The sequence below is a fragment of the Heterodontus francisci genome, chromosome 20, assembly GCF_036365525.1.
Source record: "Heterodontus francisci isolate sHetFra1 chromosome 20, sHetFra1.hap1, whole genome shotgun sequence".
In the NCBI taxonomy this organism is placed as follows: domain Eukaryota; kingdom Metazoa; phylum Chordata; class Chondrichthyes; order Heterodontiformes; family Heterodontidae; genus Heterodontus; species Heterodontus francisci.
In genome coordinates this window covers 86,462,020-86,606,198 of record NC_090390.1, presented here as the reverse complement: position 1 = coordinate 86,606,198, position 144,179 = coordinate 86,462,020, and the positions used below count along the sequence as shown (strand labels likewise).

The 144,179-nt window shown below is 46.7% G+C and overlaps 1 protein-coding gene across 1 annotated transcript; it reads left to right on the top strand.

Moving 5' to 3' along the window:
• Window positions 1-43,595: 43,595 nt before the first annotated feature.
• fgf8b (fibroblast growth factor 8b) lies at window positions 43,596-111,689 on the top strand. The gene is made up of 5 exons (XM_068053397.1): window positions 43,596-43,627; window positions 43,777-43,813; window positions 44,830-45,007; window positions 61,723-61,829; window positions 111,408-111,689. Exons 1-5 carry the CDS (start codon window positions 43,596-43,598, stop codon window positions 111,687-111,689), a joined length of 636 nt encoding a protein of 211 aa, XP_067909498.1.
• The last annotated feature ends 32,490 nt before the right edge of the window (window positions 111,690-144,179 follow it).

The following is a 144,179-nucleotide window of genomic DNA, read 5'->3' as shown; positions in this document are numbered from 1 at the left end:
AATCCTAATCCTGCCCTCCCTGTGGTTATAGCCTCATAGAGTGATAGAGTTATTATGTATATTGACCAGGATTATATGCAGAACTCCATATGGAGCAGAGCAGCACTTTGTTAACCCATGGACCCGAAACAGCCAGGTAATAACTTGATAATGGGACTTCCAGTCTGTAAACTTCAACATCTCTCTTCAGCTTCAGGCATTCAGCCTCTGATCACACCTGAGCTAAAATACACATGTGGCACAGGTAACTGGGAAGGGTTGTGGAAGAAAGGGACCCAGATTTGGCTCACCTCTTCTGGTCACTCCATAAAGCAGTTATTCATTGAATTGGCAGCATTATCAAACATCCTGAGCAGGATGATAAGCTGCATAACAGCAGGTTCTCCCATCTCCCCGAACTTGAGTACATCAGAATCCACTACCTCCATCCCGGAGAGAGACAGAGCTGGACTGACCATCCAGTCTCTGTCCAAGTCCACTACCTCCGTCCTGGAGAGAGACAGAGCTGGACTGACCATCCAGTCTCTGTCCGAGTCCACTACCTCCGTCCCGGAGAGAGACAGAGCTGGACTGACCATCCAGTCTCTGTCCGAGTCCACTACCTCCGTCCCGGAGAGAGACAGAGCTGGACTGACCATCCAGTCTCTGTCCGAGCCCACTACCTCCGTCCCGGAGAGAGACAGAGCTGGACTGACCATCCAGTCTCTGTCCGAGTCCACTACCTCCGTCCCGGAGAGAGACAGAGCTGGACTGACCATCCAGTCTCTGTCCGAGTCCACTACCTCCGTCCCGGAGAGAGACAGAGCTGGACTGACCATCCAGTCTCTGTCCGAGTCCACTACCTCCGTCCCGGAGAGAGACAGAGCTGGACTGACCATCCAGTCTCTGTCCGAGTCCACTACCTCCTGCTGATACTCGTTTCCTTGTTCAGACCCGGAGCTGCTGGTACTAGATCTGGATTCATACCCAGAGCTGCTGGTACGAAATCCGGATTCATACCCGGAGCTGCTGATACTAGATCTGGATTCATACCCAGAGCTGCTGGTACTAGATCCAGATTCATACCTGGAGCTGCTGGTTCTAGAGCTGGATTCATACCTGGAGCTGCTGATACTAGATCCAGATTCATACCCGGAGCTGCTGGTACTAGATCCAGATTCATACCCGGAGCTGCTGGTACTAGATCTGGATTCATACCTGGAGCTGCTGGTTCTAGAGCTGGATTCATACCTGGAGCTGCTGATACTAGATCCAGATTCACACCCGGAGCTGCTGGTACTAGATCCAGATTCATACCCGGAGCTGCTGGTACTAGATCTGGATTCATACCTGGAGCTGCTGGTTCTAGAGCTGGATTCATACCTGGAGCTGCTGGTACTAGATCCGGATTCATACCCGGAGCTGCTGATACTAGATCCAGATTCATAACCAGAGCTGCTGATACTAGATCCAGATTCATAACCAGAGCTGCTGATACTAGATCCGGATTCATACCCGGAGCTGCTGATACTAGATCCAGATTCATAACCAGAGCTGCTGATACTAGATCCAGATTCATAACCAGAGCTGCTGGTACTAGATCCGGATTCATACCCAGAGCTGCTGGTAATAGATCCGGATTCATACCCGGAGCTGCTGGTACTAGATCCAGATTCATACCCGGAGCTGCTGGTACTAGATACAGATTCATACTGGAGCTGCTGGTACTAGATCCGGATTCATACCTGGAGCTGCTGGTTCTAGAGCTGGATTCATACCCGGAGCTGCTGGTACTAGATCCAGATTCATACCTGGAGCTGCTGATACTAGATCCGGATTCATACCCAGAGCTGCTGGTACTAGATCCAGATTCATACCCGGAGCTGCTGATACTAGATCTGGATTCATACCCGGAGCTGCTGATACTAGATCCGGATTCATACCTGGAGCTGCTGGTACTAGTTCCGGATTCATACCCGGAGCTGCTGATACTAGATCTGGATTCATACCCGGAGCTGCTGATACTAGATCCGGATTCATACCCGGAGCTGCTGATACTAGATCCAGATTCATACCTGGAGCTGCTGATACTAGATCCAGATTCATACCCGGAGCTGCTGATACTAGATCCGGATTCATACCTGGAGCTGCTGATACTAGATCCAGATTCATACCCGGAGCTGCTGGTACTAGATACAGATTCATACTGGAGCTGCTGGTACTAGATCCGGATTCATACCTGGAGCTGCTGGTTCTAGAGCTGGATTCATACCCGGAGCTGCTGGTACTAGATCCAGATTCATACCTGGAGCTGCTGATACTAGATCCGGATTCATACCTGGAGCTGCTGGTACTAGATCTAGATTCATACCCAGAGCTGCTGGTACTAGATCCAGATTCATACCCAGAGCTGCTTATTCTAGATCCAGATTCATACCTGGAGCTGCTGATACTAGATCCAGATTCATACCCGGAGCTGCTGGTACTAGATCCAGATTCATACCCGGAGCTGCTGATACTAGATCCAGATTCATACCCGGAGCTGCTGATACTAGATCCAGATTCATACCCGGAGCTGCTGATACTAGATCCGGATTCATACCTGGAGCTGCTGGTACTGGATCCAGATTCATACCCGGAGCTGCTGATACTAGATCCAGATTCATACCCGGAGCTGCTGATACTAGATCCGGATTCATACCCGGAGCTGCTGATACTAGATCCAGATTCATACCCGCAGCTGCTGATACTAGATCCGGTTTCATACCCGGAGCTGCTGATACTAGATCCGGATTCATACTCGGAGCTGCTGATACTAGATCCAGATTCATACCCGGAGCTGCTGATACTAGATCCGGATTCATACTCGGAGCTGCTGATACTAGATCCAGATTCATACCCGGAGCTGCTGATACTAGATCCGGATTCATACCCGGAGCTGCTGATACTAGATCCGGATTCATACCCGGAGCTGCTGATACTAGATCCGGATTCATACTCGGAGCTGCTGATACTAGATCCGGATTCATACCCGGAGCTGCTGGTACTAGATCCGGATTCATACCCGGAGCTGCTGGTACTAGATCTAGATTCATACCCAGAGCTGCTTATTCTAGATCCAGATTCATACCCGGAGCTGCTGATACTAGATCCGGATTCATACTCGGAGCTGCTGATACTAGATCCGGATTCATACCCAGAGCTGCTGATACTAGATCCGGATTCATACCCAGAGCTGCTGATACTAGATCCGGATTCATACCCGGAGCTGCTGATACTAGATCCGGATTCATACCCGGAGCTGCTGATACTAGATCCGGATTCATACCCAGAGCTGCTGATACTAGATCCGGATTCATATCCGGAGCTGCTGATACTAGATCCGGATTCATACCCAGAGCTGCTGATACTAGATCCGGATTCATACCCGGAGCTGCTGATACTAGATCCGGATTCATACCCAGAGCTGCTGATACTAGATCCGGATTCATATCCGGAGCTGCTGATACTAGATCCGGATTCATACCCGGAGCTGCTGATACTAGATCCGGATTCATACCCGGAGCTGCTGATACTAGATCCGGATTCATACTCGGAGCTGCTGATACTAGGTCCGGATTCATACCCGGAGCTGCTGGTACTAGATCCGGATTCATACCAGGAGCTGTTGGTACTAGATCCAGATCCATACCCGGAGCTGCTGATACTAGATCCGGATTCATACCCAGAGCTGCTGATACTAGATCCGGATTCATATCCGGAGCTGCTGATACTAGATCCGGATTCATACCCGGAGCTGCTGATACTAGATCCGGATTCATACCCGGAGCTGCTGATACTAGATCCGGATTCATACTCGGAGCTGCTGGTACTAGATCCGGTTTCATACCCGGAGCTGCTGGTACTAGATCTGGATTCATACCCGGAGCTGCTGGTTCTAGATCTAGATTGATACCCGGAGCTGCTGGTTCCAGATCCGGATTCTTACCCGGAGCTGCTGGTACCTGATCCGAATTCATACCCGGAGCTGCTGGTTCTAGATCTGGATTCATACCCAGAACTGCTGGTTCTAGATCCGGATTCATACCCAGAGCTGCTGGTTCTAGATCTAGATTGATACCCGGAGCTGCTGGTTCCAGATCCGGATTCTTACCCGGAGCTGCTGGTACCAGATCCGAATTCATACCCGGAGCTGCTGGTTCTAGATCTGGATTCATACCCAGAACTGCTTGTTCTAGATCCGGATTCATACCCAGAGCTGCTGGGTTTAGATCTAGATTGATACTCAGAGGTGATACTGTTGAACCTCAACATTCTGCACCAACTCCAAAACTGCTGAGAACACCAGGAGTCAAGCGTCTCACACACACGTCTCTGAGTTTAGGACTCTCCCTGTTTCTGTTGGGAAAAAGGGAAGATCAGCCAGTGGTCTCACCCCGATCTCTATCCGGAAACCCTCCGTCTCTTCTCCCTCCCACCCCAATGTGCCGGCAGCAGTTGGCATCGGCTGAGAACAGGATTGAGCTCAACTGTTGCAGCCACCATGGTCGAATTGCCTACCAAAATATTCTGTCTGGAACCACAGATGAAGAGTGCCACATGAAGGGAGGGGAGATATTGGAGGCTGGTGATCAGGACTCCCACATCCCATGAATAAAAAAAAAAGAAAGGGATGTAGATGAGCAGAAATGTTATTTAAAAATGTACTTAAAGTTGTTTTGCGTTGTCATATCTGCCAGGCTGCTGGATGCCAAGGCAGGACTTTTCCAGTACCCAGTGCCGCCCTCTTGTGGACGGTACCAGTGCTGTATTTAACATCTGTTCCAATTCTCGTGTTCAAAATCAATTAATTGTATTAATTCCATAAGAATATCTTAGATTTGTTGAACCGGACTCAAGTTCCTTCCTCAATATTAAAAAAAAATCAAACTATGCTGCCGACGAACTGTTACTTTATTTTGTTCCAGTCTAAGATATTAATAAACAATTAACTCCGAATAAAGTAATTCGATTTTCATTTTGGTTTTTTTTTTTGGGTAAACTGATCTTCGGATTTGCTTCCAAGTCCCTGAGGTTTGTTTGAGTGGTTTAGACGTGAGTGATTCCAGAACCTGATCGTTTCTAAACTTAGCAAACAGAGAAGTTAGTTAATCCGCTTGTCCCTGGAAATGGGTTGTTTGTGTATTTCAGGTCAGTTTTATAATTCTGTGTTTTAGAGGCAATAGTCACTGTTTCAGCTGTTGGTTCAGAATCCGTCAGTTTAACAGAAAACTTGGCCTGATGACTTTGAATTACAATGATGGTAATTGCAGAGATGAGTGGCGTTTTTTGGTGAATTCCCCTTTTGGCCGAGACGATTACAAATCCCACTTTCAACTCTAAAGGTCTGCTAACGATATTAAATAGTTACAATATCGAAACCAGGAATTTCCCCAGTGGCACATCCCGCTCCGCTCTTGCACTGTAATATTTTATAAATCGCTGGGGTCTGTCTGAAGGGGCCGGATCAGCCTGAACTAGCTCTGGGAGCGTCTCTCTGTGTGACAAGAGTTTGACTTTGAAGAGGATTTCTCACTGGTCATTCACAGATTAGTGAGAAAGTCTAGAGGTGGGGTCCTTACCCTGAAACTGCCTTCCTACTCTCATTGCCCCTCTCTCTCTCTCTCCCTGTCTCCATGTGTTTTTATTTTCCCCGTTTCTTTTCTCTTCCTATCTCTGCCTTTTTTAGTCAGTTTCTTTCTCTCTTTTCTCTCTCTCTGTCCATCTCTCTTTCCTCTCTATTCTCTGTCTCTTTCTATCTAAAGCTGTTAATTTCTCTTTGTATATCTTTACCCACATCTGCCTTTGTTTTTCCTCTGTCTCTTCCTTTGCCTTTGTGTCCCACATTCATATTCAAGACAGCGTTGTGGTCTATTTTGTCTGAGGTATTTTGATACCTTTCCAAGGCTTCCGTTCCTGGGACTGACAGTCACCTACATGACATCAGAGTTTGAATTTTACACAGGGATAGTCAGACATGTTCAGTGTCACCTCTCTGTAACACAATCCTGCTAAACATCACTCAACACTGGCAACATTAATTTTACATTTCAGAAACTCATTGTTCTACTCCTTTCATTCAATTCTCCATCGGTGCTGGTTGAATGTAAAGTGATTCTATTGATACAGCCTTTCCATTTCATATAATTCTAAATATTAATATTAACTGATGAAAGGTCACAGACCTGAAATGTTAAATAAAAACAAGAAGTGCTGGAAATACTCAGCAGGTCTGGCAGCATCTGTGGAAAGAGAAGCAGAGTTAATGTTTCAGGTCAGTGACCCTGCTTCAGAACTGTCCTGAAACGTTAACTCTGTTTCTGTCTCTGTCCCTCAGTGTATCTGTACCTAAGTATATCAGGATCTGAATATATCCCTACTTTGTATATCCATACTGGGGTACAACCATGCCCCCGTATATCTTTACCTGACTCAATCTGTACCTGATTATACCTCCAGCTGTGTGTATCCATCCATCAGTGTATCTGTACCTCAGTGTATCTGTACTGATTATTTCTGATTAAAAATTGCAAGGGATAGGCAAAATAATTATAGGCCGGTCAGTCTGACCTCAGTGGTGGGTAAATTGTTGGAAGAATCTATTCTGAGGGACAGGATAAACTGCCACTTAGAAAGGTATGTATTAATCAGGGATAGTCAGCATGGATTTGTTAAGGGAAGGTCATGTCTTACTAACTTAACTGAGTTCTCTGAGGAAGTAACAAGGAGGATTGATGAGGGTAATGCAGTGGATGTGGTCTACATGGATTTTAGTAAGGCATTTGACAAGGTCCCACATGTCAGACTGGTCAGTAAAATGAAAGCCCATGGGATACAGGAGAATGTGGCAGGTAGGATCCAGGATTGGCTCAGGGAAGCAAAGGGTAGTAGTCAACGGATGTTTTTGCGAATAGAAGGCAGTTTCCAGTGGTGTTCCACAGGGTTCAGTGTTGGGTCCCTTGCTGTTTGTGGTATATATTACTGATTTGGACTTAAATGTGAGGGGCATGATTGGGAAATTTGCTGATGACACAAAAATTGTCCGTGTAGTTGATAGTGAAGAGGATAGCTGTAGACTGCAGAATTATATCAATGGTTTGGTTGAGTGGGCGGAAAAGTGTCAAATGGAATTCAATCCAGAGAAGTGTGAGGTAATGCATTTGGGGAGGGCAAATAAAATGAGGAAATGCACAATAAACAGGAGGATATTGAGAGGGGTAGAAGAAGTGAGAGACCTTGGAGTGCATGTCCACAGGTCCCTGAAGGTGGCAGGACAGGTAGATAGAGTGGTGAAGAAGGCATATGGAATGCTTTCCTTTATTGGCCGAGGTATAGAATTCAAAAGCAGGGATGTAATGCTGGAACTGTATAAAATGCTGGTTAGGACACAGTTGGAGTATTGCGTACAGTTCTGGTCACCACATTACAGAAAGGACATTATTGCTCTGGAGACAGTACAGAGGAGATTTACAAGAATGTTGCCAGGGCTCGAAAGTTGCAGCTATGAGGAAAGATTGGATAGGCGAGGGTTGTTTTCCTTAGAACAGAGGAGGCTGAAGAGTGACTTAATGAGGTGTACAAAATTATGAGGGGCCTAGACAGAGTAGACAGGAAAGACCTGTTTCCCCTAGCGGAGAGGTCAATTACCAGGGGGCACAGATCTATGGTGATTGGTAGAAGGATTAGAGGGGACATGAGGAAATACATTTTCACCCAAAGGGTGGGGTGTGTCTGGAATTCACTGCCAGGAATGGTGGTGGAGGCAGAAACCCTCAATTCTTTTAAAAGGTACTTGGACATGTACCTGAAGTGCTGTAACCGGCAAGGCTATGGACCAGGTGCTGGAAGGTGGGATTAAATTGGGCGGCTAGTTTTTTTTTCAGCTGGCACAGACACGATAGGCTGAATGGCCTCCTTCTGAGCCATAATTTTTGTGTGGTTCTATGAGTAGATCCGTACCTGAGCATAAGTATACCTGGGTACATCTCCCATCCCTGTGTATATCAGTACCTGAATATATTAGTAGCTGAGTATATCCATATTTGGATACATCCATCCCTGTGTATATCGGTACCTGAGTATATCTCTACTTGAATGTATCTATCCCTTGGTGTATCTGTATCTGATACTATCTGTACCTGAGTATATGTGTACCCCAATATATCTATACAAGGGTATATTTGTACCTGTGTATCTTTACCTGAGTCTATCTGTATCTGAGTGTATCTATACCTGTATCTGTGACTTCATGTATCTGTATCTGTTTATATCTATACATGAATATATCCATTGCTGAGTATATGCCTGACTGTATCAGTACCTGATTTAATCTTTACCTGAGTGCACATATACCTGAGTATATCTATACCTAAGTGTATCTCACTCTGAATGTATCTGTCCCTGTGATCTTTTTTAATTCTGTCATGTGGGCTTCACTGGCTAGGCCAGCATTTATTGCCTAATTGCCTTTGAACTGAGTGGCTTGCTAGGCCATTTCAGAAGGCAGTTAAGAGTCAACCACATAGTTGTGGGTCTAGAGTCATGGGTAGGTCAGACCAGGTAAGGACGACAGATTTCCTTCCCTAAAGGGCATTAGTGTATCTGTACCTGATGATATCTGTATCTGAGTATATCAGCACCTGAGTGTATCTCTACCTGAGTGGTATCCATGGATCACCACCTTAATGTGGTGGAGAGGCCGATGCTGTCAGAAGCTCCTTGCTCCTGATCGGGCCTCCCATGGTGCTATGGTCAGGGAGAGGTGTCAGGCAAAGTGCAATCCAAAAGGTCCTCAACAGCAGAACAGGCGAAGGAAGACTGTGCATCTCACCGGCTGTGAAGGCCGAAGAAGGCTGCAGTGGCAAGGTGTCCTGGTCATCGTGGTTCAACATCACCGAAATCTGATCACCAGGCAGTCAAGATCGTGTGGACAATGACGGCACCCCAAGATCCCCATGTTAAACAAAGTCACACACAGGCTTCTACCAGGGTCTATCTGTCAAGTCCTGTGACGATGGTGACAGGGACAGGGCTGTGAATCTGGAGGCCCTAGTCAAGAATCTGCACACAGGCGACAGATGAATGCAGGTTGTTGGGCACCTGTATTGGGACAGAGGTGTCTTTGGGAAATAGTATCTGTAACTGAGCATTTCTCTTCAGGATACCCTGTGCTCACCCCAAATGGGGAGGGAGAATAGGCCTTCCCACTTCCTCCTGGCTGGGGAACCATCATCATCATCATTGTCAGCTGTCCCTCGATTGGAGGATGACGTCTACTCAAGGTCGCGAGTTTCTGCCATGGGTCTTCAGGTGACTGAACAGGCTGGTTCTCAACCCACAGATCTTTGGTCACATGGGGCAGGACATCCCACGAGGCACTGGGATCTGGAGTGCAGCATTTGCTTCCTTTACTTTCCTTCTCTGCCTTCGCTCTGCCTCCTCATCAAGGTGTTTGGACTCGAGGCATGATGGACAAGTTGTCATCATTTTGAACGATCGGCAGAAAACTCCTCCCAGTCATCAATGTCATTGCTGCCGTGCTTCAAAGAGAGCTTCAGAATGCTTTTAAAGAATTGTCTTTATCCTCCCCTGGAACGTGGGCCATTTGAGAGTTGAGGAAAAAAGGACCTGGCGGGGAAGATGGTTTTCGGCCATCCGGACAGTGACCAGTCCATCGAAGTTGGTTTTGCAGGAGTTTTGCCTCACTGCCAGTGGTGTTGGCTTCAAGAAAGACACTAACGTTTGTTCGATTGTCCTTCCATTGAATCTGGAGGATGAGGTGGAGGTATTGCTGATGGAATTTCTCTAGCACTCTTATGTGTCACTGATACACAGTCCAGGTCTCTCAGGAGTGTTCTCTGTGTACTCTAGGACTTGTATTGACTTGCGGAGGTCTTTGTTGTCAAACACTCGCTGCCATAGTTTGCAGAAGGTTGAGTTAGTGCAGCTGATCCATTGTTGGGTCTCCTCGTCAATGGTGGCCTTATGAGAGAGGTGGCTGCCAAGGTATGTGAAGTGCTCAACATATTCCAGAGTCTCTTCTTCTTCTCTTCTTTGGCCTCCTTGTCTCGAGAGACAATGGGTAAGCACCTGGAGGTGGTCAGTGGTTTGTGAAGCAGCGTCTGGAGTGGCTATAAAGGCCAATTCTGGAGTGACAGACTCTTCCACAGGTGCTGCAGATAAAATTGGTTGTCGGGGCTGTTACACAGTTGGTTCTCTCCTTGTGCTTCTGTCTTTTTTCCTGCCAACTGCTAAGTCTCTTCAACTCGCCACTCTTTAGCCCCGCCTTTATGGCTGTCCACCAGCTCTGGTGATCACTGGCAACTGACTCCCATGACTTGTAATCAATGTCACAGGACTTCATGTCGCGTTTGCAGACGTCTTTAAAGTGGAGACATGGATGGCTGGTGGGTCTGATACTAGTGACGAGCTCGCTGTACAATGTGTCCTTGGGGATCCTGCCATTTTCCATGCGGCTCACATGGCCAAGCCATCTCAAGCGCCGCTGGCTCAGTAGGGTGTATATGCTGGGGATGTTGGCCGCCTCGAGGACTTCTGTGTTGGAGATACGGTCCTGCCACCTGATGCCAAGTATTCTCCGGAGGCAGTGAAGATGGAATGAATTGAGATGTCGCTCTTGGCTGACATATGTTGTCCAGGCCTCGCTGCTGTAGAGCAAGGTACTGAGGACACAGGATTGATACACTTCGACTTTTGTGTTCCGTGTCAGTGCGCCATTTTCCCACACCCTCTTGGCCAGTCTGGACATAGCAGTGGAAGCCTTTCCCATGCGCTTGTTGATTTCTGCATCTAGAGACAGGTTACTGGTGATAGTTGAGCCTAGGTAGGTGAACTCTTGAACCACTTCCAGAGCGTGGTCGCCAATATTGATGGATGGAGCATTTCTGATGTCCTGTCCCATGATGTTCGTTTTCTTGAGGCTGATGATTAGGCCAAATTCATTGCAGGCAGCCGCAAACCTATCTCTCCTTCCAGAGTCTCTCCTTCAACATATATGGGAGGTGGAATACTTGACTGACCAGATGTGGGTTGATATGAGTTTTGTTTTGGCAACATTCAAGGACAGGCTGAGTCTCTTGTATGCAGTATTGAAGAAATCGAGGGTGGCTTGCAAATCTGGTGCAGAGTGGGCGATGACATTGCAGTCATCCATGTTTGTAGTCAAAGAAAACAAACTTTAAATTTTGCAACTTAGAATGTTCGAACACTGATGGATAATCTCAAGAGTGACCGCCTGGAAAGTAGAACTGCAATCGTATCACGTGAGCTATCAAGACTCTAAATTGACATTGTCGTCCTCAGTCAGACCCACCTTCCTGGGGAGGGGCAGCAGAAGGAACACGTGGGGGATACACGTTCTACTGGAAAGGAAAGTCTGACAGTGACCTTCGTATCCACGGAGTTGACTTTGTCTTTCGGAACAGGATCTGGGATGCAATGCCAGAAATCCTCAACTGCATAAATGAAAGGCTCATGACACTTCACAAACAGCTCAGCCAGAACCAATATGCCACCAACATCAGCACTTATGCCCCGACTCTTGACTCTGATAAACACGTTAAGGAAAAGTTCTATTCTGACCTTGAGGAAATCCTCATTGTCATCCCAAAAGAAGAGAAAAAGTCATCCTTCCAGTCTCCTTCATGCCAGGGTTGGCTGTGACTCCAATGTCTGGAGCAGAACCATTGGAAGAAATTGAGTGCGAAAAGCCAATTCAAATGGTGTCCTCCTGCTGACAGTGTCCTCAGCATGGCCTCATTATAGAAAACACCCTCTTCTGCCAGAAAGACTAATACAAAACCATGTGAAGCCATCCTAGATCAAAGCACTTCACCTCCTGGATTATATCATTGTTTGAGTCAAAGATCTAAGTGATGTCTGAATCACTCGATCCATGCAGGGAACTGATGCCTGCTGGACAGATCATCGACTTGTTCGATCAGTGATAAACGTTCACCTCGCACCAAGACATCGCAAGATCCAAAAGTCCAAGTGGACGATGATTAATGTCTCAGCCCTAAAGCAGCTTAACCAAAGAGAGGAATTCCAAGCACAGTTCACAACCTATCTGGAAAATCTTCACACATCCAATTCAATTTCAGAACAGTGGGAACAAACAAAGTCAACTCCACTAGACTCCTGTGTCCAAACCATTGGGTTCGAGCATTGTTGATACTAGGACTGGTTCAATGAAAACGATGCTGAAATATGTGACCTCCTGGAACATAAACGAGCAGCCTTCATTGCCTGGCAGAATAACACAAGGTTGTAAGTCAAGGCAACAGCATTCCAACAGCTCAAGGCTGACACCCAAAGACAAATCCGAAAGATAAAGGACAAGTGGTGGGAAGAGAAAGCCCGAGAGATCCAACAATATGTTGACCATCATGACATGCAAAGCTTTTTTGAAGCCACCAGAGTTATCCATAGACCAAAGTCAAATGGACAAAATCCCCTTCACCCACTGGATGGTGTGTCTCTTCTGAAGGATGACAATGCCATCCATCAATGCTGGAAAGAACATTTTCAACACCACCTCAACCACAGTGGCAGCTGATACTATCCAAGCTATTCCCCCAGCACCCTGTGGTAGAATTCATAGATGGACCGCCATCAATGGGAAAGGTGCAACAAGCAATCAAACGGATGAAAATCAACAAAGCCTGATGCCCAATAGTATTCCAGCTGAGGTCTTCAAAGCTGGTGGGCTTTTGTTCACATCAAGACTCCAAGTACTCTTCCTACGGATTTGGGAGGAAAAAGAACACCCCCGTCTTCAGGAATGTGACAATTGTAACTATCTTCAAGAAGGGAGATAAACCATGCTGTGGAAACTACTGGGCTATTTCCCTCTTGTTCACAGTAGGGAAAATCCTGACACGCACTCTCCTGAATTGCCTACTACCTTTGGCTGAGGAGATCCTCCCAGAGACACAGTGTGCCTTTAGACCGTCCAGAGGAACCTCCGCCATGGACTTTGTTGCCAGACAGAAAAATGTCGAGTACACCAGGAACTCTTCACTGCATTCATCGACGTGACCAAAACATTTGACTCTGTAAATCACGAGACGCTGTGAATTGTGCTCCAAAGATTTGAATGTCCAAGAAACTTCAACACAACCCTGCAATCGCTCCATGATGACGGCTGTGACTGTCTTGAGCGGGAAATCTGAAACAGACGCCTTCAAAATCTGGACTGGGGTCAAGCAAGGCTGTGTGATAGCCCCCATACTATTTACAATCTACCTGACAAGGATATTCACCTCGTGAAAGGTTAACTGCCCTCTGGTGTGAGTGTTAAATACAGCCTACATGGAAAATTCTAACCTCAGTCGCCTCTGTGCCAAAACTAAACTGACTGCCACAGACATACAAGATCTACAGTTTGCGGATGACTGCGATCTCATCGCCCACTCTGCACCAGATTTGCGAGCCACTCTCGATCTCTTCAATTCTGCATACAAGAGACTCAGCCTGTCCTTGAATGTTGCCAAAACAAAACTCATATCAACGCACATCTGGTCAGTCAAGTATTCCACCTCCCATATATGTTGAAGAAGAGACTCTGGAATATGTTGAGCACTTCACATACCTTGGCAGCCACCTCTCTCATAAGGCCACCATTGACGAGGAGATCCAACAATGGATCAGCTGCGCTAACTCAACCTTCTACAAACTATGGCAGTGAGTGTTTGACAACAAAGACCTCCGCAAGTCAATACAAGTCCTAGTGGACAGAGACCACACTCCTGAGAGACCTGGACTGTGTATCAGTGACACATAAGCGTGCTAGAGAAATTCCATCAGCAATACCTCCACCTCATCCTCCAGATTCAATGGGAGGACAATCGAACAAACTTTAGTGTCCTTCTTGAAGCCAACACCACAAGCATTCAGGCGAAACTCCTGCAAAATCAACTTCGATGGACTGGTCACTGTCTGGATGGCCTAAAATCATCTCCCTGCCAGGCCCTGTTCTCACAACTCTTAAATGGCCAGCATTCCAGGGCAGGACAAAGAAAACATTTCAAAGATGCTCTGAAGCTCTCTTTGAAGCTCAGCTGCATTGACCTTAACAATTGGGTGAAGCTTGCTACCAACGCTCAGAATGACAACAACTTGTCCACCAAGCTTCGAGTCCCAACGTCTCAATGATGAGGCAAAGCGACAACAGAGAAGGAAAGAAACGGAAGCAAATCCTGCACTCCAGGTCCCACTACCTTGGTGGGATGTCCGGCCCTGTGAGCCCAGAGATGTGCGGGTTGAGAATCGGCCTGTTCAGTTACATGAAGACCCATGACAAAAACTCATGACCCTGAGTAGACATTATCCTCAAATCGAGGGGTAGCCAATATGAACTAAAATATCTATTCCTAAGTATATCGCTACCTGAATACATCTATATCTCAGTATATCTGTCCCTGATAGTATCCATACCAGGGTATATTTACACCTGAGTACATATCAACCTAATTATATCTGTACTGGAGTATATCTGTTGATCAATATATCCATTGCAATGATGTTCCCATCCCTAATTGCTCTTGAGAGGGACTTTAGTTAACCAGATGTTTTTAAACAACAATTTAATAGTTTCATTGTCACCTAGTCACCATAACTGGGATTAGCTTTTTAATTCCAGATTTTTTAATTAAATGACTTTACATTCCACCAGTTGTCATGGCAGGATTTGAACTCATGTCTCCAAAGCATTAATCCAGGCTTCTAGATTGTTAGTTTAGTTCAGTACCATTACCACGACACTACCATTCTTGAATATACTGTACCTGTGTGTCTCTGTACCTGAGTATGTATGTACCTGAGTATATCTGTATCCGAGTGTATCTGTACCCGGGTGTATCTGTACCCGGGTGTATCTGTACCCGGGTGCATCTGTACCTGAGAATATGTGTAATTGAGTATATCTGTATCTGGGCACATCTGTCACTGTGTATATCTGTAACTAACTATAACTGTATCAGAATATGTGGGCGTTGCTGACCAGGCCAGCATTTATTGCCCATCCCTAACTGCCCTTGAGAAGGTGGTGGTGAGCTGTCTTCTTGAACCGCTGCAGTCCATGTGGGGTAGGTACACCCACAGTGCTGTTAGGAAGGGAGTTCCAGGATTTTGACCCAGTGACAGTGAAGGAACGGCGATATCGTTCCAAATCAGGATGGTGTGTGACTTGGAGGGGAACTTGCAGGTGGTGGTGTTCCCATGCATTTTCTGCCCTTGTCCTTCTAGTTGGTAGAAGTCGTGGGTTTGGAAGGTGCTGTCTAAGGAATTTTGGTGCATTGCTGCAGTGCATCTTGTAGATGGTACACACTGTTGCCACTGTGCGTCGGTGGTGGAGGGAGTGAATGTTTGTAGATGGGGTGCCAATCAAACGGGCTGCTTTGTCCTGGATGGTGTCAAGCTTCTTGAGTGTTGTTGGAGCTGCACCCATCCAGGCAGTGGAGAGTATTCCATCACACTCCTGACTTGTACCTTGTAGATGGTGGAGAGGCTTTGGGGAGTCAGGAGGTGAGTTACTCGCCACAGGATTCCTAGCCTCTGACCTGCTCTTGTAGCTACAGAATTTATGTGTTCAGTTTCTGGTCAATGGTATCCCCCAGGATGTTGATAGTGATGGTAATGCAAAGAACAAAGAACAAAGAACAGTACAGCACAGGAACAGGCCATTCGGCCCTCCAAGCCTGCGCCGATCTTGATGCCTGCCTAAACTAAAACCTTCTGCACTTCCGGGGACCGTATCCCTCTATTCCCATCCTATTCATGTATTTGTCAAGATGCTTCTTAAATGTCGCTATCGTACCTGCTTCCACCACCTACCCCGGCAGCAAGTTCCAGGCATTCACCACCCCCTGTGCAAAAAGATTGCCTCACACATCCCCTCTAAACTTTGCCCCTTGCACCTTAAACTATGTCCCCTAGTAACTGACTCTTCCACCCTGGGAAAATGCTTCTGACTATCCACTCTGTCCATGCCGCTCTTAACTTTGTAAACCTCTATCATGTTGCCCCTCCACCTCCGTCGTTCCAGTGAAAACAATCCGGGTTTATCCAACCTCTCCTCATAGCTAATACCCTCCAGACCAGGCAACATCCTGGTAAACCTCTTCTGTACCCTCTCCAAAGCCTCCACGTCCTTCTGGTAGTGTGGCGACCAGAATTGCACGCAATATTCTAAGTGTGACCTAACTAAAGTTCTGTAAAGCTGCAGCATGACTTGCCAATTTTTATACTCTATGCCCCGACCGATGAAGGCAAGCATGCCGTATGCCTTCTTGACTACCTTATCCACCTGCGTTGCCACTTTCAGTGACCTGTGGACCTGTACGCCCAGATCTCTCTGCCTATCAATACTCCTAAGGGTTCTGCCATTTACTGTATACTTCCCACCTGTATTAGACCTTCCAAAATGCATTACCTCACATTTGTCCGGATTAAACTCCATCTGCCATTTCTCCGCCCAAGTCTCCAACCAATCTATATCCTGCTGTATCCTCTGACAATCCTCATCACTATCTCCAACTCCACCAACCTTTGTGTCGTGCACAAACTTACTAATCAGACCAGCTACATTTTCCTCCAAATCATTTATATATACTACAAACAGCAAAGGTCCCAGCACTGATCCCTGCGGAACACCACTAGTCACAGCCCTCCATTCAGAAAAGCACCCTTCCACTGATACCCTCTGTCTTGTTTGTATCAATCTTGCCAGCTCACCTCTGATACCATCAGCTTTTGTACCAGTCTGCCATGAGGGACCTTGTCAAAGGCTTTACTGAAGTCCATGTAGACAACATCCACTGCCCTTCCTTCATCAATCATCTTCGTCACTTCCTCAAAAAACTCGATAAAGTTAGTGAGACACGACCTCCCCTTCACAAAACCATGCTGTCTCTCGCTAATCAGTCCATTTGTTTCCAAATGGGAGTAAATCCTGTCCCGAAGAATCCTCTCTAATAATTTCCCTACCACTGACGTAAGGCTCACCGGCCTGTAATTTCCTGGATTATCCTTGCTACTCTTCTTAAACAAAGGAACAACATTGGCTATTCTCCAGTCCTCTGGGACCTCACCTGTAGCCAATGAGGATACAAAGATTTCTGTCAAGGCCCCAGCAATTTCCTCCCTTGCCTCCCTCAGTATTCTGGGGCAGATCCCATTGAACATCAAGGGGAGATGGTTTGATTCTTTCTTGTTGGAGATAGTCATTGCTTGGCACTTGTGTGGCGCGAATGTTACTTGCCACTTATCAGCCCAAGCCTGGATATTGTCCAAGTCTTGCTGCATTTCTGCACAGACTGCTTCAGTATCTGAGGAGTTGTGAATGGTGCTGAACATTGTGCAATCATCAGCGAACATCTCCACTTCTGAGCTTATGATGGAGGGAAGGTCATTGATGAAGGAGCTGAAGATGGTTGGGCCTAGGACACTACCCTGAGGAAATCCTGCAGTCATAGAGTCATACAGTTATACAGCACAGAAACAGGCCCTTCAGCTCATCGTGTCCATGCCCGCTATCAAGCACCTAACTATTCTAATCCCATTTTCCAGCACTTGGCCCGTAGACTTGTACACTATGGCATTTCAAGTGCTCATCTAAATACTTCTTAAATGTTTTCTTTTTTTAAGGGGCGGCACAGTGGCGCAGTGGTTTGCACTGCAGCCTCACAGCTCCAGCGACCCGGGTTCAATTCTGGGTACTGCCTGTGTGGAGTTTGCAAGTTCTCCCTGTGTCTGCGTGGGTTTTCTCCGGGTGCTCCGGTTTCCTCCCACGTGCCAAAGACTTGCAGGTTGATAGGTTAATTGGCCATTATAAATTGCCCCCAGTATAGGTCAGTGGTAGGGAAATATAGGGGCAGGTGAGGATGTGGTAGGAATATGGAATTAGTGTAGGATTAGTATAAATGGGTTGTTGATGGTCGGCACAGACTCGGTAGGCCGAAGGGCCTGTTAAAAAATAAATAAAATAAAATAAATGTTGTGAGGGTTCCTGCCTCTACCACCTCTTCAGGCAGTGTGTTACAGATTCCAACCACCCTCTGAGTGAAAAAAACTTTCCTCAAATCCCCTCGAAACCTCCTGCCCCTTACCTTAAATCTATGGCCTCTGGTTATTGACACCTTCGCTAAGGGAAAAAGTTTCTTCCTATCGAACCTATCAATGCCCCTCATAATTTTGTATACCTCAATCAGGTCCCCCCTCAGCTTTCTCTGCTCTAAGGAAAACATTTCATAGCTGAAATGCTCCAGCCCAGGCAACATCCTGGTGAATCTCCTCTGCACCCTCTCCAGTGCAATCACATCCTTCCTATAGTGTGGTGACCAGAACTGTACACAGTACTCCAGCTGTGGCTGAACTAGTGTTTTATACAGCTGCATCATAACCTTCCTGCTCTGATATTCTATACCTCAGCTAATAAAGGCAAGTATCCCATATGCCTTCCTAACCACCTGATCTACCTGTGCTGCTGCCTTCAGTGATCAATGGACAAGTACACCAAGGTCCTTCTGACCCTCTGTACTTCCTAGGGTCCTACCATTCATTGTATATTCCCTTACCTTGTTAGTCCACCCAAAATGCATCACCTCACACTTCTCAGGATTAAATTCCATTTGCCACTGCTCCACCCATCTTACCAGCCCATCTATATCATCTTGTAAACTAAGGCTTTCCTCCTCACTATGTACAACACCACCGATTTTCATGTCATCTGCAAATTTACTGATCATACCTCCTATATTCACCTCTAAATCATTAATGTACACTACAAACAGCAAGGATCCCAGCACCGATCCCTGTGGTACACCACTGGTCACAGGCTTCCAATCACAAAAACAACCCTCGATCATCACCCTCTGCCTCCTGCCACGAAGCCAATTTTGGATCCAATTTGCCAAATTGCCCTGGATCCCATGGGCTCTCACCTTCTTAACCAATCTCCCATGCGGGACCTTATCAAAAGCCTTACTGAAGTCCATGTAGACTACATCAACTGCTTTACCCTCATCTACACATCTAGTCACTGCCTCGAAAAATTCAATCAAGTTAGTTAGACACGATCTCCCCCTGACAAATCCATGCTGACTATCCCTGATTAATCCCTGCCTCTCCAAGTGGAGATTAATCCTGTCCCTCAGAATTTTTTCCAATAGTTTCCCAACCACTGATGTTAGACTCACCAGCCTGTAATTACCTGGTTTATCCCTGCTACCCTTCTAAAATAATGGTTCAACATTTGCTGTCCTCCTGTCCTCTGGTACCTCTCCTGTGGCCAGAGAGGATTTGAAAATTTGTGTCATAGCACCTGCCATCTCCTCCCTTGCCTCACATAACAGCCTGGGATACATCTCATCTGGGCCTGGGGGTTTATCCACTTTTAAGCCCGCTAAAACAGTTAATACTTCCTCCCTTTCAATGCTAATATGTTCAAGAATATCACAATCCCCCTCCCAGATCTCTACACCTACATTGCCCTTCTCCGTAGTGAACACAGATGAAAAGTAATCATTTAAAACCTCACCTATATCCTCCGGCTCCACACACACATTGCCACTTTGGTCACTAATGGGCCCTACTCTTTCCCTGGTTATCCTCTTGCCCGTAAGATACTTATAAAATGCCTTAGGATTTTCCTTTATCTTGCCTGCCAGTGTTTTTTCATGTCCCCTCTTCGCTCTCCTAATTACTTTTTTTAAGTACCCCCCCCCCCCCACCCCCCACACTCTCTATACTCCTCTAGGGCCTCCGCTGTTTTCAGCACTCTGAATCTGCCATAAGACTCCTTTTTCTTCCTGATCCAATCCTTTATATTCCTTGACATCCAAGGTTCCCTGGACTTGTTGGTCCTACCCTTCACCTTAAAAGGTACATGATGGCCCTGAACTCTCACTATTTCCTCTTTGAATGACTCCCACTGGTCTGATGTAGACTTTCCTATAAGTAGCTGCTCCCAGTCCACTTTGGCAAGATCCTGTTTTATCATGCAGTGATGTCCTGGGACTGAAATGATTAACCTCCAACAACCACAGCCATCTTCCTTTGTGCTAGGTATGACTCCAGCCAGCGGAGAGTTTTCCCCCGATTCCCATTGACTTCAGTTTTGCTAGGGCTCCTTGATGCCATACTCTGAAGCAAACTCTTCAGTACTGTTGCCTAAATATTGTCAGGGCCCATAGCCTTTTCAGTATCCAGTGCCTTCAGCGTTTCTTGATATCACGTGGAGTGAATCGAATTGGCTGAAGACTGGCATCTGTGATGCTGGGGACTTCAGGAGGAGGCCGAGATGAATCATCCACTCAGCACTTCTGGCTGAAGATGGATGCAAATACTCCAGCCTTAACTTTTGTACTGATGTGCTGGGTTCCCCCGTCATTGAGGATGGGGATGTTTGTGGAGCCTCCTTCTCCTGTTAGAGGTTCAATTGCCCACCACCATTCACGACTGGATGTGGCAGGACTGCAGAGCAAAGATCTGATCTGTTGGTTGTGGGATCGCTTAGCCCTGTCTATAGTATACAGCTACCACTGTTTAGCATGCAACTCACCCTGGGTTGTAGCTTCACCAGGCTGACACCTCAATTTTAGGTGCGCTTGATTCTGCTCCTGGCATACCTCCTGCACTGTTGATTGAACCAGTGTTGGTCTCCTGGCTTGATGGTAATGGTAGAGTGGGGGATATGCCGGGCCATGAGGTTACAGATTGTGGTTGAGTACAATTCTGCTGCTGCTGATGTCCCACAGCGCCTCATGAATGCACAGTTTTGAGTTGCTAGATCTGTTTGAAATCTATCCCATTTAGCACGGTGGTAGTGCCACACAACATGATGGTGGTATCTTCAGTGTGAAGATGGGTCTTCGTTTCCACAGGACTGTGTGGTGTTCACTCCTATCAATACTGTCATGGACAGATGCATCTGCGACAGGTAGATTGGTGAGGACGAGGTCAAGTATGTTTTTCCCTCTTGTTGGTTTCCTCACCATCTCCCGCAGACCCAGTCTAGCCCTTTAGGACTCGGCCAGCTTGGTCAGTAGTGGTGCTACCGAGCCACTCTTGGTGATAGACATTGAAGTCCCCCACATAGACTACATTCTGCGTCCTTGCCACCCTCAATGTTTCTTCCAATTGGTTCAGATTCATCAACAAAGGGAGCGGGAACTGGTAATCAGCAGGAGGTTTTCTTTCCCATGTTTGACCTGATGCCATGAGACTTCATGGGGTCCAGAGTCAATGCTGAGCATTCCCAGGGCAACTCCCTCCTGACTGTATACCAATGTGCCACCACCTCTGATGGGTCTGTCCTGCCAGTGTGACAGGACATACCCAGGGATGGTGATAGATAAGTCTGGGACTTTGTCTGTCAGGTATGATTCCGTGAGTATGACTATATCAGGCTGTTGCTTGACTAGTCTGTGGGACAGCTCTCCCAACTTTGGCTCAAGCCCCCAGATGTTAGTGAGGAGGACTTTGCAGGGTCTACTGGGCAGGGTGTGCCATTGCTATGTCTGGTGCCTAGGTCAATGCCAGGTGGTCTGCCTGGTTTTATTCTTTTTCAACTTTTCTGTAGCAATTTGATGCAACTGAGTGGCTTGTTAGGCCATTTCAGAGGGCACTTAAGAAGCAACCACATGGCTGGGGGTCTGGAGTCACATGTAGGCCAGACCAGTTAAGGACAGCAGATTTCCTTCCCTGAAGGGCATTAGTGAACCAGATGGGTTTTTACTACAATCCAGTAGTTTCATGGTCACCATTACTGAGATGAGCATTTCATTCCAGATTTTTTCATGAGTTGAATTTATTTTCCACCTGCTGCCGTGGTGGGATTTGAACTCATGTTTTTGGAGAATTAAACGGGGCCTCTCAATTACTAGTCGAGTCACCATTACCACTACCATCCCCCATCTTTACCCGAGCATATCTGCTTATATCTGTACCTAGCTACATCAGCACCTGACTGTATCCCTACCTGAATATATCTGTACATGCTTGTCTCTGTACCTGACTGTATCTCTATCTGAGTATATCCCTACCTGAGTGGGCCCCTACCTGAATGGATACCCATCTGAGTGGATCCCTACCTTAGTATCTGTACCTGTGTGTGGCTTTACTTCTTGATTATATCTGTACCTGAGTGTCTCTCTACCTGAGTATATTTGTACCTGAGTGTATCTGCGTCTGAGTGTATCTGTCCCTGTGTGTATCTGTACCTGAGTACATCTGTACCTGATTATATCTGGACTTGAGTGTATCTGTCCCTGTGTGTATCTGTACCTGATTATATCGGTACCTGAGTATATCTGTACCTGAGTATATCTGTACCTGAGTGGATCTGGCCCTGCATGTACCTGTACCTGATTATGTCTGTACATTAATTTATCAGTCTGTGTGTGTATGTATACCTGATTATATCGGTACCTGAGTATATCTGTACCTGAGTCTATACTCGAATCCCACCACAGCAGAAGGTGGAATTTGAATTTAATTAATAAATCTGCAATTAAAAGCTAGTCTAACGATGGCCATGAAACCATTGTCGATTGTTGTAAAAACCCATCTGGTTCACTAATCTCCTTTAGGGAAGGAAATCTGCTGTCCTTACCTGGTCTGGCCTACATGTGACTCCAGACCCACAGCAATGTGGTTAACTCTTACATGCCCTCTGAAATGGCCTGGCAAGCCGCTCAGTTGTATCTAACCGCTACAAAGTCAATAACAAAGAATGAAACCGGACGGACCACCCAGCATCGACCTAGGCACCGGAAACGACAACGGCAAACCCAGCCCTATCGACCCTGCAAAGTCCTCCTTACTAACATCTGGGGGCTTGTGCCAAAGTTGGGAGAGCTGTCCCACAGACTAGTCAAGCAACATAGTCATACTCACGGAATCATACCTCACAGACAATGTCCCAGACACAGCCATCACCATCCCTAGGTATGTCTGTCAGCAGAGATGGCAGCACAGTGGTATACAGTAGGGAGGGAGTTGCCCTGGGAGTCCTCAACATTGACTCTGGACCCCATAAAGTCTCATGGCATCAGGTCAAACATGGACAAGGAAACCTCCTGCTGATTACCACCTACCGCCCTCCCTCAACTGGTGAGTCAGTACTCCGCCATGTTGAAGGTCACTTGAAGGAAGCACTGAGAGTGGCAAGGGCACAGAATGTACTCTGGGTGGGGGACTTCAATGTCCATCACCAAGAGTGGCTCGGTAGCACCAGTACTGACCGAGCTGGCCGAGTCCTAAAGGACATAGCTGCTAGACTGGGTCTGCAGCAGTTGGTGAGGGAACCAACAAGAGGGAAAAACACACTTGACCTCGTCCTCACCAATCTGCCTGCCACAGATGCACCTGTCCATGACAGTATTGATAGGAGTGACCACCGCACAGTCTTTGTGGAGACGAAGTCCTGCCTTCACATTGAGGATCCCCTCCATCGTGTTGTGTGGCACTATCACCATGCTAAATGGGATAGATTTTGAACAAATCTAGCAATGCAAAACTGGCTATCCATGAGGCGCTGTGGGCCATCAGCAGCAGCAGAATTGTACTCAACCACAACCTCATCATCCAGCATATCCCCCACTCTACCATTACCATCAAGCCAGGAGACCAACCCTGGTTCAATGAAGAGTGCAGGAGGGCATGCCAGGAACAGCACCAGACATACCTCAAAATGAGGTGTCAACCTGGTGAAGCTACAACCCAGGACTACTTGCATGCCAAACTGCATAAGCAGCATGCAATAGACGGAGCTAAGCAATCCAATAACCAACGGATCAGATCTAAGCTCTGCAGTCCTGCCACATCCAGCCGTGAATGGTGGTGGACAATTAAACAAATAACTGGAGGAGGTGGCTCCACAAATATCCCCATCCTCAATGATGGGGGAGCCCAGCACATCAGTGTGAAAGATAAAGATGAGGAATTTGCAACAATCTTCAGCCAGAAGTGCTGGGTTGATGATCCATCTCAGCCCCCTCCTGAAGTCCCCAGCGTTACAGATGACAGACTTCAGCCAATTCGATTCATTCCGCGTGATATTAAGAAACAACTGAAGCCACTGGATACTGCAAAAGCTATGGGCCCTGACAATATTCCGGCAATAGTCCTGAAGAGCTGTGCTCCAGAACTTGCCGCGCCCCTAGCCAAGCTGTTCCAGTACAGCTACAACACTGGCATCTACCCTGCAATGTGGAAAATTGCCCAGGTATGTCCTGTACACAAAAAGCAGGACAAATCCAACCCACCCAATTACCACCCATCAGTCTACTCTCAATCATCAGTAAAGTGATGGAAAGTGTCATCAACAGTGCCTTACCTCATTACAGCCTTGGTTCAAACATGGACAAGACAGCTGAACGCAAGAGGTGAGGTGAGCGTGACTGCCCTTGACATCAAGGCAACATTTGACTGAGTATGGCATCAAGGAGCCCTAGCAAAACTGAAGTCAATGGGAATCAGGGAGAAAACTCTCCACTGACTGGAGTCATACCTAGCACAAAGGAAGATGGTTGTGCTTGGCGGAGGTCAATCATCTCAATTACCTCCCAGAAAGGTTAGGGAACCAAAGGTCTAATGAAAGGGAGGAACTGAACGAAATCAGTATTAGTAAAAAAATAGTGCTAGGGAAATTAATGGGGTTAAAGGCTGACAAATCCCCAGGGCCTGATAATCTACATCCCAGAGTACTAAAGGAAGTGGCCCTGGAAATAGTGGATGCATTGGTGGTCATCTTCCAAAATTCTATAGACTCTGGAGCAGTTCCTACAGATTGGAGGGTGGCAAATGTAACCCCACTATTTAAAAAAGGAGGGAGAGAAAAAACAGGGAATTACAGACCAGTTAGCCTTACATCAGTGGTGGGGAAAATGCTAGAGTTTATTATAAAGGATGCGATAGCAGAACACCTGGAAAGCATAAACGGGATTGGACAAAGTCAGCATCGGTTTACGAAAGGGAAATCATGCTTAAAAAATCTACTGGTGTTTTTTGAGGATGTAACTAGTAGGATAGATAAGGGAGAACCAGTGGATGTGGTGTATTTGGATTTTCAGCAGGCTTTTGATAAGGTCCCACATAAGAGATTAGTGTGCAAAATTAAAGCACATGGGATTGGGGCTAATATACTGGCATGGATTGAGAATTGGTTGACAGACAGGAAACAGAGAACAGGAATAAACAGGTCTTTTTCCGGGTGGCAGGCTGTGACTAGTGGGGTACCACAGGGATCAGTGCTTGGGCCCCAGCTATTCACAATATATATTAATGACTTGGGTGAGGGAACTAAATGTAACATTTCCAAGTTTGCAGACGACACAAAGCTGGGGGTGAATGTGAGCTGTGAGGAGGAGGCAAAGAGGCTCCAATGTGATTTGGACAAGTTGGGTGAGTGGGCAAATGCATGGCAGATGCAGTATAACGTGGATAAATGTGAGGTTATCCACTTTGGTTGTAAAAACAGAAAGGCAGATTATTATCTGAATGGTGATAGAGTGGGAAAGGGAAGGTGCAACGAGACCTGGGTGTTCTTGTACACCAGTCGCTGAAAGCAAGCATTCAGGTGCGGCAAGCAGTTAGGAAGGTGAATGTATGTTGGCCTTCATTGCAAGAGGATTTGAGTACAGGAGCAAGGATATCTTACTGCAGTAATACAGGGCCTTGGTGAGACCACATCTGGAGTATTGTGTACAGTTTTGCTCTCCTTATCTGAGGAAGGATGCTATTGCCATGTAGGGAGTGCAAAGAAGATTTACAAGGCTGATTCCTGGGATGGCAGGATTGACGTATGAGGAGAGATTGGGTCGACTAGGCCTATATTCACTAGAGTTTAGAAGAATGAGAGGGAATCTCATAGAAACCTATAAAATTCTAACAGGACTAGACAGGCTAGATGCAGGGAGTATGTTCCCGATGGCTGGGGAGTCCAGAACCAGGGGTCACAGTCTCAGGATACAGGGAATGCCATTTAGAACCGAGATGAGGAGAAATTTCTTCACTCAGAGGGTGGTGAACCTGTGGAATTCTCTACCGCAGAAGGCAGTGGAGGCCAAATCATTAAATATATTCAAGAAGGAGACTGATATATTTCTTAATGCCAAAGGGATCAAGGGATATGGGGAGAAAGCGGGAACAGGGTTCTGAATTAGACGATCAGACATGATCTTTTTTGAATGGCGGAGCAAGCCCGAAGGCCTGAATGGCCTACTCCTGCTCCTATTTTCTATGTTTCTATGTTTCTATGAAGGAAACAGCCTCAGCTTCTCCAATCTATTCACGTAGCTGAAGTTCCTCACCCCTGGAACCATTCTCATGAATTTTTCTGCACCCTCTCTAATGGTTTCACATTCGTCCTAAATTGTAGTGCCCCGACTGGACCCAGTACTCCAGTTGAGTCCGAACCAGTGCTTTATACAGGCTTATGGGAACTTCCTTGCTTTTGTACTCTATGCCCCTATTTATAAAGCCCAGAATCGTGTATGTCTTATTAACCACTTTCTCAACCTGCCTTGCCACCTTCAGCGATTTGTGCACATACACCCCCAGGTCTCTCTGCTCCTGCACCCACTTTAGAAATGTATCCTTTATTTTGTATTGCCTCTCCTCATTCTTCCTACTAAAATGTATCACTTCACACTTCTCTGCATTAAGCTTCATCTGCCACGTGTCTGCCCATTCCACCAGTCTGTCTATGTCCTTTTGAAGCCTATCACTGTACTCCTTACAGCTTGCAATACTTCCATGTTTTGTGTCATCCACAAATATTGAAATTGTGCCCTGTACACCCAAGTCTAGGTCATTAATGTATATCAAGAAAAGCAGGGGTCCTAAAACTGATCCCTGGGAAACTCCACTACATACCTTCTTCCAGTCTGAAAAACAACCGTTCACCACTACTCTCTGTTTCCTGTCACTCAGTCAATTTTGTATCCACACTGCCACTTTCTCATTCATTCCATAACTTTGATGACAAGCCAGTTATGCGGCACATTATCAAATGGTTTTTGGACAAACATAAGAAGTAGGAGCAGGATTAGGCCAGTCAGCCCCTCGAGCCTGTTCCACCATTAAATAAGGTCATGGCTGATCTTATCATGGCCTCAACTCCACTTTCCTGCCTGCAATCAAAAATCTGTTTAACTCAGCCTTGAATATATTCAATGACCCAGCCTTCACCGCTCTCTGGGATAGAGAATTCCAAAGATTAACGACACTCCAAGAGAAGAAATTCCTCATTATCATTTTAAATAGGAGAGCACTTTTTCTGAAACTAGTTCTCGATTCCCCCATGAGGGGAAACATCCTCTCAGCATCTACCCTGTCAAGCTCCCTCAAAATGTATATCCTTTATTACGAGAGGAATTGAAAATAAAAGTAAGGATGTTATTCTTCAGTTATACAGGGCATTGGTGAGACCACATCTCGAATACTGTGTGCAGTTTTGGTCTCCGTATTTAAGGAAGGATGTAAATGCGTTGGAGGCGGTTCAGAGGAGGTTTACTAGATTGATATCTGGAATGAGTGGGTTGTCTTATGAGGAAAGGTTGGACAGACTGGGCATGTTTTCACTGGAGTCTGGAAGAGTGAGGGGAGACTTGATTGAAGTAAATAAGATCCTGAATGGTCATGACAAGGTGGATGTGAAAAGGATGTTTCCTCTTGTGGGTGAGTCCAGAACTAGGGGGCCACTGTTGTAAATTTAGGGTTCGCCCTTGTAGGACAGAGATGAGGAGAAATTCTTTCTCTCAGGGGGTTGTGCGACTTTGGACTTGTCTGCCTCAGAAGGTGGTGGAGGTGCGGTCATTGGGCTGAGGTACACAGATTCTTCTTAGGCAAGGGAATCAAATGTTGTCAGGGGTAGATGGGAATGTGGAATTTTAGACACAAATAGATCAGCCATGATCTTATTGAATGGCGGAGCAGGCTCGAGGGGCTGAATGGCCTATTTTTGCCCCTAATTCGTATGTATGTTCATAAAATATTATATGTTCCAATAAGATCACCTCTCATTCTTCTAAACTTCAAAGAGTATTGGCCCAGCCTGTTCAACCTTTCCTCATAAGACAACCCCTTCACCCCAGGAATCAGCCCATTGAACATTGTCTGAACTGCCTCCAATGCAAGTATATCCTTTCTTAAATAAGGTGACCAAAACTGTACACAGTACTCTAGATGCGGTCTCACCAATGCCCTGTACAGCTGTAGCAAGACTTCCCTACTTTTATACTCCATCCCCTTGCAATAAAAGCCAACATTTAATTTGCCTTCCTAATTACTTGCTGCACCTGCATCCTAGCTTTTTGTGATTCATGTATAAGAACACCCAGATCCCTCAGTATCGCAGCATTCTGTAGTCTCTTGCCATTTAAACAATATTCTGCTTTTCTATTCTTTGTGCTAAAAAGGATAACCTTACATTTTCCCACATTATACTCTATCCGCCATTTTTTTTGCCCACTCATTTAACCTATCTACATCTGTTGCAGACTCTGTGTCCTCTTCACAACTTGCTTTCCTACCTATCTTTCTATTGTCAGCAAATTTGGCGGGTACGTATCGGTACCCGAGCGCATCAGTACCCGAGCATATCTGTACCTGAGAGTATCTGTAATCGAGCGTATGTGTACCCAGGTGTATCTGTACTCAAGCGTATCAGTACCCAGGTGTATCTGTACTCGAGCGTATCTGTACCCGAGCATATCTGTACCTGAGCGTATCTGTACCCGAGCGTATCTGTACCTGAGAGTATCTGTAATCGAGCGTATGTGGACCCAGGTGTATCTGTACCTGAGCGTATCAGTACCCAGGTGTATCTGTACTCGAGCGTATCTGTACCCGAGCCTATCTGTACTCGGGCGTATCTATACCCAAGTGATTCTGTACCCGAGCATGTCTGTACTCGAGCGTATCAGTCCACAAGCGTATCTGTACATCAGCGTACAAGTACCGGAGCGTATCAGTACTCGAGTCTATCTGTACCCGAGCGTATCAGTATCTCAGCCTACCTGTACCTGAGCGTATCAGTACCTGAGAGTATTTGTAATCGAGCGTATGTGTATCCAAGGCTATCTGTACTCGAGTGTATCTGTACATGAGCATATCTGTACTCGGGCGTATTTGGACTTGAGCGTATCTGTACCCGAGCATATCTGTACCCGAGCAGATCTGTACCCGAGCGTATCTGTACCCGAGCATATCTGTACCCAAGCAAATCAGTACCCGGGCATATCTGCGTCCAAGCTTATCTGTACACAAATGTATCTGTACCCGAGCATATCTGTACCTGGGCGCATCTGTACCCATGCGTATCTGTACCCAAGCGATTCTGTACCTGAGCATATCTGTACTCGAGGGCATTAGTACTCGAGCATATCTGTAATTGGGCATATCTGTACCCGAGCATATCTGTACTCGAGCATATCTGTACCCGAGCATATCTGTACTCGAGCATATCTGTACTCGAGTGTATCTGTACTCGGGTGTATCTGTACCCGAGAGTATCTGAACCCAAGCGAATCAGTACCCAGGCATATCTGCGCCCAAAGCATATCCGTACTCAAAAGTATCTGTACCTGAGCATATCTGTACCCGAGCCTATCTGTACTCGAGCTTACCAGTACCCAAGCGTATCTGTACTCGAGTACATCAGTACTCGAGCATATCTGTACCCGAGCATATCTGTACCCGAGCATATCTGTACCTGAGCATATCTGTACCCAAGAATATCTGTACCCGAGCATCTCTGTACTCGGGCATATCTGTACCCAAGCGTATCAGTACCCGAGTGTAACTGTACTGGAGCATATCTGTACCCGAGCGTATCTGTACCCAAGAATATCTGTACCCGAGCATCTCTGTACTCGGGCATATCTGTACCCGAGCATATCGGTAGGTGAGCCTATCTGTACTCAAGCAGTACCCTTGCGTATCTGTACCTGAGAGTATCTGTACTCGGGCATCACTGTACCCGAGTGTATCAGTACCCGAGCATATATGTACTCGAGCGTATCAGTACCCGAGTGTATCTGTACTCGAGCATATCTGTACCCGAGCATATCTGTACCCGAGCATATCTGTACCCGAGCCTATGTGTACTCGAGCTTATCAGTACCCGAGTGTATCTGTACTGGAGCACATCTGTACCCGAGCGTATCTGTACCCAAGAATATCAGTACCCGAGCATATCTGTACTCAACTGTAACTGTAATCGAGCCAATCAGTACCCAAGTGTTTCTGTACCTGAGAATATCTGTACCCGAGTTTATATGTACTCGTGCGCATCAGTACTCGAGCGTATCTGTAATCGAGCGTATCAGTGCCCAAGCCTATCTGTACTCAAACGTATCTGTACCCGAGCATATCTGTACCTGGGCGCATCTGTACCTAAGCGTATCTGTAGCCAAGTTATTCTGTACCCGAGCATATCTGTACACGAGCGTATCCGTACCTGAACCTATATGTACTCGAATGTATCAGTATCTGAGCCTACCTGTACTCAAGTGTATCTATACCCGAGCATATCAGTACCTGAGCGTATCAGTACCTGAGAGTATCTGTAATCAAGCGTATCTGTACCCAAGGCTATCTATACCCGATCATATCAGTACTTGAGCATATCTGTACTCGAGCTTACCTGTACCCGAGCGCATCAGTACTTGAGCGTACCTGTAATTGAGCGTGTCTGTACCCAAGCAAATCTGTACCCAAGCATATCTGTACTCGAGCATATCTGTACTCGAGCGTATCTGTACCTGAGCATATCTGTACTCGAGCCTATCGGTACTCGAGCGTATCTGTACTCGAGCGAATCAGTACCCGAGTGTATCTGTACCCGAGGGTATCTGTACTCGAGCGTATCTGTACCCAAGCATATCTGTACTCGAGCCTATCTGTACTCGAGCGTATCTGTACCTGAGCATATCTGTACCCAAGCATATCTGTACTCGAGCATATCGGTACTCGAGTGTATCTGTACTCGAGCGTATCTGTACCTGAGCATATCTGTACTCGAGCATATCGGTACTCGAGTGTATCTGTACTCGAGCGTATCTGTACCTGAGCATATCTGTACTCGAGCCTATCGGTACTCGAGCGTATCTGTACTCGAGCGAATCAGTACCCGAGTGTATCTGTACCCGAGGGTATCTGTACTCGAGCGTATCTGTACCCAAGCATATCTGTACTCGAGCCTATCTGTACTCGAGCGTATCTGTACCTGAGCATATCTGTACCCAAGCATATCTGTACTCGAGCATATCGGTACTCGAGTGTATCTGTACTCGAGCGTATCTGTACCTGAGCATATCTGTACTCGAGCCTATCGGTACTCGAGTGTATCTGTACTCGAGCGTATCTGTACCTGAGCATATCTGTACTCGAGCCTATCGGTACTCGAGCGTATCTGTACTCGAGCGAATCAGTACCCGAGGGTATCTGTACTCGAGCGTATCTGTACCCAAGCATATCTGTACTCGAGCCTATCTGTACTCGAGCGTATCTGTACCTGAGCATATCTGTACCCAAGCATATCTGTACTCGAGCATATCGGTACTCGAGTGTATCTGTACTCGAGCGTATCTGTACCTGAGCATATCTGTACTCGAGCCTATCGGTACTCGAGCGTATCTGTACTCGAGCGAATCAGTACCCGAGTGTATCTGTACCCGAGGGTATCTGTACTCGAGCGTATCTGTACCCAAGCATATCTGTACTCGAGCCTATCTGTACTCGAGCGTATCTGTACCTGAGCATATCTGTACCCAAGCATATCTGTACTCGAGCATATCGGTACTCGAGTGTATCTGTACTCGAGCGTATCTGTACCTGAGCATATCTGTACTCGAGCCTATCGGTACTCGAGTGTATCTGTACTCGAGCGTATCTGTACCTGAGCATATCTGTACTCGAGCCTATCGGTACTCGAGCGTATCTGTACTCGAGCGAATCAGTACCTGAGTGTATCTGTACCCGAGGGTATCGGTACTCGAGCGTATCTGTACTCGAGCGAATCAGTACCCGAGTGTATCTGTACTCGAGCATATCGGTACTCGAGCGTATCTGTACCCGAGCATATCTGTACCCGAGCGTATCTGTACCCGAGTGTATCTGTACCCGAGCGTATCGGTACTCGCGCGTATCTGTACTCGAGCGAATCAGTACCCGAGCGTATCTGTACCCGAGCGTATCAGTATTCGAGCGTATCTGTACACGAGCGTATCTGTACCCGAGCGTATCGGTACTCGAGCGTATCTGTACCCGCGCGTATCTGTACCCAAGCGTATCGGTACCCGAGTGTATCTGTACCCAAGCGTATCTGTACTCGAGCGTATCTGTACCTGAGCATATCTGTACCCAAGCATATCTGTACTCGAGCCTATCGGTACTCGCGCGTATCTGTACTCGAGCGAATCAGTACCCGAGCGTATCTGACCCGAGCGTATCGGTACTCGAGCGTATCTGTACCCGAGCATATCTGTACCCGAGCGTATCGGTACTCGAGCGTATCTGTACCCGAGCGTATCTGTACACGAGCGTATCTGTACTCGAGCGAATCAGTACCCGAGCGTATCTGACCCGAGCGTATCGGTACTCAAGTGTATCTGTACTCGAGCGAATCAGTACCCGAGCGTATCTGTACCCGAGCGTATCGGTACTCGAGCGTATCTGTACCCGAGCATATCTGTACCCGAGCGTATCGGTACTCGAGCGTATCTGTACCCGGGCGTATCTGTACTCGAGCGTATCTGTACTCGAGCGTATCTGTACTCGAGTGTATCAGTACCCGAGGGTATCTGTACTCAAGCGTATCTGTACTCGAGCGTATCTGTACCTGAGTATATCAGTACCTGAGCCTATCTGTACTCGAGCGTATATGCACCCGAGCGTATCTGTACCTGAGCATATCTGTATTTGAGTGTATCTGTACTCAGGCATACCTGTGTCCTGGTGTATCTGCACTTGAGCGTACCTGGATCTGAGTGCCCCTCTACCTGAGTATATCTCTACCTGAATGTATCTGTATATCTGTATCTGATTATATCTCTACCTGAGGGAATCTGTACCTGAGATTATCTGAGTATAATTGAGTATAACTGTGTTTACTGGAGGTGTTGTATTTCTAGGGGTGATTTATGTATTATTTTCCATCTGGTCTCACTCGCAGATATTTTCCCTCCTTCACTCACCTCTCCAGCAGCTGGATCACTGCTTTCCAACAGTAATGTGTTGAGGTTTAGTTTTCACCCTTACAAGCGTTGGTTTCTATTGATTTCAGCCCCAAGGAACTAGAACCTGCTACTTTCAAAAAGGCGTTTATGTGCTGGGAGCTGGTTTCGAGTTACTGGGATTGGATTCAGGGCCAGCGGGCTCTCAAAGCAGGGCAGCTAGGATAAGGCACTGTTTGTTGTGGGAACGATTTGTATAGTGATTTGGGTAAATAAAGCTTTAGGGCCTCTAAGTGCCTTCATTTGCTACCATCAGTCCTGGACTGTTTCAATAGTTTAATGTCTTGGTATTTGGGGAGTTGGCAGCAGTTGCCAGCTATCAGAGAGCAGGTCTCACAGAATCATCCGTGGTTCCAGGAGATCAGTGCAACTGCAGTAGATGTAAGTGTGATTATGGGTTTGTAAGTGTGAAGGTATGAGCGTGTGTATTTAAATGTGATTATGTGCATAAGTGGATTACGCGTGTAAGTCTGACTCTGTGTGTATCTCTGCTTTGTGGTGTTTGTGCATTTTGGAGTGAGAGTGGGTACCAGTATGCTGTGAAAATGTTATATTGTTTGGGAGTGTAAGTGACTGTGTTTCTATGGATGTTGTTAAGTAAGGGAGACCGTGTCTTGTATATGCGTGTTTCAGTATCTAGGTGAAAGTGTATTCATGTACAGTGTATACACCTCTCCCCATGAAATATACAGTGAATACTCCTTCCCCCAGTAAATTTATAGTGAATATTCCTCCCCTGTAAAATGTACAGTGAATATACAGTGAGGAGGGATGATATACTTGAAGGATCATCAAATGAAGACACAAGACACATGGATTGAACTGAGGAACAAAAAAGGGACAATCACACTGCTGAGAGTGTACTATAGACAGAGAGAGATCGAACAGCAAATATGTAGGCAAATTGCTGAGAATTGCAGAAACAATTGGGCAGTAATAGTGGGGGGTTTCAACTACCCTAATATTAACTGGGATAAATTCAGTGTAAAAGATATAGAGGGTGCCGAATTCTTAAAATGTATTCAGGAGAACATTTTTAACCAGTACGTAGTAAGCCTAACAAGACTGGACTTAGTTTTTGAGTCCGGGCAGGTGAAAAGGGTAACAGTGGGAGAACATTTTGGTGGTAATGGTCAGAATTTAGTTAGATTTAGCATAGTTATGGAAAAGGACAAAGATAGACCAGGAGTAATGGTTTTAAATTGGGGAAAGGCCAATTTTACTAAGCTGAGGTGTGATTTGTTAAAAGTGGACTGGAAAGAGCTACTTGAAGATAAATCAGTGTCAGAGCAGTGGGAGGTATTCAAGGAGGAGATAGAGTGGATTCAAAACAAATATATTCCCAGAAAGAAAAAGGGTGGGACTCCCAACTCTCGAGCACCTGGATATCAAAGCGTATATAGAGTAGAATAAGGTAAAACAAGGAAGCTTATGCCAGATACTGAAAGCTCAATATATCAAAAAGCCTAGATGAGTATAGAAAGTGCAGGGGTGAAATTAAAAAGGAAATTCAGAAAGCAAAGAAACATAGAAACATAGAAAATAGGAGCAGGAGTAGGCCATTCAGCTCTTCGAGCCTGCTCTGCCATTCATTATGATCATGGCTGATCATCTAACTCAGTAACCTGTTCCCGCTTTCCCCCTATATATAGAAAGAAAGGGCATGAAAAAAGTAAAATCAAGGAAAACACAAAGATGTTTTATAAATACATAAAGAGCAAAAGGATAACTGAAGAAAGGGAAGAGGTGATTAGAGATCAAAAAGGTAGAGGCAGAAGACATGGTCATGGTGTTTACTGAATACTTTGTGCCTGTCTCCACAAAAGAGGGGGACGATGTAACCATTATAGTTAAGGAGTGTGAAATATTGGATGGGATAAACATAGTGAGCGTGGAAATATTATGGAGTTTAGCATCTTTGAAAGTGGATAAATCACCAGACCCAGATGAAATGTACCCCAGGTTGTAAAGAGAAGCAAGGGAAGAAATAGTGCAGGCTCTGACCATCATTTTCCTAACCTCTCTGGCCACAGGCATGGTGCCGGAGGACTGGAGGACTGTGAACGTTGTAGCATTGTTTAAAAAGGGAGGAAGGGATAGCCGGAGTAATTACAGGCCAGTCAGCCTAACCTTGGTGATGGACAAATAATTAGAAAAATTCTCAGAGACAATATAAATCATCATTTAGAGAGGCACTGATTAATCAAGGAATGTTTTTATGTTTCTTTGCTTTCTGAATTTCCTTTTTAATTTCACCCCTGCACTTTCTATACTCGTCTAGGCTTTTTGATATATTGAGCTTTCAGTATCTGGCATAAGCTTCCTTGTTTTACCTTATTCTACTCTTTATACGCTTTGATATCCAGGTGCTCGAGATTTGGGAGTCCCACCCTTTTTCTTTCTGGGAATATATTTGTTTTGAATCCACTCTATCTCCTTCTTGAATACCTCCCACTGCTCCGACACTGATTTATCTTCAAGTAGCTCTTTCCAGTCCACTTTTAACAAATCACACCTCAGCTTAGTAAAATTGGCCTTTCCCCAATTTAAAACCATTACTCCTGGTCTATCTTTGTCTAACTTGATTGCATTTTTTGAGGAGATAACAGGGAGGATCAAGGGTAGCACATTTGATGGAGTCTACATGGATTTTAGCAAGGCTTTTGATAAGATCCCATATGGCTGACTGGTCAGAAAAGTAAATGCCCACGGGATTCAGGGCAAGTGGCAAGTCGGATTCAAAATTGACTTTGTGGCAGAAAGCAAAGGGAAATGGTTGATGGGTGTTTTTGTGACTGGAAGGGTTTTCCAGTGGAGTTCCACAGGGCTCAGTTCCAGACAATGTTCCCTCTAAGCTTCGCAGCCACACAGCCATGCAGCAACCCAAAAGTTCTCACACATAAGTGGGCTCCTTTAACTTACCGCCTGTGCACGACTGCGCAAAAAAATTTAAAGGTGTTGCACACTTGAACAAATCACCCGCTCACTCCAAAAAAATAGAGGGAATGTTGGTCCTAGGTTCCTTGCTGTTAATGGTATACATCTATGATTCAGACTTGAATGTAGGGAGCATGATTAAGAAGTTTGCAGATGATGCAAAAATTGGCTGTGTGGTTGATAATGAAGAAGAAAGCTGTAGACTGCAGGAGGAAATCAATGGACTAGTCAGGTGGGTGGAACAGTGACAAATGGAGTTTAATCCAGAGAAGTGTGTGGTAATGCATTTGTGGAAAGCTAACAAGGCAAGGCAATACATAATAAATGGTAGATACTGAAAGGTGTAGAGGAACAGAGGGACCTTGGATTGCATGTCCACAGATCCCTGAAGGTAGCGGGACAGATCGCTAAGGTGGTTAAGAAGGCATATGGGATATTTTCCTTTATTAGCCAAGGCATAGAATACAAGAGGTTATTCCAGAACTGTATAAAACACTAGTTAGGCTACAGCTGGAATACTGTGTCCAGTTCTGGTCACCACATTACAGGAAGGATGTGTTCACACCAGAGAGGTTACAAAGGAGATTTACAAGGATGCTGCCCGGAAAGTAGAATTTTAATTATGAGGATAGATTGGACTGGCTGGGGTTGTTTTCTTTGGAACAGAGGAGGCTAAGGAAAGATTTAATTGAGGTGTATAAAATTATGAGGAGCTGAGATAGAGTGGATATTTCCATTAGCTGAGAGGTCAATAATCATGGGGCATAGATTTAAAATAATTGGTAGAAAAACTAGAGAGTTAAGGAGAATCCTTTCACCCAGAGGGTGGTGAGGATTTGGAACTCACTGCCTGAAAGGGTGGTAGAGGCAGAAACTCATATTGCTTTTAAAAAATACTTGGATCTGCACTTGAAGTGCCATAACCTACAAAGCTACAGACCAAAGAGCTGGAAAATGGGATTAAACTGGAAAGGCACTTTTTCAGCCAACGCAGACATAATGGGCCAAATGTCTTCCTTCTGTCTCGTAAATTTTCTGTTTTTATGTTTATCTTCCCATCAAATCTACAGTGAATATACCTCCTTATGAAATATATAGTGACAACAGTTCCCCGTGAAATATATAGAGAATATACCACCCTCCCCCCCGCCCCTGAGATGCACAGTCAATGTACATGTCCTCATCAAATATACAATGAATATACCTTCCCATCAAATATACAGTGAAGATACCACTCCTGAGGGATGTACAGTGACTAAAGTTCAGTGAAAATAATAGTGAGTACACTTACTGTGAAAAATGCAATCACTTTACCTCCTTGTGAAATGTACAGTCTATATCCCGTCAAATGTACAGTGAATATACTTTCCCATCAAATGTACAGGGAATACACCAGCCCATGAAATATACAGTGACGATACCTCCCAGTGAACTAAACAGTGAAAATGCCTCACTATGAAATGAAATCTGAATATGCCTCTTCCAAAAGAAGATAAGAAACAGAAGCAGAAGTAGGCCATATGGCTCCTCAAGCCTGCTCCACCATTCATTAAGATCATGGATAATCCTCTACCTCAACTCTACTTTCCCGCCAATCACCATATCCCCCAATTTCTTTAGCATCCAAAAATCCAGCAATCTCAACCTTGAATATATTCAACAACTCTCAGGGTAGAGAATTTCAAAGATTTCACAACCCTCCAAGTGAAGACATTTCTCCTCATTTCATCCCTAAATGGTTGAACCCTTATTCTGATACTATGGCCCCCTCGTTCTCTCTATCCAGGTGACAGGGCCTCTCACTTTCTACCCTGTTAAGCCCTCTCAGAATCTTATATGTTTCAATGAGATCGCCTCTCAGTCTTCTAAACTCCTGAGAATATTCTACTCAATCCCTCCTCATAGGGATTTCAATATACAAAACAAGATCAAAAATAGCCTTATCTTTGGTTGGTTCCATGTCATATTGTTCTAGAAAACTCTCGAATGCATCCATGAAATCATCCTCCAAACTACTTTTAGCAATTTGGTTTGTCCAATCTATACGAAGATTAAAGTCCCCACAATTATTGCATTGCCATTGTTAAAAGCTTCTCTTATTTCTTAACTAATACTCTCTCCAACAATATAGCTTCTGTTAGGGGACCTGTAAATTATTCCCAGCAGTGTTTACTGACCCTTGTTATTTCTTATCTCCCTTCATACTGATTCTACTTCCTGATCTTCTGAGCCAAGATCGTTACTCACTGATATCCGTATATCATCCTTCATTATCAGGGCTACTGCTCCTCCTTTTGCATTTTGTCTGTCTTTTTGAAACATCAAGTACCCTGGAATATTTAATTCCCAAACTTGGTCATGCAGTCGCCTCTCTATTAGATCAAAACCGTTTATCTCTTTTGAGTCATTAATTCATTCACCATGTTACCAATGTTTTGTACATTTTGTTTTTAATTTTAACTTTTTACAATTATTCCCTGATTTGACCTTATTCATTGATGCACTATTAACTTTAAACTCTTTGTCCCTTCCTGTCACGCTCAGCTTATCTTTACCCGGATTGTTACACTGTCTATGGCTTTGACTTCAGATTTATAAATTTCCCTTCACCTGAACTCACCAACTCCCCTCGCCACTCCCGTGAGATGCACAGTGAATACATCCCTTGTGAAACGTACAGTGAAAACAATTGCCCACGAAATGTACAATAAATATGCCTCCTTTTCAAAAGTAGAGTGACTTTTAGATGCACCTCTCCCGTGAGATGTAGTCAATATACATTCCTTAACAAGTGTACAATAAATATATTTCCCAGTGAAATTAGATTTTTTAGATTTTAGATTTAGATTTTAGATTTAGAGATATAGCACTGAAACAGGCCCTTCGGCCCACCGAGTCTGTGCCGACCATCAACCACCCATTTATACTAATCCTACACTAATCCCATATTCCTACCACATCCCCACCTGTCCCTATATTCCCCTACCACCTACCTATACTAGGGGCAATTTATAATGGCCAATTCACCTATCAACCTGAAAGTCTTTGGCTGTGGGAGGAAACCGGAGCACCCGGAGGAAACCCACGCAGACACAAGGAGAACTTGCAAACTCCACACAGGCAGTACCCAGAATTGAACCCGGGTCGCTGGAGCTGTGAGGCTGCACAGTTAACATAAACTACTCCACCCCCGAAAGGTATAGTGAATACACCATGCCTTTCTGAAATATATAATGAAAACAACCCATGAAAAATGTGCAGTGAATACACCTCCCAGTGAAATGTGCAGTGAATACACCTCCCAGTGAAATGTGCAGTGAATATACCTCCCAGTGAAATATGCAGTGAATATACCTCCCAGTGAAGTGTGTAGTTAATATTCCTCCCAGTGAAATGTGGAATGAATATACCTCCCAGTGAAATGTGTAATGAATATACCTCCCAGTGAAATGTGCAGTGAATACACCTCCCAGTGAAATGTACAGTCAATATACCTCCCAGTGAAATGTGGAATGAATACACCTCCCAGTGAAATGTGGAATGAATACACCTCCCAGTGAAATGTGCAGTGAATACACCTCCCAGTGAAATGTGCAGTGAATATACCTCCCAGTGAAATGTGGAATGAATACACCTCCCAGTGAAATATGCAGTGAATATACCTCCCAGTGAAATGTGGAATGAATATACCTCCCAGTGAAATGTACAGTGAATATACCTCCCAGTGAAATGTACAGTCAATATACCTCCCAGTGAAATGTGGAATGAATACACCCCCCAGTGAAATGTGCAGTGAATACACCTCCCAGTGAAATATGCAGTGAATACACCCCCCAGTGAAATATGCAGTGAATACACCTCCCAGCGAAATGTGGAATGAATACACCTCCCAGCGAAATGTGGAATGAATACACCCCCCAGTGAAATGTGCAGTGAATACACCTCCCAGTGAAATATGCCGTGAATACACCCCCCAGTGAAATATGCAGTGAATACACCTCCCAGTGAAATGTGGAATGAATATACCTCCCAGTGAAATATGCAGTGAATACACCTCCCAGTGAAATGTGGAATGAATACACCTCCCAGTGAAATGTGCAGTGAATACACCTCCCAGTGAAATATGCAGTGAATACACCTCCCAGTGAAATGTGCAGTGAATACACCTCCCAGTGAAATATGCAGTGAATACACCTCCCAGTGAAATGTGGAATGAATACACCTCCCAGTGAAATGTGCAGTGAATACACCTCCCAGTGAAATATGCAGTGAATACACCCCCCAGTGAAATATGCAGTGAATACACCTCCCAGTGAAATGTGGAATGAATACACCTCCCAGTGAAATGTGCAGTGAATACACCTCCCAGTGAAATATGCAGTGAATACACCCCCCAGTGAAATATGCAGTGAATACACCTCCCAGTGAAATGTGGAATGAATATACCTCCCAGTGAAATATGCAGTGAATACACCTCCCAGTGAAATGTGGAATGAATACACCTCCCAGTGAAATGTGCAGTGAATACACCTCCCAGTGAAATATGCAGTGAATACACCCCCCAGTGAAATATGCAGTGAATACACCTCCCAGTGAAATGTGGAATGAATATACCTCCCAGTGAAATATGCAGTGAATACACCTCCCAGTGAAATGTGGAATGAATATACCTCCCAGTGAAATATGCAGTGAATACACCTCCCAGTGAAATGTGGAATGAATACACCTCCCAGTGAAATATGCAGTGAATATACCTCCCAGTGAAATGTGCAGTGACTATATCCGCCCGGTTGTACTGACAAAACCCAAGGGTTTTCCCAACATTTTACAGATCCACGCTCACTAAAAGCAGAGTGCAGAAGTATGATGTGAACTCGGGTAATGTCCTGTTTCTGGTGAATTATCAGCAGAGTCTGAACTGTCGATGTGCTCCCTGTCAGACCTCTTTTAGTGTTTTAGTTTCCCTTCTGGGTGAATGGGCAGTGCAGAGTGCTCGGACCTTGAAAATTACCTTTAAATATTATCGCCTCTCACTCCTGTCGAGATCAAGAGACACCGATAGTCCTGAATTTAATTCGTGTATTTTCGTTTCTGAGTTATTTACATTTTTTTTCATTTCATACATTGCAACCTTAACAATAGACCATCTCTTAGAAATAAAATTCTTGCCGGATCTCTTCAGAAACAATTAAATTAATATTTGACACCAAGTCCTTTCTGCTGAGTTTTTTTTTCTGGATTATATTCTGCTTCAAGTGCCGACTAAACGGAGAGGAAACTAAAGGTTGAGGGGTGTTCGTGGGCCGGGAGTGTGGGGTAGTGCTGGGGACACGGAAGGTGTACCTGACCCGCCTTAAAAAGGGTGAATACTCACTCACACATACCCCACATTCATACACACACCTACGTACAAATATACACTCATACAGATACACACATTCCTGCAAATACACATATAGACTCACACATACCCATCCACCCTCCCATATACTCACACACACATACACTAATATAAACTCACACTTGCAGGTACATTCTCACGGACACATTCAGACACAATCACACACACACTTACATACAAATATACACACACGCAGATACACACACTTAGCCATTCACGCTGGTGTACAAACTCATACACATTCACCTCGCACAATCCTCCATATGTGCAAACGCATACAGACTAACACATTCATAAAATATTCACTTGCACACGTACTAATTCACATATATACACAAACAAAACTCACGACCTCAATTACAGATTGAGACACAGATACAGACATGCTCGCTCGTGTGACGGACACGCACTGACACACTCATAAGAACACTGAGTTGCACCCCCATTCACACACCTACTCACACACACAGTCCCGGCACAGACACACTGACACACAAACACCTGAAGTACCGCTTTGAAATGTTGAAAATGTAAACTTATATTCCGGACTAGTACACGCGCCTGATCAAAATCTGTGACATGTGTGTCCCTCTATAATATAGTGTATACAAACGTTTATACTGTGTTTAATAAATATATCTACATATATGTGTGTGTGAATATCTGTTAGACTGTCACACACTCATACTAAGTGAAATTCCAATAAATAATGAAATTTACTGAAATCAGAATTTACTTATATCAGAACACTTCAGCCGTTGCTAAGTCAGATCGGATCCAAGCTCCGTACTCTCCTCTTCCCCGCCCCCTCCGTGTTCTGCTCTGAAATGCCAGCAAATTTTGGCCCGGCTTATATGGCCGGCTGGACAGGTGTGCGCGGTCTATTTAAACCATTGTTCGGCTCGGAGGGGGCAGGTCCGCCAGTCGGTTTTTAGCCTGAGAGACCCAACGCGGAAAGCTCAGAACCAGTTCGACATTGGTGCGAGTTAGAGAGGGAGATAGAGAGAGAGAGAGAGGGAGATAGAGAGAGAGAGGGAGATAGAGAGATAGAGAGAGGGAGAGCAGAGAGGGAAAGAAAGGAAGGAAGAGGAGAGGGAGGAATAGGACATTTCTACTCCCAGGATGAATGTGTGAGCAGAAGATTTCAGCTCGCTTGAAAAGCTGCCCAGTAGCAGGAGAGTGCCGGAACCTGCTTTCTGAAACCGAGCAGAAATCGGGACGAAAACAACCGGCCAAAGTGCCCAGATTTTGGGGGAAATTCACAGCCCCGAGAGCGGATTTGCTGCAAATCAGCTGTCTGGTTAAAGAAGGCGAATTGAAGAAAAAAAAAAGAATTACAGACACGGTTTGACACTCTCCAATGAGAGAAACGGGACGGAGAATATCACGGATCCAGTCGGTTAAACAGGGGGCTTTGCGGGAGCGATAGAGCGTTTACAGAATCCCGGAGACTGGTCATCTCCAGAACTCTCCGTGAGAGTGACTCGCTGGAGATTCTGTGCACACAAATCCTGAGACTATATCCTTCGCCAGAGAGAATACAGAACAGAGACAGAGACAGAGAGAGGCAGCATTTTCTGGATGCAGTCCTAACCAGTCCTTCACTGAGGTCCCCACATTAATCTTCTGCCGTTCCCTTCACTCTCCGTCTCTCAAGTCTGGACCAGTCCCTTTTCTCTGACTGACTGTTTTCTTACACTATATTTTTTTCGCAACTCCAAGTTCCCTGACTCAAGCTCTCCGTCCCTGAAAATATAAGTACAGCGGCAGCTCGGGAGGCGCGACCCCGGCCTCAAGGTCCCTCACAAGCGCTCAGCCCCTCTGCCTGTTTAAGGAATCGTGCTCTGGATTAAGTCGACTCCAGGGAGTCACTTTGCAGATTATAGGAATACAATCTGTGATTTTTTTTCTACCTCTTTCATTGACGCTTAAATTATTCACTCAAACCTGCAGCAAACAAGATTCCTCTAAGATCCAGGATGCGTCTTGTATCCACACGACTCAGCTACCTGTGAGTTCATTACTTGATGGATTTTTACTGAATTATATCTCATTATTAACAATATTTTCCAATTGTTCTTTAAGCCTGCAAAGTTCTGAGCTGGTAAAACTCATGGTTCTGAATGTCTTCACTCGCTAATGATATCCCTTCATTCACAGGTGTCTGCAGCTGCTGGCTTTCTGTTTCCAAGCCCAGGTTGGTGTCATTGTTTAATGTTTTTTCTTTATTTGTTTGTTTTCCGCGTGTAATAATATAATGAAAAAATTGATCGCCTGTCTCTCAAAGGAATGGTGGCAAATTGATACAGAGCCTTTTAACTGGAGGTGATTCTGAGAGTGAATGTTTCCCTGTGTCGGAATAAGAAAGCCGATGTGGAATAATGACACACTGTGCAGGAAGAGCAGACACAGATGGGGACTAACTGGGGTAAAATACAGCAGTGAGAGAGTCCCCGAGGAGAGGAGAGAAAAGACGGAGAGAAAAAGAACGCGAGATAGAAAGAAGATAGAGAACGAAACAGAGGAGACAGAGAAAGGGAGAGAGTGTCAGAAAAGTGAATAAAAGAGGGTGAAAACAGAGCTGGAAATTAGAAGGTAAAGTAGGATAGATTAGGAGGCACCGAGCAGCAGATAGGCGCAGAGAAAGACAGATGCGAAGGTGGATGTTACAGTCTCGGCCTTTTCCACATGTTTATCTCATTAGCAGTCCGCTGTATAAATTCATGTCTTTGTGTGACATTTGGGATAAGTGTAACTGTAATTGAAGGAACGGCGATGTCAGCCCGCCCTCGGGCGCCCAGTGCACCCGGGCAACAGGCGGTCTCAGTGCAGCTCCCACCGCCCCTCTGTCTGGGACCAGGCACCTACTGGCCCAAGCTCACCGGCCCAGGAAACTCAGTTACTGAAATACACAACAAATAAATAAAATATTTCATAGAAGAGAGAGAAAAAAATCAGGAGGGAAACCAGTCATTTTTTTTTTTATTAAACGATTTACACAACTAGATCCTCTCCGAAATTCTGTTGAGGCTTCTGTTAATTGACTAAACTATTTTAAATATTAACATTTTTTAAAAAAAAACAAAAGAAGTGAGGAAGACATATTCTGGACCGAAGGAAGTTCCCGCAGGCGGTGCCTGGGTCTGAAGGCGGCTGTCTGTATCTGTGATTGTTTAATGTACACGTGTATTGTATATTATATTTTCTTTCAAGGTAACCTATCAGTCACCGCCTAATTTTACACAGCACGTAAGAGAACAAACCAGGCAGACGGACCGGCTCAGCAGGAGACTCATCCGCACCTACCAGCTCTACAGCCGCACCAGCGGGAAACATGTCCAGGTCCTGGGCAAGAAAATCAACGCCAAGGCAGAGGACGGGGACAAGTATGGTAAGAGAGACAGAGTGTGTGTGTGTGAGAGAGAAGATTGGAGAGAGAAAGACGCTGGAGAGAGGAAAGGAGACACTGGAGCGATACAGGGAGACTGGGAGAGAGGGAAGGAGATACTGGAGAAATAGAGGGAGACTGGGAGAGAGGGAAGGGAGATACTGGAGAGATAGAGGGAGACTGGGAGAGAGGGAAGGGAGATACTGGAGAGATAGAGGGAAACCGGGAGAGAGGGAAGGGAGATACTGGAGAGATAGAGGGAGACTAGGAGAGAGGGAAGGAGATACTGGAGAAATAGAGGGAGACTGGGAGAGAGGGAAGGGAGATACTGGAGAGATAGAGGGAGACTGGGAGAGAGGGAAGGTGACACTAGGGTAGAGAAAGACGCTGGAGAGAGGGAGGGAGACTTTGGAGAGATAGAGGGAAACTGGGAAAGAGGGAAGGAGACACTAGGGGAGAGAAAGACGCTGGAGAGAGGGAGGGAGATAGGGAGACATTGGAGAGGTAGAGGGAGACTGGGAGACTGGATGCAAGGAACGAGACGCTGGAGAGAGAGAGAGACTGGATAAAGTGGAGCGAGACTAGGAGTGACCCTGAGAAGTCTAAGGAGAAACAGCAGAGGGTGGAAAATAGATTACAGAGTGCGAATGAGCGCAATTTAAGAAACGGGCCTGGGGAGGGTGGAGGGGGGGGGGGGGGTAATTAAAGCGAGAAAGACTGAGAAAACAAGTGTGCGACAACAGAGAGAACATACATGGCAAAAAAGAGAAAGTGTAAAGGTGGTGAGTAAGGAGAGTTTTGGATGAGAAATTAATAGCAATGAACGGGTGAAAAGAGAGATTCTCCAATTCAGTATGGGCTGAGTCAGAATCAGGGCGAAACAGTGAGCGGAACCTAAGTCCGGGAGCCAGGCAGAGGAGTTGGGATATTAATCAGTCTCTTGGACCTCTCCCCTTTACCCCAGGCAAGATTATTTTGCTATTTAACTGCTTTCTGTTCCTTTGCTGCTTCGGGATTTAAATCCACTGGGACGGGCAGAAAGGGTTTGAAAATGCTCAATAAACCCCAACCCGGGTATCAAAGGATACCGTTCCAATAAATAAACCAGTGTCACAACCAAACTACACCGTTTGTAGAGAGAGAGTGACAGTGTCTGTCTGTGTGACAGCGAATCATTCTTCTTGATGTTTAATTGTCGTTAACTACTGTCGTTAACTACATTCTGCTTGTACCTGAACGGCGGTTGGGTGGAATATCCAAGTTTAAAGTACATATATAATCCCAGCAGTCAACTGGACTAAATCCATTTAATGTTTTGTTCAAGGACAGAGGAAAGAGTGAGACGCGTTCAAATAATTGAATTTAATTTGCTTTTCTGTTCCGTACACTCCTTGAAGAACTGGATTCACCCAGTCAGGTGGAGTTCCTCTGTCCCTGTTTTTTTCCATGTGGGGATTTCTCTCCTCCTGTGTCTCTGGGCAATGCATTAAATCAATACTCAAACCCTTTTACTGCCGAACAGATCGATTGATTCCGCCCTCCCTCCAATTTATGGTTGTTTTCTCGCTTTATTTAATTAAAAGGAATCGCTCCCTCCGCCTGCTCCCTTTCTCAGGACAATATTGGCGGCATTTAATCAGCAGCTCGAATCGATCTAGAACCTTCCTTATGGCGATGGCTTCTACAGATGGTTGTGTTTGGCTGTGCTGTTTGGTTGTATGTGATTTTTTTTTGAGGGATTTGCTTGTGGTCATTGATTTTGGTATTTGGGCTGTAGTTTCTGGTGATTAGTTGTGCTGATTTATTGTGGTGAATAGTTGCCATGGTTAGATGCTCGGGTTGGCTCTGGTGTTTCGGCGGTGGTGGTTGAACATAAGAACAGAGCAAAATAGCAGCAGGTCATAGAACCCCTGAAGCTTGCTCCACCATTCAGTACTATCATGGCTAAACTTTTACCTCAACTCCACTTTCCTGCTGTATCTCCATATCGTTTGATTCCCTTATCTATCAGTCTCGAATATACTGAACGAACTGATCAGCCACAGCTCTCTGGGGTAGAGAATTCCAAAGATTCACAACTCTCTGAATGAAGAAAATTCTCCTCATCTCAGTCCTAAATAGCCCATCCTTCATCCTAAAACTATGACTCCTCATTCTAGACTATCCAGCCAGGAGATGCAGCCTCTCAACATTTGCCCTGAACAACTTTCTAAGAATTTTATACATTTCAAGGAGATCATCTCTCATTCTTCTAAACTCCAGAAAATATAGGCCCATTCTACTCAAACTCTCCTCATCCCAGGAATCGGTCTATTGAATCTTTGTTGCACCCCTGTAAGGCAAGTATATCCTTCCTTAGGAAAGGAGACTAAAATTGTGCACAGTACTCAAGGTAGGGTCATAGAATCATAGAACACTTAAGGGACAGAAAGAGGCCACTTGGCCCATCATGTCTGTGCCGGCTGAAAAACGATCCACCTATTCTAATCCCACCTTCCAGCATTTGGTCCATAGCCCTGCATATTACGGCACTTGAGGTGCATATCCAGACTCCTTTTGAATGAGTTGAGGGTTTCTGCCTCAACTACCCTTTCAGGCAGTGAGTTCCAGACCCCCACCACCCTCTGGGTGAAAAAACTTTTCCTCATCTCCCATCTCATCTTTCTACCAATCACTTTAAATCTATGCCCCCTCGTCACTGACCTCTCTGCTAAGGTGAATAGACCCTTCACCTCCACTCTATCCAGGCCCCTCGAAATTTTGTACATTTCAATCAGATCTCCCTTCAGCCTTCTCTGTTCCAAGGAGAACAACCCCAGCCTCTCCAATCTTTCCTCATAGCTGCATTTTTCCAATTCTGGCAACATCCTCGTAAATCTCCTCTGTATCCTCTCTCATGTGAAATTACATCCTTTCTGTAATGAGGTGACCAGAACTGCACACAGTATTCAAGTCATGGCCTAACCAATGAGTTATACAGTTCCAGCATAACCTCCCTGCTCTTGTATTCTATACCTAGGCTAATAAAGGAAAGGATTCCATATGTCTTCTTAACCACCTTATCGACCTGTCCTGCTACCTTCAGGGATCTGTGGACATTTACTCCAATGTCCCTCACTTCCTCTGCACTTCTCAATATTTTCCCATTCATTGTGTATTCCTTTGCCTCGTTTGACCTCCCCAAATGCATCACCTCACACTTCTCCAAGTTGAATTCCATTTGCCACTTTTCTGCCCATCTGACCAGACCATCAATATCTTCCTGCCTAGATCAATCCTCCTCGCTATCTCCCACACAGCCAATCTTTGTGTCATCCACAAACTTCTTGATCATGCCCCCTACATTTACGTCCAAATCATTAATATACACCACAAAAAGCAGGGGACCCAGTATTGAGCCCTGCAGAACGCCACTGGAAACAGCCCTCCAGTCTCTAAAACAGCCGTCAACAATTACCCCTTGTTTCCTGCCACAGAGCCAATTTTGTATCCACCTTGCTGCATTTCCCTGGATCCCATGGGATTTTATTTTTTTTAACCAGTCTGCCATGTGGGACCTTGCTAAAATCCATGTCTCACCAAAGTCTTGTACTATTGCAGCAAGACTTCTTTACTCTTATGCTCCAATCCCCTTGTAATAAAGGCAAACATAACATTTTCCCTCCTAATTGCCTGTTAACCTTCTGTGATTCGTGTACACGGACACCCAAATCCCTCTGAATACTAATGTTAACCAGCCTTTAAAAAAAGGCCTCCTTCTATGCAGTGACCATTCTACGATTCTATATTCTGCTTTTCCATTCTTTCTACCAAAGTGGATGATTTCACACTTCTCAACATGCTATTCCATCTGCCACTTGAATGCTCACTTAACCAGTCTATATCCTTCTGTAGTCTCTATGTGTCCTCCTCACAGCTTACTTTGCCACCTAGGATTGATTACAGTGAGTAGTCCTGGTGATTCTTGCTAGCGACTGGTGCTGTAATGGTTAGTATCCTGAGCTTCCAGGAAGAGATCCCAGCTACGCACCTGGCAATGTGTAACTCGGAGCCAACATAGATTGTTCTTAATCAGAATTTAAGGGGGATTTATACAAATAGAAGTTGGAAGTTTTTACATTATTATTTTAAGCATATTTCAAGACCAGAAGTTAATTTGTACAAAAATGAGGTTGGTAACTGAAAACTTATCTAAGTTGCAGGGTGTTTCTTGTTGTCTGGGTATGGGTAACACTGGCATGGTGACATTTATTCTCCGTCTGTAGTTGGCATGAGTAGGTAGCATTATGTCTTCTTCAGAGGTCATGAGACTGGAGTCATCTGTAGGCTAAGCCAGGTAAGAATGGTAGGTTTCCTTCCATGAAGGCAAATAGTGAACTAGTTATGCTTGTGATGACAATTGAGCAGCTTTCATGGGTTACTTCCTGGTGCTAATCAGCAATTTACATTTATTGAGGTGCCACAGTGGGATTTCAACTCATTGGCTGCAGGTTATTGGTCTAGGGTATCAAATCCATTAATAATGTTGTACTTCCACTTTCAGATAGAAAGATTTCAGATGTGCATGGACACAATAGTGGCTGTGTCACTTCTTAGACTGACACTGAAACACACAAAGGCAGCATTTACACTAAAACTGTAACATAGTACAAAATGGTTTCCCTTCAACCAATGCTGCAGTTGTAGTGTAACCAGAGGTAGGGCCAAGCATGACTCCAAAGTGAAGCAGAGCGAGACTTCGCCAAATCACTTCTCACGAACGTTGTGGTCGTAATATGAATGCAACCTAAAGTCATGGAGTGTGAGATCCCACTCAGGGTCTGTCTCACATCAGATTGAACACACACTATCTGTAGTATAGCTGCAGCCCAGTGTGAAATATTCAGAAAGATCACTGATTAAACTGTGTACAAGTGGTGGAATCTTTCTAATGTTATTAAAAGACAGATGCTCCTGACAATAAAAGCTTGGCAATTACTCTTTTATGGTTTACTTTATCTGGAGGTGGCCACCTAGCAGTGTGACTCCAGCCTGCCAGCTGTTTTTAGCTCTCCACTGATAGCGGGTAATGGGAAGGTGCAGTAAGCATGTGCGAAGGTATGCGTGTGTATAAGACTATGTCTGAGTGTATTTGTGTGAGCGTCTAAATATGTACCAGTGTTTATGTGTTGCAAGTGTCTGTGTGTGTGAAAGTCACAAGATTGCAAGTAATTTCAAATGAAGGAGTCAATCGGCACATCTTAGATCATCTGCACAGAATTAAAAAATTACTTTCTCCATCACCTTGACTAACTGTCTCTTGAATGAGTTGAACGTTTTCGCTTCCACTAACTTACTTGGACAACCAGTCCAAGTGCTTATCATTCTTCATGTAAAAAAATTCTTCCTGACATCAGTCCTAAATTATTCTTTCACCAGCCTACACTGGTTCATTCACACTTGGCACGTTTAGTCATAGAGTTATACAGCACAGAAACAGGCCCTTCGGCCCATCGTGTCTGTGCTGGCCATCAAGCACCTAACTATTCTAATCCCATTTTCCAGCACTTGGCCTGTAGCCTTCTATGCTGTGGCATTTCAAGTGCTCATCATTTAGCGTTGGTGCAGAAGCCTAGAACCCCAAGCGAAGCAGAATGAAACTGCTGCCTTTGGGTTGTGGCAGACCACTTTGTTCCAGGATCACGTCAGGCCTTGACACTGGAGTCAAGCTACATTTACGGTATAACTGCAGTCAGTATTAGTGTGAAATGATAATGCCTCGTACTAACACTACAGTTGTAATCTCTGTGCATTCTGAGTGTCTTGTCCTATCTTGGAATAGAGATTTGTGTATGTGTGTGTGTGTGTCTGCCTGTGTGTCTGCGTGTGTGTGTGTGTGCATGTCTGTGTGTGTATGTCTCTGTGTCTGCCTGTCTGTGTGTATGTGTGTGTGTCTGTGTGAGTCTGGGTGTATATGTCTGTCTATATGTGTGTGTATGTCTGTGTGAGTGTGTGTGTCTGTGTGTATATGTCTGTCTGTATCTGTGAGTGTGTGTGCCTGTGTGCACATGTCTGTCTATACGTGTGTGTGTGTGTCTGTGTGTACATGTCTGTCTATATGTTTGTGTCTGTGTGTGTGTGTACATGTCTGTCTATATGTGTGTGCGTGTGTCTGTGTACATGTCTGTCTATACATGTGTGTGTGTGTGTGTCTGTGTGTACATGTCTGTCTATATGTGTGTGTGTGTGTGTCTGTGTGTACATGTCTGTCTATATGTGTGAGTGTGTGTGTCTGTGTGTACATGTCTGTCTATATGTGTGAGTGTGTGTGTCTGTGTGTACATGTCTGTCTATATGTGTGTGCGTGTGTCTGTGTGTACATGTCTGTCTATATGTGTGTGTGTGTGTCTGTGCGTACATGTCTGTATATATGTGTGTGCGTGTGTCTGTGTGTACATGTCTGTCTATACGTGTGTGCGTGTGTCTGTGTGCACATGTCTGTCTATACGTGCGTGTGTGTCTGTGTGTACATGTCTGTCCATATGTGTGCGTGTGTCTGTGTGTACATGTGTGTCTATATGTGTGAGTGTGTGTGTCTGTGTGTACATGTCTGTCTATATGTGTGTGTGTGTGTCTGTGTGTACATGTCTGTCTATACGTGTGTGTGTGTGTCTGTGTGTACATGTCTGTTTATATGTGTGTGTGCGTGTGTGTCTGTGTGTACATGTCTGTCTATATGTGTGTGCGTGTGTCTGTGTGTACATGTCTGTCTATATCTGTGAGTGTGTGTGTCTGTGTATACATGTCTGTCTATATGTGTGAGTGTGTGTGTGTCTGTGTGTACATGTCTGTCTATATGTGTGTGCGTGTGTCTGTGTGTACATGTCTGTCTATATGTGTGTGTGTGTCTGTGTGAGTGCGTGTGTCTGTGTGTATATATGTCTGTTTATATGTGTGAGTGTGTGTGTGTGTCTGTGTGTACATGTCTGTCTATATGTGTGTGTGTGTGTGTGCTTTAGCCTTATCCATGAACCAGGCTGAAGTGGGTCTTCCTTACAATGGGATGATACACCAGGAAACAGCTCCAGATTCAGAACGCCGCTTAAAACAGAGGCATGTATCTATCCCCAGTTAGAGTTCTGTCAAACAGAGCTGGAGAACACATCTGTGTTTCGGAAACTAAATATTTCACTGCAAAAAAGAAATCACAGAGCCAATGTTAACAATGATTGGAAATTAGGACATCTAAAGCTTCTGACCGTGACAATTTAGAGCATTTTTCTCAAACTGGGGTCTGAAGACCCCTGGATCAACACAGTGACCTTCAGGGGGGTCGGTGGTGCAAGGCCAGCCTTACAGGTGGGCAACTGCCCAGGAAACCACTGTTAAGAGTAAGCAAGTGAGCGGCGATCATTGGCGTGCTCTGCTCCCCATATGTTCCTACTCTTTCCCTGCTTCTCCAATGCTTTCTCCATGAACTGTTCTCTCTGTGCACCTGCTCTCCCCATGCTCCTGCTCCCTCTGTGTTCCCGCTCTCTCTGTGTTCCCGCTCTCTCTGTGTTCCCGCTCTCTCTGTGTTCCCGCTCTCTCTGTGTTCCCGCTCTCTCTGTGTTCCCGCTCTCTCTGTGTTCCCGCTCTCTCTTTGCTCCTGCTCTGTCTGTGCTCCTGCTCTGTCTGTGCTCCTGCTCTGTCTGTGCTCCTGCTCTCTCTGTGCTCCTGCTCTCTCTGTGTTTTCGCACTCTCTGTGTTCCCGCTCCCTCTGTGTTCCCGCTCCCTCTGTGTTCCCGCTCCCTCTGTGTTCCCGCTCCCTCTGTGTTCCCGCTCCCTCTGTGTTCCCGCTCCCTCTGTGTTCCCGCTCTCTCTGTGTTCCCGCTCTCACTGTGTACCCGCTCTCTCTGTGTTCCTGCTCTCTGTGTGTTCCTGCTCTCTTTGTGCTCCTGCTCTCTGTGTGTTCCCGTTCTCTCTGTGCTCCTGCTCTCTGTGTGTTACCGCTCTCTCTGTGTTCCCGCTCTCTCTGTGTTCCCGCTCTCTCTGTGTTCCCGCTCTCTCTGTGTTCCCACTCTCTCTGTGATCCCGCTCCCTCTGTGTTCCCGTTCTCTCTGTGTTCCTGCTCTCTCTGTGCTCCCGCTCTCTCTGTGTTCCCGCTCTCTGTGTGTTCCCGCTCTCTGTGTGTTCCTGCTCTCTGTGTGTTCCTGCTCTCTCTTTGTTCCTGCTCTTTCTGTGTTCCCGCTCTCTGTGTTCCTGCTCTCTCTGTGTTCCTGCTCTCTCTGTCTTCCTGCTCTCTCTGTCTTCCTGCTCTCTCTGTCTTCCTGCTCTCTCTGTCTTCCTGCTCTCACTGTGTTCCTGCTCTCACTGTGTTCCTGCTCTCTCTGTGTTCCTGCTCTCTCTGTGTTCCTGCTCTCTCTGTACTACCGCTCTCTCTGTGTTCCTGCTTTCTCTGTGTTCCCGCTCTCTCTGTGATCCTGCTCTCTCTGTGTTCCCGCTCTCTCTGTGCTCCCGCTCTCTCTGTGTTCCTGCTCTCTCTGTGCTCCTGCTCTGTCTGTGCTCCTGCTCTCTCTGTGTTCCTGCTCTCTCTGTGCTCCTGCTCTCTTTGTGTTCCTGCTCTCTCTGTGCTCCTGCTCTCTCTGTGCTCCTGCTCTCTTTATGTTCCTGCTCTCTTTATGTTCCTGCTCTCTCTGTGTTCCTGCTCTCTCTGTGTTCCTGCTCTCTCTGTGCTCCTGCTCTCTCTGTGCTCCTGCTCTCTCTGTGCTCCTGCTCTCTTTATGTTCCTGCTCTCTCTGTGTTCCTGCTCTCACTGTGTTCCTGCTCTCACTGTGTTCCTGCTCTCTCTGTGCTCCTGCTCTCTCTGTGTTCCTGCTCTCTCTGTGTTCCTGCTCTCTCTGTGCTCCTGCTCTCTCTGTGTTCCTGCTCTCTCTGTGCTCCTGCTCTCTCTGTGTTCCTGCTCTCTCTGTGCTCCTGCTCTCTCCAGGTTCCTGACAAGGTTAGACAGGTTCTGCAGTGAGAAGCAGACATACTGATATCTGGCAGTAAAAAACATTATTGAAACAATGTTTCACTTATTGTATTTTAATTCAGATGGGGGTGGGGGGAGGGGGGACCTGTAATTACAAATTCATTTGAAAAGGGATCCTTCAATGAGGAAGTTTGACAATCATGGATTTAGACTAGCCTTTTATAACATTGTCTATAGATCTAATTAATGACCAAGCAGAGCTCCAAAAGAGATTTGACTTTCTATCTTACTCCGTAGTATTGCACTATTTGTTGCAAGTAAGGAGTGTCTTATGTATGAAGTGTCAGCTGTGACTCCGTGAGTAGCACAGTCACCTACATTCAACGTTGTTGTAGGTTTGGACCCCATTCCAAGACTTGAGCACATAATCTTGGGTTCTACTCCAGTGTGGTACTGAGGGAATGCTGCACTGTCAGAGGTGCCATCTTTTAGATCAGACTGCACTCTCAGGTGGATGCAAAAAACCCCGTGGCATTTTTGAAGAAGGAAAGGCGAGTTCCCCCTTGGCCAATATTTATCCCTCAATCAAAATCACTGAATCCGCATAATTATGCATTGTTGTTGCTGGGATCTTGCTGTGCACAAATTGGCTGCTACATTTCCTACATTACATTACATTTGGAAAGGTACTTCATTGGCTGTGAAGAAATTTGGGAAATCCTGAGGTCATGAAAGGGGCTGTAAGGTTTTACTTTCATTCTTTCATATTTTATTCCTCTGATTTGTCACTGCTATCACAACATCAGTCCAAAAGGTCTGCACAGACTGGTGGTGGTGAAGTAGGGTGACACGCTTTGGTTAGATGTATTCCTGGAGGTTTTATCACTTGCCTTCCTGGCTCCAACCTTCCCACCTAGTAAAATGGCCTTTTTGCCCATATCCAATACTTTTCATTAATAATAAACAAAAGTGTTAAAAAAGGAATAAAAACTCAAATTTTCTCCTGGGTGTTGCTCACAGTAGTGTTCAGGAGATTAATCTTTAATTCCTGGAGACTCTAGGAGGGTTGGCAACTCGATAGTGAAGCTTAATGCCCAGCTCCCCCTGCCTTTGAACCTTTCTCCCAAGCTGCAGTGTCCCCTGGACACGGAGGTTCAAGCACAGAGTTTGAAGCAGGTTTACTGGAACATGCATGAGGCTGAGAGGTAGTTGTTCCCTACCTGCTGACATTCCAGTCCAATATATTCAAGAAAGAGTTAGATATAGTGCTTCGGGATAATGGGATCAAGGGGTATGGGGAGAAAGCGGGAACAGGTTACTGAGTTTGGATAATCAGCCATGAGCGTATTTAATGGTGGAGCAGGCTCAAAGGGCCGAATGGCCTACTCCTGCTCCTTTTTTTCTATGTTTCTATAATATCTCCAACTCTTTCTGTGCTCTGGATGGGAGGAGGGGGAATGTTTGGAGGTGGTCCTCACTACAGCTGGCCCAAGCTGTGCCCTCTTGTTTTGTCCTTAATATGAAGATATCCTAAATATACGACAAAAAGAGTGTGTTCAAATCTCACCCAGAGTGCCCCCCCCCCTTACGTTACATACAAAGGGAGATGACAATTGAGATCGCTGAGCCTTTTAGACAAGAGTTTAGATATGCTATGGGAATCCAGTTCCCTCTTATATGACTCCCAGAAGCCAGGTTTGCAATGGTAGTTCAACCCAATCCTTTCAGTGCACATGTCCAATTACCAGTTGACCTTTTACAGGAGAAAGGAACTTTTTTTCATTTGTTCATGGGATGTGGGCGTTGCTGGCCAGGCCAGCATTTATTGCCCATCCCTAATTGCCCAGAAGGTGGTGGTGAGCTCCCTTCTTGAACCGCTGCAGTCCATGTGGGGTAGGTACACCCACAGTGCTGTTAGGAAGGGAGTTCCATGATTTTGACCCAGTGACAGTGAAGGAATGGCAATATAGTTCCAAGTCAGGATGGTGTGTGACTTGGAGGGGAACTTGCAGGTGGTGGTGTTCCCATGCATTTGCTGCACTTGGCATTCTAAGTGGTCGAGGTCGCAGGTTTGGAAGGTGCTGTCGAAGGAGTCTTGGTGAGTTGCTGCAGTGCATCGTGTAGATAGTACACACTGCTGCCACTGTGCGTCAGTGGTGAAGGGAGTGAATGTTGAAGGAAGTGGATGGGGTGCCAATCAAGCGGGCTGCTTTGTCCTGGATGCTGTCGAACTTCTTGAGTGTTGTTGGAGCTGCACCCATCCGGGCAAGTGGAGAGTATTCTATCACACTCCTGGCTTGTGCCTTGTAGATGGTGGACAGGCATTGGGGAGTCAGGAGGTGAGTTACTCACCGCAGAATTCCCAGCCTCTGACCTGTTCTTGTAGCCAAAGTATTTATGTGGCTGGTCCTGTTCAGTTTCTGGTTAATGGTAACCCCCAGGATGTTGATAGTGGGGGATTCAGCGATGGTAATGCAAATGAACATTAAGGGGAGATGGTTAGATTCTCTCTTGTTTGAGATGGTCATTACCTGGCACTGGTGAGGCACAAATGTTACTTGCCACTTATCAGCCCAAACCTGAATGTTGTCCAGGTCTTTCTGCATCATTATCTTTCTTATCTGAGGAGTCGTTAATGGTGCTGAACATTGTGCAATCCTCAGCAAACATCCTCACTTCTGACCTTATGATGGAGGGAAGGTCATTGATGAAGCCACTGAATATGGTTGGGCCTAGGACCCTACCCTGAGGAACTCCTGAAGTGATGTCCAGGGGCTGAGATGATTGGCCTCCAACAACCACAACCATCTTCCTTTCTGCTAGGTATGACTCCAACCAGCGGAGAGTTTTCCCCCTGATTTCCATTGACTGCAGTTTTGCGAGGGTTCCTTGAGACCATACTCAGTCAAATATTGCCTTGATGTCAAGGGCAGTCACTTTCACCTCACCTCTGGGGTTCAGGTCTTTTATCTGCTCGAATGAGGCTGTTGTGATGAACAAGACAAAAAAACTGCTACCTGGTTGAGGGAGGGCTGAATTTTTAACAAACTGGGTCAGGCAAGTTTGAGTTGCTGGAGAGAAGCTTAAGTTGATGATACAATGAAGAGCAAATAGGGTTGACAGCATGCAGTGTGATATTAGCAATGAACACATTAACCAGCCTGTTTAACACATCAGCACCAATTAGACAATTCCTGGGCATCTTGCCAGCAAGAATGGGCAGGCTGTGGGGTGTTCTGCTCAATGCCCGTCCATTATTCACAAGTAGTTAAAATCAGCCCTAGATACTGTATCATTGGAAGGGAATATTGTCTCATTGGGAGGGAAACTATTATTGGGCAGGATACTGTATTATTGGGTGGGATAATGCTTGATGGGGAAAAAATTATCGCTTCTAGCATTGCTACTTTAAAAATTCTTGTCATTTCTATTTCAGTGCAGCAAGATAATGAAGACACAGGAATTTTTAAAAAATGGAAATCAGGTCACTAACTGAAGGGGAAAAAATTGTAGGGCTTTGGGGAAAGGGCAGGGGATTGAGACTAATTGGATAGCTCTTTTGTCCAGCTGGCACAGTCACGATGGGATGAATGGCCTCCTTCTGTGGTGAATGATTCTACGATAATTGTCCTGCCACACAGACCAGGAAGGTGGCAGATTCAATTCCTGCTCAATGTTCAGTCAGCCGATCTCAGCTGGGGTAGTGTTAGATAACCAACTGTTAGCCTTAGTACTCCTAGCGAATGTAGGAGAATCTGTCATGTTGGAGGTTCCACTGCTGATCAATGTTAAGTGCTCCCTGTCACAAAGTATGTGTGTGCAGATGTCAGGAGATGAGAGGATTAGCCTTGGTAGTGATATCTTCAGACTGAACGCAATCAAACAGGAAAAATGATCAATTGGGTGAGGTACCTAAAGAATGCATAATCCAGCAAGAGTCAGAGTCTTCACAGAGAAGACAGGAAACTGGAGAAACATGTTATCCATTCAATTATGTTTTTCTTATAATCCTAACCCTCCTCTACCATAGATAATGAATCTCAATTACTCAAGTGGTCTTTCTTCATAAACCAAGTAATGATCATCAGGAGCTATTTGAATTTGGAGCTACACAGCTGAATCCATCCTGTCCTTACCAACGTCTACACACATGTACCTCTGGGAATTTGTCGTCTTTGAACTGGTCAAAAAGATTATGGCTTTAATCTACACATAAGGGCCACATTTCCCTATAAAATACGCAGGGCCTGCATTCTCTATAATATACACAGAAGGTGTTACTCTCTAAAACATACAAAGGTATATCCATTTCTCTAAAATATATACATGGGCTACAATTCCCAATAATATATGATAAAATAAAATCCAAGATCATATTTTTAAAGTCAATTATGATTTTGCTGAAATCATTTAGAAGAAAGGAATAACTTTTTATCATACAGTATTTTTCTTGACTTCCCAAAATGCTTTACAGCCAATGAAGTACTTTTGAAGTGCAGTCACTGTTGAAATGTGGAAAACGCAGCAGGCTCCCACAAACAGCAATGTGATAAAGATCACATAATCTGTTCTGGTGATGTTGGTTAAGGGATAAATATTGGCCAGGACACCAAGTAGAACGTCCCTGCTCTTCTTCGAATAATGCCACAGGAACTTTTCCATCGACCCGAGAGGGCAGGCAGGGCCTCAGTTTAAGATCTCATCCGAAAGGTGGAACCTCCAACAATGCAGCACTCCCTCAGTACTGCACTCGGAGTGTCTGCTGAGAATTGTGTACTCCAGTCACTGGAGTGGTGCTTGCACCCACAACCTGCTGAATCAAAAGCAACATTGCTACCTATTGAGGCAAGGCTAACACCCTCGCAATCATTGACACAACAGCTAGTGCAGCCACACAACCTGTTGTCTAGCACTGCCCTCCTGATGAGTAACTCATTGCTTTTCCAGTGTGTTGTGGTAAAGGCACCAACTCTGAGCCATACAGATCTAGAAAATCCTAGATAAAACAGAAAATGCTGGAAATACTTGGCAGGTCAGGCAGCATCTGTGGAGAGAGAAACAATATTAATTTTTCAGCTCAATGAAAGGTCTTCACAGATGCTGTCAGATCTGCTGAGTATTTGCAGCATCTTCTATTTTTATTTCAGATTTGCAGCATTCGCAGTGTTTTGCTTTAGAAAAATCCTGGGTTAGATCATGAGTGTGTGCTAAGTTGGTGTCAGATGGAGCATGTGTGTGGACATCAGGTAAGGACAGGATCAGCTCTGGCTGTGTTGCTTTCACAGTCAAGCAGGTGGTCATAAATCACACCCAGGTAGCAAACAGTGACTGCTTCAGGGGGGGGGGAAGGAAAAATGAAGCAATATGAAAACTGAAACCAGTTCATTGGTGAGCTCCAGATGGGTTAATATAGGTTGGTTCAAGGACACAGTTCAAACTGATAAATTGCTGAAGCTTTCCCCTTAAGTGTCCTGGCCAATATTTATCCCTCAACCAATGTCACTAAGGCAGATTATCTGACCATTACCTTCCTGCTGTTTGTGGGACCTTGCTGTGTCCAAAATTGGTTTCTGTGCCTCCTCCATTAGGACAGTGACAGCACTTCAAAAGTACGTTATTGGTTGTAATGCACTTTGGGATGTCCTGAGGTTGTGAAAAGTGCCATCTAAAGACAAGTTCTTTCTTTCCTTTATATTTAATAGATTGATACTGTACCACTGGGTAACACACTGCTGCCTGCGCATGATGCTGCTTATAAAGCAACTGAACCCTTTGATAGATTGCTGCAAGGGTGTTCAAACTATGCTCATAGGACCAGCAGTGTTACCCAATTCGTGGCAATATCAACCTCAAAGAGAAGACAACTTGTGTCTAGTTGTGTATTTATTTCTTATTTGCTGCTTGTCCTGTTTGAAGGGTTGGAATTTTTTTGGTGCCAGCAACTCTGAATACATGGAACTTAATGAGAACATTGATTTAAATGTTACATAAGAACACAAGAAACAGGAGCTGAAATAGGCCGTGTGGCCCTTCCAGGCAGAGCGGGCTGGTATAGAGCATGGCTGATATATTACTTCAACTCCACCTTCCCGCACTATCCCCATGTCCCTTAGTATCCAAAAATCTATCGATCTTTGTCTTAAATATACTCAACAACTGAGCACCCACAACTGTCTGGGGCAGAGAATTTCAAAGATCCACAACCCTTTGAATGAATAAATTTCCCCTCATCTCTGACCCTGGCAGACCCCTTATTCTGAGACTGTGGCCTCCAGTTCTTGACTCCCCAGCCAGGGGAAGCATCTACCCTGTAAAGCTACTTAAGAATTTTTGATGTTTTAATAAGATGATGAGATAAGTGGCCTTGAGGCGCCATGGTATGTATTTATGTGGCCCATGAAGTTGAGAACTTGGAGAGCCCAATGTGTTCCTGGATTGTAGCACTTACACTACATGGTGCAATCAGACAATGTTTTCAGCTGAGGGATCTATCTTCAGTTTTATTTCAGACTGATGGCTCTAACAGCCTGGTGTGTAATGAGATAGAAATTGTTGGAAACACTCAGCAGATCAGGCAGCATATGTGGAGGGAACAGTTTTATAGATAGAAGGTTTGATGAAGGCTCTACATCTGAAACATTAACTCTGTTTCTCTCTCCACAGATGCTGCCTGACCTGCTGAGTGTTTTCAGAAATTTCTGTTTTTATGTCAGTTTTTTTTAACAACTTTTTTTGGAAGTCTCATTCATGTTGCTTCTGGCCTAAGGCACAGAACTGACACAAATCTGTCGCCAAGTTGTCAGTCACACTCAGAGAGTCTGCAGAGATTACTGATGTGAGAAATGAAAATGTCACATTGGTGCAACAAGGAATGATGTTCTGAGGTTGAGCCTGAGACAGATTGTTGGGGACAGTATAGATAGGGAGCTTTACTCTGTATCTAACCCTGTTTTTTTTTCTTGTTGTTAACCCATTAACGAAATCATTCCACCTCCTTTCCTCTGTCCACTTCCATCCCTTCATTCCCCCAATCCCTCTCATTTCCCGACTCCCTCCACCCCTGTAGAGGGAGCTTTACTCTGTATCTAACCCCATGCTGTACCTGTCCTGGGAGTGTTTGATGGGGACAGTGTAGAGGGAGCTTTACTCTGTATCTAACCCTGTGCTGTACCTGTCCTGGGAGTGTTTGATGGGGACAGTGTAGAGGGAGCTTTACTCTGTATCTAACCCCCGTGCTGTACCTGTCCTGGGAGTGTTTGACGATGATGCTTGGTAGATGAAATAGGAAAACTGTTCCATTCTCCAGCATCATCATTTCATAACTTTGTTGAGTACAGAAATTGGCCCATTTTCTCCTTCCTGACACTTTTGCTACAGAGCTAATGGTGAAGCTTTATCTGGAACTGTTAATCGTCACCCAACATACGGTGTAACAATAAAAACAAGAAATGCTGGAACCACTCAGCAGGTCTGGCAGCATCTGTGGAAAGAGAAGCAGAGTTAACGTTTCGGGTCAGTGACCAAGTTCCGAAGAAGGGTCACTGACCCGAAACGTTAACTCTGCTTCTCTTTCCACAGATGCTGCCAGACCTGCTGAGTGGTTCCAGCATTTCTTGTTTTTATTTCAGATTTCCAGCATCCGCAGTATTTTGCTTTTATACGGTGCAACAATCTGGGAGCAGTGTGATAACAGGATGAGAAGGGATCACTTGCATCTTGAATGTTAAAAATACAAGAAGCTTGCTGATCAAACACTCACTGCTGTAGCCCTTTGTTTCCAATGCAGCCAAACTGATTGTGGAGACAGACACTTTTGGGAGCAGAGTCCGCATCAAGGGAGCAGAATCTGGGTTTTACATCTGTATGAACAAGCGAGGAAAACTGATCGGAAAGGTAAGGGTTAATGTGAGAGTGGCGGCTAAACTTTTAAAGCAAAACTCAAAGTTTCGGAAACGGGGGTTGAGACAGAAAGAGAAATTGGGAAAACATAGGACAGAGCGAAAAATAGAGAAACGGGAGCTTTTACAATATAATACATTAACATTTACGTGTGATATTTCTTTGTCCGCTATTTTAACAGAGGCATTAAAGTGTGTTAAATAATCAGAGGAAGTGTTCGTTTTTAATAGTGCACTACATAATTTCAGGGCAAGAGGGAGAACCAAAAATAGAGAGTACAAAAAGATAGTGAGGCCAGAGGAGAGAACAGTAATTGGGAGGCAGAGTGGAGAGGGAGACAGAGAAACAGGGAGCAAGTAATAGAAAGGGAGACAAAATAGATAGAAGCCGGATCAGAAAAAGATAAATTGAGAGAAAGAGTAATAGAAATGAAAACAGGGAGAGGAAATAGTAAGTAAAGCAAATATTGATTGGCAACTCTTTAGATCGAATAGTTTGGATGGGGTAGTGTTTGTGCAGTATGTCCAGGAAGCTTTTCTGACTCAGTATGTAGACTGCCCGACCAGAGGGGAGGCAATATTGGATTTGGTACTAGGTAATGAACCAGGGCAAGTGATAGAGCTGTTGGTGGGCGAGCACTTTGGAGATAGTGATCACAATTCTGTAGCATTCACTGTGGTAATGGAGAGGGATAGGTATGTGCAACAGGGCAAGGTTTACAATTGGGGGAAGGGTAGATATGATGCTGTCAGGCAGGAACTGAGGAGCATAAGTTGGGAGCATATGCTGGCAGGGAAGGGCACGGTCGAAATGTGGAACTTTTTCAAGGAGCAGATAGTAGGGGCCATTGATAAGCATGTCCCTGTCAGACAGGGAAGGGATGGTCATGTGAGGGAACCGTGGTTGACAAGAGAGGTTGAGAGTCTTGTTAGGAAGAAGAAGGATGCGTATATAAAGTTGAGGATAAAGGGCACAGGCATAGCTCTGGAGGGATACAAGTTGGCCAGGAAGGATCTGAAGAAAGGGATTAGGAGAGCTAAGAGAGGGCATGAAAAATGCTTGGCGGGTAGGATAAAAGAAAACCCCAAGGCCTTTTACGCGTATGTCAGAAATATGAGGATGACTAGGGGGACCATAGGTCCGGTCAAGGACAATAGCGGGAGACTGTGTGTTGAGCCGGAAGAGATAAGTGAGGTTTTGAATGAGTACTTCTCTTCGGTATTTACGAATGAGAAGGGGTGTATTACTGAAGAGGACGGTGGGAAGCAGACTGGTAAGCTCGAGGAAGTGCTCGTTAGGAGGGAAGATGTGTTGGGGTTTTTGAATAACTTGAAGATAGACAAGTCTCCCGGGCCTGACGGGGTATATCCAAGGATGTTATGGGAAGCAAGGGATGAAATTGCAGAGCCGCTGGCAATGATCTTTTCATCTTCTCTGCTGACGGGGGTGGTACCAGGTGATTGGAGGGTGGCAAATGTTGTGCCCCTGTTCAAGAAAGGGAATAGGAACAACCCTGGGAATTACAGGCCAGTTAGTCTTACTTCGGTGGTAGGCGAGTTGATGGAAAAGGTGCTGAGGGATAGGATTTCTGAGCATCTGGAAAGACACTGCTTGATTCGGGACAGTCAGCACGGTTTTGTGAGGGGTAGGTCTTGCCTCACAAGCCTGATTGAATTCTTTGAGCAGGTGACCAAGCAAGTGGATGAGGGTAAACCAGTGGATGTGGTGTACATGGATTTTAGTAAGGCATTTGATAAGGTCCCCCATGGTAGACTTATGGAGAAAGTCAGGAGGCATGGGATAGTGGGGAATGTGGCCAGTTGGATTAAGAATTGGCTAACTGATAGAAGGCAGAGAGTGGTCTTAGATGGTAAATACTCAGCCTGGAGCCCAGTTACCAGTGGCGTGCCGCAGGGATCAGTTCTGGGTCCTCTCCTGTTTGTGATTTTTATTAACGACTTGGATGAGGAAGTCGAAGGGTGGGTCAGTAAATTTGCAGATGATACAAAGGTTGGTGGAGTTGTGGATACCGAGGAGGGCTATTGTCGTCTGCAAAGGGACTTGGATAGGTTGCAGTGCTGGGCTGAAAAGTGGCAGATGGAGTTTAACCCTGAAAAGTGTGAGGTCGTCCATTTTGGAAGGACAAACATGAATGCAAAATACTGGGTTAACGGTAGGGTTCTTGGGCATGTGGAGGAGCAGAGAGACCTTGGGGTCTATGTGCATAGATCATTGAAAGTTGCAACTCAAGTGGATAGGGCTGTGAAGAAGGCATATGGGGTGTTAGCGTTCATTAGCAGAGGGATTGAATTTAAGAGCCGTGAGGTGATGATGCAGCTGTACAGGACCTTGGTAAGGCCTCATTTGGAGTACTGTGTGCAGTTCTGGTCGCCTCATTTTAGGAAGGATGTGGAAGCCTTGGAGAGGGTGCAGAGGAGATTTACCAGGATGTTGCCTGGAATGGAGAATAAGTCTTACGAGGAAAGGCTGAACATTCTAGGCCTCTTCTCATTAGAAAGGAGAAGGATGAGGGGTGACATGATAGAGGTTTATAAGATGATCAGGGGAATAGATAGGGTAGACAGTCAGAAACTTTTTCCCCGGGTGGAGCAAAGCGTTACAAGGGGTCATAAATTTAAGGTGAAGGGTGGGAGATATAAGGGGGATGTCAGGGGAAGGTTCTTTACCCAGAGAGTGGTCGAGGCATGGAATGCCTTGCCCGGGGAAGTTGTTGAGTCAGAAACTTTAGGGACTTTCAAAAGGCTTTTGGATAGGTATATGGATAAAGGAGAATGATGGGGTATAGATTAAATTGTCCTTGACAGAGGACAAAGGATCGGCACAACATTGTGGGCCGAAGGGCCTGTTCTGTGCTGTATGTTCTATGTTCTATGTTCTATGAACGAGGGAAACAGTCATAAACAGCGAGAGACAGAGTGAGAGAAACAGTCATGGAGTGGAGAAGGAGAGACAGAGTGAGAGAAACAGTCATGGACTGGAGAGGGAGAAACAGCGAGAGACAGCGAGTGAGAAAAAAACGGAACAGATTGGGATAAGAGAAAGATACATAGCGATCGAAGCAGGAGAGAAACAGGAATAGAGAGACAGAAAAGGGTGGGAGAAACAGAAATGGAAGGAGGAAGAAAATAGTCAAAGCAGGTCAACATAAAAGGGGAATAAGACAAAAGTTGCAGAAAGTGTACAAAAGAGAAAGGTTCACTTTGAATAAAACGGTTGAAAGAAGATTGCACTGTTGATACTATAAGCCTCTGATCTTACACTGTGCTACCTGCAGAATGTCAGCACATAGGTTTGTATATGTCCTTTTATTGTGAGACCTATGGACCAGGGCGCGTGTTTTCTACCATCATCAGAGGGTTAATTTCCTCGTTAAGGTTAGGTCATTGATTGAGAAAGTTGTGTTAGAAAGCTGGGTGCAAAATCAACCGCCTCCCCTCATCCTATCCCTCCATTTTAAATGATTGCATAAAGGTCAGACGAAGCCACCTGTGATCCAGACCCCTTTCGCAACAGGAATATTACACTCTGCGGTCCTAACGCCGAGAATCTTACCCCCACTTCGTGAGAATGCAGAAATCTGACTCCTTGATTCACTCCCTCTCCCGATCTCGATTTTTTGTTAATACAGGGGATTAAAATTTGAAATGTAAACTGAAAGCTGTGGGTGACCCGCAGAGGTGGGGTCAGTGCCGCCTCCTCCCGAACTAGGGGGACATTTTCCCACTCGCCATGCTGACCCAGACAGTGCAAACTACCCCGACTGCCCACAGTGACTCCAGCCTCCAGTTCAGGAGGAAACACAAACACATCACAGGGCATTAAAACTCGTGTCTTCGATAAAATGTTTAATTCTGACCGGATGATCGTTAGACTTCTGGACACAAAGACTATTATAAACAGCTGGGCGCTCTGTTTATTATATAATGTCTATTAAAGTAATGTGCAGATACATGCTCAAAATTTTAATCCGGTTAGGAATCTCTGTGTATGACATTACAGTCATAAAATAATTCTAAATACCATTTTATATTCATTATTATAGTCCCGATAGCTGGACAGTTCGATAGATAAAATAACTATATAAAATATATGGATAGATATAATTCTATTGACCATCTGTTTCTGTGGTGGGGAGGGCTGAGTCCTGGTGTCTGCTTGCTGGGAACTGAAGGGTTGTGTTCGCTTGGAATGGAGGGCTGCCTCTCTCCCCCTTCCACTTGTCTAATTCTGTGTCACGTCGAATCGCTGAGTCCCGGATCCTTGCAGCTTAACTGTGACCAACAGCAAACACATATGTACCGCAGCCCCGCGCCCCCGCTTGCTCCGCCATCTGTTTGTTGAAGAGGTGATATTATTCCTTGTGACAAGTTGTAATTCACAGTGCCCAGTACTGAGCCGTGCACACGGTCTGCGGAGGGAGAGGAGAGGGGGCTTTATCCCGCACATGGAAACTGATACCTGCTACACTGAGGGGCCGCTGGTTCGATACTTCATGGGTCAAGATCGTTTGCACATTGCAAATACCTATCCTGCCACCCACACACCGACACTGCCATCTACACACTTACCCTGCCACAGAGTCAAAGAGTTATACGGCACAGTGGCGCAGTGGTTAGCACCGCAGCCTCACAGCTCCAGCGACCCGGGTTCAATTCTGGGTACTGCCTGTGTGGAGTTTGCAAGTTCTCCCTGTGTCTGCGTGGGTTTTCTCCGGGTGCTCCGGTTTCCTCCCACAAGCCAAAAGACTTGCAGGTTGATAGGTAAATTGGCCAATATAAATTGTCACTAGTATAGGTAGGTGGTAGGGAAATATAGAGACAGGTGGGGATGTTTGGTAGGAATATGGGATTAGTGTAGGATTAGTATAAATGGGTGGTTGATGTTCGGCACAGACTCGGTGGGTCGAAGGGCCTGTTTCAGTGCTGTATCTCTAATCTAATCTAATCTAGAAAGAGCAGGAAGAAACAGGCCCTTCGGCCCATCGTGTCCATGCCCGCCATCAAGCACCTAACTATTCTAATCCCATTTTCCAGCACTTGGCCCGTAGACTTGTATGCTATGGCGTTTCAAGTGCTCATCTAAATACTTCTTAAATGTTGTGAGTGTTCCTGCCTCGACCATCGCTTCAGGCAGCGTGTTCCAGATTCCAACCACCCTCTGGGTGACAACATTTTTCCTCAAATCCCCTCTAAACCTCCTGTCCCTTACTTTAAATCTATGCCCCCCGGTTACTGACCCCTCCACTAAGGGAAAAAGTTTCTTCCTATCTAACCTATCAATGCCCCTCATAATTTTGTATACCTCAATCATATCTCCCCTAAGCCTTCTATGCTCTAAGGAAAACCACCCTAGCCTATCCAGTCTCTCTTCATAGCTGAAATGCACCAGCCCAGGCAACATCCTGGTGAATCTCCTCTGCACCCTCTCCAGTGCAATCACATCCTTCCTATAGTGTGGTGACCAGAACTGTACACAGTACTCCAGCTGTGGCCTAGCTAGCGTTTTATACAGCTCCATCATAACCTCCCTGCTCTTATATTCTATGCCTTGGCTAATAAAGGCAAGTATCCCATATGCCTTCCTAACCATCTTATCTACCTGTGCTGCTGCCTTCAGTGATCTATGGACAAGTACACCAAGGTCCCTCTGACCCTCTGTACTTCCTAGGGTCCTACCATCCATTGTATATTCCCTTGCCTTGTTAGTCCTCCCAAACTGCATCACCTCACACTTCTCAGGATTAAATTCCATTTGCCACTGCTCCACCCATCTTACCAGCCCATCTATATCATCCTGTAATCTAAGGCTTTCCTCCTCACTATTTACGACACCACCAATTTTTGTGTCATCTGCAAACTTACTTATCAGGCCTCCTATATTCGCATCTAAATCATTAATGTATACTATGAACAGCAAGGGTCCCAGCACCGATCCCTGTGGTACCCCCCTGGTCGCAGGCTTCCACTCGCAAAAACTACCCTCGACGATTACCCTCTGTTTCCTGCCACTAAGCCAATTTTGGATCCACTTTGCCAAATTGCCCTGGATCCCATGGGCTCTTACCTTCTTAACCAATCTCCCATGCAGGACCTGATCAAAAGCCTTACTGAAGTCCCTGTAGACGACATCAACTGCTTTACCCTCATCTACACATCTAGTTACTGCCTCGAAAAATTCAGTCAAATTAGTTAGACACGATCTGCCCCTGACAAAGCCATGCTGACTATCCCTGATTAATCCCTGCCTCTCCAAGTGGAGATTAATCCTGTACCTCAGAATTTTTTCCAGTATTTTCCCAACCATTGATGTTAGACTCACCGGCCTGTAATTACCCGGTTTATCCCTGATACCCTTCTTGAATAAGGACACCACATTCGCTGTCCTCTGGTACCTCTCCTGTGACCAGAGAGGATTTGAAAATTTGTGTCAGAGCCCCTGCTATCTCCTCCCTTGTCTCACATAACAGCCTGGGATACATCTCATCTGGGCCTGGGGATTTATTCACTTTTAAGCCTGCTAAAACAGCTATATAAAAAACATCCCTTTCAATGTTAATATGTTCAAATATATCACAATCCCCCTCGCTGATCTCTACACCCACATCATCCTTCTCCATAGTGAACACAGATAAAAAGTAATCATTTAAAACCTCACCTATGGCCTCTGGCTCCACACGCAGATTGCCACTTTGGTCCCTAATGAGCCCTACTCTTTCCTTGGTTATCCTGTTGCCCTTAATATATTTATAAACGCCTCAGGATTTTCCTTTATGTTGCCTGCCAGTGTTTTTTCATGTCCCCTCTTCACTCTCCTAAATTAATTTTTTACTTGTTTTAGTACACACCTACCATCATACCTGCCATTCTGACACTTACCCTACCATCCACACACCTACTCTGCCAGCAACACACTTAACCTGCGATCTACACACTTACCCAGCCATCTACACACTTACCATGCCATTAACACACATCCTGCCATCTACACGCCTATCCTGTCTTCCACACACTTATTCTGCCATCCACCCACCTATCCTGTCTTCCACACACTTATTCTGCCATCCACCCACCTATCCTGTCTTCCACACACTTATTCTGCCATCCACCCACCTATCCTGTCTTCCACACACTTATTCTGCCATCCACCCACCTATCCTGTCTTCCACACATTTATTCTGCCATCCACCCACCTACCCTGCCATCCACACGCCTATCCTGTCTTCCACACACTTATTCTGCCATCCACCCACCTATCCTGTCTTCCACACACTTATTCTGCCATCCACCCACCTATCCTGTCATCCACACACTTATTCTGCCATCCACCCACCTATCCTGTCTTCCACACACTTATTCTGCCATCCACCCACCTATCCTGTCTTCCACACCCTTATTCTGCCATCCACACGCCTATCCTGCCATCCACACGCCTATCCTGCCATCCACACACCTGTCCTGCCATCCACCCACCTATCCTGTCTTCCACTCACTTATTCTGCCATCCACCCACCTATCCTGTCTTCTACACCCTTATTCTGCCATCCACACACCTATCCTGCCATCCACACGCCTATCCTGTCTTCCACACATCCATCCTGCCATCTACACCCTTATTCTGCCATCCACACGCCTATCCTATCTTCCACACCCTTATTCTGACATCTACACACCTATCCTGCCATCTACACACCTATCCTGCCATCCATACACCTATCCTGTCTTCCACACACCTATCCTGTCTTCCACACACCTATCCTGCCATCCACACGCCTACCCTGCCATCCACACGCCTATCCTGCCATCCACACGCCTATCCTGTCTTCCACATGCTTATTCTGCCATCCACACGCCTATCCTGCCATCTACACACCTATCCTGCCATCCATACACCTATCCTGTCTTCCACACACCTATCCTGCCATCTACACACTTATTCTGCCATCTACACCCTTTTCCTGCCATCTACACCCTTTTCCTGCCATCTACACCCTTATCCTGCCATCCACACACCTATCCTGCCATCTACACACCTATCCTGCCATCTACACACCTATCCTGCCATCTACACACCTATCCTGCCATCCATACACCTATCCTGTCTTCCACACACCTATCCTGCCATCCACACACTTATTCTGCCATCTAAACACTTTTCCTGCCATCTACACCCTTATCCTGCCATCCACACACCTATCCTGCCATCTACACACCTATCCTGCCATCCATACACCTATCCTGTCTTCCACACACCTATCCTGCCATCTACACCCTTTTACTGCCATCTACACCCTTTTACTGCCATCTACACCCTTTTACTGCCATCTACACCCTTTTACTGCCATCTACACCCTTATCCTGCCATCCACACACCTATCCTGCCATCTACACCCTTATCCTGCCATCTACACACCTGTCCTGCCATCCACACATCCGTCCTGCCATCTACACCCTTATCCTGCCATCCACACACCTATCCTGCCATCCACACACCTATCCTGCCATCTACACACCTGTCCTGCCATCCACACACCTATCCTGCCATCCACACACCTATCCTGCCATCTACACAACTGTCCTGCCATCCACACACCTGTCCTGCCATCCACACACCTGTCCTGCCATCCACACACCTGTCCTGCCATCCACACACCTGTCCTGCCATCTACACACCTGTCCTGCCATCTACACACCTGTCCTGCCATCCACACACCTATCCTGGCATCTACACCCTTATCCTGCCATCTACATAACTCTCCTGTCTTCCACACACCTGTCCTGCCATCCACACACCTATCATGCCATCTACACACCTATCATGTCTTCCACACACTTATTCTGCCATCTACACCCTTATCCTGCCATCTACACACCTATCCTGCCTTCTGCACACTTATCCTGCCATCCACACACCTATCCTGTCTTCCACACACCTGTCCTGCCATCCACACACCTATCCTGCCATACACACACCTATCCAGCCATCTACACACCTATCCTGTCTTCCACACACATATCCTGCCATCTACACACCTATCCTGCCATCTACACACCTATCCTGCCATCTACACCCTTATCCTGCCATCCACACACTTCTCCTGCCATCCACACACCTCTCCTGCCATCTATACACCTATCCTGCCATCCACACACCTATCCAGCCATCTACACACCTATCCTGTCTTCCACACACCTATCCTGCCATCTACAGACGTATCCTGCCATTCACACATCTATCCTGCCATCCGCACATCTATCCAGCCATCTGCACACCTATCCTGCCATCTGCACCCTTATACTGCCATCCATACATCTATCATGCCATCGACACACCTATCCTGCCATCTACACACTTATTCTGCCATCTACACACCTATCCTGTCTTCCACATACTTATTCTGCCATCCACACACCTAGCCTACCATCCACACACCTATCCCGTCTTCCACAGACTTATTCTGCCATCCACACACCTACCCTGCCATCCACACACCTACCCTGCCAGCTACACACCTATCCTGCCATCTACACCCTTATTCAACCATCTACACACCTATCCTGCCATCTACACACCTACCCTGCCATCCACACACCTATCCTGCCAGCTACACACCTATCCTGCCATCGACACCCTTATTCAACCATCTACACACCTACCCTGCCATCTACACACCTACCCTGCCATCTACACACCTATCCTGCCATCTACACACTTATTCTGCCATCCACACACCTATCCTCCCATCTGCACACCTATCCTGTCTTCCACACACCTATCCTGCCATCTACACACCCACCATGCCATCCACACACCTACCCCGCCATCCACACACCTACCCTGCCATCTACACACCTATCCTGCCATCTACAAACCTATTCTGCCATCCACACACCTACCCTCCGATCTTCACACCTATCCTGTCTTCCACACACTTATTCTGCCATCCACACACCTACCCTGCCATCCACACACCTACCCTCCCATCTGCACACCTATCCTGTCTTCCACACATTTATCCTGCCACCTGCACACCTATCCTGCCATCAGCACACTTATCCTGCCACCCGCACACCTAACCCGTCTTCCACACACTTATTCTGCCATCCACACACCTATCCTGCCATCCACACACCTATCCTGCCATCCACACACCTATCCTGTCTTCCACACACTTATTCTGCCATCCACACACCTATCCTGTCTTCCACAGACTTATTCTGCCATCCACATACCTACCCTGTCTTCCACACACCTATCCTACCACCTACACCCTTATCCTGCCATCCACACACCTATCCTGCCATCTACACACCTATCCTGCCATCTACACACCTATCCTGCCATCTACACACCTATCCTGCCATCCACACACCTATCCTGCCATCCACACACATATCCTGTCTTCCACAGACTTATTCTGCCATCCACATACCTACCCTGTCTTCCACACACCTATCCTACCACCTACACCCTTATTCTGCCATCCACACACCTATCCTGCCATCTACACACCTATCCTGCCATCTACACACCTATCCTGCCATCTACACACCTATCCTGCCATCCACACACCTATCCTGCCATCCACACACATATCCTGCCATCCACATACCTATCCTGCCATCTACACCCTTTTCCTGCCATCCACACACCTATCCTGTCTTCCACACACTTATTCTGCCATCCACACACCTATCCTGCCATCTACACCCTTATCCTGCCATCCACACACCTATCCTGCCATCCGCACATCTATACTGCCATCCACACATCTATACTGCCATCTACACCCTTATCCTGCCATCTACACACCTATCCTGCCATCTACACACCTATCCTGCCATCTACACACCTATCCTGCCATCCACACATCTATCCTGCCATCCACACATCTATCCTGCCATCCACACATCTATCCTGCCATCTACACCCTTATCCTGCCATCTACACCCTTATCCTGCCATCTACACCCTTATCCTGCCATCTACACACCTATCCTGCCATCTACACACCTATCCTGCCATCCACACATCTATCCTGCCATCTACACACCTATCCTGCCATCGACACACCTATCCTGCCATCGACACACCTATCCTGCCATCCACACACCTATCCTGTCTTCCACACACCTATCCCGTCTTCCACAGACTTATTCTGCCATCCACACACATATGCTGCCATCTAAACACCTATCCTGCCATCCACACATCAACCCTGCCTTCTTCACACCTATCCTGCCATCTGCACACCTATCCTGCCATCTACACACCTATCCTGCCATCTACACACCTATCCTGCCATCCACACACCTATCCTGTCTTCCACACACCTATCCTGTCTTCCACACACCTATCCTGTCTTCCACACACCTCTCCTGTCTTCCACACACCTGTCCTGCCATCCACACACCTCTCCTGCCATCCACACACCTCTCCTGCCATCCACACACCTCTCCTGCCATCCACACACCTCTCCTGCCATCCACACACCTATCCTGTCTTCCACACACCTATCCTGTCTTCCACACACCTATCCTGTCTTCTACACACCTATCCTGCAATCTACACACCTATCCTGCCATCCACGCACCTATCCTGTCTTCCACACACCTATCCTGCCATCCACACACCTATCCTGCCATCCACACATCAACCCTGCCTTCTTCACACCTATCCTGCCATCTGCACACCTATCCTGCCATCTACACACCTATCCTGCCATCGACACACCTATCCTGCCATCGACACACCTATCCTGCCATCCACACACCTATCCTGTCTTCCACACACCTATCCCGTCTTCCACAGACTTATTCTGCCATCCACACACATATGCTGCCATCTACACACCTATCCTGCCATCTACACACCTACCCTGCCATCCACACACCTACCCTGCCATCTACACCCTTATTCAACCATCCACACACCTACCCTGCCATCCACCACCTACCCTGCCAGCTACACACCTATCCTGCCATCTACACCCTTATTCAACCATCTACACACCTATCCTGCTATCTACACACCTACCCTGCCATCCACACACCTACACTGCCAGCTACACACCTATCCTGCCATCGACACCCTTATTCAACCATCCACACACCTATCCTGCCATCTACACACCTATCCTGCCATCTACACACTTATTCTGCCATCCACACACCTACCCTCCCATCTGCACACCTATCCTGTCTTCCACACACCTATCCTGCCATCGACACACCTACCCTGCCATCCACACACCTACCCTGCCATCTACACACCTATCCTGCCATCTACAAACTTATTCTGCCATCCACACACCTACCCTCTGATCTTCACACCTATCCTGTCTTCCAAACACTTATTCTGCCATCCACACACCTACCCTGCCATCCACACACCTACCCTCCCATCTGCACACCTATCCTGTCTTCCACACATTTATCCTGCCACCTGCACACCTATCCTGCCATCAGCACACTTATCCTGCCACCCGCACACCTAACCCGTCTTCCACACACTTATTCTGCCATCCACACACCTATCCTGCCATCCACACACCTATCCTGTCTTCCACACACTTATTCTGCCATCCACACACCTATCCTGTCTTCCACAGACTTATTCTGCCATCCACATACCTATCCTGTCTTCCACACACCTATCCTGCCACCTACACCCTTATCCTGCCATCTACACACCTATCCTGCCATCTACACACCTATCCTGTCATCTACACACCTATCCTGCCATCCACACACCTATCCTGCCATCCACACACCTATCCTGCCATCCACACACCTATCCTGCCATCCACACACCTATCCTGTCTTCCACACACTTATTCTGCCATCCACACACCTATCCTGCCATCTACACCCTTATCCTGCCATCCACACACCTATCCTGCCATCCACACACATATCCTGCCATCCACATACCTATCCTGCCATCTACACCCTTTTCCTGCCATCCACACACCTATCCTGTCTTCCACACACTTATTCTGCCATCCACACACCTATCCTGCCATCTACACCCTTATCCTGCCATCCACACACCTATCCTGCCATCCGCACATCTATACTGCCATCCACACATCTATACTGCCATCTACACCCTTATCCTGCCATCTACACACCTATCCTGCCATCTACACACCTATCCTGCCATCTACACACCTATCCTGCCATCTACACACCTATCCTGCCATCCACACATCTATCCTGCCATCCACACATCTATCCTGCCATCTACACCCTTATCCTGCCATCTACACACCTATCCTGCCATCTACACACCTATCCTGCCATCTACACACCTATCCTGCCATCCACACATCTATCCTGCCAGCTACACACCTATCGTGCCATCTAAACACCTATCCTGCCATCCACACATCAACCCTGCCTTCGTCACACCTATCCTGCCATCTGCACACCTATCCTGCCATCTACACACCTATCCTGCCATCTACACACCTATCCTGCCATCCACACACCTATCCTGTCTTCCACACACCTATCCTGTCTTCCACACACCTTTCCTGTCTTCCACACACCTGTCCTGTCTTCCACACACCTGTCCTGCCATCCACACACCTCTCCTGCCATCCACACATCTATCCTGCCAGCTACACACCTATCCTGCCATCTAAACACCTATCCTGCCATCCACACATCAACCCTGCCTTCGTCACACCTATCCTGCCATCTGCACACCTATCCTGCCATCTGCACACCTATCCTGCCATCTACACACCTATCCTGCCATCCACACACCTATCCTGTCTTCCACACACCTATCCTGTCTTCTACACACCTATCCTGCAATCTACACACCTATCCTGCCATCCACGCACCTATCCTGTCTTCCACACACCTATCCTGCCATCCACACACCTATCCTGCCATCCACACATCAACCCTGCCTTCTTCACACCTATCCTGCCATCTGCACACCTATCCTGCCATCTGCACACCTATCCTGCCATCTACACACCTATCCTGCCATCTACACACCTATCCTGCCATCTACACACCTATCCTGCCATCCACACACCTATCCTGTCTTCCACACACCTATCCTGTCTTCCACACACCTATCCCGTCTTCCACACACCTATCCCGTCTTCCACAGACTTTTTCTGCCATCCACACACATATGCTGCCATCTACACACCTATCCTGCCATCTACACACCTACCCTGCCATCCACACACCTACCCTGCCATCTACACCCTTATTCAACCATCCACACACCTACCCTGCCATCCACCACCTTCCCTGCCAGCTACACACCTATCCTGCCATCTACACCCTTATTCAACCATCTACACACCTATCCTGCCATCTACACACCTACCCTGCCATCCACACACCTACACTGCCAGCTACACATCTATCCTGCCATCGACACCCTTATTCAACCATCTACACACCTATCCTGCCATCTACACACCTATCCTGCCATCTACACACTTATTCTGCCATCCACACACCTACCCTCCCATCTGCACACCTATCCTGTCTTCCACACACCTATCCTGCCATCGACACACCTATCCTGCCATCGACACACCTATCCTGCCATCGACACACCTACCCTGCCATCCACACACCTACCCTGCCATCTACACACCTATCCTGCCATCTACAAACTTATTCTGCCATCCACACACCAACCCTCTGATCTTCACACCTATCCTGTCTTCCACACACTTATTCTGCCATCCACACACCTACCCTCCCATCTGCACACCTATCCTGTCTTCCACACATTTATCCTGCCACCTGCACACCTATCCTGCCATCAGCACACTTATCCTGCCACCCGCACACCTAACCCGTCTTCCACACACTTATTCTGCCATCCACACACCTATCCTGCCATCCACACACCTATCCTGTCTTCCACACACTTATTCTGCCATCCACACACCTATCCTGTCTTCCACAGACTTATTCTGCCATTCACATACCTATCCTGTCTTCCACACACCTATCCTGCCACCTACACCCTTATCCAGCCATCTACACACCTATCCTGCCATCTACACACCTATCCTGCCATCCACACACCTATCCTGCCATCCACACACCTATCCTGTCTTCCACACACTTATTCTGCCATCCACACACCTATCCTGCCATCTACACCCTTATCCTGCCATCCACACACCTATCCTGCCATCCACACACATATCCTGCCATCCACATACCTATCCTGCCATCTACACCCTTTTCCTGCCATCCACACACCTATCCTGTCTTCCACACACTTATTCTGCCATCCACACACCTATCCTGCCATCTACACCCTTATCCTGCCATCCACACACCTATCCTGCATTCCGCACATCTATACTGCCATCCACACATCTATACTGCCATCTACACCCTGATCCTGCCATCTACACCCTTATCCTGCCATCTACACCCTTATCCTGCCATCTACACCCTTATCCTGCCATCTACACCCTTATCCTGCCATCTACACACCTATCCTGCCATCTACACACCTATCCTGCCATCTACACACCTATCCTGCCATCCACACATCTATCCTGCCATCCACACATCTATCCTGCCATCTACACCCTTATCCTGCCATCAACACCCTTATCCTGCCATCTACACACCTATCCTGCCATCTACACACCTATCCTGCCATCCACACACCTATCCTGCCATCTACACACCTATCCTGCCATCTAAACACCTATCCTGCCATCCACACATCAACCCTGCCTTCTTCACACCTATCCAGCCATCTGCACACCTATCCTGCCATCTGCACACCTATCCTGCCATCTACACACCTATCCTGCCATCCACACACCTATCCTGTCTTCCACACACCTATCCTGTCTTCCACACACCTGTCCTGTCTTCCACACACCTGTCCTGTCTTCCACACACCTGTCCTGTCTTCCACACACCTGTCCTGCCATCCACACACCTCTCCTGCCATCCACACACCTCTCCTGCCATCCACACACCTCTCCTGCCATCCACACACCTATCCTGTCTTCCACACACCTATCCTGTCTTCTACACACCTCTCCTGCCATCCACACACCTCTCCTGCCATCCACACACCTCTCCTGCCATCCACACACCTAACCTGTCTTCCACACACCTATCCTGTCTTCTACACACCTATCCTGCAATCTACACACCTATCCTGCCATCCACGCACCTATCCTGTCTTCCACACACCTATCCTGCCATCCACACACCTATCCTGCCATCCACACATCAACCCTGCCTTCTTCACACCTATCCTGCCATCTGCACACCTATCCTGCCATCTACACACCTATCCTGCCATCTACACACCTATCCTGCCATCTACACACCTATCCTGCCATCCACACACCTATCCTGTCTTCCACACACCTATCCCGTCTTCCACACACCTATCCCGTCTTCCACAGACTTATTCTGCCATCCACACACATATGCTGCCATCCACACACATATGCTGCCATCTACACACCTATCCTGCCATCTACACACCTACCCTGCCATCCACACACCTACCCTGCCATCTACACCCTTATTCAACCATCCACACACCTACCCTGCCATCCACGCACCTATCCTGTCTTCCACACACCTATCCTGCCATCCACACACCTATCCTGCCATCCACACATCAACCCTGCCTTCTTCACACCTATCCTGCCATCTGCACACCTATCCTGCCATCTACACACCTATCCTGCCATCTACACACCTATCCTGCCATCCACACACCTATCCTGTCTTCCACACACCTATCCTGTCTTCCACACACCTATCCCGTCTTCCACACACCTATCCCGTCTTCCACACACCTATCCCGTCTTCCACAGACTTATTCTGCTATCCACACACATATGCTGCCATCCACACACATATGCTGCCATCTACACACCTATCCTGCCATCTACACACCTACCCTGCCATCCACACACCTACCCTGCCATCTACACCCTTATTCAACCATCCACACACCAACCCTGCCATCCACCACCTACCCTGTCATCCACACATCTATCTTGCCATCTGCACACCTATCCTGCCATCTACACACCTATCCTGCCATCTACACACCTATCCTGCCATCCACACATCTATCTTGCCATCTGCACACCTATCCTGCCATCTGCTGCATATCCTGCCATCCATACATCTATCCTGCCATCTACACACTTATCCTGACAACTACACACCTATCCTGCGATCCATACATCTATCCTGCCATCCACACACCTATCCTGCCATCCACACATCTATCCTGCCATCCACACATCTACCCTGCCTTCTACACACCTATCTTGACATCTGCACACCTATCCTGCCATCTACACACCTATCCTGCCATCCACACACCTATCCTGTCTTCCACACACCTAGCCTGCCATCAACACACCTATCCTGCCATCAACACACCTATCCTGCCATCCACACACCTATCCTTCCATCCAAACATCTATCCTGCCATCTACACACCTCTCCTGCCATCTGTACACCTGTCCTGCCATCCACACATCGACCCTGCCATCCACACATCTATCTTGCCATCTGCACACCTATCCTGCCATCTACACACCTATCCTGCCATCTACACACCTATCCTGCCATCTGCACACCTATCCTGCCATCCACACATCTAGCTGCCTTCTACACACCTATCCTGCCATCTGCAACCTTATCCTGCCATCCGCACACCGATCCTTCCATCCAAACATCTATCCTGCCATCTACACACCTATCCTGCCATCTACACACCTATCCTGCCATCTGCACACCTATCCTGCCATCCACACACCTATCCTGTCTTCCACAGACTTATTCTGCCATCCACATACCTATCCTGTCTTCCACACACCTATCCTGCCACCTACACCCTTATCCTGCCATCGACACACCTATCCTGCCATCCACACACCTATCCTGCCATCCACACACCTATCCTGTCTTCCACACACTTATCCTACCATCTACACCCTTATCCTGCCATCCACACACCTATCCTGCCATCCACACACCTATCCTGCCATCCATACAACTATCCTGTCTACCACACACCTATCCTGCCATCCACACACCTATCCTGCCATCCACACACCTATCCTGCCATCCACACACCTATCCTGCCATCCACACTACGATACGGCCTTCTACAAACTTATTCTGCCATCCACACACCTATCCTACCATCCACATACCTATCCTGCCATCCACACACCTATCCAGCCATGCACACTCCGATCCTGCCATCCACACACCTATCCTGCCATCCACACACCTATCCTGCCATCCACACACCTATTCTGCCATCTACACACCTATCCTGCCATCCACACACCTATCCTGTCTTCCACACACATATTCTGCCATCCACACACCTATCCTGTCTTCCACACACCTCTCCCGCCATCTACACACCTATCCTGCCATCTACACACCTATCCTGCCATCCACACACCTATCCTTCCATCCACACATCTATCCTGCCATCCACACATCTATCCTGCCATCCACACACCTATCCTGCCATCCACACACCTATCCTGCCATCCACACACCTATCCTGCCATCCACACACCTATTCTGCCATCCACACATCTATCCTGCCATCTACACCCTTATCCTGCCATCTACACACCTATCCTGCCATCTACACACCTATCCTGCCATCTGCACCTATCCTGCCATCTACACACCTATCCTGCCATCTACACACCTATCCTGCCATCTACACACCAATCCTGCCATCCACACATCTATCCTGCCATCCACACATCTATCCTGCCATCTACACCCTTATCCTGCCATCTGCACACCTATCCTGCCATCCACACATCTATCCTGCCATCTACACACCTATCCTGCCATCTAAACACCTATCCTGCCATCCACACATCAACCCTGCCTTCCTCACACCTATCCTGCCATCTACAAACCTATCCTGCCATCCACACACCTATCCTGTCTTCCACACACCTATCCTGTCTTCCACACACCTATCCTGCCATCCACACACCTGTCCTGCCATCCACACACCTATCCTGTCTTCCACACACCTATCCTGTCTTCCACACACCTGTCCTGCCATCCACACACCTAGCCTGCCATCTACACACCTATCCTGTCTTCCATACACCTATCCTGTCTTCCACACACCTCTCCTGCCATCTACACCCTTATCCTGCCTTCCACACACCTACCCTCCCATCTGCACACCTATCCTGTCTTCCACACACTGATCCTGCCACCCGCTCACCTATCCTGCCATCAGCACACTTATCCTGCCACCCGCACACCTATCCCGTCTTCCACACACTTATTCTGCCATCCACACACCTTTCCTGCCATCCACACACCTATCCTGTCTTCCACACACTTATTCTGCCATCCACACACCTATCCTGTCTTCCACACACCTATCCTGCCACCCGCACACCTATCCTGTCTTCCACACACCTATCCTGCCACCCGCACACCTATCCTGCCATCAGCACACCAATCCTGCCACCCGCACACCTATCCTGTCATCTACACACCTATCCTGCCATCCACACACCTATCCTGTCTTCCACACACCTATTCTGCCTTCCACACACCTATTCTGCCTTCCACACACCTATCCTGCCATCCCCACACCTATCCTGCCATCCACACATCAACCCTGCCTTCTTCACACCTATCCTGCCATCTGCACACCTATCCTGCCATCTACACACCTATCCTGCCATCTACACACCTATCCTGCCATCTACACACCTATCCTGCCATCCACACACCTATCCTGTCTTCCACACAACTATCCTGCCATCCACACACCTCTGCTGCCATCTACACCCTTATCCTGCCAGCTACACCCTTATCCTGCCATCCACACACCTATCCTGTCTTCCACACACCTATCCTGTCTTCCACACACCTATCCTGCCATCCACACACCTATCCTGCCATCCACACACCTATCCTGCCATCCACACACCTCTCCTGCCATCTACACCCTTATCCTGTCTTCCACACACCTGTCCTGCCATCCACACACCTGTCCTGCCATCCACACACCTGTCCTGCCATCCACACACCTATCCTGTCTTCCACACACCTAGCCTGCCAACTACACACCTGTCCTGCCATCCACACACCTATCCTTCCATCCACACATCTATCCTGCCATCCACACATCTATCCTGCCATCCATACATCTACCCTGCCTTCTACGCACCAATCTTGCCATCTGCACACCTATCCTGCCATCTACACACCTATCCTGCCATCCACACACCTATCCTGCCTTCTACGCACCAATCTTGCCATCTGCACACCTATCCTGCCATCCACACACCTATCCTGCCATCCACACATCTATCCTGCCATCTACACACCTATCCTGCCATCTAAACACCTATCCTGCCATCCACACATCAACCCTGCATTCTTCACACCTATCCTGTCTTCCACACACCTATCCTGTCTTCCACACACCTATCCTGCCAACCACACACCTGTCCTGCCATCCACACACCTTTCCTGCCATCCACACACCTCTCCTGCCATCCACACACCTCTCCTGCCATCCACACACCTATCCTGTCCTCCACACACCTATCCTGTCTTCCACACACCTATCCTCCCTTCCACACACCTATCCTGCCTTCCACACACCTATCCTGCCTTCCACACACCTATCCTGCCATCCAGACACCTATCCTGCCATCCACACACCTATCCTGTCTTCCACACACCTGTCCTGCCATCCACACACCTGTCCTGCCATCCGCACATCAACCCTGCCATCTGCACACCTTTCCTGCCATCTGCACACCTTTCCTGCCATCTGCACACCTATCGTGCCATCTACACACCTATCCTGCCATCTACACACCTATCCTGCCATCCATACACCTATCCTGTCTTCCACACACCTGTCCTGCCATCCACATACCTCTCCTGCCATCTACACCCTTATCCTGCCATCCACACACCTGTCCTGCCATCCACACACCTGTCCTGCCATCCACACACCTATCCTGCCATCCACACACCTGTCCTGCCATCCACACACCTGTCCTGCCATCCACACACCTACCCTCCCATCTGCACACCTATCCTGTCTTCCACACACTTATCTTGCGACCCACACACCTATCCTGCCATCAGCACACTTATCCTGCCACCCGCACACCTATCCCGTCTTCCACACACTTATTCTGCCATCCACACACCTATCCTGTCTTCCACACACCTATCCTGTCTTCCACACACTTATTCTGCCATCCACACACCTATCCTGTCTTCCACACACCGATCCTGTCTTCCACACACCGATCCTGCCACCCGCACACCTATCCTGCCATCAACACACTTATCCTGCCATCAGCACACCTATCCTGCCATCAGCACACCAATCCTGCCACCCGCACACCTATCCTGCCATCCACACACCTATCCTGCCATCTACACACCTATCCTGTCTTCCACTCATCTATCCTGCCATCTACACACCTATCCTGTCTTCCACTCATCTATCCTGCCACCCGCAAACCTATCCTGCCATTCACACACCTATCCTTCCATCGACACACCTATCCTGCCATCCACACACCTATCCTGTCTTCCACAGACTTATTCTGCCATCCACATACCTATCCTGTCTTCCACACACCTATCCTGCCACCTACACCCTTACCCTGCCATCTACACACCTATCCTGCCATCCACACACCTATCCTGCCATCCACACACCTATCCTGTCTTCCACACACTTATTCTGCCATCCACACACCTATCCTGCCATCCACACACCTATCCAGCCATGCACACTCCGATCCGGCCATCTACAAACTTATTCTGCCATCCACACACCTATCCTGCCATCCACATACCTATCCTGCCATCCACACACCTATCCAGCCATGCACACTCCGATCCGGCCATCTACAAACTTATTCTGCCATCCACACACCTATCCTGTCATCTACACCCCTATCCTGCCATCCACACACCTATCCTGTCTTCCACACAGTTATTCTGCCATCCACACACCTATCCTGTCTTCCACACACCTATCCTGCCATCTACACACCTATCCTGCCATCTACACACCTATCCTGCCATCCACACACCTATCCTTCCATCCACACATCTATCCTGCCATCCACACATCTATCCTGCCATCCACACATCTATCCTGCCATCTACACACCTATCCTGCAATCCACACACCTATCCTGCCATCCACACATCTATCCTGCCATCTGCACCCTTATCCTGCCATCTACACACCTATCCTGCCATCTTCACACCTGTCCTGCCATCCACACACCTATCGTGTCTTCCACACACCTATCGTGTCTTCCACACACCTATCCTGTCTTCCACACACCTATCCTGCCATCTACACACCTATCCTGCCATCCACACACCTATCCTGTCTTCCACACACCTATCCTGTCTTCCACACACCTATCCTGCCATCCACACACCTATCCTGCCATCCCCACATCAACCCTGCCTTCTTCACACCTATCCTGCCATCTACACACCTATCCTGCCATCTACACCCCTATCCTGCCATCCACACACCTATCCTGTCTTCCACACAGTTATTCTGCCATCCACACACCTATCCTGTCTTCCACACACCTATCCTGCCATCTACACACCTACCCTGCCATCCACACACCTATCCTTCCATCCACACACCTATCCTTCCATCCACACATCTATCCTGCCATCCACACATCTATCCTGCCATCTACACACCTATCCTGCAATCCACACACCTATCCTGCCATCCACACATCTATCCTGCCATCTACACCCTTATCCTGCCATCTACACACCTATCCTGCCATCTACACACCTGTCCTGCCATCCACACACCTATCGTGTCTTCCACACACCTATCCTGTCTTCCACACACCTATCGTGTCTTCCACACACCTATCCTGTCTTCCACACACCTATCCTGCCATCTACACACCTATCCTGCCATCCACACACCTATCCTGTCTTCCACACACCTATCCTGTCTTCCACACACCTATCCTGTCTTCCACACACCTATCCTGCCATCCACACACCTATCCTGCCATCCCCACATCAACCCTGCCTTCTTCACACCTATCCTGCCATCTACACACCTATCCTGCCATCTACACACCTATCCTGCCATCTACACACCTATCCTGCCATCCACACACCTATCCTGTCTTCCACACACCTATCCTGTCTTCCACACACCTATCCTGTCTTCCACACACCTATCCTGCCATCCACACACCTATCCTGCCATCTACACCCTTATCCTGCCATCTAGACACCTCTCCTGCCATCTACACACTTATACTGCCATCCACACACCTACCCTGCCATCCACACACCTACCCTCCCATCTGCACACCTATCCTGCCATCAGCACACTTATCCTGCCACCCGCACACCTATCCTGTCTTCCACACACTTATTCTGCCATCCACACACCTATCCTGTCTTCCACACACCTATCCTGCCACCCGCACACCTATCCTGCCATCAACACACTTATCCTGCCACCTGCACACCTATCCTGCCATCAGCACACTTATCCTGCCACCCGCACACCTATCCTGCCATCCACACACCTATCCTGCCATCTACACACCTATCCTGTCTTCCACTCATCTATCCTGCCATCTACACACCTATCCTGCCATCTACACAGCTATCCTGCCATTCACACACCTATCCTACCATCTACACACCTATCCTGCCATCCACAAACCTATCCTGTCTTCCACAGACTTATTCTGCCATCCACATTCCTATCCTGTCTTCCACACAATTATTCTGCCATCTACACCCTTAGCCTGCCATCTACACCCTTATCCTGCCATCTACACCCTTATCCTGCCATCCACACACCTATCCTGCCATCCACACACCTATCCTGCCATCTACATACCTATCCTGCCATCTACACCCTTATCCTGCCATCCACACACCTATCCTGTCTTCCACACACCTATCCTGTCTTCCACACACCTATCCTGCCATCCACACACGTGTCCTGCCATCCACACACCTCTCCTGCCATCTACACCCTTATCCTGCCATCCACACACCTATCCTGTCTTCCACACACCTATCCTGTCTTCCACACACCTATCCTGCCATCCACACACCTATCCTGCCATCCACACACCTATCCTGCCATCCACACACCTATCCTGCCATCCACACACCTATCCTGCCATCCACACATCTATCCTGCCATCCACACACCTATCCTGCCATCCACACACCTATCCTGCCATCCACACATCTATCCTGCCATCTACACCCTTATCCTGCCATCTACACACCTATCCTGCCATCCACACATCTATCCTGCCATCCACACATCTATCCTGCCATCTACACCCTTATCCTGCCATCTACACACCTATCCTGCCATCTACACACCTATCCTGCCATCCACACATCTATCCTGCCATCCACACATCTATCCTGCCATCTACACCCTTATCCTGCCAACTACACCCTTATCCTGCCATCTACACCCTTATCCTGCCATCTACACACCTATCCTGCCATCCACACACCTATCCTGCCATCCACACATCTATCCTGCCATCTACACCCTTATCCTGCCATCTACACCCTTATCCTGCCACCTACACACCTATCCTGCCACCTACACACCTATCCCGCCATCTACACACCTATCCTGCCATCCACACATCTATCCTGCCATCTACACCCTTATCCTGCCATCTACACATCTATCCTGCCATCTACACATCTATCCTGCCATCCACACATCTATCCTGCCATCCACACATCTATCCTGCCATCTACACCCTTATCCTGCCATCTACACAACTATCCTGCCATCCACACATCTATCCTGGCATCTACACACCTATCCTGCCATCTAAACACCTATCCTGCCATCCACACATCAACCCTGCCTTCGTCACACCTATCCTGCCATCTGCACACCTATCCTGCCATCTGCACACCTATCCTGCCATCTACACACCTATCCTGCCAGCCACACACCTATCGTGTCTTCCACACACCTATCCTGTCTTCCACACACCTATCCTGCCATCCAGACACCTAATCTGCCATCCACACATCAACCCTGCCTTCTTCACACCTATACTGCCATCTACACACCTATCCTGCCATCTAAACACCTATCCTGCCATCTAAACACCTATCCTGCCATCCACACGCCTATCCTGTCTTCCACACGCCTATCCTGTCTTCCACACACCTATCCTGTCTTCCACACACCTATCCTGCCATCCACACACGTGTCCTGCCATCCACACACCTCTCCTGCCATCTACACCCTTATCCTGCCATCCACACACCTATCCTGTCTTCCACACACCTATCCTGTCTTCCACACACCTATCCTGCCATCCACACACCTATCCTGCCATCCACACACCTATCCTGCCATCTACACCCTTATCCTGTCTTCCACACACCTATCCTGCCAACCACACACCTGTCCTGCCATCCACACACCTGTCCCGCCATCCACACACCTCTCCTGCCATCTACACCCTTATCCTGCCATCCACACATCTATCTCGCCAACTGCACACCTATCCTGCCATCTACACACCTATCCTGTCTTCCGCACACCTATTCTGTCTTCCACACACCTATCCTGTCTTCCACACACCTATCCTGTCTTCCACACACCTCTCCTGCCATCTACACCCTTATCCTGCCATCCACACATCTATCTTGCCAACTGCACACCTATCATGTCTTCCACACACTTATTCTGCCATCCACACACCTATCCTGTCTTCCACACACCTATCCTGCCATCTACACACCTATCCTGCCATCCACACACCTATCCTTCCATCCACACACCTATCCTTCCATCCACACATCTATCCTGCCATCTACACACCTATCCTGCCATCCACACATCTATCCTGCCATCCACACACCTATCCTGTCTTCCACACACTTATTCTGCCATCCACACATCTATCCTGCCATCTACACCCTTATCCTGCCATCTACACAACTATCCTGCCATCCACACATCTATCCTGGCATCTACACACCTATCCTGCCATCTAAACACCTATCCTGCCATCCACACATCAACCCTGCCTTCGTCACACCTATCCTGCCATCTGCACACCTATCCTGCCATCTGCACACCTATCCTGCCAGCCACACACCTATCGTGTCTTCCACACACCTATCCTGTCTTCCACACACCTATCCTGCCATCCAGACACCTAATCTGCCATCCACACATCAACCCTGCCTTCTTCACACCTATACTGCCATCTACACACCTATCCTGCCATCTAAACACCTATCCTGCCATCTAAACACCTATCCTGCCATCCACACGCCTATCCTGTCTTCCACACACCTATCCTGTCTTCCACACACCTATCCTGCCATCCACACACGTGTCCTGCCATCCACACACCTCTCCTGCCATCTACACCCTTATCCTGCCATCCACACACCTATCCTGTCTTCCACACACCTATCCTGTCTTCCACACACCTATCCTGCCATCCACACACCTATCCTGCCATCCACACACCTATCCTGCCATCCACACACCTATCCTGCCATCTACACCCTTATCCTGTCTTCCACACACCTATCCTGCCAACCACACACCTGTCCTGCCATCCACACACCTGTCCCGCCATCCACACACCTCTCCTGCCATCTACACCCTTATCCTGCCATCCACACATCTATCTCGCCAACTGCACACCTATCCTGCCATCTACACACCTATCCTGTCTTCCGCACACCTATTCTGTCTTCCACACACCTATCCTGTCTTCCACACACCTATCCTGTCTTCCACACACCTCTCCTGCCATCTACACCCTTATCCTGCCATCCACACATCTATCTTGCCAACTGCACACCTATCATGTCTTCCACACACTTATTCTGCCATCCACACACCTATCCTGTCTTCCACACACCTATCCTGCCATCTACACACCTATCCTGCCATCCACACACCTATCCTTCCATCCACACACCTATCCTTCCATCCACACATCTATCCTGCCATCTACACACCTATCCTGCCATCCACACATCTATCCTGCCATCCACACACCTATCCTGTCTTCCACACACTTATTCTGCCATCCACACACCTATCCTGCCACCCGCACACCTATCCTGCCATCAACACACTTATCCTGCCACCTGCACACCTATCCTGCCATCAGCACACTTATCCTGCCACCCGCACACCTATCCTGCCATCCACACACCTATCCTGCCATCTACACACCTATCCTGTCTTCCACTCATCTATCCTGCCATCTACACACCTATCCTGCCATCTACACAGCTATCCTGCCATTCACACACCTATCCTACCATCTACACACCTATCCTGCCATCCACAAACCTATCCTGTCTTCCACAGACTTATTCTGCCATCCACATTCCTATCCTGTCTTCCACACACCTATCCTGCCACCTACACACCTATCCTGCCACCTACACACCTATCCTGCCATCCACACACCTATCCTGCCATCCACACACCTATCCTGCCATCCACACACCTATCCTGTCTTCCACACAATTATTCTGCCATCTACACCCTTATCCTGCCATCTACACCCTTATCCTGCCATCCACACACCTATCCTGCCATCCACACACCTATCCTGCCATCCACACACCTATCCTGCCATCTACATACCTATCCTGCCATCTCCACCCTTATTCTGCCATCCACACACCTATCCTGCCATCCACATACCTATCCTGCCATCCACACACCTATCCAGCCATGCACACTCCGATCCGGCCATCTACAAACTTATCCTGCCATCCACACACCTATCCTGCCATCCACACACCTATCCTGCCAACCACACACCTATCCAGCCATGCACACTCCGATCCGGCCATCTACAAACCTATTCTGCCATCCACACACCTATCCTTCCATCTACACACCTATCCTTCCATCCACACACCTATTCTGTCATCCACACACTTACTCTGCCATCCACACACCTATCCTGTCTTCCACACACCTATCCTGTCTTCCACACACCTATCCTGCCATCTACACACCTATCCTGCCATCCACACACCAATCCTTCCAGCCACACATCTATCCTGCCATCCACACATCTATCCTGCCATCCACACATCTATCCTGCCATCTACACACCTATCCTTCCATCCACACACCTATCCTGTCATCCACACATCTATCCTGCCATCTACACCCTTATCCTGCCATCTACACACCTATCCTGCCATCCACACATCTATCCTGCCATCCACACATCTATCCTGCCATCTGCACCCTTATCCTGCCATCTACACCCTTATCCTGCCATCTACACACCTATCCTGCCATCCACACATCTATCCTGCCATCCACACATCTATCCTGCCATCTACACCCTTATCCTGCCATCTACACCCTTATCCTGCCATCTACACCCTTATCCTGCTATCTACACCCTTATCCTGCCATCTACACACCTATCCTGCCATCCACACACCTATCCTGCCATCCACACATCTATCCTGCCATCTACACCCTTATCCTGCCATCTACACCCTTATCCTGCCATCTACACCCTTATCCTGCCATCTACACCCTTAGCCTGCCACCTACACACCTATCCTGCCACCTACACACCTATCCCGCCATCTACACACCTATCCTGCCATCCACACATCTATCCTGCCATCTACACCCTTATCCTGCCATCTACACATCTATCCTGCCATCTACACATCTATCCTGCCATCCACACATCTATCCTGCCATCCACACATCTATCCTGCCATCCACACATCTATCCTGCCATCTACACCCTTATCCTGCCATCTACACAACTATCCTGCCTTCCACACATCTATCCTGGCATCTACACACCTATCCTGCCATCTAAACACCTATCCTGCCATCCACACATCAGCCCTGCCTTCTTCACACCTATCCTGCCATCTGCACACCTATCCTGCCATCTGCACACCTATCCTGCCATCTGCACACGTATCCTGCCATCTACACACCTATCCTGCCAGCCACACACCTATCCTGTCTTCCACACACCTATCCTGTCTTCCACACACCTATCCTGCCATCCAGACACCTAATCTGCCATCCACACATCAACCCTGCCTTCTTCACACCTATACTGCCATCTACACACCTATACTGCCATCTACACACCTATCCTGCCATCTAAACACCTATCCTGCCATCTAAACACCTATCCTGCCATCCACACGCCTATCCTGTCTTCCACACACCTATCCTGTCTTCCACACACCTATCCTGCCATCCACACACGTGTCCTGCCATCCACACACCTCTCCTGCCATCTACACCCTTATCCTGCCATCCACACACCTATCATGTCTTCCACACACCTATCCTGTCTTCCACACACCTATCCTGCCATCCACACACCTATCCTGCCATCCACACACCTATCCTGCCATCCACACACCTATCCTGCCATCCACACACCTATCCTGCCATCCACACATCTATCCTGCCATCTACACACCTATCCTGGCATCCACACACCTATCCTGCCATCCACACATCTATCCTGCCATCTACACCCTTATCCTGCCATCTACACACCTATCCTGCCATCCACACATCTATCCTGCCATCCACACATCTATCCTGCCATCTACACCCTTATCCTGCCATCTACACACCTATCCTGCCATCTACACACCTATCCTGCCATCCACACATCTATCCTGCCATCCACACATCTATCCTGCCATCCACACATCTATCCTGCCATCTACACCCTTATCCTGCCATCTACACCCTTATCCTGCCATCTACACCCTTATCCTGCCATCTACACCCTTATCCTGCCATCTACACACCTATCCTGCCATCCACACACCTATCCTGCCATCCACACATCTATCCTGCCATCTACACCCTTATCCTGCCATCTACACCCTTATCCTGCCATCTACACCCTTATCCTGCCACCTACACACCTATCCTGCCACCTACACACCTATCCCGCCATCTACACACCTATCCTGCCATCCACACATCTATCCTGCCATCTACACCCTTATCCTGCCATCTACACATCTATCCTGCCATCTACACATCTATCCTGCCATCCACACATCTATCCTGCCATCCACACATCTATCCTGCCATCTACACCCTTATCCTGCCATGCACACTCCGATCCGGCCATCTACAAACCTATTCTGCCTTTCACACACCTATCCTTCCATCTACACACCTATCCTTCCATCCACACACCTATTCTGTCATCCACACACTTACTCTGCCATCCACACACCTATCCTGTCTTCCACACACCTATCCTGCCATCTACACACCTATCCTGCCATCCACACACCAATCCTTCCAGCCACACATCTATCCTGCCATCCACACATCTATCCTGCCATCCACACATCTATCCTGCCATCTACACACCTATCCTGCCATCCACACACCTATCCTGCCATCCACACATCTATCCTGCCATCCACACATCTATCCTGCCATCTCCACCCTTATCCTGCCATCTACACCCTTATCCTGCCATCTACACACCTATCCTGCCATCCACACATCTATCCTGCCATCCACACATCTATCCTGCCATCTCCACCCTTATCCTGCCATCTACACCCTTATCCTGCCATCTACACACCTATCCTGCCATCCACACATCTATCCTGCCATCCACACATCTATCCTGCCATCTACACACTTATCCTGCCATCTACACCCTTATCCTGCCATCTACACCCTTATACTGCCATCTACACACCTATCCTGCCATCCACACATCTATCCTGCCATCCACACATCTATCCTGCCATCTACACCCTTATCCTGCCATCTACACCCTTATCCTGCCATCTACACCCTTATCCTGCCATCTACATTCTTATCCTGCCACCTACACACCTATCCTGCCACCTACACACCTATCCCGCCATCTACACACCTATCCTGCCATCCACACATCTATCCTGCCATCTACACCCTTATCCTGCCATCTACACCCTTATCCTGCCATCTACACATCTATCCTGCCATCTACACATCTATCCTGCCATCCACACATCTATCCTGCCATCCACACATCTATCCTGCCATCTACACCCTTATCCTGCCATCTACACAACTATCCTGCCATCCACACATCTATCCTGGCATCTACACACCTATCCTGCCATCTAAACACCTATCCTGCCATCCACACATCAACCCTGCCTTCTTCACACCTATCCTGCCATCTGCACACCTATCCTGCCATCTACACACCTATCCTGCCAGCCACACACCTATCCTGTCTTCCACACACCTATCCTGTCTTCCACACACCTATCCTGCCATCCAGACACCTAATCTGCCATCCACACATCAACCCTGCCTTCTTCACACCTATACTGCCATCTACACACCTATACTGCCATCTACACACCTATACTGCCATCTACACACCTATCCTGCCATCTAAACACCTATCCTGCCATCTAAACACCTATCCTGCCATCCACACGCCTATCCTGTCTTCTACACACCTATCCTGTCTTCCACACACCTATCCTGCCATCCACACACCTCTCCTGCCATCTACACCCTTATCCTGCCATCCACACACCTATCCTGTCTTCCACACACCTATCCTGTCTTCCACACACCTATCCTGCCATCCACACACCTATCCTGCCATCCACACACCTATCCTGCCATCCACACATCTATCCTGCCATCCACACATCTATCCTGCCATCCACACACCTATCCTGCCATCCACACACCTATCCTGCCATCCACACACCTATCCTGCCATCTACACCCTTATCCTGCCATCTACACACCTATCCTGCCATCCACACATCTATCCTGCCATCCACACATCTATCCTGCCATCTACACCCTTATCCGGCCATCTACACACCTATCCTGCCATCTACACACCTATCCTGCCATCCACACATCTATCCTGCCATCCACACATCTATCCTGCCATCTACACCCTTATCCTGCCATCTACACCCTTATCCTGCCATCTACACCCTTATCCTGCCATCTACACACCTATCCTGCCATCCACACACCTATCCTGCCATCCACACATCTATCCTGCCATCTACACCCTTATCCTGCCATCTACACCCTTATCCTGCCACCTACACACCTATCCTGCCATCTACACACCTATCCTGCCATCCACACACCTATCCTGCCATCTACACCCTTATCCTGCCATCTACACATCTATCCTGCCATCCACACATCTATCCTGCCATCCACACATCTATCCTGCCATCCACACATCTATGCTGCCATCCACACATCTATCCTGGCATCTACACACCTATCCTGCCATCTAAACACCTATCCTGCCATCCACACATCAACCCTGCCTTCTTCACACCTATCCTGCCATCTGCACAGCTATCCTGCCATCTACACACCTATCCTGCCAGCCACACACCTATCCTGTCTTCCACACACCTATCCTGCCATCCAGACACCTAATCTGCCAGCCACACATCAACCCTGCCTTCTTCACACCTATACTGCCATCTACACACCTATCCTGCCATCTAAACACCTATCCTGCCATCTAAACACCTATCCTGCCATCCACACGCCTATCCTGTCTTCCACACACCTATCCTGTCTTCCACACACCTATCCTGTCTTCCACACACCTATCCTGCCATCCACACACGTGTCCTGCCATCCACACACCTCTCCTGCCATCTACACCCTTATCCTGTCTTCCACACACCTATCCTGCCATCCACACACCTATCCTGCCATCCACACACCTATCCTGCCATCCACACACCTCTCCTGCCATCTACACCCTTATCCTGCCAACCACACACCTATCCTGCCAACCACACACGTGTCCTGCCATCCACACACCTCTCCTGCCATCTACACCCTTATCCTGCCATCCACACACCTATCCTGTCTTCCACACACCTATCCTGTCTTCCACACACCTATCCTGCCATCCACACACCTATACTGCCATCTACACACCTATCCTGCCATCTAAACACCTATCCTGCCATCTAAACACCTATCCTGCCATCCACACGCCTATCCTGTCTTCCACACACCTATCCTGTCTTCCACACACCTATCCTGCCATCCACACACGTGTCCTGCCATCCACACACCTCTCCTGCCATCTACACCCTTATCCTGCCATCCACACACCTATCCTGTCTTCCACACACCTATCCTGTCTTCCACACACCTATCCTGCCATCCACACACCTATCCTGCCATCCACACACCTATCCTGCCATCCACACACCTATCCTGCCATCCACACATCTATCCTGCCATCTACACACCTATCCTGGCATCCACACACCTATCCTGCCATCCACACATCTATCCTGCCATCTACACCCTTATCCTGCCATCTACACACCTATCCTGCCATCCACACATCTATCCTGCCATCCACACATCTATCCTGCCATCTACACCCTTATCCTGCCATCTACACACCTATCCTGCCATCTACACACCTATCCTGCCATCCACACATCTATCCTGCCATCCACACATCTATCCTGCCATCCACACATCTATCCTGCCATCTACACCCTTATCCTGCCATCTACACCCTTATCCTGCCATCTACACCCTTATCCTGCCATCTACACCCTTATCCTGCCATCTACACACCTATCCTGCCATCCACACACCTATCCTGCCATCCACACATCTATCCTGCCATCTACACCCTTATCCTGCCATCTACACCCTTATCCTGCCATCTACACCCTTATCCTGCCACCTACACACCTATCCTGCCACCTACACACCTATCCCGCCATCTACACACCTATCCCGCCATCTACACACCTATCCTGCCATCCACACATCTATCCTGCCATCTACACCCTTATCCTGCCATCTACACATCTATCCTGCCATCTACACATCTATCCTGCCATCCACACATCTATCCTGCCATCCACACATCTATCCTGCCATCTACACCCTTATCCTGCCATGCACACTCCGATCCGGCCATCTACAAACCTATTCTGCCTTTCACACACCTATCCTTCCATCTACACACCTATCCTTCCATCCACACACCTATTCTGTCATCCACACACTTACTCTGCCATCCACACACCTATCCTGTCTTCCACACACCTATCCTGCCATCTACACACCTATCCTGCCATCCACACACCAATCCTTCCAGCCACACATCTATCCTGCCATCCACACATCTATCCTGCCATCTACACACCTATCCTGCCATCCACACACCTATCCTGCCATCCACACATCTATCCTGCCATCCACACATCTATCCTGCCATCTCCACCCTTATCCTGCCATCTACACCCTTATCCTGCCATCTACACACCTATCCTGCCATCCACACATCTATCCTGCCATCCACACATCTATCCTGCCATCTCCACCCTTATCCTGCCATCTACACCCTTATCCTGCCATCTACACACCTATCCTGCCATCCACACATCTATCCTGCCATCCACACATCTATCCTGCCATCTACACACTTATCCTGCCATCTACACCCTTATCCTGCCATCTACACCCTTATACTGCCATCTACACACCTATCCTGCCATCCACACATCTATCCTGCCATCCACACATCTATCCTGCCATCTACACCCTTATCCTGCCATCTACACCCTTATCCTGCCATCTACACCCTTATCCTGCCATCTAAATTCTTATCCTGCCACCTACACACCTATCCTGCCACCTACACACCTATCCCGCCATCTACACACCTATCCTGCCATCCACACATCTATCCTGCCATCTACACCCTTATCCTGCCATCTACACCCTTATCCTGCCATCTACACATCTATCCTGCCATCTACACATCTATCCTGCCATCTACACATCTATCCTGCCATCCACACATCTATCCTGCCATCCACACATCTATCCTGCCATCTACACCCTTATCCTGCCATCTACACAACTATCCTGCCATCCACACATCTATCCTGGCATCTACACACCTATCCTGCCATCTAAACACCTATCCTGCCATCCACACATCAACCCTGCCTTCTTCACACCTATCCTGCCATCTGCACACCTATCCTGCCATCTACACACCTATCCTGCCAGCCACACACCTATCCTGTCTTCCACACACCTATCCTGTCTTCCACACACCTATCCTGCCATCCAGACACCTAATCTGCCATCCACACATCAACCCTGCCTTCTTCACACCTATACTGCCATCTACACACCTATACTGCCATCTACACACCTATACTGCCATCTACACACCTATCCTGCCATCTAAACACCTATCCTGCCATCTAAACACCTATCCTGCCATCCACACGCCTATCCTGTCTTCTACACACCTATCCTGTCTTCCACACACCTATCCTGCCATCCACACACCTCTCCTGCCATCTACACCCTTATCCTGCCATCCACACACCTATCCTGTCTTCCACACACCTATCCTGTCTTCCACACACCTATCCTGCCATCCACACACCTATCCTGCCATCCACACACCTATCCTGCCATCCACACATCTATCCTGCCATCCACACACCTATCCTGCCATCCACACACCTATCCTGCCATCCACACACCTATCCTGCCATCTACACCCTTATCCTGCCATCTACACACCTATCCTGCCATCCACACATCTATCCTGCCATCCACACATCTATCCTGCCATCTACACCCTTATCCGGCCATCTACACACCTATCCTGCCATCTACACACCTATCCTGCCATCCACACATCTATCCTGCCATCCACACATCTATCCTGCCATCTACACCCTTATCCTGCCATCTACACCCTTATCCTGCCATCTACACCCTTATCCTGCCATCTACACACCTATCCTGCCATCCACACACCTATCCTGCCATCCACACATCTATCCTGCCATCTACACCCTTATCCTGCCGTCTACACCCTTATCCTGCCACCTACACACCTATCCTGCCATCTACACACCTATCCTGCCTTCCACACACCTATCCTGCCATCTACACCCTTATCCTGCCATCTACACATCTATCCTGCCATCCACACATCTATCCTGCCATCCACACATCTATCCTGCCATCCACACATCTATCCTGCCATCCACACATCTATCCTGGCATCTACACACCTATCCTGCCATCTAAACACCTATCCTGCCATCCACACATCAACCCTGCCTTCTTCACACCTATCCTGCCATCTGCACAGCTATCCTGCCATCTACACACCTATCCTGCCAGCCACACACCTATCCTGTCTTCCACACACCTATCCTGCCATCCAGACACCTAATCTGCCATCCACACATCAACCCTGCCTTCTTCACACCTATACTGCCATCTACACACCTATCCTGCCATCTAAACACCTATCCTGCCATCTAAACACCTATCCTGCCATCCACACGCCTATCCTGTCTTCCACACACCTATCCTGTCTTCCACACACCTATCCTGTCTTCCACACACCTATCCTGCCATCCACACACGTGTCCTGCCATCCACACACCTCTCCTGCCATCTACACCCTTATCCTGCCATCCACACACCTATCCTGTCTTCCACACACCTATCCTGTCTTCCACACAGCTATCCTGCCATCCACACACCTATCCTGCCATCCACACACCTCTCCTGCCATCTACACCCTTATCCTGCCAACCACACACCTATCCTGCCAACCACACACCTGTCCTGCCATCCACACACCTGTCCTGCCATCCACACACCTCTCCTGCCATCTACACCCTTATCCTGCCATCCACACATCTATCTCGCCAACTGCACACCTATCCTGCCATCTACACACCTATACTGTCTTCCGCACACCTATCCTGTCTTCCACACACCTCTCCTGCCATCTACACCCTTATCCTGCCATCCACACATCTATCTTGCCAACTGCACACCTATCATGTCTTCCACACACTTATTCTGCCATCCACACACCTATCCTGTCTTCCACACACCTATCCTGCCATCTACACACCTATCCTGCCATCCACACACCTATCCTTCCATCCACACATCTATCCTGCCATCTACACACCTATCCTGCCATCCACACATCTATCCTGCCATCCACACACCTATCCTGTCTTCCACACACTTATTCTGCCATCCACACACCTATCCTGTCTTCCACACACCTATCCTCCCATCTACACACCTATCCTGCCATCCACACACCTATCCTTCCATCCACACATCTATCCTGCCATCTACACACCTATCCTGCCATCCACACATCTATTCTGCCATCCACACATCTACCCTGCCTTCTACACACCTATCTTGCCATCTGCACACCTATCCTGTCTTCCACACACCTATCCTGTCTTCCACACACCTATCCTGCCATCTACACACCTATCCTGCCATCTACACACCTATCCTGCCATCCACACACCTATCCTTCCATCCAAACATCTATCCTGCCATCTACACACCTATCCTGCCATCTGCACACCTATCCTGCCATCCGCACATCTACCCTGCCATCCACACATCTATCCTGCCATCTACACCCTTATCCTGCCATCTACACCCTTATCCTGCCATCTACACGCCTATCCTGCCATCCACACACCTATCCTTCCATGCACACATCTATCCTGCCATCTACACCCTTATCCTGCCGTCTACACACCTATCCTGCCATCTACACACCTATCCTGCCATCCACACATCTATCCTGGCATCTACACACCTATCCTGCCATCTAAACACCTATCCTGCCATCCACACATCAACCCTGCCTTCTTCACACCTATCCTGCCATCTGCACACCTATCCTGCCATCTGCACACCTATCCTGTCATCTACACACCTATCCTGCCAGCCACACACCTATCCTGTCTTCCACACACCTATCCTGTCTTCCACACACCTATCCTGCCATCTACACACCTATCCTGCCATCTCCACACCTATCCTGCCATCCACACACCTAATCTGCCATCCACACATCAACCCTGCCTTCTTCACACCTATACTGCCATCTACACACCTATCCTGCCATCTAAACACCTATCCTGCCATCCACACACCTATCCTGTCTTCCACACACCTATCCTGTCTTCCACAAACCTATCCTGCCATCCACACACCTATCCTGCCATCCACACACGTGTCCTGCCATCCACACACCTCTCCTGCCATCTACACCCTTATCCTGCCATCTACACCCTTATCCTGTCTTCCACACACCTATCCTGCCAACCACACACCTGTCCTGCCATCCACACACCTGTCCTGCCATCCACACACCTGTCCTGCCATCCACACACCTGTCCTGCCATCCACACACCTCTCCTGCCATCAACACCCTTATCCTGCCATCCACACATCTATCTTGCCAACTGCACACCTATCCAGCCATCTACACACCTATCCTGCCATCTACACACCTATCCTGCCATCTACACACCTATCCTGTCTTCCACACACCTATCCTGTCTTCCACACACCTCTCCTGCCATCTACACCCTTATCCTGCCATCCACACATCTATCTTGCCAACTGCACACCTATCATGTCTTCCACACACTTATTCTGCCATCCACACACCTATCCTGTCTTCCACACACCTATCCTGCCATCTACACACCTATCCTGCCATCCACACACCTATCCTTCCATCCACACATCTATCCTGCCATCTACACACCTATCCTGCCATCCACACATCTATCCTGCCATCCACACACCTATCCTGTCTTCCACACACTTATTCTGCCATCCACACACCTATCCTGTCTTCCACACACCTATCCTCCCATCTACACACCTATCCTCCCATCTACACACCTATCCTGCCATCCACACACCTATCCTTCCACACATCTATCCTGCCATCTACACACCTATCCTGCCATCCACACATCTATCCTGCCAACCGCACATCTACCCTGCCTTCTGCACACCTATCTTGCCATCTGCACACCTATCCTGTCTTCCACACACCTATCCTGTCTTCCACACACCTATCCTGCCATCCACACACCTATCCTGCCATCCACACACCTATCCTTCCATCCAAACATCTATCCTGCCATCTACACACCTATCCTGCCATCTACACACCTATCCTGCCATCTACACACCTATCCTGCCATCTGCACACCTATCCTGCCATCCGCACATCTACCCTGCCATCCACACATCTTTCTTGCCAACTGCACACCTCTCCTGCCATCTACACCCTTATCCTGCCATCCACACATCTATCTTGCCAACTGCACACCTATCCTGTCTTCCACACACTTATTCTGCCATCCACACACCTATCCTGTCTTCCACACACCTATCCTGCCATCAACACACCTATCCTGCCATCCACACACCTATCCTTCCATCCATACATCTATCCTGCCATCCACACACCTATCCTGTCTTCCACACACTTATTCTGCCATCCACACACCTATCCTGTCTTCCACACACCTATCCTACCATCTACACACCTATCCTGCCATCTACACACCTATCCTTCCATCCACACATCTATCCTTCCATCCACACATCTATCCTGCCATCTACACACCTATCCTGCCATCCACACATCTTTCCTGCCATCCACACATCTACCCTGCCTTCTACACACCTATCTTGCCATCTGCACACCTATCCTGTCTTCCACACACCTATCCTGTCTTCCACACACCTATCCTGCCATCTGCACACCTATCCTGCCATCCACACACCTATCCTTCCATCCAAACATCTATCCTGCCATCTACACACCTATCCTGCCAACTGCACACCTATCCTGCCAAGTACACACCTATCCTGCCATCTACACACCTATCCTGTCTTCCACACACCTATCCTGTCTTCCACACACCTATCCTGTCTTCCACACACCTCTCCTGCCATCTACACCCTTATCCTGCCATCCACACATCTATCTTGCCAACTGCACACCTATCATGTCTTCCACACACTTATTCTGCCATCCACACACCTATCCTGTCTTCCACACACCTATCCTGCCATCTACACACCTATCCTGCCATCCACACACCTATCCTTCCATCCACACACCTATCCTGCCATCTACACACCTATCCTGCCATCCACACATCTATCCTGCCATCCACACACCTATCCTGTCTTCCACACACTTATTCTGCCATCCACACACCTATCCTACCATCTACACACCTATCCTGCCATCCACACACCTATCCTTCCATCCACACATCTATCCTTCCATCCACACATCTATCCTTCCATCCACACATCTATCCTGCCATCTACACACCTATCCTGCCATCCATACATCTATCCTGCCATCCACACATCTACCCTGCCTTCTACACACCTATCTTGCCATCTGCACACCTATCCTGTCTTCCACACACCTATCCTGTCTTCCACACACCTATCCTTCCATCCAAACATCTATCCTGCCATCTGCACACCTATCCTGCCATCTGCACACCTATCCTGCCATCTGCACACCTATCCTGCCATCCGCACATCTACCCTGCCATCCACACATCTATCTTGCCAACTGCACACCTATCCTGCCATCTACACACCTATCCTGCCATCCACACACCTATCCTGTCTTCCACACACCTATCCTGTCTTCCACACACCTCTCCTGCCATCTACACCCTTATCCTGCCATCCACACATCTATCTTGCCAACTGCACACCTATCCTGTCTTCCACACACTTATTCTGCCATCCACACACCTATCCTGTCTTCCACACACCTATCCTGCCATCTACACACCTATCCTGCCATCTACACACCTATCCTGCCATCCACACACCTATCCTTCCATCCACACATCTATCCTGCCATCCACACATCTATCCTGCCATCCACACACCTATCCTGTCTTCCACACACTTATTCTGCCATCCACACACCTATCCTGTCTTCCACACACCTATCCTACCATCTACACACCTATCCTTCCATCCACACACCTATCCTGCCATCTACACACCTATCCTGCTATCCACACATCTATCCTGCCATCCACACATCTACCCTGCCTTCTACACACCTATCTTGCCATCTGCACACCTATCCTGTCTTCCACACGCCTATCCTGTCTTCCACACACCTATCCTGCCATCTACACACCTATCCTGCCATCCACACACCTATCCTTCCATCCAAACATCTATCCTGCCATCCACACACCTATCCTGCCATCTGCACACCTATCCTGCCATCTACACACCTATCCTGCCATCTGCACACCTATCCTGCCATCTGCACACCTATCCTACCATCTGCACTCTTATGCTGCCATCCACACACCTATCCTGCCATCTACACACCTATCCTGCCATCCGCACACCTATCCTGCCATCCACACATCTACCCTGCCATCCACACATCTATCTTGCCATCTGCACACCTATCCTTCCATCCAAACATCTATCCTGCCATCTACACACCTATCTTGCCATCCACACACCTATCCTTCCATCCAAACATCTATCCTGCCATCTACACACCTATCCTGCCATCTACACACCTATCCTGCCATCCACACATCTATCTTGCCATCTGCACACCTATCCTGCCATCTGCACACCTATCCTGCCTTCTACACGCCTATCCTGCCATCTGCTGCTTATCCTGCCATCTGCTGCTTATCCTGCCATCTACACACTTATCCTGCCATCTACACCCTTATCCTGCCATCTACACCCTTATCCTGCCATCTACCCCCTTATCCTGCCACCTACACCCTTATCCTGCCATCTACACCCTTATCCTGCCATCTACACCCTTATCCTGCCAACTACACCCTTATCCTGCCAACTACAACCTTATCCTGCCATCTACACCCTTATCCTGCCATCTACACTCTTATCCTGCCATCTACACCCTTATTCTGCCATCTACACACTTATCCTGCCATCTACACCCTTATTCTGCCATCTACACCCTTATCCTGCCATCCACACACCAATCCTGCCATCCACACACCAATCCTGCCATCTACACCCTTATCCTGCCTTCTCCACCCTTATCCTGCCATCTACACCCTTATCCTGCCATCTACACCCTTATCCTGCCATCTACACCCTTATCCTGCCATCTACACCCTTATCCTGCCATCTCCACCCTTATCCTGCAATCTACACCCTTATCCTGCCATCTACACCCTTATCCTGCCATCTACACCCTTATTCTGCCTTCAACACCGTTATCCTGCCATCTACACCCTTATTCTGCCATCTACACCCTTATCCTGCCATCTACACCCTTATCATGCCATCTGCACACCTATCCTGCCATCTGTACACCTATCCTGCCATCTACACCCTTATCCTGCCATCTACACCCTTATCCTGCCATCTACACCCTTATCCTGCCATCTACACACCTATCCTGTCTTCCACACACCTATCCTGCCATCCACACACCTATCCTGCCATCCACACACCTATCCTGCCATCCACACACCTATCCTGCCATCTACACACCTATCCTGTCTTCCACACACCTATCCTGTCTTCCACACACCTATCCTGGCTTCCACACACCTATCCTGCCATCCACAGACCTATCCTGCCATCTACACCCTTATCCTGCCATCTACACCCTTATCCTGCCATCTACACACCTATCCTGTCATCCACACACCTATCCTGCCATCCACACAACTATCCTGCCATCTAAACACTTAGTCTGCCATCTATACCCTTATCCTGCCATCTACACACCTATCCTGCCATCCACACACCTATCCTGTCTTCCACACACCTATCCTGTCTTCCACACACCTATCCTGCCATCCACACAACTATCCTGCCATCTACACACCTATCCTGCCATCTACACCCTTATCCTGCCATCTCCACCCTTATCCTGCCATCCATACACCTATTCTGCCATCTACACACCTATTCTGCCATCTACACACCTATTCTGCCATCTACACACCTATTCTGCCATCCACACACCTATCCTGTCTGCCACACACCTATCCTGCCATCTACACACCTATCCTGCCATCCACACACCTCTGCTTCCATCCACACATCTATCCTGCCATCTTTACACCTATGCTGCCATCTGCACACCTATCCTGCCATCCACACATCTACCCTGCCTTCTACACACCTATCCTGCCATCTGCACCCTTATCCTGCCATCCACACACCTATCCTGCCATCCACACATCTACCCTGCCTTCTGCATGCCTATCCTGCCATCTGCTGCTTATCCTGCCATCCATACATCTATCCTGCCATCTACACACCTAACCTGCCATCCATACATCTATCCTGCCATCCATACATCTATCCTGCCATCCACACACCTTTCCTGCCTTCTGCACACCTATCCTGCCATCTACACCCTTATCCTGCCATCTACACCCTTATCATGCCATCCATACATCTATCCTGCCATCCACACACCTATCCTGCCTTCTGAACACCTATCCTGCCATCCACACCCTTATCCGGCCATCTACACACCAATCCTGCCATCTACACACCTATCCTGCCTTCCACACACCTATCCTGTCTTCCCCACAACTATGCTGCCATCTACACACCTATCCTGCCATCTACACACCTATCCTGCCATCCACACATCTACCCTGCCATCTACACACCTATCCTGCCATTTACACACCTATCCAGCCATTTACACACCTATCCTGCCATCTGCACACCTATCCTGCCTTCCACACACCTATCCTGTCTTCCACACAACTATCCTGCCATCTACACACCTATCCTGCCATCGACACACCTACCCTGCCATCTGCACACCTACCCTGCCTTCTACACACATATCCTGCCATGTGCACCCTTATCCTGCCATCAACATATCTATCCTGCCATCCGCACACCTATCCTGCCATCTACACCCTTATCCTGCCATCCATACATCTATCCTGCCATCTACGCACCTATCCTGCCTTCTACACACTTATCCTGCCATCTACACACCTATCCTGCCATCTACACCTATCCTGCCATCTGCACCCTTATCCTGCCATCAACATATCTATCCTGCCATCCGCACACCTATCCTGCCATCTACACACCTATCCTGCCTTCTACACACCTATCCTGCCTTCTACACACCTATCCTGCCATCCATACATCTATCCTGCCATCTACACACCTATCCTGCGTTCTACACACCTATCCTGCCTTCTACACACCTATCCTGCCATCCATACATCTATCCTGCCATCTACACCCTTATCCTGCCATCGACACACCTTTCCTGCCATCTACACACCTATCCTGTCTTCCACACACCTATCCTGCCATCTGCACACCTGTCCTGCCATCTACACACCTATCCTGTCTTCCACACACTTATTCTGCCATCCACACACCTACCCTGCCATCTGCACCCTTATCCTGCCATCGACACACCTTTCCTGCCATCTACATACCTATGTTGCCATCCACACACTTATTCTGCCATCTACACACCTTTCCTTCCATCTACACACCTATCCTGTCTTCCACACACTTATTCTGCCATCCACACACCTACCCTGCCATCTGCACCCTTATCCTGCCATCCACACACCTATCCTGCCATCTGCACCCTTATCCTGCCATCCACACATCTATCCTGCCATCTGCACACCTGTCCTGCCATCTACACCCTTATCCTGCCATCCACACATCTATCCTGCCATCCACACATCTATCCTGCCATCTGCACACCTATCCTGCCATCTGCACCCTTATCCTGCCATCCACACACCTACCCTGCCATCTACACCCTTATCCTGCCATCCACACACCTACCCTGCCATCTACACCCTTATCCTGCCATCCACACACCTACCCTGCCATCTGCACCCTTATCCTGCCATCTGCACACCTGTCCTGCCATCTACACCCTTATCCTGCCATCCACACATCTATCCTGCCATCTACACACCTATCCTGCCATCCACACATCTATCCTGCCATCTACACACCTATCCTGCCATGCACACACCTATCCTGCCATCTTCACCCTTATCCTGCCATCTGCTCACCTGTCCTGCCATCTACACCCTTATCCTGTCTTCCACACACCTATCCTGTCTTCCACACACCTATCCTGCCATCCACACACCTATCCTGTCTTCCACACACCTATCCTGTCTTCCACACACCTATCCTGCCATCCACACATCTATCCTGTCTTCCACACACCTATCCTGCCATCCACACACCTATCCTGTCTTCCACACACCTATCCTGCCATCCACACACCTATCCTGCCATCCACACACCTATCTTGTCTTCCACACACCTATCTTGTCTTCCACACATCTATCCTGTCTTCCACACACCTATCCTGCCATCCACACACCTATCCTGTCTTCCACACACCTATCCTGTCTTCCACACACCTATCCTGCCATCCACACACCTATCCTGTCTTCCACACACCTATCCTGCCATCCACACACCTATCCTGTCTTCCACACATCTATCCTGCCATCCACACATCTATCCTGCCATCTACACACATATCCTGCCATCTACACCCTTATCCTGCCATCCACACACCTATCCTGTCTTCCACACACCTATCCTGCCATCCACACATCTATCCTGTCTTCCACACACCTATCCTGCCATCTACCCACCTATCCTGCCATCCACACACCTATCCTGCCATCCACACACCTATCCTGCCATCCACACATCTATCCTGCCATCTACACACCTATCCTGCCATCTACACCCTTATCCTGCCATACACACACCTATCCTGCCATCTACACACCTATCCTGTCTTCTACACAGCTATCCTGCCATGCACACACCTATCCTGCCATGCACACACCTATCCTGCCATCTACACAGCTATCCTGTCTTCCACACAGCTATCCTGCCATCCACACAGCTATCCTGCCATCCACACATCTATCCTGCTATCTACACACCTATCCTGCCATCTACACCCTTATCCTGCCATACACACACCTATCCTGCCATCTACACACCTATCCTGTCTTCCACACAGCTATCCTGCCATGCACACACCTATCCTGCCATCTACACACCTATCCTGTCTTCCACACAGCTATCCTGCCATCCACACAGCTATCCTGCCATCCACACAGCTATCCTGCCATCCACACATCTATCCTGCCATCTACACACCTATCCTGCCATCTACACCCTTATCCTGCCATACACACACCTATCCTGCCATCTACACACCTATCCTGTCTTCCACACAGCTATCCTGCCATGCACACACCTATCCTGCCATGCACACACCTATCCTGTCTTCCACACACCTATCCTGCCATCTACACACCTATCCTGTCTTCCACACAGCTATCCTGCCATCCACACAGCTATCCTGCCATCCACACAGCTATCCTGCCATCCACACACCTATCCTGCCATACACACACCTATCCTGCCATCTACACACCTATCCTGTCTTCCACACACCTACCCTGCCATCTACACACTTACCCTACCATCCATATACCTGCCCTCCAATTTACACATCAATTCTGTCATCCACACACCTATCCTTCCATCCACACACTGGAACTCATTAACTTCTTCGGGACCAAGACAGCAATTTCCAAACACAGTGAGTTTACCAAGTCCTCCAATTCTGCCTGTTCTTTCAAATAATCTTTCAGCTTTCTGCCTTGTTCTCTCTCTCTTAATTCATTCTCTTTCTATCTCTCTCCTTTCTGTCTCTAGATTCCCTTTAACTCTATTTCCTTCTCCCTCTTTTTTTCTATCCTTTTCTTTGTAATTTCCCCTATTTGCCTCAGTCTATCCTTCCCCACCCTCTCTCTCTGATTCAATCTTTCCATTGTTAGTTTTGCAATCCACGAGTTTTTCCCAAGACTGGAACTAATAGTGCGATCGCAACAGACTATTTCTGATTGATTCGAATCGATATCAATCTATCGGGGTCTTAAATTTTATTTTAAAGAAAAATACTTTTCGTCTGAATCCAAAAAAATGCAACGCCCACAAATTGGGAATGGTTGCATTTCTGGGAAGTTCATCTGAATGGGACAGTTATTTTCTGCCAGCGGACCCCTCCCTCTGGCCTCTTACCCGCTCTTGATCTTTTCATTGAAAACTGTGGGCGAGACACTGGTCATCTCAATTTCTCTGCCCCCCTCACTCACTCTAATCTGTCTCCCTCTGAACTTGCCGCACTCCGTACTCTCAGGTCTAACCCCGACATTGTCATCAAACCTGCAGACAAGGGTGGTGCTGTTGTTGTCTGGCGTAGCGACCTCTACCTTGCAGAGGCTCAGCGCCAACTCACGGACACTTCTTCCTACCTCCCCCTGGACCATGGCCCCACCACCGAACATCAAGTGACTATCCACAGGACTGTCACTGACCTCATCTCCTCTGGAGATCTTCCCTCTACAGCTTCCAACCTCATAGTCCCACAACTCCGGACAGCCCGCTTCTGCCTCCTTCCCAAAATCCACAGACAGGACTATCCCAGCAGACCCATTGTCTCAGGCTATTCCTGACCCACTGAACTTATTTCTTCCTATGACTCTATCTTTTCTCCACTGGTCCAGTCTCTTCCCACCTATATCCGTGACTCTTCTGACGCCCTACGTCATTTTGACAATTTCCAGTTTCCTAGCCCCAACCGCCTCCTCTTCACTATGGACGTTCAATCTCTCTACACCTCCATCCCCTACCAGGACGGTCTGAGGGCTCTCCGCTTCTTCCTGGAACAGAGGCCCAACCAGTCCCCATCCACCACCACCCTCCTCCGCCTGGCTGAACTTGTTCTCACATTGAACAACTTCTCCTTCAAATCCACTCACTTCCTTCAAGTAAAAGGTGTCGCTATGGGTACCCACATGGGTCCTAGTTATGCCTGTCTTTTTGTGGAATATGTCGAACATTCCTTGTTCCAGTCCTACTCAGGCCCCCTCCCCCAACTCTTTTTCCAGTACATTGATGACTATATCGGTGCCGTTTCCTGCTCCCGCCCCGAACTGGAAAACTTTATCAACTTTGCTTCTAATTTCCACCCTTCTCTCACCTTCACATGGTCCATCTCCAACACTTCCCTTCTCTTCCTCGACTTCTCTGTCTCCCATCTCTGGGGCTAGACTGTCTGCTAATATTATAAGCCCACTGACTCCCACAGCTACCTCGACTACACTTCTTCACACCCTGCCTCCTGTAAGGACTCCATTCCATTCTCCCAGTTTCTCCGTCTCCGACGCATCTGCTCTAATGATGCTACCTTACATGACAGCGCTTCTGATATGTCTTCCTTTTTCCTCAACCAAGGATTCCCCCCCACTGCGGTTGACAGGGCCCTCAACCGTGTCCAGCCCATTTCCTGCACTTCTACCCTCACCCCTTACCCTCCCTCCCAGAACCGCAACAGGGCTCCCCTTGTCCTCACTTCCCACCCCATCAGCCTCCATATCCAAAGGATCATCCTCTGCCATTTCCGCCACCTCCAGCATGATGCCACTACCAAACGCATCTTCCCCTCCCTTCCCCTGTCAGCATTCCAAAGGGATCGTTCACTCCGTGACACCCTTGCCCACTCCTCCATTACCCCCACCACCTTGACCCCTTCTCACAGCACCTTCCCCTGCAAGCGCAGGAGGTGTAATACCTGCCCATTTACCTCCTCTCTCCTCACTATCCCAGGCCCCAAACACTCCTTTCAGGTGAAGCAGTGATTTACTTGTACTTCTTTCAATGTAGTATACTGTATTCGCTGCTCACAATGTGGTCACCTCTACATTGGGGAGACCAAACGGAGACTGAGTGACCGCTTTGCGGAACACCTCTGCTCAGTCCGAAAGCATGACCCCAAGCTTCCGGTTGCTTGCCATTTCAACACAGCCCCCTGCTCTCATGCTCACATCTCAGTCCTGGGATTGCTGCAGTGTTCCAGTGAACATCAACGCAAGCTCGAGGAACAGCATCTCATTGACCGATTAGGCACACTACAGCCTGCTGAACTGAACATTGAGTTCAATAATTTCAGAGCATGACGGGCTCTTTATCTTTAGTTATTTTTTCCTCTTTCTTTTTTCTTTTTTTTTGTGTTTATTTTATTTTAGTTTGTTCAGTTTGATTCTACTGTGCCTACCCGCTGTTTTTTTCATGTTTATACTTGCTGCTGTTCAGTTTTCAGTCCATTAACACCCTATCTGTACTAATGCTTTGTCTTTCAGCACACCGTTAACATATTGTTTGCCTTTGCTCCATGACCTTCTGGTCAGCTACTCTGTGACCTTGTCCTATCAACACCTCTTTTGTTATCTCTTGCCCCATCCCCGCTTTACTTGCTTAAAATCTTTTACTTTTCTATATTTGCCAGTTCTGAAGAAGAGTCACTGACCTGAAACGTTAACTCTGCTTCTCGCTCCACAGATGCTGCCAGACCTGTTGAGTTTTTCCAGCACTTTCTGTTCTTATTTCAGATTTCCAGTATCCGCAGTATTTTGCTTTCATTTATTTTCTGTCCTGTTTCTCTGTGCAGCGAAGCGGGAAGAGCAAGGATTGTGTCTTCACCGAGATTGTGCTGGAGAATAACTACACTGCCCTGCAGAACGCCAAATACGAGGGATGGTTCATGGCTTTCACCCGGAAAGGGAGACCCAGGAAAGGGTCAAAGACCAGGCAGCACCAGAGGGAGGTACATTTCATGAAGAGGTTGCCCAAAGGTCACCTGTCCTCCTTGGACACCCATAGACACTTCGAGTTCATCAACTACCCTTTCTCCAGCAGGACTAAACGCACCAGACACTCCAGGCCTCGGTAGAAACAGCCACTGTCCCAACATCATCTCTGTCCAATAACAATTACAACAGAAAATGGATGAACCCGCTCTGGGCTCTTCAAAAAAAAGAGATGTTTTATTTTTCTACTCAACTCCAACTGATGAGACTACACCACCAGGCATTTGGAAAGAATTCAGTCAGAAGTAAAGTTAAAATGCTTTTCAGAAAGGGAGAAGGACAAGGTCACACATGGATTCTGTGACAGAGAAAGGGAAACCATTCAGACTTTGAACCTGAGCAGCTCAACGCTCAGCTGATCGACCCTTAAGTTGAGATGAGAGCCTGAGACTGATATCATGCTGTATATAATGAGCTAGACATTGAAGTGGAAGAACAAAAGAGAGAAGGTTCACTTTTATTCTTCCATGGTCCTCTTCAAATGCTGCTTTTGGAACCTCTTCACTTGAGAGTGAGGTCCTGGAGAGGGAATTGCCAAGGAATTTATGGAAAATGCATTGGATCTACCTGGGGTTATCCCTCCAACTCTATCCCTGGATGTTGTTATCAGTCATTCACTGTCCAACTGCATTTACTAAATCTTAGAAGAGACCTACACACAGCAAAGGATTATAAATTCACCTCTGACTGTATTGTTAATATTTCTTCATTTGCTTTATTACCTATTTTAGTACAACACTGTATTGTTGCCAAGAGACTGGCAAAACACTTTTTGTATTCAATTTTTTTGGAGAATTGTGTAAAATAATTTTAATGCTGAAAATATTTATTTAATAACTGTATTAAATTTGTATTAGAATACAGAAAGCAATTTCTGTGTGATGTCACTGTAACAAAGACAGCGCTGGATGCCAGGAATTGTTTTGTGTGAGACATCAATGCACCAGCAGTTAGAGAGAAACCAAGACAGCACAGAAAGAAAAAGGAGAGAAAACAGCCCAGGTAGAGAGGAAAACAGAATGAGAAAAATGGACAGAGAGAAGAGAAAGAAAATAATGAGAAAAAGAAACTGAAGAGAATGAGAGAAATAGAATGGGAGAAAGACAGAAGAGGTTAAGAAAAGTCAGAGAAAGGCCACTCGGCCCATTGAAGCCATCAAGGACTGTCCCACCTGTACATTAACTCTCCCATCATAGAACCCTATTGTATTTTGAATAAGCCTCCTATATTTTCACCTAATTACCTTGCTGGTGGATCTTTCCAGTTATCACTCAATAATCTTGATTCTAAATTCACTTTTTATACAGAGATATGGAAATGTGTCAAAGAGACACAAAGGCAATTAGATATATGTGTATATATATAGAAGCACTTGGAGCAGCAACAACCATAGGTGAGGCAGCCAAGGCACCTTGACAGGGCACAGCGTGTGGCAAGTGCAGTCTAATGCACCAGCCACGTAACTGTCCTGAATTCAAGCTTGGATAGAGTGGATGGGAAGGGCCTATTTACCTTAGCAGAGAGGTCAGTGACTAGGGGGAATAGATTTAAAGTGATTGGTAGAAGGATTAAAGGGGTTTTCCCCAAAGGGTGGTGGGGGTCTGGAACTCATTGCCTCAAAGGGTGGTAGAGGTAGAAAACCTAATCTTATTTAAAAGTCGCCTGAAATGCCATAACCTGCAGGGTTATGGACCAAATGCTGGAAAGTAGGATTAGGCTGGGTGGCTCTTTTTTTTGTCCGACTCAGACACGATGGGCCAAGTAGCCTTCTGTGCCGTAAACATTCTATGATTCTAAAGAGAAATATTTCTATCACACTGGGGTGGATAAATTGATAGACAACTAGATAGATAGAGAAACTGACAGACTGACAGGCAGATGACTAGACTGATAAATACTATAAATCTTTTGAATAATAACTTGGGGAAAGTTTCCTCCTGTTATCTTTAGCAAAATTATGAACATATCTTGTTTTATATGAATTTACAACTTCACATCATCATAGATAGATAGATGCAATTGAGCTAGAATCAGACAGGCTCAGCTAATGTGAATATACTTCTGACTGGTGACTTTGACCAAGACAACTGGTCAGTGTTAGCTGCTGCCAGGCTGTGTGTATAAATCCTACACTTTTCAACACTATTTGAGATTGCCTTCTTTTTGCTATTAACCATCTCAGACACTTCCTTCAACAAAGCAGAGGGATTAAATGTTGCATTCCGCAGCAAGCTTCCATACATTCACAATGATAAATATCTTTGTAAGTAGCTTTGTAATTTATATGGCGTACAATTGGATGAAATATTAACATATAGCCTGCATGTACATGGGACAGTGTAAAGGGAGATTTGGTCTATATCGAACCCCGTGCAGTCCCTGCCCTGGGAGCTTTACTCTGTATCTAACCCCGTGCTGTCCCTGCCAAGGGAGTGCTTGATGGGACAGTATAGAGGGAGCTTTACTCTGTATCTAACCCCGTGCAGTCCCTGCCCTGGGAGCTTTACTCTGTATCTAACCCGTGCTGTCCCTGCCCTGGGAGTGTTTGATGGGACAGTGGAGAGGGGGCTTTACTCTGTATCTAACCCGTGCTGTCCCTGCCCTGGGAGTGTTTGATGGGACAGTGGAGAGGGGGCTTTACTCTGTATCTAACCCGTGCTGTCCCTGCCCTGGGAGTGTTTGATGGGACTGTGTAGAGGGAGCTTTCCTCTGTATCTAACCCGTGCTGTCCCTGCCCTGGGAGTGTTTGATGGGACTGTGTAGAGGAAGCTTTACTCTGTATCTAACCCGTGCTGTCCCTGCCCTGGGAGTGTTTGATGGGACAGTATAGAGGGTGCTTTACTCTGTATCTAACCCCGTGCAGTCCCTGCCCTGGGAGTGCTTGATGGGACAGTATAGAGGGAGCTTTACTCTGTATCTAACCCTGTGCTGTACCTGCCCTGGGTGTGTTTAATGAAACAGTGTAAAGGGAGAATTACTCTGTTTCTAATCCTTGGTGTTTTAATCGAGATTCTGGATCATATAATATTTTACAGCACTGTTTCACCCCTATCCAATGTATGAGAATTCACTGCTGATCATCCTGACTATTTTGTCCTCATTTGAAGGTGCTCCACAGTTGTCCACAGCCATCCAGTACCTAATCTAAGTGATGATTCTTCCTGTGCTAGCCCAATCAATAAGTGTCAGCAGACATTTCAACTGGCTGGGCAGTACAGCAGCACCTATTCCTATCCTCATCCAATTTCCACTTTTTAAAATTCTTTCATGGGATGTGGGCGTCACTGGCGAGGCTGGCATTTGTTGCCTATTCCTAATTGCCCTTGCACAGAAAGGCTTGCTAGGCCATTTCAGAAGGCAGTTGACAGTAAACCACATTGCTATGGATCTGGAGTCACATGTAAGCCAGACTAGGTAAGGACGGCAGGTTTCCTTCCCTAAAGGACATTCATGAACCAGATGGGTTTTTACAACAATCGATGATGGTGACATGGTCACCATTACTGAGACTAGCTGTCAATTTCAGATTTTTTTTTCATTAATCAATTGAATTTAAGTTTAACCTGCTGCTGTGGTGGGATTTGACCAGTATCCCCAGGGCATGACCCTGGGCCTCTGGATTGCTAGACCAGTGACATATCACTACGCCACCATCTCCCCCATGAGACTCTTGCAGGAGAGTCAACCTGAGTGTGAAGCCTGGTTCATGTTTCCCCTTCAGAACCCTGGGGTCTGGAAGCTACCTCCTACCCAGGTGGGACTGTTTAATCACCCAGCTCACAAAAAGAACTTGGATCATGCCGAGACTGCATGGCTCAAAACCAATTGAGAAATACATTCAACACCTGGGTCATCGGGAGCTGAGTTTTATTTACTGATCTATAGGATCTTTTTGAACATAAATTGAAGTTGCAGACGCAACACTTTGCATCATTTTCAATGTTAGAATTTTAACAACAGAAAGATTGTTAGTGAAATAACGACAGACAAGAACCTCCAAAAATATTTCTTTGTGTTTGGTGATTCTGTATTGCTTCACTAATGTGCAGCAAATCAATGTTTCTTATCAATAAGAGAAACCATAATCTGGGATTATAAATCACACCCATGTAAAATCATCCACCCTATGATATAGTTGGTTGGCATCCGTCCATCTATGAAAGATGATGGACACGCAGCAAACAATCCATTTAAGTGGGGTGTCTTCTCTTGGTGCACTTTTGTTGATGGCTGTGAAGGTCAATCCTTGAGAAGCAGGTTCTGCCACAAGTGCTGCACGTGAAGCTGCCAAGTGACGCTGTGAACTGTTGTTTTTGACATTGGTGCCTGTTGCCAAGTTGCTGTAGCAACTGGTCATCGTGGTAATGCACACCAGTCCACAGGATGCGATGCCATTTCCCTCTTTCACCAACTAGTGACTTCCAGGTACAATAGTTGACATTAGGGCCTTCGTGTCATGGTTGCAAGCATCCTTGAAGCGAAACTTTGGGTGCTCTATTGGTCGTCTGGCCCCAGCTATCTCACCATACCTTTGGGTATGCGACCCTCTTCCATCCTGCGGACGTGTCCAATCCACCAAAGCCGCCTCTGTTTGATTAGTGCTAACACACCTGGGAGTCTGCCTTTGAGGGGAATGCCACATTTGTGATTTTTGTCCTACCACGATATACCCATAATGCGCCGCAGATAGCAAAGATGGGAATTACTGAGCTTCTTTTCCTGGTAGCTGTAAGTCGCCCATGTTTCACAGCAAGACAGATGCTGAGAACACAGGCCTTATAAATCATCAGTTTGGTCCTAAGGGTCAGTTTGATGTTATCACATGTGCATTTTGCGATATAGTCACTGTATCTGTAACAGCCATGCTCATATGCAAATCTCTTCTACTTAGCGAAAATAATCTATAGGTATAGCTATAATGTATTAAAAATATTAAGTCCATGCACATTTCCTGTAATTTTTGCCATTTTAAGTTCCTATATCCATATCTATAATGCAAATTGTCTATGTAAACATGTCACATTGTAATTACACCCTCCCCCTGAATATGCTGCAGTGCTACCACTGGCAAGAGGGCATAATTACAGGATGACAAATTTGCAAAGCCAATTCCATTATAATTGTGAAAATAGAAAATTACTATGGTGTCATAAAAATAAGATATAACGTATGACTTGAAAATGGGGACTGAATTATGTCTGGATGTTTTAGTCCGTTTTTTTCATTCACACATGGGATGCGGGTGTTGCTGGCAAGGCCAGCATTTATTGCCCATCCCTATACAACTGAATGGCTTGCAAGGCCATTTTAGAGAGTAGTTAAGAGTCAATCAAATTGCTGTGAGTCTGGAGTCACATATAGGCCAGAATGGAATTTCCTTCCCTAAAGGGCATCAGTGAAACAACTCAGTTTTCACAACAGTCAGTAGTTTCATGGTCACCGTTACTTAGGAACATAGGAAATAGGAGCGGGAGTAGGCCATTTGGTTTTCGAGCCTGGCTGATCATCTACATAAACACCATTTTCCCACACTATCCCCATATCCCTTGATGCCTTTAATATCTAAAACTCTATCAATCTCTATCTTGAACATACTCAATGACTAAGCCTCCACAGGCCTTTGGGGTAGAGAATTCCAAATTTTCCCCATCCGCTGAGTGAAGAATTTCCTCCGCATCTCAGTCATAAATGGCCTACCCCTTATTTTGAGACTGTCCCCCTGGTTCTAGATCCCCCTAGCCAGGGAAAACATCCTTCTGCATCTACCCTGTCGAGCCCTGTAAAGAAGTCTGTATGCTTCAATGAGATCACTTCTCCTTCTTCTAACCTCTAGAGAATTCAGGCCCAGCCTCCTCAATCTCGCCATCCCAGGAATTAGTTTGGTGAACCTTCGTTGCACTCCCTCTATGGCAAGTATATCCTTCCTTAGGTAAGGAGACCAAAATTGTACACAATACTCTAGGTGCGATCTCACCGAGGCTTTATACAATTGCAGTAAGACTTCTTTACTCCTGTACTCAAATCCTCTTGCAATGAAGGCCAACATACCATTTACCTTCCCAATTGCTTGCTGCACCTGCATGTTAGCTTTCAGTGACTCATGAACAAGGACACCCAGGTCCCTTTGGACATCAACACTTCCCAATCTCTTACCATTTAAGAAATACCATTTCTGTTTTTCCTACCAAAATGGATAACTTCACTTTTTTCCACATTATATTCCATCTGCCATGTTCTTGCCCATTCACATAGACTGTCTAAATCCCCTTGAAGCCTCTTTGCATTATCCTCACAACTCATATTGACTTTTTATTCCACATTTATTTCCTTTACTGAATTTAAACACCCATGATAGGATTCGAACTCGTGCTCCTAGATCATGAGTCCAGGCCTCTGGATTGCTAGTCCAATAACATAACCACGATGCTACTGTATCCCCTATTATCTTCTACCCTCTAATTCTGATTCACCCTGAGACTACCCTTGGTCTGGATTCCCCAGAGTGGATTTTCCTCCAGTTTACGAGTGGATGTAAATCCACTGAAATAGCCTCCTACGGCCATGATTTGCTATGCAAAAAAAACTGAAGTAGTAATACTGCTCCTGATGGGTTTATGACTGCTGGGGAGGAGGGGGAGGGTATTGGGGAATACAGTTCTAACGTATATTTGAAAAGGTTACAGCCTGTTAAAAGGCAACACTTTTCTGCTATTATGGCAGAAGCAGCAGTCTTATAAGTGTCAGCAGGTGCTTGGGTTCCCAGATTCTGTGATGCATCTTGGATGTCATTGAGGCAGAAGTCAGGAGCAGAGGACCAAGATTGTTGGGCACTGAGGATAGAGTAATGCAGAGGCAACAAATGCAATCGCCACCATCCAAGGACTGTCACACAATGTAGGAAGAGCTTTAATGACCTCACAAGGGCAGCTAAGCAGACTTCCTCTATCACTCAAGCTTCATTCACCTCCTTACTCCTCATACTCTTGCTCCTTCGGCACATATGAATTGGAAACCTCATTCTGCAAAGGGAAACCTCTGCTACACACCAGCACCTTCTTTATTCACAATCATTCTGCCAACTCAACTCACACCGCCTACCATGATGGAAACTGTCATTCTTCAAGGACACATCAATAAAAGGGAAAATGCATCTCCCCATCTCATTAGCAAGGCATGCATGCATTTTGTGGAAAGTCTCTGCCACACATGAAGCTGTCGCATTGTCGTAAAAACCCAACTGATTCACTCATGTTCTTTAGGAAAGGAAATCTGCCACACTTACCCAGTATGGCAACAGGGAAACTTCCCTCAAAATGTTTAAGAGGCATTAGGTTGTGAATGTTAGTAAACTGAATTTTAAGAAGCCTATTCCAGATGCTTTCTCACAAGGTAGGTGAAAAAGGGCATTCAGCTGAACCTAGTTCATCCAGCCAGAAAGAAGTTACACTCCATGATAGTATCCAACTGGTTAAGACAGAAAGAGATTGCATTTATATAATGCCTTTCATGACCTCAGAAGGTCCAAAGATAATTGTTTTGAGTACTTTTTGAAGTCACTGTTGTAACTTAGGAAACGCAGCAGCCAGTTTGCCAACATCAAGGTCCCACAAACAGCAACATGACAATGGATTTTTTTATAGTAATGTTGGTTGAGGTATAAATGTTGGCAAGGGCCATGGGAAGAACTGTGCTGCTCTTCTTCGAATAGTGTCCATGTGATCCATGGGACAGGACAGTCAGAGCCTCAGTTTAACATCTCATCCGAAAGACAGCATGTCTGACAGTGCAACACTCAGTCAGTACTTCTCTGGGAGTGTCATTCTGAATAAATGTGCCTAATTCCTGTAGTGGAACTTAAACCCACAATCTAGTGACACAGAGGTAAGACTACTACCCACTGAGCCATGGTGAACATATATATTAGTAATTAGACCAAATAATACTTATAAATAGGTCACCAAAAATTAAGAAAACAGAATCACAGAATCATTATAGTGCAGAAGGAGGCCATTCGGTCCATCGTGTCCGCACTGGCTCTCTGAAAGAGCAATTCCCTCAGTTCCATTCTCCCACCTTCTCCTCGCAACCCTGCACATTCTTCCTTTTCATATAACTGTCTAATTCCATTTTGAATGCTTCAATTGAACCTGCCTCCACCACACTCTCAGACAGTGCATTCCAGACCTTAACCACTCGCTGCATGAAAAAATTTTTCTTCAAGTCACTTTTGCTTCTCTTACGAAATACTTTAAATCTGTGCCCTCTCGTTCGCGATCCTTTCACGAGTGGAAACAGTTTCTCTCGATCTACACTGTCCAGCGCCCCAAGATTTTGAATACCTCTATCAAATCACCTCTCGGCCTTCTCTTCTCCAAGGAAAATTGTCCTAACTTCTCCAATCTACCTTCATAACTGAAATTCCTCATCCCTGGAACCATTCTCATGAATCTTTTCTGTACTCTCTCCAATGCCCTCACATCTTTCCTCAAGTGCGGCGTCCAAAGTTGAATGAAATACTCCAGCTGAGGCTGAACTAGTGTCTTATACAAGTTCAACGTAACTGCCTTGCTCTTGTACTCTATGCCCCTATTAATAAAGCCCAGGATACTGTATGCTTTATTAACCGCTCTCTCAACCTGTCCTGCCATCTTTAATCACTTATGCACATATACACCCAGGTCCCTCTGCTCCTGCACCCCTTTTAGAATTGTACCCTTTATTCTATATTATCTCTCCATGTTCTTCCTATCAAAATGAATCACTTCACATTTCTCTGCATTGAACTTCATCTGCCACCTGTCTGCCCATTCCACCAACTTGTCCATGTCCTTTTGAAGTTCGACATTATCCTCCTCACAGTTCACAATGCTTCCAAGTTTCGTATCATCTGAAAACTTTGAAATTGTGCCCTGTACATCAAGGTCCAGGTCATTAATATATATCAGGAAAAGCAAGGGTCCCAGCACTGATCCCTGGGGAACTCCACTACAAACCTTCCTCCAGCCCGAAAAACATCCATTAACCACTACTCTGTTTCCTGTCACTCAGCCAATTTCATATCCATGTTGCTACTGTCACTTTTATTCCATGAGCTACAAGTTTGCTCGCAAGTCTGTTGTGTGACACTGTATCAAAGGCCTTTTGAAAGTCCATGTACACCACATCAACAGCATTGCCCTCATCAACCCTCTCTGTTACCTCTTCAAAAAACTCCAGCAAGTTAGTTAAACATGATTTTCCCTTAAGAAATCCATGCTGGCTTTCCTTAATTAACTCGCATTTGTCCATGTGACTGTTGATTTTGTCCTGAATTATTTTTTCTATAAGTTTTCCCACCACTGAAGTTAAACTGACTGGTCTGTAGTTGCTGGGCTTATTTTTACACCCTTTTCTGAACAAGGGTGTAACATTTGCAATTCTCCAGTCCTCTGCCACCACCCCTGAGTCTGAGGAAGACTGAAAAATTATGGCCAGTGCCTCTGCGATTTCCACCCTCACTTCCTTCAGTATCCTTGGATGCATCTCATCTGGTCCTGGTGTTTAGCCACCTTAAGTACAGACAGTCTATCTAATACTTCCTCTTTATCAATTTTAAACCCCTCTAGTGTCTGACATACCTTCTCTTTTACCATTGCCTGGGTTGCATCTTCTTCCTTGGTAAAGACAGATGCAAAGTATTCATTTAATACCTCAGCTATGCCCTCTGCCTCCATGTGTAAATCCCCTTTCTGGTCCCTAATCAGCCCCACTCTTCCTTTTACCACCCTTTTACTATTCATATGCCTATAGAAAACTTTGGGATTTCCTTTAATACTAGCTGCCAGTCTCTTTTCATGCTCTCTCTTTGCTTCTCTTGTTTGCTTTTTCACTTCCCATCTGGGCCTTCTATATTCAGCCTGGTTCTCAATAGTATTTTCTACCTGGCATCTGTCATATGCACATTTTTTCTTCTTTATTTAAATCTCTACCTCTTTTGGCATTCAGGGAGCTCTGGATTTGTTTGTCCTACTTTTCCCCTTCGAGGGAACATACTTTGACTGTGCCCAAACTAGCTCTTCTTTGAAAGTAGCTCATTGTTCAGCTACTGCTTTTCCTGACAACTTTTGACTCCAATTTATTTACCCCAGCTCCGTTCTTACCCCATTGAAGTTGGCCTTCCCCCAGTTAATTATTCTTACTCTGGATTGCTTTTTGTCCTTTTCCATAATCAGCCTAAACCTTATGATGCAATGATCACTATCCCCTAAATGCTCTCCTACTGATACTTGATCCACTTGACCCATCTCATTGCCAAGAACTAGGTCCAGCAATGCCATGGTCATGGGACAAGGTTTTGCATCTCTGCCCTTGATTACACTAAATAACACCCCACCGGAAGTGGTTCGCAAATTCTGTTACCTTGGGTCAATGGTGACAGACAATCTGTCCCTTGATGCAGAGCTTGATACACGCACAGGGATAAGCAGCTACCACCTTTGGCTGACTCGTGAAACGCGCATGATATAACACCAAGCTGACCCTTAGGACCAAGCTGATGGCTTATAAGGCCTGTGTTCTCAGCACCTTGCTGTATGACTGTGAAACATGGATGACTTACAGCTACCAGGAAAAGAAGCTCAATAATTTCCATCTTCGCTGTCTGCGGTGCACTGTGGGTATGTCGTGGCAGGACAAAATCATAAATGTGGCAGTCCTCTCAAAGGCAGAGCTCCCAAGTGTGTTGGCACTAAACAAACAGACACGTCCGCAGGATGGAAGAAGGTCGCATACCCAAAGACCTCTGTAAGGTGAGCTAGCTGGGGCCAGACGATCAATGATGCGCCCAAAGTTCCAATCCAAGGCTGATTGCAAGCGTGACACAAAAGCCCTAAATGTCGACTATCACACTTGGGAGTCACGAGCTGGTGAAAGAGGGAAATGGTGGCACATCCAGTGGACTGGTGTGCACTACCACGACAACCAGTTGCTACAGCAGCTTGGCAACAGGCGCCAATGTCAAAAACAACAACTCACAGCGTCACTTGGTAGCTTCATATGCAGCACTTGTGGCAGAACCTGCCTTTCAAGGACTGGCCTTCACAGCCATCAGCAAAGACACCCACCTTAATGGATTGTTTGCTGCTTATCCATCATCTTTCATAGATGGAAGGATGCCAACCAATTAACCTCATCTTAAAATTACCTACACTTATAAAGTGTGTTAGCACAAGGTCAGCTTGCTCCACATCAATAAGTTGAATAACCAGTTAGCAAGTTTTTTGGTGGTATTGGTTGAGGGAGAATGTAGGACAGAACACCAGGAAAAATCCCTGCTCTTCTTCCAATAGGGGAATGGTAGGGACCTTTAACATCCAACTTAAACACTGCAATAGGCAGACAGGACCTAGCCTTATCATCTCAACTAAAGAACAACACCTTCAACAATGCTGCATTCATTTGGTACTGCACTGTGGTGCCAGCTGAGGTTACATGCTCAAGTGTCGATGCCTCAAAGTCACAATGTTCTGACTCGGAGATGGAGCTACCAACTGAGCCAAGCTGACACAAAGTTTACAGCTCCCTATTTACGGTTTCCAATCGAAAACTGGGAGACCAAATCATGCAGGCCATAATACCACAACAATTTGCACTTATATAGCATCTCCAACATAGTAGAACATCGCAAAGTGCTACACAGGAGTGATACCAGACAATATTTGAGACCGAGGTACATGAAAAGATATCAGGATAGGTGACCAAACGCTTGGTCAAAGAGGTAGGTATTAAGGAGTATCTTAAAGCAGGAGGAGGGAGGTAGAAAGGCAGAGAGGTTTAGGGATGGAAGCCAGAATTAAGACCAAGGCAGCTGAAGATACAGCCACTAACACAGCTTCCAATTGTTAAGAACAGCAGCAATGGACTCAAAATTGCAGTGACTCCTGCACCTCAGCTAGACATGGTTGGTCACCTGCTACAATTGAGGATGTAATTGTTTTTCATCTGTCAGCTCTCAAAACATTGCTGTGAATAAATTAACATTGTTTGAAACACTGACATTTCTCCTCTGTCCTTCAGCAACCGTCAGACTGCTCCATGGGGTCCATCAATATCAGTAAATACAAGTGGAAACTGATCAAATGTTAATGTAGTTTATCCAGGTTGCTCTAAGAGACCATAGGGATGCCTCATACATAAAATGGAAATGTCACACTGGCACAGTAAGGGGTATTCCGAGACTGTGGCTGTGATACATTGTTGGAGGAAGATTTATACTGCAGTCTGTGAAGGGGCCCTTGCTGTTAATATGGTGTCCATGGAAGCTTTACCCTGTATCTAACCCCGTGCTGTACCTGTCCTGGGAGTGTTTGATGGGAACAGTGTAGAGGGAGCTTTACTCTGTATCTAACCCTGTGCTTTACCTTTTTTTTGTTCATTCATGGGATGTGGGCGTCACTGGCTAGGCCAGCATTTATTGCCCATCCCTAATTGCCCTTGAGAAGCTGGTGGTGAGATTGTTGCAAATGCTTCAGCCTTATCTTTCACACTGATGTGCTGGGCTCCCCCATCATTGAGGATGGGGATATTTGTGGAGCCACCTCCTCCAGTTAGTTGTTTAATTGTCCACCACCATTCACGGCTGGATGTGGCAGGACTGCAGAGCTTAGATCTGATCCGTTGGTTATGGGATCGCTTAGCTCTGTCTACTGCATGCTGCTTACGCAGTTTGGCACACAGATACTCCTGTGTTGTAGCTTCACCAGGTTGACACCTCATTTTGAGGTATACCTGGTGCTGCTCCTGGCATGCCCTCCTGCACTCTTCATTGAACCAGGGTTGGTCTCCTGGCTTGATGGTAATGCCGGGCCATGAGGTTACAGATTGTGGCTGAGTACAATTCTGCTGCTGCTGATGGCCCACAGCACCTCATGGATGCCCAGTTTTGCATTATTAGATCTGTTCTAAATCTATCCCTTTTAGCACAGTGGTAATGTCACACAATATGATGGAGGGTATCCTCAATGTGAAGGCGGGGCTTCGTCTCCACAAGGACTGTGCGGTGGTCACTCCTACCAATACTATCATGGACAGAAGCATCTGCTGCAGGCAGATTGGTGAGGACGAGGTCAAGTACATTTTCCCCTCTTGTTGGTTCCCTCACCACCTGCCGCATACCCAGTCTAGCAGATATGTCCTTTCGGACTCGGCCAGCTCGGTCAATAGTGGTGCTACCGAGCCACTCTTGGTGATGGACATTGAAGTCCCCAACTCAGAGTACATTTTGTGTCCTCGCCATCCTCTGTGCTTCCTCCAAGTGGTGTTCAACATGGAGGAGTACTGACTCATCAGCTGAGGGAGGGCGGTAGGTGGTAATCAGCAGGAGGTTTCCTTGTCCATGTTTGATCTGATGCCATGAGACTTGGGGTCCAGAATCGATGTTGAGGACTCCCAGGGCAATTCCCTCCCCACTGTTTACCACTGTGCCACCACCTCTGGTGGGTCTGTCCTGCCGGTGGGACAGGACATACCCGGGGATGGTGATGGCAGTGTCTGGGACATTGTCTGTAAGGTATGAGTCTGTGAGTATGACTATGTCAGGCTGTTGCTTGACTCGTCTGTGGGACAGGTCTCCCAACTTTGGCACAAGCCCCCAGATGTTAGTAAGGAGGACTTTGCAGGGTCGACAGGACTGGGTTTGCCGTTGTCGTTTCCGGTGCCTGGGTGGTCCGTCCAGTTTCATTCCTTTTTATTGACTTTGTAGTGGTTAGATACAATTGAGTGGCTTGCTAGGCCATTTCAGAGGGCATGTAAGAGTCAACCACATTGCTGTGGGTCTGGAGTCACATGTAGGCCAGACCAGGTAAGGACAGCAGATTTCCTTCCCTAAAGGACATTAGTGAACCAGACGGGTTTTTACAACAATTGACATTGGTTTCCTGGCCATCATTAGACTCGTTTTTAATTCCAGATTTATTAATTGAATTCAAATTCCACCTTCTGCTGTGATGGGGTTCGAACCCATGTCCCCAGAGCAATACCCTGGGTCTCTGGGTTACTAGTCCAGTGACATTAGCACTACGCCACCGCCTCCCCCACCTGTCCTGGGAGTGTTTGATGGGACAGTGTAGAGGGAGCTTTACTCTGTATCTAACCCCGTGCTGTACCTATCCTGGGAGTGTTTGATGGGGACAGTGTAGTTGGAATTTTACAGACAATCTGGTCATTATTTTATTGCTGTTTGTGGAAGCTTGCTGTCGGCAAATTGGCTGCCATGATTCATACAGTTCAGCAGTATCTCCAAAATTGCTTAATCTGCTGTGAAGCGCTTTGGGGTGTCCTGAAATCAAGAAATGCAAATTCTTTCTTTACTTTACTACTTAACCAAGGCTAACACTCAATCATTGAACCAAATTCAAGGGTTTTGAGAAGTATTAGCGGGGTTTTGATATGAGCAGAAATGATGAATATTAGCTACAGTCCTTGGAATAGATTAAATGATAAAAGAAACTGCTGGAACAATCAGAAGCTCAGTCAGAACCATGAGTTATGGTTTCAAGTGTAGACTCTTTGTCAGAACTCAATCATTTACCTTTCTATATTGTTCATCGTGAAGGGAACAACAACAACTTATATTTATATAGTGCCTTTAACCCCAAGATGCTTCAAAACAGCATTATAAAACAACATTAGACACCAAGCCAAATAAGGCAACATCAGGGCAGATGGCCAAAAGAGTGGTCATAGAGGTCGGTTTTAAGAAGTGTCTTGAAGGAAGAAAGAGAGGTAGAGAGGCGGAGAGGTTTAGGGAGGGAATTCCGGAGTTTAGGGCCTTGGCAACTGAAGGTATTGCCACCAATGGCAGAGCAATTAAATTCGGGGATGCTCAAGAGGCCAGAATTAGATGAGCGCAGATATCTGGGAGGGTTGCAGGGCTGGAGGAGATTACAGAGATAGGGAGGGGCGAGGCCATGGAGAGATTTGAGAATTTTAAGGATGAGAATTTTTAAATCGAGGCATTGTTTGACTGGGAGCCAATGTTGGTCAGCGAGCAGAAGGATGATAGCTGAAGAGGACTTACTGTGAGAAGGACACGCACGGACAGCAGAGTTTTGGATGACCTCGAGTTTACAAAGGGTATCATGTGGGGTGCCAGCCAGGAGTACGTTAAAATAATCAAGTCAGAGGTAACAAAGGCCTGGATGAGAGTTTCAGCAGCAGATGAGCTAAGGTAGGTGGAAAGTTGGGTGATGTTGTGAAGGTGGGAAAGGGAGCTACATCATCAGTGTGGACACTGAGTAAGAGAGAAAGAGGGGAGAAGGAAAGGCCAGCATATCTGTGGGGGGTGTCAAAGGAGCAACTTTTGTACTGATGCATGTAAGTGCAGTAACTGACAGCTGGACTAATAATCCAGAGATTATGAGTTCAAACCTTACCACAATTTCAGAATTTGAATTCAGTTTAAAAAAATAAAAGGCCAGTCTCAATAAAAGTGACAATGAACCTGCCGGATTGTCGTAAAAACCCATTGGTTCACTAATGTCCTTTCGGGAATGAAACCTGCCATTCTTACCAGGTCTGGGCCTGTATGTGACTCTAGTCCCACAGCAATGTGGTTGACTCTTAACTGCCCTCCAAAATGGCCGAGCCAGTCACTCAGTCGTATCACCATCTTTTCAGGGCAACTAAGGATGCACAATAAATGCTGTCTATGCCTAGTGATGCCCAGAGCTTGAGAACGGATTAAAAGAAAACTGTGCTTAGCAATTGCAGTGCAGGTCATTCCTGTGATGCAGCTTGCAGAAGACCAAATACTGCATTTTGGTACCAATCTAATGAGACACCAGAGCTTCATCCACCTACAGCTGCAGCCAGTCTGCTCAGTGCTGGGTTATGATTTAATGGCGGCACTGTTCCTGAGAGATGGTCAGTGATATAAAAACAGCTTGAGAAGCAAACCCTGGGTCTGTGGAGCTGGAGGGTCTGTGAAGTTGGGTAAGGTTATCTCAGCACTGAAGCTGATCAGGCAAGACCTGCATGTTGGCAGCACTGACGTGACACAAAAGCACTTTCAAAACTGCACCCTCTGAATCAATGTTTTTTTGTATATTCCAGAGCACTGCAGACGACCATAAGCACTCCTCTTAAACCTTAATTAATTCCAGTTAAAAAAACCATTGGAGCTGTGAGATGGGAGATATCAGACACCTGTGGGAAATGTCACACCTCCAGCTTGCACCCGCTCACCAGCTTCTCCTCTCATGTAAATGAGAGCTGTTAAATCCCACACCCCATCTCAACACCCCCACCAACCCTTTCATCTGCCTCTAAAATACTGCTGCTTTGCTATTAAACACCACAGACTAATTTGATTGTGTGCAATTCATCTCAGGACAGTGTGAGCACCAAGTGTCGGTCCATGAAGCCAACAATTAGCCTTTTTACTGCAGGGAGCTTGGGGATGGGGTGAGAAACAAACAGTAGGCCTGCAGTAAACTTCACTTCTTTGCACCTGAGGGACTAGTGGGGGGTCTGAACAAAGGTGTAAAGTTCTGACCAGGATTCCTGCAAATGTTTAAATTTCTATTAGATGTTTCAGCAAAGGCCTATGGTATCTAACAATCAGGACTAAAAAGGGGAAGTGTATTCATCCCAATTGTCCTATAATCCCAAGTGTCATGAAGGGAGATATCTGAAGACTCACTGATGTTTCTCTCATGGTCTGTTGGTATTATGGGAAATTCAGTGGCACTGTAAAGTAAATGAGATGAGGCAGCTGCTTCCAGAGGGTCCCAAGGTGCTTTTATGTTGGAGGTCAAGCAACAGCCACTGCATGGATTCCATGTCACCGACTAAGTTAGTAGCACACTTGCCTCTGAATGAGAAGGTTTCCAGGTTGACTCTGTAATCTAAATCTCTTTTTATTTCATGTCATTGTTGCACAATATAGTGAAAGTAGTTTGGGCTGAAACGCACAGTGCAAAACTGAGGGAGTGCTGCAGTGTTGAAAGAATGAGATGTTAAACCAAAGTCCCATCTGTTCAAGTGGATGTAGATAGTAGAGGATCCCATTGCACTATTAAGAAGAATAGAGGGGTTTTCTGATGCCCTGGTAACATTTCTCCCTCAAACTACACCATTAAATGATTAATATATTAAAAGCAAAATACTGCAAATGCTGGAAATCTGAAATAAAAACAAAAAGTGCTGGAAAATACTCAGCAAATCTGGCAGCATCTGTGGAGAGAGAATAAAAGTTAACGTTTCAGGTCAATGATCTTTCATCAGAACAGATTAACCGGTCATTCATTGAATTGCTTTATGTGGGATCTTGCTGTGTGCAAAAATGTTGCATTTCTGAGACGTGATATAACACGAGATAAATACAAGTCTTTATTTTACCTTTCACAAACTCAAGATATCCCAAAGCACTTTACAGCCGATGAAGGACATTTAAAGCATAGTCACTCTTGTAGGAAGCAGGGCAGCCAACTTGCATACAGCAAGGTCCCATGAATAGCAATGAAACAAATGACCAGATAATTTTTTTAAATGTTGGTTGAGGAATAACATTGGCCAGGACACTGGAAGAACTCCTCCTCTCTTCATCGAATAGTGGCCTGGTATCTTTTAGACCCATCTTAGGGGCCAGCAGGGCCTCAGTTTAATGTCTCATCCGAAAGACGACAGTTCCAACAGCACAGCACTTCCTCAGTACTGCACTGGGAGTGTCAGCCTAGACTATATGCTCAGATTCTGTGACTATGTAGTTCCTTACAGTGCTTTAGAGCCTGACCTCCCGTCTAAATGGTGTGTACCCCACAGCATTGATGGCCTCAGACAATCTTTAAAATAAAATGAAGTAACCATTTGTTATTCGTGTAATGGGAAAGCAACATAAATGTACTACTTTCCAGTGTTTAAACCTAAACAGGCAATGAGTCTCCACAGACAGACTGAGAAATTAATCCTGGCATTTGGTGCACAGAAAGAACTGGGATTACTTGGCTATGGGTCACATATGATGTACCCGCACCAAGCTGTCATTAGCAAGTAATAGAGTAACAGCCAAATCACCGAGGGATTCCTCCTATATTTACATTTACCCTACAACAGTGACTCCATTTTAACAGTACTTCACTGGCTGTGAAGGCATTGGGATGTCCTGAGGTTGCAAAAGAAGCTATATAAATGCAAAAGACTTCCTCCTTTTGTGCCTGAAGCCAATGTGTCATCACGTCGTGGACCCACTGGGGCTGTTACTGGTGCATTGATGACCATCGGCCGAAAGGAATAACTAGTAAGAAAGGAACTTCCTGGGGTTTCTGCCTAGTGCACATGACACCATGCGTCAGGAGTCATTGGCATTACAACAACAATATGCATTTGTATTGCACCTTTTACATCCAAGGCCCTTTACAGGAGCTTTATCAGCCAAAATATGACATCAAGTCACATAAGGAAATATTAGGCAAGGTGGCCAAAAGTTCAGTCAAAGAGGTAGGTCTTGAAGGAGCAGAGAAGTGGAGCAGAAGAGAAGTTTCGGGAGGGAATTCCAGGGCTTAGGAGCCAGGCAGCTGAAGGCACTGTGGCCAATGGTGTAGTGATTAAAATTGGGGATATGCAGGGGCCAGAATTGAAGGAGTGCAGAGATCTCAGAGGGTTGTTGGGGTGGAGGAGATTACAGATATAGGGAGGGATCTGACAACAAGGAAGAGAATTTTAAAATACCCTCAGCCTAGGATCCTGATTATTATTCAGTGCCTCTTGCTGAAACATGCTTGTGCAGGGCTTTGGGTGAAGACAGAATCAGGCTCACCTATGGTGTCCAATGGCCCAGTAGCTTACTGTCTGGGCTCAAACGCAGCTCATCAAGCGGCCGACAGGGAAGGAGCAATGCATTGGGGGTGGGGGAGGGGTTATAGGGCCTGTGCTTGGGGCCATCAACAAATACGATGCCCCCACCCTGAGAAAAACTCACCACAATGAGGTAATTGCTGGATCTGTTTCATATAAGTGCAAAAGATTGTGATATGATTAGCTTTATTATTAGTCCAGTGTGTAAACATTCTACAGACCTGCTTCTTCATGCATTTTAATACACATTTGTGTTTTAATGGATCAAGGACAAGTTGGGAGTGTGTAGGGGCCCCTGAATATTCTCCTTAATTCTTATACAGCTCTGTCAGCTGGAGCTGCAGAATCGAGGCCCAAAGTGAGATCACGCCTTCAGGAAAGAAATCAAATCAATAGCAAAACAAAAAACTTTCATCAGCGAACCAAATCACAAATTCTCCACAAGGTTAACGAGATGAAAATTAAAGGAATCCCTCTGTGGGACGACCCCTCTTTAGGATTTATTTGCTAAATCATTTTCATGGTTAATGCCACGCTGGCCTTAATTAGTGGTCTTTATGTTCTGCTTCCCACTTTTAGCATGAATTCCAGCTTTGCTCCTGTTGCCTTTAATTGATTGCACCTCCAATGTGGATTGAGTTTGTGTACACTTCAGCCACTTTTACAATGGGGGAGATCAAGCACACAGTATGGCTGTCGTCAACTGAATTATTTAAGTAAAGGATCTGACTTCTTGGCTCCCAACACCATTGTATACTTACATTTTTGTGAGGCTTGTGAGCTGCAGTCTGGTTCACTCCCTTGTGTTTGACTGTCAGCCTTGGCTAGTGGGTAGCACTATTGTCTCTCAGTCAGGAAGTTATGGGTTCAAGCTTCACTCCAGAGATTAGAGCACAAAATCTGGATTGATGCTTCAGTGGAGTACTGAGGGAGTACTGCACTGTCAAAGGTGCTGTCTTTCAGATGAAACGTTAAACCCAGGCCTCATCTGCTCTCCCAGGTGGATGGAAATGATCCCACGGCACTATTCAAAGAAGAACAGGGGAGTTCTCCCAAGTGTTCTGGCCAAAAAGGATTTAGAGGCACTGAAGAAGATGTAAAAATGATTTATTAGAATGATACCAGACCTGAGAGATTATACCTATCGGGAAGATTGATCAGACTGAGAGGTGACAGATGGAGGTCTTCAAGATTATGAAAGCGTTTGACAGGGTAGAAGTAGGGAAGATGTTTCCACTTGCAGGGTAGACCAAAACAAGAAGACATAAATGTAAGACCAATAATTCCAATAGGGAATTCAGGAATAGCTTCTTTACTCAGATAGTGGTTAAGAATGTGAAACTTACTAACCATGGGGAGTGGTTGAGGCAAATACTGCAGATGCATTTAAGGGGAAGCTAGATAAGCATATGAAGGAGAAAGGAATAAAAGGGTATGTTGATGGGGTTAGATGAAGTAGGGTGGGAGAGGCTCATGTGGGGCATAAACGTCGGCATGAACCAGATGGTCTGAATGGCCAGTTTCTGTCTTGTAAATACTTTACTTTGTAACATTTCACCCTCAAAGTGTCAGCTGTGTCTCAGTTGGGAGCTCTGTTCCCTGTGAGTCAGATGGTTCTAGGTTCATATCCCACTCCAGGACTTCAGCACAGGAATCAAGGCTAACACTTCAGTGGAGTGCTGCACTGTCAGAGGTGCCAGCTTTCGGATGAAACATTAAACTGAGGCCCTGTCAGGGGGATATAAAGATCCTATGGCACTATCTTGAAGAAGAGCAGGGGAGTTATCCTTGGTGCCCTGGCAATATTTATTGTTCAATCAATATCACAAAAACAGATTATCTGGTCATTATCATATTGCTATTTGTGGGAACTTGCTGTGTATAAATTGGCTGCTGAGTTTCTCACAACAGTGGCTATGGTTGAAAACTTCTTCATTGGCTGTAAAGCACTTTGAGACATCCTGAGGTTGTGAAAGGCGTTATATAAATGCAATTCATTTTTTTCCCCCATTTACCTTTAGTATGTACCTGTTCACAATGCGCAGTTACTCCGTGTCTGGATAAACATTGGCTAGGACACTGGAAGAAAGCCTTGCATTTATATAGCACCTATTCATGTCCCTCAGAAATGTTTCAGAGCACTTCATATGCAACAAAATACTTTGAGATGTGTGGCTGTTACGTAGGCTAATGACGCAGCTATTTTACACACACCAAAATCCCTCACACAGCAAAAGATGAACGACAAACTAATTTGTATTTTTTGTGGTATTAGTTGAGGGAGGAGTTATGCTCATGACACCAGGAGAATTCCTTGCTCTTCTTTGAACAGTGCCATTAGAGCTTCAATGCTCACCTGAACCACTAGCACAGACAGGTGAGGTTTTGGTTTTGTCTGCATTAATGCAGCCCTCCTCCACCACTGCGCTAAAGTGGCAGCAATGATTATGGGCTCAAGGACACAATTAGAGCTCCTAACTGAGCATCAAAATTCCCATCTATAGATATGGTTCTGCAGGCACCGAACCTTTCCATTTCCTATTATGTAGAACTCCTGATTCAGGCTAGATATACATTCCAAAAGATAATGTTGAGCGCACTGAGCCAGATCCTCATCTGACCATTCTCCAACAGATAACCTTTAAAACAAAGTGGGGAAACTACTGGAATTACACTGCAAGTCGGACAGTGTCTGAAAGGCGAAGTAATAGCCCAACGAGTGAAGACCTTGACTATTGTACCACTGAACCGAAGGTTGTTCATCTGATCCTTGCTCTGTGTTGAATGCGCTGATTTCGCAAGAACATTAGCTTCAGTCCCCCTTGCTTACGAAGAGGAAATATAAGCTGGGTGTAGGGAAGATGTGGGGTTCGTGCTTCTGATCATTGTCCAGTCCTAGTCCCACTTTCTGGGAGGTGTCACTGGATAGCAATCAGTATCACAGAAGGAGGCCATTCAGTCCATCATCCCAGTGCTGGCTTTTTAAAAAGAGTTATCCAATTGGGCGGCACAGTGGCGCAGTGGTTAGCACCGCAGCCTCACAGCTCCAGCGACCCAGGTTCAGTTCTGGGTACTGCCTGTGTGGAGTTTGCAAGTTCTCCCTGTGACCGCGTGGGTTTCCGCCGGGTGCTCCGGTTTCCTCCCACAGCCAAAGACTTGCAGGTTGATAGGTAAATTGGCCATTGTAAATTGTCCCTAGTATAGGTAGGTGGTAGGGGAATGGTGGGGATGTGGTAGGGAATATGGGATTATTGTAGGATTAGTATAATTGAGTGGCACAGACTTGGTGGCCTGAAGGGCCTGTTTCAGTGCTGTATCTCTAAATAAATAAATAAAATAGTCCCATTCCACCCACACTTTCCCCATTGCCTCACAGAATAGAACCATAGAATGTAGCGAGAAACCCAAGCTGACTTTTTCCTCTCCTTAGTCCTTGGGCACTGAAGTTAACAATTGTGGCCTTACAGTCACTCTGGCTGGTATCAGCTCACCGGCAGAGACCAATACCAGGACCAGCATCTGACCTGACCTGCGTGGCTCTCTACCGCACTGCACCCATGGGCGGGCACTCTATATGAGGTCGCTGTACTGCAGTGAGTTGGAGGGATTGGGAAAGTAGATGAAAGGAGATAGGGGGAAGGAGATGTCCCTTTAACAGGCCTGAACTCTGTGTGTGTGTGTGTGAGTGACACACGGGGCAGCTGTGTGTGCTCAGTGAGTTATGAAGAGGGTGTGACCATGTTGTCAGTGAGACCACTTTGAGTCCTCTCCTGAATGGAGTGAGGTCAAAGCCCTGCTCACAGGACAATCTGTGCCACCAGTGAGTGGCATTTTCTCCCCATTCAGTGAGCATACGGCGTGATCAAACGCTCCTTTTGTAACACTAATATAAACCGTGTTATGCAATGTCCAAGTGGCACAATAACACAGACAGAGGCGAGCATTAAAAACGGGCGATCTGCAACTTGTCACATAATGAAAGACCGGGCGGTTGGGTGGGAGGATAAGACGGAGAAAGAGATGAAAGAAAATAATACTGGAGGGGGAGTGGGAATGAGAGAGAATAAGGAGTGCTAGAGGAAGAAGCGGTGAATAAAGAGGGGGAAAGATAAGCAAGATTACAGAATGTGCAGAGAAATCTGGAATATAGTTAAAGGAACGGAGAAGAGAGACAATCAGAGGAAAAGTACATTTAGAAAGACAAATGTGGAAAATGCGAGAGGGAAATGAGCAAAGGTGTAGAATTGACAGCGGGTGAATTAGGATGGGAAAGGTGCAAACTGTATTTGGACTGTACTTTCTGTTACATTGGTTTAGAGCCGCTATGGTGTCGCTATCAACCTGATTTGTTGTCTTATCTCCCTCACAAATGCAGCAGGCTCACTTGGGTGCTGGTTGGTAGCCGGAGGCACCCCAACACTCCCTGGAGAACTCAGACTGCGGCCCAGCCCGAACTGGGGAGAGGGACTGAAGGTGTCACCTCTCAGGGCTCTGGTGCACTCCCGAGTTACACAGGTACTTTGGCTATTGTGCACCCATAGCCGTTTTATCTGGGCTCTCAATGGGCAGGATAAATCCAGACACAGAGCAATAAGGGAAACAAGCGGTCCCGACTACAAGAGGGAAAAGAGAGCGATAAAAGACAGAAATACATAGAGAGAGAAATAGGGAGAGCAACAGAGAGAAAAGATAGGAATAGACAGAGAGAGGGGACAGAAAAAGAGAAAGAAACAAAGAGAAAGGACAGGAAATGATGGAAATGCACAGCAGGTCAGGCAGCATCTGTGGAGAGAGAAAGTGTTAACGTTTGAGGATGATAAATTCTGATGAAAGGTCACAGACCTAAAACGTTAACTCTGTTTCTCTCTCCACAGATGCTGCCAGACCGGCTGAGTATTTCTAGCTTTTTCTGTTTTTATTTCAGATTTCCAGCATCCGCAGTATTTTGCTTTTGTATTAAAGACAGAAATAGAGAGGGGGTGGGGAGGAAGTCAGAAATACATACAGAGAACCAGGGGAGAATAATGACAATTGACATTTGAATTAAAATTCAGATTTAATGAAGATTCTGTGCTAAACGTCGGTGTCACCTTGAAAAAAATATTGGTGCCGACAGCAGTTAAAGATGAGGAACTTTCACGTTTCTTACAGTTTGTATCTATGTTTTAAAACACACTCAAGTTCTGATCGCTTATGCCTGACAATTCCAAACATGACTAATTAGGGGAGGATTGACACAATGTTAATGTCGGTGCAGAGTGATATCGCTTCACACAAACACAACAGCTACAGCCCAAGGCAGTCAGTGAGTCTATTTGAATCGAAGGTGAAGCGGAGTGAGACACGGTTTTGTTCTGGAGTCGGATCAGGTCCTGATCCTGGTGTACACGGCAACTCCAGAGCGATTTTTGCCGAATAAATGTAGCCTTAACAGCAGTAATAAATCTGTTATAAGAAGCAATAAATTACACATAACCAGCAAAGATATATGACTGGAACACCAATAAACTCAGGATAACTTCCCTGCAGTTTCTTTTAGAGAATGAAGGGGGAAGCGCGGTCAGTATCGCCACCTCAGTTCGTGTGGAATCCGTGCTCTGAGTTTCTCGAAATTTAGACCGTGTTCTGTTCAGTTCTCACTAAGGAGCAAATACACTGATTGCCCTTCTGAATTTCGTCAAACTTGGTCAACAAATAAATTACGAACGATACATTTTTAATACGTAAATGTAAATATCACGGGATTATCAATTTACAGAATCGCATGTGCTTTCTAATATGTATTATGGAATTATAATGGACTTTCTTTGATTCTATTCTGAATATTAAAAGAATGCAGGGATAGGCAGGGGAATGGAATTAAAGCAGATAGCCCCAGCAGAGGCACAATGGGCCGAAAGGCCTTCTCCTGTGCTGCAATTACTATGTTTCTATTTGTGTGTGTTTGTCCATGAAATAGCTGAAGCTTTTAAGAGCGCATCTGGTATCTGAAAAATGTTAATTGTGCCATATTCCTTCTTGGTGGGGGCGTTTTGTCTTTATAATAACATGGTATATATATTTTAAAAGCATTCACAGAGAGGAGGGCGGGGGGGGGGGGGGGATGGGTGGGTTTGTAGTTCAATGGAAGGTGTTAAAGGCAAACTTCTTTGATAATCTTTCAAACCGTTATAATTTCCGAGCGACAATTTAAAGCGTTGAAAGTCTGCTTTGAAACAGAGAGAAGGGGAATCTCTCGGTCCAATAGTGTTGGAGGTCTAAATGTAAAATCATAGCCGTTTAACACAGGGATAAAAAAAGGCAGGAAAAAAAATTAGAGAGAGAGAGAGAGAGAAGCTCAATTGCTTTTTAGCATGTTCGGGTCTGTCTGTAAAACACAATAGACTGAAAGTTCACTGCCTTTCCCAGGATACAGGAGGCAGTTCCGAGGAGGGAGAGGAAAAAAAACCTCTTGAACAAACAGCAAGGATACAAAGGGATGAGAAGATTGCGAGGCTTCCCTTGGTCTGGTTATGTTACAAGGCTAATGTTGTTCACATTTACAGGGAAAGGTGACCACGGGCTTTCAAGTGTTCTGACAGATAGAAGTGTCAGAGCAGGTAAAACAGATATACAGAGATGCATGTACCATGACGGAACAGTCGTACATCTCTGTCCAACTGTTGTTTCTTTTTCCTTTTATCCTTTATACAAGCCCCCTTTTAAAACCAATCGTACCATCACTGAACTGACAAAATAATTCTCTCTTCCCCCCATCCCAATTGTGTTCCCCTTTCCCTCAAAGTGCATTGACTCACACCCACGTTTTCACGGGCACCTCCCGTAATTTGACTGAGTGGCCATGAGTGAACTCAGGCGGTGGCTGCCAAAGGGGTATTCAACTATGGATAGCATCACCTCTGAACTGAATCCTGTCCTCACACAGGCTTGCACTTTCCAGCAGAGGTCACTGGATAGCACTCTTGCTTAGAAATACTAAGGTCATCCACTGCCACCTGGCTGAGATCAACTGACTCAGCTCTCAGTAGGACACAAACGGGAGACAGCTCAGCTCCATGGTAGCACTCTCCAGTCTGAGTCAAAGGCTTAATCCAGGCTGACACTCCAAGTGCAGTACTGAGGGAGTGCTGCATTGTCTTTTGGATCAGATGTTAAACTAAGGCCCCCTCTGCCCTCTCAGGGGATGTAAAAGATCCCCAGCCAGTATTTTGAAAAAGTGCAGGGGAACTACATCAATCTGGAATGGTATCTCCAACACTGCTCATAGACTCTGTGTAATGTGGCAGATCCTCTTTTACTGTCCACCCTCACCTTAAACAATAACCACGAGGAGCTAATGGACTCATTTGTCACTAAGATCAGGACCATCCGATCAGCTGCCTCTGTTGTGTCCCTCGCTTCCACTAGCCCACGGCGCAAACTTCCTTTTGTTACAAGTTTTTATTTTTGTGTTAAAAATTCTGTGTGTTTTAAAAAACTGAAAAAGGATGTTCAGTGGACATTTAAGACCCTGTCATGCAGAACCCCCCCCCCCCCAACCTGCCAAGAATGAAGTATATTAATTTTGTCATATGAACATAATGGGGGGAGGTGGTGGTGTAGTGGTATTGTCACTGGACTAGCAACCCAGAGACCCAGGGTATTGCTGGGTATTAATTCAATTAATAAATCTGGAATTAAAAAGCTAGTCTAATGATGGCCATGAAACCATTGTCGATTGTTGTAAAAACCCATCTGGTTCACTAATGTCCTTTAGGGAAGGAAATCTGCTGTCCTTACCTAGTCTGGCCTACATGTGACTCCAGACCCACAGCAATGTGGTTGACTCTTACATGCCCTCTGAAATGGCCTAGCAAGCCACTAAGTTATTTAACTGCTAGCACTGTGGGTGTACCGACCCCACATGGACTGCAGCGGTTCAAGAAGACAGCTCACCGCCACCTTCTCAAGGGCAATTAGGGATGGGCAATAAATGCTGGCCTGGCCAGTGACGCCCACATCCCATGAATGAATTTAAAAAAAACATTGATTTTAAACTGTTGCTGAAGTGAAGAAATGACTTGTTAAAAAATCACTAGACACTTGGCTGGAAGGACATTTGCTTACTAAAGGACGCTGCTTGTGGAGACGAAGGACTATTCCCTGCTCCAATTAACCCAAATGGATTTTGATCACCAATTGAAGGTGTAAGGAAGAGCATTCCATAGACTGCTAAGGTGATACAATCCACAAAGCCAGAACTGGGTAAACCAGCTGGTCACATGACTAACTGGCTGGTCCAGATTTTTTTGAACTAGCCACAGACAGTTTGAACTCAGAGAGACTTTGCTCCTGGTTGAGAAGACCTCTCCTGTCGGCTCCCATCTCTTTCTCACGGAACTGCAAACCCACTGAAGACACGTGAACCTCAAGAGAGCAAAGTCTCCTACATCAAACAAGGTTTAAGAAGAATACTGGGCCCCAATGAAAAGCAAGACCTACCTACAATCAAGGACTCTACAGTGAGCTCGAAGAACAGTAACCAAAAACCATCTTCAGATATTGCCTCAAACTTTTCCACTTTATTTCTTCTGCTCTTTTCTGTCTCTATCTGCATGTGTGTATCGCATATGCATGCTAGCATGGGCACATCACATATCCATAGGCGTTAATTGAATTAAAGTTTAAGTTTAATAAAGTTTAACCTTTCTTCTTTAAACCTAAGAAAACCTATTTGGATGGTTTCTGTGCCTTACAATTGAAAAGCAATGAACAAGGATTCACCAAGGGGGAGCTAATAACACAGTGTGTTTAAAATTAAACCCTGTTAGGGTAAGACCAGGGAACCCCAGACCCCTTTCTTACCTGGTCGTAACAACTCCTGCAAATAGTTGAAATTTTTGCAATGTTTTGAAAGGAAGTTCATAACAAAAGCTGAACTTCATGGGTACTTTGAAAGGAAGTTGAACTTGTACAAGAATAGGAAAGAAAGCAATTTCAAGGAAACCACAGGGGTTTGACCTTCCTCAGAGGAACATTTTGAATGACAAGTGAGACTCTATGTCTGGTCACGTGATCAGCTCAGGAAGGCTTTTGCTTTCACTTCGGACATTTAAAAAACCAATGCGTTGGACAAAGAGCAGGCATTTGAAACTGAGACCTGACCTGCTTGGAGACTTGAGAAAAAGACCTCTCTCTGTAAAGAAATCCTGCATTTGAAAGGTGGCAGATTCCTATTGCCTTCTGTCTCTGAAGAATTCCTGCATCGAGTGTGGTTCCTGTTGCCTCCTGTGTTTTGGGAAATCCTGGAACCTAAAAAAGCTTCTATTGCTGTGTTGCTGCTGTGAGTCCTGAGCAGACCTGTTGCTACACCCCTGCTGAAAGACCTTTGTGACACCTGCTGTAGTCAAATTGCCTTGAACACCTACCCATCAAAGACTGTTCATCAACGTTGCCTGGAGAGATTTTGAGTGGCATCTGACTATCCGACTCTGGAACACCTCACCCAACTGAAGATTTCCTACCCGAATGTGACAAACTGATTTATTTTACTATTCCTTCTATTCCTAAGAAACAGCTGTAAACCAAAATCCCTTTTCTCCAGTTAACCGGTTTTTGGAATGTATGTGTGCGTGCATGAGGGCTAAGGAAATAAGGAGTTTTTTAGATGTATAAATTTATCTCATTAGTAGTTAAGACTTATTATTTCTTTTCTAATAAATAGTTAATGTTGTTGTAGTTTAAAGAAACCCAGTTTGGTGTGATTTATTCTGGGGGACGAATAGAATGTCTAATTTGGCTATTCTTCGGTAGGTGTGAAAATTTATTGATATGCTGTGATCTGTGGAGTAGTGGGACTAAATTAACAGTTCATTTCTCCCACTTTGGTCTTAACACTCTGAAGTTCCTCCTGACCTAGGCCTGAACTCATATCTTACTTTAGTTTCTCTCCTATCTCCCCTCCTGCCCTCTCTGAGTTCACCTTGTCCATGAGACCCATCTCCTGCTCCCTCTATCCTATTCCCACTAAACTGCTGACCATCCAACTGCCCCTCCTGGTCCCTATGTTAGCTGATATTGTTAACAGTTCTCTCTCTTCAGGTGTTTTCCCTCTCTCCTTTAAATCTGTCATCATTACTCCTCTCCTCAGAAAACCAATCCTAGACCCCACTGTTCTTGCAAATTTGCACCCCATTTCCAACCTCCCTTTCCTCTCTGAAGTCCTTCAAGGTGCTCTCACCTCCCAAATCCATGCCCACGTTTCCCAGAACTCCATGTATGAATCCTCCAATCAGGTTTCTGCCCTGCCACAGTACAAAAACAGCTGTTATTAAAGTCACAAATGACATCACATGTGACTGTGGCAAAGGTAAACTTTCCCTCCTTGTCCTTCTCATCCTGTCTGCAGCCTTTGACACAGTTGACCACACCATCCTCCTCCAACACCTCTCCACTGTCGTCCAGCTGGGTGGGACTGCTCTCACCTGGTTCCATTATTATCTATCTAATTGTAGTCAGAGTATCACCAGCAATGGCTTCTCTTCCTGCTCCCACACTGTTACCTCTGGTGTCCCCCAAGGATCTATCCTTGGCCCCCTCCTATTTCTCATCTATATGCTGCCCCTTGGCGACATCATCCAAAAGCATAGCGTTAGTTTTCACATGTATGCTAACGACACCCAGCTCTGCCTCACCAGCACCTCTCTCGACTCCTCAAATTATCAGACTGCTTATCCAACATGCAGTATTGGATGAGCAGAAATTTCCTCCAATTAAATATTGGGAAGTCTGAATCCATTGTTTTTGTTCCTCTCTCCAAACTCTTTTCCCTAGTTATTGACTTCATCCCTCTCCCTGGCAACAGTCTGAGATTAAATCAGTCTGCTCGCAACCTTCATCAATTGTTTGACCTCAAGATGAATTTCCAATCACATATTCATGCCATCACTAAGACCCCCTATTTCGACCTTGGTAACATGGCCCAACTTCACTCCTGTCTCAGCTCATCCGCTACTGAAAGCCTCATTCATGCCTTCATTACTTATTGACTTGACTATTTCAACACACCCCTGGCTGGTCTCCCACATTCTGCTCTCCATAAACTTGATGTCATCCAAAACTCTGCTGCCTCTGTTTTAGCTTTTAATGGGTGGCACAGTGGCGCAGTGGTTAGCACTGCAGCCTCACAGCTCCAGCGACCCGGGTTCAATTCTGGGTACTGCCTGTGTGGAGTTTGCAAGTTCTCCCTGTGTCTGCGTGGGTTTCCTCCGGGTGCTCCGGTTTCCTCCCACATGCCAAAAGACTTGCAGGTTGATAGGTTAATTGGCCATTAGCAATTGCCCCTAGTATAGGTAGGTGGTAGGGGAACTATAGGGACAGGTGGGGATGTGGTAGGAATATGGAATTAGTGTAGGATTAGTATAAATGGGTGGTTGAAGGTCGGCACAGACTCGGTGTGCCGAAGGGCCTGTTTCAGTGCTGTATCTCTAAACTAAACTAAAACTAAACTCATATCAAGTTCCATTGTCCTATCATCCCTGTGCTCAATGACCTACATTAATTCCCAGTCAAGCAACATCGTGATTCTAAAATTCTCATGTGTTTTCAAATCCCTCCATGTCCTCACCCCTCCCTAACTCTGTAATCTTCTTCAGCCCCACAACCCTCTGAGATATCTGTGCTCATCTAATTCTGTCCTCTTGAGCATCCCTGATTTTAATCACTCCACCATTGGCGGCTGTGCCTTCAATTGTTAAGACCCATAAGCTCTGGAACACCCTCCCCCTACACCTCTCTGCCTCTCGACCTCGCTTTCCTCCTTTAAGACACCCCTTAAAACCTACCTCTTTGACCAAGCTTTTTGTCATTTGACCTAATATCTCCCTATGGTGTCAGATTCTGTTTTATAATGCTCGGGTGAAATGCCTTGAGACATTTTATTACGTTAAAGGTACTATATAAATATAAGTTTTGTTGTTACTGTTAGTCCATCTACTCCTTCTTACAGCCATCCTTGTTATAATCCTGCTTTGTCACTTCAACTTTCTTCATCCAAATCTGTTTTTCTCTCTACAGATACTTCCTGACCTGCCGAGTATTTCCAGCATTTTCTGTTTTTGTTTCATCATCCAACTGTTGTGTTTCTCAGAATGTCAAAATTGTGGAACTTCTTACTTCCCTCAATTGTCTCTTCCTGCTTCTGTCTGGAGGCTTTTAAAACCCAATTTGGTGCCATGTTACTTGTTGACTTACCTCATTGTTTCTCCGAGACTCACAGTAAGAAAGTTGCGTCCTGTTTTGGCACCTTACTTTATTTATGGAAGGATGTCAAGGCCATGGTGTGGGCACAGAAGAGCTTCACTGAATTGATATCAGAGTTGAGAGGCTTTAGTTAGGATGACAGACTAGGAAAACTGTGCTCTTTTAATTAAAATAGATAAAGGTAAGAGGAGATCGATAGAGACATTCAAATTATAAAAGATTTTGATAAGGTAAATAGAGAAAAACCAATTACTTTGGGCAGTGAGTTTGTAACCACAGGGCAAAAATGTTAAATCCATCACCAATAAACAAAGGGAAAGGTTAGGATCATTTATTCTTTTACACAGGACATGGAATATCCAATCAGACCCACTGGTGGAAGGAGAATTCATAGTAGCTTTTAAAAGTAAAGTGGATAAATATTTGCAAAGGAACATTTAAAAAGGTCTGGGATAATGTAGAGGAATGAAATCAGAGAGCCAGCACATGCGTGATGGGCTGAATGGCCTCCTTCTGTGCTGTTCAGTTATAGTCATAGAGTCATGGAGAGATACAGCACTGAAACAGGCCCTTCGCCCCACCGAGTCTGTGCCGACCATCAACCACCCATTTATACTAATCCTACATTAATCCCATATTCCCTACCACATCCCCACCTTCCCTCAATTCTCCTACCACTTACCTACACTAGAGGCTATTTACAATGGCCAATTTACCTATCAACCTGCAAGTCTTTGGCTGTGGGAGGAAACCAGAGCACCTGGCAGAAACCCACGCAGTCACAGGGAGAACTTGCAAACTCCGCACAGACAGTACCCAGAACCGAACCTGAGTCGCTGGAGCTGTGAGGCTACAGTGCAAACCACTCCGCCACTGTGCCACCCCAGTTCTGTAATTCTTTTCAAACTTCATGCTGTCCTGCATAATGGGCATTGGACCTTCACTTACGTTTCTCAATAAGAAAAAATTATCTTAATATCTACATTTCAATCATTCTGGTATCATTCTATCAGTTTACGATCATAGAAAGGGCTTACATTATCTTATTTCAGCATTGGTCATGTCCAGTTTCCTCACATTTTCTATCTCTAACCTTTCCACCTGCTGAATCTACTTTAGATACTGCTTTTGTTATTGTCCTGTCCAATATTTATCCCTCAACCAATATCACTAAAACAGATTTTCTGACTATTTATCACATTGCTGTTTGTGGGATCTTGCTCACATTGGCTGTCACCTTTCTCTCCCTACATTACGTGACCATACTACTAAAGAACTTCATTGGTTTTGGGATGTCCTGAAGTCATGAAAGGCACTGTATAATTATACATTCTTTATCTTTATTTTCATTATTTAAAGAGTGTCATGACTCTCCCTAGCCTTTTTTTCTATTGGCTATCGATATCTATTGTTTGTCACAATTAGCCCCGTAGGCGAAGTTTTGATTAACATTTGAGGACCCCCAAAAACACAGGGAACTTGAGGCCAAGAGAATAACCAAC

Excerpts from the sequence above, each read along its gene's own strand:
- fgf8b (XM_068053397.1), top strand. The coding sequence starts at position 43,596 with ATGCGTCTTGTATCCACACGACTCAGCTACCT. Across the intron at positions 43,628-43,776 it reads TCCACACGACTCAGCTACCT|GTGTCTGCAGCTGCTGGCTT; the intron begins GTGAGTTCATTA and ends CTTCATTCACAG. Across the intron at positions 45,008-61,722 it reads AGAGGACGGGGACAAGTATG|CCAAACTGATTGTGGAGACA; the intron begins GTAAGAGAGACA and ends TTTCCAATGCAG.